The 144,179-nt window shown below is 40.8% G+C and overlaps 2 protein-coding genes across 3 annotated transcripts; both read left to right on the top strand.

Annotated features, from left to right (window-relative positions):
- The first annotated feature begins 26,371 nt into the window (after positions 1 to 26,371).
- Positions 26,372 to 90,532, top strand: LOC101174546 (tissue factor pathway inhibitor). Its single transcript, XM_023950477.1, has 8 exons — positions 26,372 to 26,555; positions 65,649 to 65,846; positions 80,155 to 80,331; positions 80,547 to 80,612; positions 82,278 to 82,355; positions 85,597 to 85,659; positions 87,736 to 87,924; positions 88,376 to 90,532. Exons 1-8 carry the CDS (start codon positions 26,474 to 26,476, stop codon positions 88,447 to 88,449), a joined length of 927 nt encoding a protein of 308 aa, XP_023806245.1. The 5' UTR covers positions 26,372 to 26,473; the 3' UTR covers positions 88,450 to 90,532.
- Positions 90,533 to 91,304: 772 nt separating this feature from the next.
- On the top strand, positions 91,305 to 115,649 carry calcrl (calcitonin receptor like receptor). 2 transcript variants are annotated; one of them, XM_023950475.1, is made up of 14 exons: positions 91,305 to 91,550; positions 91,642 to 91,719; positions 105,988 to 106,106; positions 107,373 to 107,517; positions 107,843 to 107,953; positions 108,504 to 108,616; positions 108,930 to 109,021; positions 109,886 to 110,012; positions 110,211 to 110,364; positions 110,461 to 110,521; positions 110,592 to 110,658; positions 113,187 to 113,405; positions 113,810 to 113,851; positions 114,824 to 115,649. In XM_023950475.1, exons 3-14 carry the CDS (start codon positions 106,032 to 106,034, stop codon positions 115,046 to 115,048), a joined length of 1,431 nt encoding a protein of 476 aa, XP_023806243.1. In that variant the 5' UTR covers positions 91,305 to 91,550; positions 91,642 to 91,719; positions 105,988 to 106,031; the 3' UTR covers positions 115,049 to 115,649. The 2 variants fall into 2 exon arrangements, with proteins under 2 accessions (XP_023806243.1, XP_023806244.1); XM_023950476.1 differs by lacking the exon at positions 91,642 to 91,719.
- Positions 115,650 to 144,179: the final 28,530 nt, after the last annotated feature.

The raw sequence follows: 144,179 nt of genomic DNA, 5'->3' as shown, positions 1-144,179 counted from the left end.
TCTGGAATGTCAACTGAAATCTCTCTCAAAATGGCCCAACCTTCTAAGCTGACTGGCACAGCAAAGCGTAGCGGGTCGTACAGACTGTTGATGACTGACAACACTCCTCGTTTAGTAAAAGGCTTGTCCCCGATTTCCACTTTAAATGAAAATTAGTCTGTAGACAAGTTCCATCCCAATCCAAGACTGCAGTTCATGGGCTGAGAACTGGACTGAGTGACTCCTCCCCCCTCTTGTTCCAAACAGGAAGTATCGAGCCCCTGTAAACCTGTAGCCAAATCTTCTTGTGAAAAGGCGCTGGTAACGACTGGACTGTTTGATGAGATTTTGTGGAGAGGAATGTTAGATTCAGCCAACATCTTCTGCGGAGCACGTCTATTGCCTGAGATTCAGAGGGAAATGACTTTAAGCCATCATCCACATAGAAGTGGCGTTCAACAAATTCTCTTACATCGTTGCCATATTCTTGTTCTCCTTCTTTGGCAGTTCTTCTCAAACCATATATGGCAACAGATGGTGATGGACAGTTACCAAAAACATGCACAGTCATTCGGAACTCTTCCACTTCTGCATCTGGGTTATGATTTTTGAACCACAGAAAGTGCAAGTAGTCACGATGGTCCTCCCTGACCTTGAAGTTGTAGAACATTTGTTCTATGTCTGCCATTACAGCATATGGATCAACTCTGAAGCGAAGAAGTACTCCGACAGGACTACTGTTGAGATCAGGTCCTTTGAGTAAAACCTGATTGAGAGATGTGTTTCCATACTGAGCACTCGAGTCAAAAACAACTCTAATTTTACCTGGCTTTTGTGGATGATAAATGCCAAAGTTAGGCAAATACCAGCACTCTTGGTTGTGTTTGAGAGGTGGAGCTTTTTCTGCTTGTTTTTTTTCGAAGATTTTTTCCATGAACTCCACATAGTGTTCTCTCATTTCTGGTTTTCTCTTAAAGTTTTGCGTAGTGACATGAGACGATTAAAGGCTTCTTTTCTATTGTTAGGCAACCGTTGCCGGAGACATCGAAAAGGCAATGGGGCGACCCAATCATTTGACTCATCCTTTGTGAATTCTTTGTTCATGATGTTAAGAAATGTCTCATCATTTGAAGACAATGCCAGTCTGTCATCATCAGCTGTTCTTTTGAAGATCTGTTCTCCAAGCTTGTCTTTAGCTTGACTCCTTTCGTAGATGAATAAGTTTTCTGTTGACTTGTCTTTGACATGAATTTTGTTGGTGCAAGGAGATAACAGACTGGGGCGACCGTTATCCAGTATGTTCGTCTTATAAGAGTTCACAGTAGGTCTGTGAGCACCAGCGAGGCACACATCTCCCACAATGACCCATCCAAGGTCGAGCTGCTGGGCATAAGGTGCTTCATGAGGGCCATTTACTTGACGGCGTACCTTGTGAGCCCGTATGACATCTCTACCGAGGAGCAGGAGAATTTCAGCTGACGAGTCAAGAGGTGGTATTTGTGTGGATAGATGAGACAAATGAGGATGAGCAGCTGCAGCTTCTGGAGTTGGTATTTCACTCCTGTTGTCTGGGATTTTATTGCACTTAGTAAGCACGGGCAGGGGCATAGACACTCGGCCATTGATGTCTTGAATGTAAAAATCAAATGCTCTCCGTCCTGTTTTGTCGACTGTACCAGAGCATGTTCTTAGAGTATGTGTAGAGTATATGGGAGGGCTTCACCATACTGATCGAAAATGTCAAAAAACTTTGAACGAGCCAGTGAAACATTGCTCTGATGATCTAAGATTGCGTATAATCTTTTTTTCTCTTCAGGGGCTGATTTGTGATAAATGGTGACTAAGCAAATCTTTGGACAGGATTTACCATGCAGACCTTGTCCACATACCTCGGTACAGTTTGAGGTGGTCACTGTGAAGCATGAGATATCTGGCTCCCCGCCGTGCACATCTGTTGTCTTATCACCGTCTGCAACCTTCCATGGGGGTGGTCCAGCGTGCATGGCAGAGATGTGCATGTTGCTGTTGCACTCTGAACAGTGAATTGTGGTTTTACAATCTTTAGCTCTGTGTTCAGCTGAAGCAAGGCACCTGTAACAGATAGAAAGTTGTTTAAGAAGAGTCTTTCTGTCATCAAATGTTTTTGATCTGAACCCCCTGCACTTCGCCAGCGGATGTGGCTTCTTGTGAATGGGACACAGTTTATCTGGGTTTGGAGGGTGAGCGTTAGCTGTGCTCATTTGCGTTTTGTTTGACGTGATTGGATTTCTGAAACGTTGCTGGCTTTCCACTTTCCAGTTCTGGAACAAAGCCGGGATCTGTTTTCATCTCTGCATGGTCGTTCACAAACTGCACAAAATAAGAAAATGGTGGAAAATGAACATTATAGTCTTTTTTATACTTCGACCCTTGGCTGATCCATGACTCCTGTAGTCCATGTGGGAGCTTTTCAACGATTGGATTTATTCCTCTTGAAGTGTCCAAAAAACTCAGACCAGGAAGATATCCTTCATGTTTTGCTGCATTGAGTTCCAAGAGGAGGTCGGCAAGCTCCTGTAGAAGATGATTGTCTTTAGGAGAAATTCTAGGAAAATTCTCGAGACGTTTGAAAAGCGAAGCTTCGATAGCTTCAGCTGAGCCATAATTTCTGTCCAGTCTTTGCCACAAACGATGAAGACCATCTTCTGGATTGTTCACATGAACAGCTCTGATCCTTAAGGCATGTTGGAGAGATTCACCACTAAGCCACTTAGTGAGTAGGTCAAGTTCTTCACTGCATTTCAGACTTAAGTCTTTGGTGGCATTGAGGAACATTGATTTCCAGGCCACATAAGTCTCAGCTCGGTTATTAAACACTGTTAGCCCTGTGGTCAGTAGATCCCGACGCGAGAGCAAAGCAGCGAGGTTAGAGATGTCAGAAGGTTTCTGTGGTGTTGAAGATGGAGCATTGATGGGTTGGCTGGGTGAGTGAGGTGGGGAAACCTTTGGTTGCCACGGTGGTGCAAAGCTTGATGGGTGCTCACGTGGCCATGGAGTTGGTGACAGAAGATTTGTCTGCTCGTGGTTTGGGTTACTTCTGTATGTCTCTTCCTGATGTTTTTTCTCTTCTTCTTTATGTGGGTTGTTGTGAAAATGGCTTCTTACATAGTCCTCAGTGAGTCTCTCTGATGTGGCTTTTGTAACTGGAAGTTCTGGCTGTTCAGAAAACTCTGCTTCTTCCATAAAAGCTGCTTCTAGAAATCTGGCTTCAGCGAGCGCCCCTTCGGCTTCTCCCTCTTGTTTCAGAGCGTTGAGTTTAGCCTCCATGCGTGCCTTTTCAACTTCTATGTCTATTTGGCGTTTGGCGTACTCTGCTCTAGTGCGGGCGGCTTCAGCTTTAGCTCGTGCTTGAGCTGCAGCTAGGCTTGCGGCTGAACTACTTGAACGACGTGAAGAAGAGGATTTGCATTCTGACATGACTTCCAGTTGCGTGCTCTCTTCGTGGTCGGACATGTTTCGTCATTCGTTTTGTCCGCGATCTTGACTCGATGATCTTTTTACTCTTCTGCCCTCAGCTAAATGTAATGATTCAGCTTATGCAGCGAGCTAAACACAAAGGGCTTCAAAAAACTCCACAGACTTGCTTTTCTTGAGCCACTTTTAATTTTGTAAAAAGATCATCGCTTCTCACAGGGTTCTGAATACATCAAAGAGCTTCACTTTTCACGCATGCGCACCACTCTCGAACACGCAGCACGTGCCTCTCTTCCCAAACCAAGCTTCCCACGTTACGCACCACATGTGGCCACTAGATGGCAGCGTAAGACATTACCTTTTGACTTTACAATGAACTTTTTAATCTTACCGTCCCAAATAAGAGAAAATAACAATTAAACCCATTTAACCAATAACAAAAACACAAAACCCTGGGGGAGACAGAACAACCTGGCAGCACAAATTTACCTGCTGCTTAGAGATGGGACTCACCCGGAATGGCTAACGGAAGGGCAAACGATCCAGAAGGATACCTCAAAGGGTGCAGTCCCATCCAACTACCGGCCAATAACCTGTCTCTCCACAACATGGAAGCTCATGTCAGGCATCATTGCAACAAAGATAAATAGGCACATGGGTGAGCAGTGGCGGTTCTACCCTGAATTACTCCCCGGGCGAGACCCTCCTCTGGCGCCCCCCCCCAATAGAGTCACTTTGTCCATTTATTGTAACTGAAAATACAGTTAGGAAATATTTAATAAACACAAATAATCTGAAATAAATATTATAAACTACAAATCACACTAATAATACACTAGAATAAATGTAACTGCAGCACTAAGAACAGAAAACACTAACTAAAACTTAACCTTTGTGGCCTTCCTGATGCAAGCTTGTCAATAACGTCATCATATGAAATCTGCTCCCCCCCTGAATGATTGATACTAACAACAGCAGGTTAGTGAGTTGCTCCTGAGACATTGGTGATCTCAGGTATGACTTGATCAACTGGAGTTTTGAAAAGCTAACAGCAGCAGCAGCATCAGCAGCAGCAGCATCAGCAGCAGCAGCATCAGCAGCAGCAGCATCAGCAGCAGCAGCAGCAGCAGCAGCAGCAGCAGCAGCAGCAGCAGCAGCATGCTACCATCACAGCTTATTTAACATTATGAACTAATATACAACAATAAAACACAACAAAAACTTTGTGTTACAGCAGAGCAGACAGACACACGAATCATAACTAATGTTACAAGTTAAGGCAGAGCAAACATTTAAGAATAAATATCTTGAAAATGACGTTATTTGCAATATTTGGGTCTACTTCAGTTTTGGTCATGATAGACCAAACAAGAGATTTTTCCTCTGCAACGTTGTTGTTGTTGTAGGGCAGGTAGCATTCAAATTTAGAAAACGTGCATCTAGCTATGCGATAATACCCTTTTCTTTGTCTCTTTTCTCCTCTTCTTCTCTTTTCTTTCTAAATTGGGCACCAGCTTTGACCTTTTTTCTCCATATTTCAGATGTTTTTGCATTTAGCATAAATGTCCTGACATAGGTATCAAGTCTGTCGACTAAACCAACTGTCATCTAAGTGAAGAATTTTTTTTGTTTTCCCATTTTTTATTTGGGCATTTCATTTCACACAAAAATAACCAAAAAAGCATGACTTTCTTATACCCGCAGCCCCCCCCCCCCCCCCCCCCCCCGTTCGTCAAACATTTCCAGCAGGAGCGCGTGCAGCTGCACCCAGGGGCGCCAATTCGCTACATGGCGGCGCAATTTTTATTTTTGTTTTTTCATCAAGCACTGAGTCGCGGCCCGCGACCGTTGCTCCCCTGGAAGAAGATCCAGCCAGGTTTGCGCATGCGTTTTGAGCTCAGTGCTCACCTCTCAGCCTTCACCCTTCACCCCGCGCCCCCTCCCTTCTCCTTCTTCACCCCGCGCCCCCTCCCTTCTCCTTCTCACACACATTTGCGTCTACTTCTCAAAGACAGGAGGGAGCGCAGCTGCGGGGCGGGGGCGCCGCCAGGTTTCAGGCTGTAACAAACTCTGTGATATAAGTAAACCAATAGTGGTGCATAAAGTATTTTACAAGAGCTGAGCCGCTGGCGCCGCCCCTCCGTCATTTTTCCGCCCCGGGCGATCGCCCGTATGGCCCGTGCCTAAAACCGCTACTGTGGGTGAGCAACATGAGCAACACACAGAAGGGCATTGGTAGAGACTCCAGAGGAGCCAAACACCAACTCCTGGTCTACAGAACAGTTGCTCAAGACTGCAGGTAACGACACACCAACAGTCTGGATTGATTACAAGAACGCCTATGACTCAATGCCATGACTCACACGTGGATCACTGAATGCTTGGAGCTGTACAACATCAACATGACTCTAAGAGCCTTTATAGGAAACTCAATGAAGCTGTGGAAAACCACCCTTGAAGCCAATGGCAAGCCACTTTCACAAGTGTCCATCAAATGTGGGATATACCAAGGTGATGCTCTGTCCCCACTGCTGTTCTGCATAGGTCTCAACCCCCTTAGTCAAATAATCACCAAGACTGGCTATGGATACCAACTCAGAAATGGGGCCAACATCAGTCACCTCCTATACATGGATGACATCAAGCTATATGCTAAGAGCGAGCATGACATTGACTCCCCGTTCCACACCACCAGGATCTACAGTACTGACATTGGGACGTCATTTGGGCTGGAGAAATGCAGCCGGTTGGTGAAAAAGAGAGGCAAGGTAGTCCACACAGGAGGGGTCTCACTCCCAGAGGGAACAATAGCAGACATTGAGGACAGTTACAAGTAACTTGGAATTCCGCAGGCAAATGGGAACCTGGAGCAGGCAACAAGGAAAGCTGCAACAGCTAAATACCTCCAACGAGTAAGGCAAGTCCTGAAAAGCCAGCACATAGGCAAAAATAAGAACCAGGCAATAAACAGCTATGCACTGCCAGTTATCAGATACCCTGCAGGAATAATAAGATGGCCAAAGGAAGAGATACAGACCACAGATGTTAACACACAAAAGCTCCTCACCATGCATGGAGGGTTCTATCCCAAATCCAGCATCCTGAGCACTGTATGCTAGCCGCAAGGAAGGAGGCCGAGGACTAGTGAGCCTGGAAGCCCCTATCCAGGATGAAACATCCAAGATGCATGAGTACATCAAGCTCAAGGCCCCAGCTGACAGTGCGCTCAGTGAATGTCTCAGACAATGGAGAGCAGAGGATACCGTGCTGGAGGACAGATCCTCATGGGAGGACAAACCCCTGCATGGGATGTACCACCGGACCATAACTAAAGTGGGTGATATCAAGAAGTCCTACCAATGGCTAGAAAGGGCTGGGCTACAGGACAGCACTGAAGCACTCATCCTGGCAGCTCAGGAACAAGCCCTAAGCACCAGAGCAATAGAGGCTCAGATCTACCACACCAGACAAGACCCAAGGTGTAGGCTGTGCAAAGAGTCGCCTTAGATTTGAAAACTCTAATAAATCTGGCAAATTTCTGGCTAATCAGCTTAAAATTAATAGAGAAAAATCATCAATCACCTCTATTATGGACCAAACAGGAAATGTCACTCATGACCCGGTCAAAATTAATAACGCATTTGAAAACTTTTATAAAAACCTGTACACACCGCAGATCAATCCGTCAGAGCAAAGTATTGACTCATTTCTTAATAATGTAAACCTACCCAGGCTAAATGAGGATCAAATCACAAACTTAGATTCTCCGCTCTCGCTGTCTGAACTTCATGAAGCTGACAAGGCAGAACACAGGACTGGACTCAGATGCAGAGCTTAAGGATTTAATTTCTTGAATCAAGAGAGAAGCTAGCTTTGGCAGGTGAAAGCACATGACAAACAGGCACAGGACAAAGGGAAACACAGGCTATAAATACATGAGGAGGGGAGGCACAGGTGGGAATGATCAGGGATGATGAGGCAGACACAGGTGTGGGGAGCAGACACAGCAGGAAGGGGAAGGTCTGGAACGAGAGGTAGGTTAGACTTTCAAAACAAAACAGGAAACCCCACACGAGACAACAGGAAACTTGACGAGACATGACAGAAGCTCTGTTACTTATGCCCAATGGTAAAGCACCAGGGCCTGACGGCTTTCCTGCTGAGTTTTATAAAGAATTCTGGGAACAACTGGCACCAACATTTTATAAAACGGTCACATCTATTAATGAGAGCCAATCAATGCCACCTAACATGAACTCAGCCAACATAATTCTTCTTCTAAAACCAGACAAGGATCCCACTAGTCCTTCAAGCTATCGCCCTATTTCTTTAATCAATGCAGATGTAAAAATTATCTGCAAAGCACTAGCACAGAGAATAGAAATAATCACTCTTCACATAATTCACTTCGACCAGACTGGATTCGTCAAAGGCAGACACTCGGATGATAATGTCCGTAGACTAGTTAATATAATAGACTTTGCCACCATTGAAAACCAGGAAATGACGGTACTATCGCTGGATGCTGAAAAAGCCTTTGACAGAGTAAATTGGAAGTTCCTTATTGCTGCTCTTCATAAGTTTGGTTTTGGAGAAGCATTCATCAATTGGATCAAAATATTATATCGCAACCCCAATGCATCAGTTAGAACTAATAAACAGACTTCAAACAGGTTTTTTCTTGGAAGAGGAACCAGACAGGGCTGCCCACTCTCTCCTTCTCTTTTTGCTATATTCATTGAGCCTTTAGCTGCAGCAATAAGACAGAATGAGAGCATTATAGGAATAAAAACCAAACACAGCCATCATAAAATTAGTCTTTATGCGGATGACATATTACTGTTTTTAAGGAATTTACATTCTGTAAATGAAACAGCAATGATCATAAATGAATTCTCCTCCATATCAGACTATTCCATTAATTGGAATAAGTCTGTTTTATTACCACTCAACAGGAATATGGAACAAAGACTCACAATTCCAGTTAAAACAGGAAATATCAAATATCTGGGTATCTACTTTTCCCCCAAACTATCAGAACTGGTGCAGCTAAACCACACCCCATTACTGAAAAGCATACAGGACGATCTAACACGCTGGACCAACCTGCCTCTGTCCCTTATGGGCAAGGTAGCCACGGTTAAAATGAAAATCTTACCCAAGGTTAATTATCTCTCCTCAATGATTCCCACACAACCGCCATTAAAATGGTTCAAAACATTAGACTCATCCATATCAAGCTTTCTATGGAACAACAAACCTGCAAGAATTAGTCTAAAAACTTTAAAATCTGCAAAAAGCTGTGGAGGATTAGAATTACCTAACTTCCACAAATACTTTCTTGCAAATAGATTACAATATATCTTAAAATGGTTAAAAAATAATCCAGAAACCAACTCATGGTTAGACTTGGAACAGGCGTTATGTGGAAAGATCAACCTGTCACAGCTACCATTTATTAGCCAAACAGTTAATAAACAGGAATGTTTCAAAAGCATTAATATAAATGCCACTTTAACAGCCTGGTGTGAATTTCTCCAAATTTCAAAATCATCAATTCAACCGTGCAAAATGACACCCATCTGGAACAACCCGGACATCCTTATTAACAAAAAAATGATTCACTTCCCAGCTTGGCAAGCAGGGGGCATAAAACAACTAGAGCACGTAATTATTGATAGAAGATTCATAACTCCCCAGGAACTTCAAGACAAATATGGAATAAATAACTTCTTGGAATATCAGCAACTTAAATCAAGTATTATTAAAAAGTATAAATTTAAAGACGACGATTTAAAGCTACCAGATGTAGTTACCACTCTGATTAATTTTTCAATGAATAGAACTCTCTCCAAAATATACAAACTTTTATGTAATTTAGATAACAATATTGCCCTTCCAACAAAAAAATGGGATGCAGATTTGAGCATCAGCACAGATGAAAGCTTCTGGTCAGAACTCTGTCTAAACACCTTTAAACTGACAAAAAGTCCAAATCTGCAGCTAATCCATCTCAAAACTCTTCACAGAATTTACTACACTGGACAGAGGATGTTCAAGATGGGTCTCAGTAACTCAGACATTTGCGAGCACTGTGATAATAATCTACCCGACAGCTACATGCACGCACTGTGGTTCTGCACTCCTGTCCAGGCTCTCTGGCAGCAGGTATGTGCCGATTTATCAGTCCGTTTCAATCACTGCCTCACCGTCACTTTGTGTGCTTGGTGACATGAGTGCCATCGATATAGAAGAAGGATTAGCATCTATCATTTTCATAACTCTTTGTATTGCCAAAAAAACTATTTTAATAAATTGGAAAAACAAGAAAAATATAAACATAAGTCAACACAGAAATCTGCTGTTTGATCATATCAGCTTGGAAAAAATGTCAGCCCAAAGCTCAATTAACTTTGAAAGAATTCAGTCTCTCTGGTCTCCTGTGGTTTACTCCGTGACTTAGGGGGTGGGGGGCGCGGTCGTCGCTGCTCCTTGCCCTTCTGCCGTGGTTTGGGGTGGGGGTCGGGGCTTCCGGTGCCTGGGGGGGGCGGGGGGGGGCTCCGTTGGTCGGGGGGTCGGGTCCGGTGCCTGGGTGGGGCGGGCTGGGGCGCTGCGTGGTCCTCTGGGCTTGGGTGTGGGGGTGCGTGGTGGGGTGGTGGTCTGGCTTGGCTTGGGGGGGTGGTCCTTTTGCCTGTGCTGGGGGGGTTGGCGGGGGCCCTGCTCGGGGGGGGGGGGGGGGGGGGGCAGCGGCGCCGGATGGGCTGCCCATCTGCACCTGGGGCTGGGATCGGCCCTTCCCTGGCTCTGGGACGGGAGGGGACAACCCTCTTGGGGCCCCCGGTCGCTCTGGGTGTCACCCACTTCGGCTGCGGGGTCTGGGGTGGGGTGGGGTGGGGGGCTTGTCGGCCCTGTCCTGTGGGGGGGCGTTCTGGGGGGGAGGGGGGGGCAATTATTGGTACGGGTCGGGGGGGCTAGCGGGTCGGGGTCTCCGCTGAGGCAATCAGTGGTTGCCTCGGCCGGTTGGCCTCCTCGGTCCCGTCGAGGCCTGACCAGAGCTCCTCTAGGGCCGGCGTCTGGGGGTGGGGGCCTGGGCTTGCTCCGGGGGGGGGGGCGACGCTTTCTGCATCCTCTCTCTCTGTGTGGGGTGGGTGGTGCCGGGCCTGGGGTGTCAGCGCCTCCGGGGGTGGGGCCCCTGGGCTGGGTGGCCCTGGCCCCTTTGCTGGGGGGGGGCTGGGGGACGGCTGTTTGACCACCCGGGGACAGTCTACCTGCTGTCCCCAACTTACCCCCTTCCTCATATAACCTCATATTAGGGTGAGGGGGTGAGGGGTCTAGCCTGCGATGCGCCTTGGGGGGGGCTACTTGGCAGTGGCCCCCCTCCTATGGTTGCCGTATGGAGTGGGGCCCCCCCTCTTTCGGTTTTATTTGCACCTTAGACATGTAGGGTCCTTGGTAGGGGGGGTGCTTGGACATCACTGCAAGCAAGCAGCAGATGTCCTCCTGGCACCCTACCCGCCAATTTTAACCGCACCTTAGACATTTAGGGCCCCTTGGTGTGGAGTGTGAGGGGACATCACTGTGAGTAATCAGGAGATGTCCCCTTAGTGCCCTACTCGCCAATTTTAACTGCACCCCCCTTAGTACACACACCCCTCCCCCTTCAATATATACATTCAAACATAAACACACACACATGCACACAAACACCCTCTCAAACACCCATACACGCACACACATTTTACAAACAAGGTGGGACCTGGGTCCATCTGTCCCGTACCCCTTCCCTGGTGGGGGGTGCGGGCCTCTTGGCGATGGGGCCGTGTCCCTTGGGTGCCGGCTCCCTGGGCCTGGCGGTGCTCTCTCCGCGCGGTGGGGGGGTTCATATTACACCTGAGCCGGGGGTGTTCGTGTCCCTGGGGGGTGGGTCCTGGTCCTTGCCCCTGGGCGCTGGGCCCCGCCAAACTTCCAACATGGCCGAGCCTGGTCGGGCCATATTTATAACACCCCTTGTGGGCCACCCTTTTTTCCCCGGGGTTCCCCCCTCCTGGGCGGGGGCGGCGGCCTTCTGCCTTGCTCCTACCTGGACCAACCGTGGGCCGGGTGGGTGGCTGCCTGGAGTGCGGAGCGGGTCTCCCTTGGGGGGTCCTGGCTCGTACCTGGAGTCGGGGCGGGGGGATGCCCGGAACTCCTGGGTGGTGGTGGGGTGCTCGTCTGGGGCTGTGGGCGTCCCTCTCCGGTGGGGCCCTGCGTTGGGCTCTTCCGGCGCGGCGGGGGGGCTGCTTTCCTGGCTGGGCTGGGGCGGCGCTCTCTTTCCCTCCGCGCCTCCCTGCTCTCTGGCTCTGGGGGCCTCGCGGCGGTCCTGCTGGCCCTGGCCTGGGTGGCGGTCTTGGTCGCCCGGGGGGCGGTTGTTCCCTGCCTGTTCCCGTGTGGCGTTGGGGGAATTCCGGCTGCCGCTGCTGCTGCGGGGGGGGTCTGGGTGTGGGGGTGGCTGGGCGCTCCTCCTCCTTCTTTTCACATTCCACCATCCATTTTAGAAGAACATAAACACTCACTTGAGCACAGGTGTTAGCTCACTTTTGCACTAATAGTTTGCATGTTTGAATGAATGAAAGATTTCACACTAGTTGGTTTAAAGGCATAGGTATGCGTTCGTGAACACTATCTGTTTTGTGTACATGTTGACATGTGGACATTTTTGCAGCTAGCAGGTGTGTTGATAATATTTGAGTGTGTGTGAACAGGCCCCGCCCTTTTTGTACTACATTTGAACCATTCCGTAATGATAAACAACCAGTAAACCTGTCTGCTCTATGCTGCTTCATGGTCTTACCCCCCTTCCCCTCCTATTATCACCCTCCTACCCCCCCCCCCCCCCCCTCTCTCTAACGTCCCTCTCTCTTCTTCCGCTCTTTCCTTTTCCGTCCGGTCCAACACCAAAGATTTTCAAACATGATTGAAATTAATAAAGTTTGGCTTCAATTACAAAAGGGGTTTATTCAGACATACCTTTGGTTTGTCTGAAGATTAATAACCCCTCTTGTTAAAATAAAATATGTCCAACACAAGAGGCCCTCAGCTCTCATCTGTTTGCCTAGCTGTTGGACAGGACAAGTTAAAAAACAAACAAAAAAAAACGAGTCGCCTGAAACAATCCAGCACATAACTGCAGGGTGTAAGATGCTGGCAGGGAAAGCATACATGGAGCACCACAATCAAGTGGCTGGAAAAATATACAGGAACATGTGTGCAGAATATGGACTGGAAACCCCAAGGTCAAAATAGGAAACACCCCCAAAGGTTGTAGAGAATGAAAGGGCAAGATCCTGTGGGACTTCCAGATCCAGACTGATAGAATAGTAAAAGCGAACCAACCAGACATTGTAGTGGTGGATAAAGAACAGAGGGAAGCCGTTGTGGTGGATGTGGCAGTGCCAAGCGATGGAAACATCAGAAAGAAAGAACATGAGACACCGGAGAAATACCAGGGACTCAGAGAAGAACTGGAGAAAGCCTGGAAAGTGAAGGTGACAGTGGTGCCTGTGGTAATTGGAGCACTCGGTGCAGTAACCCCCAAGCTGGAGGAGTGGCTACAACAGATACCTGGAAAGACCTCAGACCTCAAGGTACTGCGCAGGACCCTCAAGCTCCCAGGCCACTGGTAGAGGACCCGAGCTTGGAGGAGACACCACCCGTGGAAGGGTGAGAGGGGCGTTAATTTATCAAAGCAAAAACATCCTCTTTGTTAAACGATTTCTCAAAATAAAATAAAAACATTAGGAATTTGAAATCTGAACATTGTGAATTGATGTAATAAAGAATTTTTTTTATTAATAATTCTGAGCTAGACTTTCAAAAGTCTACAGTTTACAAGTTCACTTTTTACCTAATCGACAAAATCAATAATAAAAAAAGTTTTTTTTTTTCTTTCTTCTGCCTTTTTTGTCTTTGGGTAGTTTTACACACAATCATTTTCAAAAGATGTTTTTTAAAGGTATAAAAATCACAGAACAATTTATTTCAGAATAACACCCAGAATCCCCTTCTTTAAAAAATGCTTTACAGCAAGATTACTGTTTCTTTCAGTTTCACTAAAACTACTTTAAGTTTCTCACAGTTTGAGAAACCATGAGTTCTTAATTGCAAAATAAAACCTCTGCCACCCCATTTCTGAATGAAGTAATTATATGAAAATCCCCTCAAGGTCCTTTGTTTGGCTTGAGCTGTAACACAATCATTTTATTCTTGCAATGTATGGAAGGATTTTACTTAAATGCACTTAAATGACTTTCACCTGCATGACCTCAAGTTTAGAAAATTCAGTAATTAGATATTACCTCTATCTCTCCCTGCTCTGACACTTACATCGAAAAGACTCGTTGGCTTCTCTTTTTTCCCCCCTCTTTCTTTTCAAAGATAATGGAGGCCCGTCTGCCGCCTGCTGCCTAACTGCTCATCATCTTGCTGAGATTAAAGCCTCTCATCTGCTCGACTGAGATTCTAAGCTAATGTTATGTGGGTTCGGGTGGCTCTTGGGTAACAAATGTGTCGAGCTATAAACGGAGATGCTCGTGTGAGCATCATCTCTGATTTTTGCTCATGGTTGAAAAGAAAAGTCTTATATCTCCTCACACATTTAGAGGCTGATTTCAAGGCGGGGTTTAAGGCCGCTCATTGCTCCTATTGTTCGCTTATGTGAGGCAACCAGAGGCGAATTGATCCTTATATTGTAAGAGAGGAACCCTTTCACTCCAAAGGTTGAGTGTAATGATAATGAGAGGTTGGAAGTGGTTACTGGATGCAGCAGCAGTTTCATGTTAAAAACAGCAGATGTTGATGCAAAACCTCAACGCCTTGTAGTTTGAAGTGCTTCATCAGTGAGACTGTGTAAAAGAATCTGAGCATATTAAGCAACACTTTACCGCAAACATCAGAGAGAATTATGGGAATCCTCCAAGAAAGTATTTAGACAACATTAAATCACTGCTAATCAGCTCATCTCTGTGCAAAGATTATTTTTGCAAATTTTTAAAAATTTCATTTTAATTTACACAAACTGAAAATTTAATTTGATATAATTAAAAATATTTTTGAACTTGATTATACAAAAAAAAATCAATTTATTGAAATTGCAAAAGCAGTTTTGTTTGGATGTGAGAACCACAAACGCTGACTCAAATTAGGCAAAACTGGAACTTTTATTTAAAAATATAAAGAATCATTCCTTTCAGGGAAAAAAACAACACAAAACAAAGTTTTGTAAGAGACAAAAAAAAACACATTTGATTAATTAAATCTTTTTAAATTAATATTTATTTGGTTCAATTACAGGATATTTGCTGTGATGGAGTTTCAGGGCCACCAAAAAAAAAAAAGTAAAATTACGAGACTTAAAGTCATAAATTTACAAATGTCATGGTCAGCAGAACTGAGGAGACCTAATTGCTGGAACCCGGAAGGATAACAGGAGATTGAGTCGACTTAAATGATTTATTGTCCAAGGTTGAGTGAGGATTGGCAGGTAAGTCTGGATGTTGTTTTCCTCCTGAGGTGTAGCAGCTCGTGTGGAGCAGTAGAAAGGAGTAGCGTGGCTTGGAGGCTTGGGGTGGCTTGGAATAGTGGCGAAGCTCAGAGACTTGACGTGGCTTGGAGTCGTGAGAGACAGCGTGGACTTTTCAACAGGCTTGTGATCAGGTAGGACCCAGGTCAGCACACATAGGAAACTGTCCATAGAGAAGCAATGAACTGTCGATGAATGCTGGTGAAGAAACCTCTTAAGTAGGCAGGCTGATGAGGTGAGTGCTGACAGCTGGGTCCAATCTGGAAGGCTGAGCAGATCGGGGAAGGGGGGGAGGAGAGACTGCCAGAGGCACTATGACAACAACTTTGTTCTTGTAAATTTACGAGATTAAAGACGAAGTCCTCATACAGTGCTACAAGTGAACGCCGCGCAGCAGCAAAACAGACTGACTAAACTTAGTTGAATAGGTTAGCTGAATGTTTATTGCTAACGTTCCAAATGTTTGGAAGCTTATTTGTTTGATTAACGAATTATTAATGTTTTATTTATTGATGGGGGGGGCTTGCAGGATCTCTGCAGCCCGTTGAAGCCATCGGTATCCCTGCAGCTGTCCACATCAATCCTTCCTTTCTTCACAGAAGACAAGGTTTCTATGTCTGTGTGACGCTTCCGTCTAAGGAGATGCACGTTTTGGCATTTTAAACGTTCTTATGCTAATACAACTGACGATTTTCATTGTTGTTTTATGTTGAAATGAGATGTTTCATCTAGAGTAGGGGACGTATCTCACACTGTTTTCCTTCCGCTTTGGTGTTTCCTTTGTGCATGACAGGTTCATGACGTAAGGTGACAAATGGACTTCTAGTTATGTCTATGAAAAGGAAGATAAAGTAGCGGTCCTCTGCACCCAAACGTGTCTCTGAGCTCCTTATTTTACACATGAAACTCCGCTTTACCGACACTGAAGCCAGGAAAGCTGGCTACACTAACAATAATTTGATTTTGAGTCGCCAAAAGGTTCAGAATTTCTTTGTTTTTGGCAAGGCAAGTTTATTTGTATTACACAATTCGTACAGAAAGTAATTCAGAGTGCTTCACAAAACAGGAAAGTGCATTAAAATCAAAATACATAACAGTGCATAGATTAAATACACTTAATCATTATAAAATGTATTTTTAAAGAAAGGAAAGAGAAAAGAAATGAGAAGAGGAGTCGTTAAGGAAACGTCAGTTATATACACGGCTAAAGAGGAATGTTTTGAGTCTACATTTGAACCTTAACACAGTAGAAGCCTGTCTCACAACCTTAGGGAGACTGTTCCAGCTTTTTGCTGCATAAGATGAAACGCTGATTCCCCTTGTTTAGTCCTAACTCTGGGCACCCGCAGGAGGCCGGTCCCTGATGTCCCCAGAGTCCAACATGGTTCATACGGCTCTTTACTCTGCCCCGGGTAAAGAGAGGGGCCATCACACCTTGTCCTGTGCATGGAAGAGAAGGTGTGATGGTGTGGGGGTGCTCTGCTGGTGACACTGTTGGGGATTTAATCAAAGTCGAAGGCATACTGAACCAGCATGGCTACTACAGCATCTTGTAGCAGCATGCTTTTACATCCGGTTTGCGTTTAGTTGGAGCATCATTTCTTTTTCAACAGGACAATGACCCCCAAACACACCTCCAGGCTGTGTAAGGGCTATTTGACCAAGAAGGAGAGTGATGGGGTGCTGCGCCAGATGACTTGGCCTCCACAGTCACTGGACCTGAACCCAATCGAGATGGTTTGGGGTGAGCTGGACCGCAGAGTGAATGCAAAAGGGCCAACAAGTGCTAAGCATCTCTGGGAACTCCTCCAAGATTGTTGGAAGACCATTTCAGGTGACTACCTCTTGAAGCTCATCAAGAGAATGCCAAGAGTGTGAAAAGCAGTAATCAAAGCAAAAGGTGGGTACCATGAAGAACCTTCAATATGACATGTTGTTTCACACTTTTTGTTATGTATATTATTCCACGTGTGTTAATTCACAGTTTTGATGCCTTCAGTGTGCCTACAATTTTCATAATCATGTAAAATAAAGAAAACTTATTGAATGAGAAGATGTGTTCAAATTTTTGGTCTGTACTGTATATAAAGAAAATGTGACACTAATATAGGATTTTTTTTTACAATGTATTTATAAAAAATTGATTGGAATGATTAATGCTGAAAGAATTTGACTTCTTTCTTTACTCTTTTTCTTGCTCCCCCAGTGCACCCTTGAGACAACCTTGAGAGTAAATTGTGGCTTTCTAAAGTAGTTGAATTAGACTGAACTATTAGATTTATTTGTGTGACCTTTCAATGTCAGCCAGTGTTCAGCGGCCCACTTGTCTTAAGTTTTACCACACACTGGGTAACAATGTTTAGCTGATTTTTCAAATCTTGTCATTCACATGCTACATTTGTTGTTTTAAAAGAGAATTTAACGGATTTTTCTGTGAAAAATAAGCACTTTGTGCGCTCACAAAGTGAAATAAATTAGGAGAAAACTGGAATTACTGTTATGGATCTTTGAAAAATTAAAAGAACCTGCTGTGTGGGAGACATGAAAGCTGGGAGATGGTTTTTGCAATTTGTACAACCCAAGTGTGAAACATATGAAAAAGCTTTAAAAATAAAATAACATCTGAAGACTGAATTTCCGTACAACCATTGGAAAAAGAGCAGATGATTCTCTCATCTGTTAAAATCCCAAACTTACACATTGAGGTCAGTGTTTTCTGGGAAACAACGACACAGAGAAAATTCCATCTGTAATTTTTCTTTTTTTCCCCAGAAAACTCAATCTGTGCAGACAGAAGGTGAAGGACCGCAGAGGCTGTGGTTTCCCTAAACAGCATGAGTAATGGCTCTGCAAGATCAGGCCAACAGACAGGCACATTCTTGTCAGCTGACATCCCACACTAAACAAACGTTCAGGGGGGCATGCACACAGAGGAGAGAGCTTGCTCAGACCATTGTGATACTTTTTTTTTCTCTAAAGGGTCTCTATTTCTAAAGATAATTTTCCTTTTGCAGTCATTTAGTAAAAAGTAGTCTATTTAAGTGTACTACAAGTATACTTAGTCTGTACTAAAAGTACTTGTCATTTATTATCGGTTACTATCCATATATTGTAAACTTAAAATATTACAGTTTAGTCTGAAGAAGTATTCAGTTAATTTAATTCCTACACTACACGTACATAGTCTATTTTATACTTGCTATACTTATCCTCAAGCATACTAAAATTAATCATATAAACTTCAGGTGTACTTCTTTTTGCTAAGAGGTCTGTGTAAACTTTTATTAGTATTAATGCCCAATTAAGATCATTTTGTTTTGAACTTATGTGAAAAATCATCATCTGTTACAAAACTAAATTATTTCTAATTAACTTCAAACATAACTAAATATGCATCTATAGTTATTATGTTTTGTTGTTGGATAACCTTGTTTTCCAACTGACCCTTATATAAACTGAATTGAATTTTGTTGAACCAGTTATATTTTTAAAATATTAGACTTCTAAAAATGGGACTAAATGGGATTTTCACACAACAAAAAAAATATATTTTTGTAAAATTGTCTTCAGCGAACCCAGCGGCTGGATGGCTCAGTTGGCTGCATGTAGGACGGGCACATAAACCAGGGTTCGTTCTCAGGGGGCGTGATGAGCTACTTGATGCTACTGCCTAACTATGTAGCCACAGGGGGCCCGAATCTTGGTCTCCCTTTGCCGCCCCCTAACCCGGATAAAATACAGGGTTGTGTCAGGAAGGGCATCCGGCATAAAAAATCTATGCCAAAATCACCTGTCTAAATAAGTTGAAGCTGATTTACTGCGACAACCCCTGACGGGATGCGCCAAAAGGGGAACCCGGAAGTCAGAATTGGAGAAAATATTTATTAACCTGTGCTTTCCTAGGCACTTTAACATTGGGAGTTGGGTCATCTAGACCCACTAGACAGTAAACCGTTTTTTTCATGATTTGTGAACCTCAATGGTGTCCATGGATTACATGAAATCTTTCCACCTTTATCCACCTTTGTCATGGTAGGGAGAACACGTCAATGCAAGGGTGGGGTCATCTAAGATAGCACAAGGCTTAAAGCCTAAAACAGGAAATTATGTGACTGTTAGGTTTGTCAGTTAAAACGTTTTTTTTCGAGTTCCAGGAACTCTGGTCAAGGAGTTCCGGTTCTGGACGTTGATGTCTGCAGTCATGCAGTGTTAATTTTGACAAAAAATTCCAATTTACTTTTAGTCATAGTCTTTTGACTAAAATAAGGTTTAGTTTTAGTGGCAATTTAGTCTTGTTGGTTCTATTAGTTTTAGTCTAATTTTAGTCAACTGAATTACAGTAGATATTTATCTCAACAAAAATCTAAAATAAAAGGTAAAGCATTTTTTATGAAATTTACTAAGTTATGAACATATGAATAACAAACAAAGACTTAACAAATTTAGAGAAAAAAAGCAACATTTTATTTCACTTTGATTTCAAAAATTGTCATTTCTGCAAATTCAGCTTCAACAACCTTAAAAAATTAACACATTCAAAGAAACAAAATTATAATTCCACTACATTTATAATAAACGTCTGAACATAAAAAAAAGCCTTTATTGAAGACGTGGTCAGTTTTTCTAACATTTTATAAACAATAGTTATTAGGAAATGAACATAAAAATGTTGGAACAACTAATAGCCATGAATGAAGCAGTGAGTCCTTTATTTGTCCACAAATCAATCCCAATAGACATCTTCTGAGCAGCAGCCAACCTCTTCCTGAAAGATCTTTATAGTAATTATCTATCAGGTCACTTAGTTTAGTTTTCTTGGGAACAGTCAGCTTTGTATCAATTGTCTCCATCATGTGAACAAAGTCTTCATCTTCAATAGTTGTGATTGGTAATCCTGTGCTCCCAATCCATTTAGCTAACGCTCTTTCTTTGCTCAGCTGCTCTGTTGAGTCATTCTTGTATTTCAAAACACTTTGAAATACATTTGAAATACTCTATTGGGTAATTTTAGCCTTCTTGGAACCCGGTGGGCCATTATCATCTTTCAGAGGCTTCTGCAGCTGTTTAACCCTTGTGCTATCCTAGGCACTAGACAGTGCGCTAAACCTTTTTTCTTTAATGATTTGTGATCTTCATTGGTGTCCATTGATTACATGAAATCCTCTCCGTCTTTATCCACCTTTGTCATGGTAGGGAGAACACGTCAATGTAAAGATGGGGTCATCTGGATCCCATAGGATACCACAAGGGTTAAAGAATGGCGGGTAAAATAGGGGGGAAAAAAAAGATTTCCTTTTTAGCAACACCTTCATTTTATAAAAGGTTTTAGATTATCGTATCATTGTCATGAGTATTGTCTTTCACAGAGAGTAACTTTAACTTTGGAAGAAGGCCCCAAGACGCTAGTAATAATAGTGTTTGCATGCTTACCTTTGCGTGGATATATTCAGGGTGGCTTGTCTCCAAATGTTGCTTCAAGTTTGATGATGCTCGGTCCACACAACGTACACAAAGTCTTGTTGAGGGTCGCGTCAAATGTAAAATGTGTCCAAATATCTGCTCTTCTTTTTTTACCTGGTGTACCCATTTTTTCACCTGAATCACAAAAATATATAAGCGTCTCTCTGGGCTGGTTGACGAAGCATGCCCAGCCTCACCGCAGGACTTTGTGTTCCGATCGGATCGCTTTGCATTTGCTCCTGCCTTCTTCACCAGCAGTCGTTATGTTTGAATGTTGTCATCAAAGGGCATTTTTGTGTCGTTTTTTTCGTTGACAATGAAATGAAAATGTCAAAAGATTTTGTTAAAGTTTTGTTGTCTGAGAAGAAAATTTTATTTACCGCATTTTCATGACTATAAGGCGCACTTAAAAGTCTAATATTTTCTCCAAACTGTAGTGAGCGCCCTATGAGGCAGTGCGCTTAATGTGTAGTTGTGGGGCATAGAAGAAGGTGGCCTGAGAAAGGGGGAGTGAAATTTAGGCCAAATAGAGCATCACTCTTATCTCAGTGGTGAGAGTTAAGCTGCCATGTAATTGGCTGTAATAGGATACTATTTGTCTCCCACAGAAGTCACAATCCCCAACAGGTTCAGTCAAGAGGGGAGGGAGGAGCAGAAGAGTAGTTTCTCCAACTAAATATACGACATTACAGCTCACTTAGGCTGCATTTACACTGCAGGTCTTGATGCCCAAATCCGATTTTCTGACTATCCGATTTTTTAGACGACCTGCTTACATCATCTTTTAAAAGTGACTCGTATCCGATTTTTGCCTGTACACTATACAATGCTGAAACTATCAAACGTAGACTTTTGGAGGACTATGTAGCAGCATTTCCGCCTTCCGCAGACCTGAGCACTGACCGCACGGATTTAAAAAACTATGTGCGACAGGCCCTTAATAATAATCATGACAGTAATAAAAGCACATTTGGAAGATGCATGTTGGTCCAAACGGCAAACGTTTAGCATGGCGAAATCTGCTACAGCTGCTTGTTAGCAGCTTAGCTTGTCCCTCCCCCTTTTTTTGTTGTGTTTCTTTTGTGTGACAGTGGTTGTCATGGAGGCAACGCAGGGACGGAAGGAGGCGTTGCCTTGGGAGCTGCTGGATGAGGCAGGAGAGGGGATGCGCGGGAGAGGAAAAAGGAGGGCTGCTCGGCCGGCTTATGTGCTCTCTCTGAGTTTTGAACGAGGAAGTGTTTGCAGACGTTGTGCTGTACTAACAGTTTGATCCAAGCAAAGAAATAAACGACTTCCAGCCTGTTTCACAGCAACGGTGTCCCGCTTGATTAGTTACCGTTTGCATCCCGACCGGGACCGGACCGGAAATAATAGCGGTTACCGACTATGGTCTGAAGCCTGAGGGTGAAAGGTAACACGCTGATGGGGCTCCACCTGTCCTCCAACAGCAAAATCAGTGCACAAAAGCACCTATAATAAGTCATGTGATCTCAGTTGGTGGTGTCCTGAGTTGATGTCACTGACGTATGACTCGCATTTACTGGGGAATATCCAATTTGTGTGCTTACATGGCACACGCATATGCACGTATCCAATTCGTATCCAATTTATTTCCACATATGAATGAGGCCTGAATCCGATCTGAGAAAATCAGAATCCATGCGTTTTTTTCCTGTTACACGTTCGCCGGTCATGTCCGATCTGTGCCACATGAGAGGAAAAAAATTGGAATTAGGTCACTTGAACCACGCAGTGTAAATGGGGCCTTAGTTTGAACATACTCGTAAACCGTAACAACATGATGCTATCTTCTCTTCACAGCTCCCTAACTCATGGTGTGGGAATAAACACTTCCCATGAGTCTCAGTGGCCATGGGCGGGGCTAAGTCCCAGGTCCCCACTTTTGTTGTTTACAAAATGGCTGTCGCCCTGGGGGGTATTCCAGAAAGCAGGTAATGCTAGCTCCCACGGTAAGTTTAAGGCTAAAGAAGTGTACAACCACCGCTTTCGGTTCCAAAAACAGAGGCATGTTTCAGGGTATACTTAGTTCCCATAGCAACTCATGCTCTGAACATAACCTGGTCTGGAGCAGGTTTAGTTGAAGGTTAGTTTGTTTTCAGAGAGGTGAAGGAGCATGGCATGTCCATTTGAAGATGATTTAGTGGATGAAGAAGCTCAGATAACACTTTTTCCACCATGAGTGGGTGATAAAACCACGTTTGGATGATGGAAAGATAAACCTTTTTACTTTGATCTATAAGTATAAAAAGTATACTATACTATACCATACTATAGGATGCATACTAACCGAGTACTTCTTCAGACTAAACTGGAACAGTTTATGCTATTTAAATACGGTTGTTAATGAAAAGTAAACTTCAAGGACACTGCCTCACTTTTAGTGTAGACTAATGCTTGTAGTATGTAGTATGAATTAAAGCAAGCGGCTAAAATTAGTCACTTAACCATAATGTGAGTCAAATTTTCTTGGCAAAAGATGAGAGCGCTCAGGATCCATTCAGTGTTACAGTTTTACTCATCAACTCTGTACACAGACAAACTAACAAAGCTTTTGAGTGTTTCATTTTTTTTTTCTGTTAGAAGCAAACAATAACAGTGACAGCACATATTCTGGCACACTTACAGCCACCTGGGTTAGCATCCAAACTGTCTCCTGCCACACAGGGTGATTGATTAAACAATGCCCCACAACTGCTCTAATCCGTTTTACCTGGCACGGCTCCCTGAACACCTCACTCTCAGCAGATGGGCTCAGGCTGCACCTCATCACAGCGGGATTGTGTGCTGATACCTGAAAGCTGACATCAGCGCTGATGTGCGACCTCACAAAAGGTGACACGCCCTTCTGTGTCCAGATAATTTCACAAATGAAAAATAGTCATTTGACACTGGAGGTTGTTATTCGAAAGATCAAAGCCAGACTTGTAAAACAGACACATATAGGCTGGACGGATCATTTTCTAATGGCAAAATTAAGCCATTCGGTTGAAATAGCCTAAAGTGCGAGGGGCACATTGACTGGAGATTGCCCATCAACCATGTTCCATAGATGACAATTATGCAGAACAAAGTAAAGTTTGAAGTTTAGTTGGATTTACCCACTGGGCAACACACTTTGCACTAAATTTAGCCAATTTTGTTTCTATATTACAGAGCGACCCAGATTAGTAATGGGAGTATAGATATAGATATCCATACATCAACAATTTTGATAATGATTCTATTCAAGTATCAATTACTAATTCATAAATAAGAAAATAAAAGTGCATGTGTTACCCTTAGCAACAACACAGCATGGCATGAGTAGGGGATTTGAGTTGGTTTTGTATTTTTAACCTTGCTCATTAAAGTTGTTAGCTGGCCAGTTTTTGATGGTTTTGGTTTTTACGATAGCAAATAAAATACTTGAGAAACAAAATTCACCAAAAAGAAATGACCAGTAATCAGTATCGATTGATGATATTGAATAATTTATGCAAAAAATAGTCTGTAACTATCGAGTCTTAAAAGTGTGGTATCGCCTATCACTTATCCATATGCTGAAAAGATCAGATGAAGGTTCAAGTAGGAATAAATAGATTAGAGAGAATAATTGAAATACATTTCAGAACTTGCTGAAGCATTTATTTTGCATTTATTGAGGAGAAACATGGCTTTTTTCATTTAGTTTCATTTTTTTTTCCCCCCTGGAATCTGTTTATTTTTTATTTTTTAGGAGTTTTCACCTTACCAAGAAGGAGGGTCTAAGCGCAGGGATGCCCAGTTTAGCTTAGTCTGTTAAGTTTAGTTTAGCAGTTAGCTTTTGTATTTTATAATTGATTTAATGTTTTGTACAATTAGTGAAGCCCGCTGAGGAACTGTGTTGTAATATTGGGGTATAGAAATAAAAATGGATTGAACTGACTTTAATAAGGGCACAAAACATGACAAACTGTGTCAAATAACAGCCATTAAAACAATTGATTGCAAGTGTAAAGTTGAACTATTTAACATTGGAAGCAATGCAAAATTGCTCCCTTCTGAAACCTGTTTCCATTTGGTACTTCCTGGTTTGCGTCAAATTCCGGAATGGAAGGCGGGGCCTTGAATTGCACCTAAAGAAACAAGCTCACTTCTGCAGCCGATGATAAAGCAATGGGAATTCAGTTCTGCATCTAATAGCCATGAAATATGATTTTTTTAGTTTTTTATTTCTTGTCCGGTTCATGTCATATTTCTGCAGCTCTGAGTAAGACTCAACCAATATCTTAGGAAAAAGGATGAACAAAAACCTTTAAAAACAGCTTGGTGATTGCAATGGAAGATGTTGCTATTGTTCAGCTTTCAGGATGTCCCTTCAGGGGTCAGATTTCAGTGAAGTCAGCTTTCACTGGTTTGGCAGAGATTTTTACACAGGACGCCCTTTCTGAAACAACCCTGCATTTTATCCAGGCTGGGGCAGCACAGGGAGACCTAGACTTGGGTCCCCTTACATAGGTAGGCAGAAAAAACAAACACAAACAAGAGTTTAAAAAGCCTTTACTCTGTTATTTCCGAAGAATAGAATGAACAACGCTCTCTGTAGCTCTGAAAATGAAACTGAGACATTAATTTGAGGAAATTGGAATAATCATACTTTTCTAAGGATGTGTTGATAGAGGCAAATGACTCGCGGAAGTGACCTTAAAGGGAGCAGCCAAAAGGCAGAAGGGAGCAGCTGAGGGTGTGTTGACATTGTTTTTACTGAGTCACCAACCAAAGGGAGTATAGTTCATTTGTTTGCTTCCATATTTTTAACAGTTTACGACTGATTTTCCCATATTTTGTTTTATTGTTAAGGGTGTCACATGTGAAACTCCTGTCAGCAACTCCAGGAAGCTGACTAAGGACGATACCTGTCAGCCTGACAAACATCGACAGGTCAAAAAGCTCTATTGGGGCAGCTGATGTTTCAGGCTGACTGAGGATATCAAATATACCCTCAGGGAAAAAAAAACAAGCTTAGTTCCCCAGCTGTTTTTGGGGATTTGAACATGATCATGTTTGACTAGTTGTTTCGGCTGCTGAGAAAATGGGACTCAAAGCATGGGCCACTTGGAACTGTGCCAATTTGTAACTTAGATGACTTTGACTTGACCCTCTGAGTTAGACTGAATCATTCTTATCTGCTTTGCAGGACTTCCTGCAATGACCTCACTTGAATGGGTGAATAAAGGCTGCAATACCTTCATTAAGTTACCCAACTTTATCAAACAAACTAGGTTTTTTATAATCTTATTTTGTCACAAGATAATCTTGATAAATGAAAAAGCAAAGTTGTACAATTAAATAAACAGCAGACATGAGGAAATGAGAAAAAAAAACAAAAGGATTCCATCTTTAGTGAAAATCTAAACATAATTTATTCCTCGTGGCAAGAAAATTAGCATATGGAGTATATCAAATAGTTTATATCACCAACAAGTTAATAATACTTATAATAAATGATGTTATACTGCAGCAACACTTCAATGACGGAGGCAACCAGATGACTTAACATAACTTTTAACTTTAATTTTAAAACGCGTTATCCATCGCACAGTACTTATCCTCTCCCCTCCCCATACTCATGGTGCAAAATATAAGTAAACTCAACAGGATGAAATAACTAAGCTTAGTTCCGACAGCAGACCCAACATGCACGTGACCGCCACTACAATACATTTGAATAAAAAATAATATTGAACTAATAATATTTAAAAAATAATATTGAACTAATCATCACTGCTGCGATTTAGTTGTATCAAAATGTAAAAAAAAATAATAAAAAGTTTATAGTTTTTGGAGACAATTAGGTTTAATTTCTAATATAAAGTTGGCCCTATTTTGTGCTCAATATTATAATGAAGCGGAAGTACGCGCCCACAGTTACACACACGTACAGAGAAGTCATAGCCATACACGCACAAACGCACACTCCAGCAATACAACTTGAAGTTTTCCTCTTAAACTTTACACACTTTGATCTGCGCTCAGAGCAATAACATGGCTCAGACCAAGTGGTGGATTTTCTGCGCGTTATCCCTCGCCAGTCTCGCTCATTTGGGGTCTTCCAGAAAACACAGAGGTAAGAAGACTTAAAGGAAAGTGATTGACGCTGGCAGACCAGGATTTTACGAAGGGTTTGTGCGTTTACCCGTCTTGTTTTACGTCTCCAAAGACCCGTGCGTAAGATGGAACTGTGCCTCAGTCTGAACCATTAACGCATTTACGCAGTGTTTTATAAATTCAACTGCGTTGGGATGCTACATGATAAAGTTTGTAACTTTTTAAAATTTAAAGTACTTTTGGTTTAATCACACGAATACTCAAGATAATTCAATTTTAGGTCGTTGACTGATTTTACGCGGTGACTGGGGTGTGTGTGTGTGGGGGGGGACTTGATCCTTTTCAATTCTTCTTATATGTTGTACTGTGTAACAGTTCTACTGGTGGAACTTCTACTTTAAAAAGAATTGCACTATATCTCGCCAAGTATCAACAATATATGTGTCGCTTTGGTTGGCTCGGGAGCGTCTCATTGACCCCTCCATTCACGCGAGCGCTGTGGCGTTAAGCCCGTCCGAAGTCCACATCAACAGCAGTTCGAGCCCTCCCCTTTTTCTGAGCTGTCACAACACCAGCCCGATATCCACGCTGCTGGATGTGGTTGTCACAAGCCCAGCAGCCCGTGAATGATCTGACATAAGGTCCTCTAAAGTGGATTCCTTCACTCCATTCCTGCGTGGAGCTCTGACATCAGCTACCATGAAGGTCCAGAAACCTCATTTATTGTGGCGGGTCAGACTCTGGCGGAAGGCAGAGGAGAAAGTTGCAGCTGATTAACTGCAACGTGAACTGTGCAAAATGTCTCTTATCTCTGGCTGAACATGCACCATTTTGATGCATCATTTCCCATCATGCAGAGAACATTTCTGTGCTATGATTAGAACATTTAATTGTGGAAGTTTGCTCCTGTGTGACAGCCTGATTGTTACATTAAGAAGGCTATGTAGTTTGAGATAAACAGGGCAGCAAATTTTCACTGCAAAGTCAGGATGTGGCAGTTATCTTTCTTCAGAAAAAAGTCATATAAAGCAAAACAACTGAAATGTTTAAAACATAGCAAAAACAAAATGCGACACATTGAGACTGTAAATGTTGGGCTTCCATAATGAGACTTTTTAAGATTTGCAGACATTAGTGAAGCTGTCACAGTTTCCTGGTCTCATCAAAGGCCTGGCTGCTTTACTGGGGATCATTCTAGTTGAGTTGAAACAGTTTATGGAACTTCCTCCAGCATCATCAGATAGATCATCCAGACCTTTATTTTTATTAAGATTTAGTCCATCCATTTTCAGAATCCTTTGAATCCTTTTTGGGGTATCAGGGTTGCTGGAGCCAACCCAGCTAGTGTTGGGCAAAGGCAGATACACCCTGAACAGGTCGCCATTCTGTTGCAGGGCCTCATTTTAGGTTAATGTTAAGCTACAGACACATTGGGCATGTGACATACATTCAAGTATGCGCTAAACATGCATTTAGCCCATGTGTTCACACTGAACAAGCAGGGAGGGGCTTCTTCTTTTTCTTTTTCTGCTACTAGCGTAGGCTTGGTGCAAAATGTCAAAGTGATACAAATCGTACACAGCCTGCTCCAGGCTTGATATATGAAAGACTTTGTGTCATAAAATTCCGGCCAGACACAAACCGAAATAAGTAATTTCTCCTCCATAATCAATTTTCTAACGGTTGGGACTGCTGTGAATTAAAAAGGATGCCACCCATACGCCACTACCAAATCTGAGTCTCTTATTGGTCAAAATGCAACTGGTTTAGCCTTGAATGTGCATTCAATGGCGGTGCGTGTTAACATAGACTTTTTTCTTTGGAAGTGGCCACATGAACACTCGTTGCTGAGGGCGGTGTGAACATAGCTTGAGACTTTCTTTTAAAATCTTCCTTCAAACCTCTCTACACGGAGGACTGGCAAGTCAACACCACCCTCTATTTATTTCCAGTCCTGTTACTTAGCTAAGCTCAGCCACCCTGCAGAGAAAATTAATTTTATTTGCCTATAAAATCTACCTTGTCTTTTAGCCACCAGTTAAAGCTCACCGGGGGAGAGAGAAAAACAATTCTGAGTACTTTGCCTCATGGCTAAACTCTCTTGGCTACTGAGGTATAATGCAACATAATGCGGGCTGTGATCCCGTCGCGCATTGTAAGTGTACATCTTGAATTTCAGCAATACAAACCCAGCATGACTCATAAAGCCCATATCTGAGACGCTTTGGTTTTCATTAAACCGTGAAGCCATTTTGGACTCATTATATTAAACAAGACTGAACAAAAAAAACAAAAACACAAGCAATCCCTCTATGAAAAGACTCTGAAGAGATAAAGTTTAAGATCATTTAATGAGAATGACTCCTTTGAACCTCTACTCTTTCATTTTAGGCCGACTAAACTTCAATGTTTTCTGCTGCTGTCATAGACTGATGTGTTAAAACTGCACACAGTGCTTATTAAGGGTTCAGAATTGTCAAACTCATTAGCAAAACCTAGTGAAATGGCAGAAAATCATCACTTTCAAGGAAAAAGTACTGTTGCAAAACATTCCTAAATGATCTCGATTGGCTTTTTACATAAAGTTTGATTTAAAAGTAGAACTCATGGTGGTGTTTATTAGTAAAAGATAAAGCTTTTCACATGTACAGAGTAAAGGAAACTCAAGAGTTTAGGGCTAAGCAACAATAATCTTAAGAAAACAACTTAGAAGTGATGCCTAAAGTCCTACTCTGATCATCTTTTGGTTTATTTTAAAAGCATTTCCAGTGGTCTTTTAATTATGATTATACTGTTTGTAGCCCAAGAAATGTGTCGTTTTCTAGGACATAGTTTCTGCAGTGTGTAGTAGCATGCAGTAAGCCCGGCTCCTTCCCATCATCATCATCCATATCTTTTTAATCTGATTTTAATAAATAATTGTATAAAGAAATACTTACAAATGCAATTTTGAGATTATTTTCTTTAATTTTGTCCATCAGAAAAAAGAAAATAAAAACCACAAGAACATGTTAAAAACACCTAAAACAATCATTTTTGTGGTCAAAGGGTTGCTGGAGTCTATCCCAGTCAATGTTGGCTGGTTCAACCCTGAATGATTACACACAGAAATGCACAATCCATTACATTTCCTAAAAAATGAATTAAAGAAAAAATTACAACCACACAAAAAGTAAATCTCAAACCACATGATTTGTGTGTTTTTGTAACCCGAGGTACAACCTAAACAGATTGCCAATCGGCCAAGAGGAAAGATAACCGCACACTCACAATCACACCAATAGACAACTGAGAGTCACAAATTGAAAGCCGGAATTCCCCGAAAAAAAACAACGCATACATGAGGAAAACATGCAAACACCACACAGAAGGAACCCAGCCAGGATAGAGTTCTTGAATGCGCTACATGCGGTTTCAAGAACGTGGATTGAGCTTGTGGTGGACCAGCACCAGACAAGCAGGAAGCGGCAGGGAGGGGCTTCTTCTTTTTTAAATTTTTCTGTTGTTTACTAGCACATGTCCGCCACCTACAGCTGGAAGAGTTTGGGGATGAAATGTTGAAACGATAGAAATCTTGTGAATCTTACTACAGGCTTTTTCTTTCACAGCTCTATTCCAATAAATGAAAGACTTGGCCTCTTATAATTCTGGCTGTGCAGAAAAGAAAAAGATGAATTTCTCCTTCATGATCATGTTTACAATGGTTGGCACTTTCGTGGTTTTTAAAGGACACTATGGACCCTGACTGGTAAAAGTTCAGCTGTTTGAAATTCAAGCAGTCGAGAGTTCATCTGGTTAACTTTCTATGTACGTTCAGTGAACAACCGGATTGTAAAGCCTGATAACGGACTTAAAATCTTGCGTAGTGACACTTAAACATGAGGGTTTTGAACGCAGAAGCCAGAAACGTGGCTTTACGGCAGTTCACGTAGACTTTTCATTGAAAGTGACTGCTAGAAGCGAGAAGCAGGTGTGACTGTAGCGTAAGTGCTAACCCTTACACTACCCTTAAGCCCCCAAAACAGTCTTTTGGTTTATTGTTTTAAACTTTCTTCCTTTTTAAATAGCTTTTAGTGAAGCATCATTAAGGGTTACCATCCACAACAGTTGTTAATCATTTTATCTTTGCGTTTATCCTAAGGATGAACACAAACTGAAAGCTTCAAATGATAATTTTAGTATCCCCTCATTATCACAGCAATCATTTACAACTGCAATTTACTCATGATACAGTATTTACTCATGACACAAGCCATGAGTAAATACTGGGAGGCGCTTCCTGATTGATCTGTTACATGAAGCTTCATCAAGGCTTTATTCACAGAGGACCATTAACCTTTACTATACGCTTATCATTTATGTGCTCTTCAGGGACGTAAAGCAATGAGACACTCTTCGAGTCTGATTGGAGTTCCCGGGTCCTCTGCTAATAACCTCACGGAAGCATAAAATTTGTGTCACAGTAATTAGTTGAGAAATTTAATTAGATGCAAACTCGCCTTTTGAAGTGGCCCTTTTATTTGTGAGCCTCGGGCAGAAAAGAAACTTATCTCCCACTTGTGGGAGGGGGTGAATTTCAGGCTTGAAAAAGTCTAAAACCAAAAGCATTTTGCTTAAAGAGCAGTACAAGTCAAAAACTGAACAAACAACTTATGTGCTTCAGTAAAATACGGGTCGACGACATCATAAAACAAAAATTAAAACATAAAAACGTCAAAGAAAAACAGACTTAATGATGTTGCAATGACTTAATACAAGAAAGTTTCTCTAATTTTCAGTCATTTTAAAACTTAGTCTATAAAATGTTACAAAGAAATTACACTATCTTCTGCTTGAGATGCTGTATAATCCAGATTGTTGTGAAAAAACATATATCTTGTGGATCTTTGCTGTTATGGGACTCCATGAGTACTTGCCATCGTTTGGGTGAGTCCCAGCAGCAAAGAGAACCACAAATCTTCAAACATAATTCCCATGAATACTTGGGTAAGATTTATTCAGAAACTGGGGCCCATGGAGACATTTATTAGCTGATCATGTTGTAAATAATTTCTACACCTCTGTCAGCTTGCATCTCCCAGCAGCACGTTTCTGAATGCAGTGTCTGGAACCAGGATCGTGATGGAGCAAATTTAGAGCTCTAAAGTTCTATAAATCAGTGGTCCTCTGGGCTACAGACTGGTTTAATGCCAGATAAATATTTTAACAAACCGCCATGGAGTTGGCATCAGGTTATTTTTTATCTTCCCGTTTCTGAAAAATCTATTTTTATCATTAAACCGGTCCTAAATGAAATCTAGTTTAGAAAGACAGTTGGAAAATGCCTGTATATATCCTACGAGGGGTGAAATTCCATAAAAAACAAAGTTGTTGATTTTTAAAAATAGTTATAAATTTATGAAAAATTCAGTAAACGCAAAATTACTGTTAATGTACAATTTTATTTACATGAAATTTCAACTTTATTTTCAAAAAGCATAAATTGACAAGTGTGGGTCATAGTGGTGGAGGGAATTGGGTAGTTTTGCAAAATAAAAATTCCTTCAGATCAGAAAATTAAAATAAAAAAATACAGAATAATGTAAATTATAGTTTATTTCTCTTTTGACCAATACCGGTCTGCAACCCAGTGGTTGGGGTCCACTGTTCAAAAGTTCTTTTGCTTTTTGGTCTGAAAGGAAATAAATAATTTTACACTATTTAAATCATTTCCTTTTTGCCCTGTGGTAGCAAACGGGTCAACAAAACAAGAGCATGAAAAAAAAAAGGTGTTCCTGCTCTGACACAAACTTCATTAAGACTTTAGACTTTAGACTGTAGTTACCTACAGTTGATCATATGCGTGGAATAGCTTCTTAAGAACAGGGTGTGAACAGCTCGGCACCTGCATCATGATGCGCTTCAGAGAACCAGGTACCATAAACTCAATGTGTCATTTCAGCTTTTATCGCAATAACGTCCAGGATAAGGTAGACGATGTGTTCAAAGTGAAAGCAGGATTGCAAGATGAAGGCAAGGGAGTTGTTTTCATCTGGATTGATGTGATAAAGTACTGTACAAAACACAGATATCCTCAAAAAAAAAAAAAAAACGTAAACATACACAGCCCACATTAAAATATATAACTTATATTATGTAAAAAAATTTAAGTAGTTGCTTACTGCTCCAAAGATCTAGCTGGATTATAACTTACAAACCCAACATCACTAACATTAGTTTTGAGTCCTAAAAGCAAAACACTTCTAAATTAGTGGATATGGCGTATAGCGTATACTTATATAACATTTTCCACCCTCTTTCAAAGGCCCAAAGCGCTTACAGTCACAGACCCATTCACCCATGCACACACACATTCACACCCTGATGGCTCCGCTGCTGAACACTGGCGCCAAAAAACGATACATTTTTACTTTAGTCCAGAACACAAATGTTTCACAGAGCTCTGCTCACATTTAATCAAATTGAGAGAAAAGTTATATGGTTTAAAACATTGCTTGTGTTTTAAAATGCGTTAACCCTTTAAAACCGGAGCTGTCCCTGGTGACTGCCAATGACACTTGCTCTTCAAACTAATGTAACTCTTTGACCGTTTACATAGTCATTGTTTCTCCAACAGATTCTGACGGAGAGAAAGGCATCAGCAGTAAACTCCTGGTACAAAAATGCTCTTTTCCAAGTCAGAATCAGCTGATTTACGGTGATTGCTGTAAAATGTTATACATCAGCGCAAAGCTGCTTTTCTCAGCTTTAGAATCCGCTTGAATTACATTAAGTTTGTAAATAATCAAGAGTTTAATATTAACAATGGTAATCATCCACCCATTTTCTTCCGCTCATCGTGGATGGGAGTAACTGTCCAAGCCAGGGCTGTTCATTCCTGGTCCTGGAGATCTACCACCCTGCCTGTTTTCCTGCTCTCTCTACACTGCTTGCTGCTGATTACCTGGACCAGGTGTGCTCATTCAGTCAAACTGTGGAGACGTCTGATTGAGCATCAGCATCAGCATCAGCACCTAGCAGGGCTTGGAGATCTGGAAAACAGGTAGGGTGGTAGATCTCTGGGACCAGGAATGAGCAGCCCTAGTCTAAGCAAAGACCAGAGGTGAGTATTGGTAAATTGAGAGATTTGCTTTGTGGCACAGCTTCTCTCTTCTATACAACGGACCGGCACAACTACAGCATAACGATGGACCAATCCACCTGTCGATCTCATGCTCTGATCTTCCCTCACTGTTAAACAAGACCCCAAGATATTTAAAGTCCTCCACCTGGGGCTGCAGCACTCCACCCACCCAGAGAGGGCAAACTACCCCTTTTCGCTCCTGCGTTAAAAGGCTAAAGGCTCCAATGGCTAAAGTACATCTTGACACAGGAGCTCAACAGATGACTTCCTGACTTTAAACTTTATTTACTTTCTTCCAAACTGACCTGAGAAAGTTCACCGTCTCTGAAGCTCTTTGAGTTAGAATTCGTGGCTGTTTACAGAGTAACCCTTCCTAATCTGATGGAGGATTATCATTCCAGGAGCGTACAGTAAGAAGTCGAGGTGGACCTTAAATGTCCTCTCAGCACATTTATGGTAAATGCTGGATCTCGCTGCTTTCTGCAGCAGGGGAAACATCTCAGCTCTCTCTGAAGCTTATGCTGAGCTTTTATCTCAAAACATGACATAAACAAGCATACTAATTAGGAAATGTGAGCTCCTTCCTTGCTGTTTAAAGTCCTTTGTGCTTTTTTAAAAGGAACATAATGTGATTTCTTTTTGTTTTGTTTTAGACATTACAAGGTTGTTGCAGCTGGGTGTAAAAGAGGTGCAGTCTGACCTCACATAAACCCCTTTTGAAGCTTGTTTTACAGTTTTTAGTTATACCCCCTTCACAGCAAAACCAGCGTGACGAGAGGCTGGAAGCAGAAAGAGATGGGAGAGTCCTATTAGGTATATCACGTTTCAGCAGTCCAAAACAAAATGAACAGGTTAGTGTTGTTTTTCAGCTGTTCAGTTTAGGAAATGCTCCGTGGCAAAAAAAGAAGAAACTGTACTGCTATGTTTACCTTGTTACAGTATCTGCGATCATGTTTCCTGAACAAGTTCTGCCAATTAGAAATAGGATATTTTTTCCAACTGGGAAATTTTATGAAGTTTTGTGTGAAATACGTTTTTTTAATGCAAATGAGGGATTTGAAATATATGAAAACATAACCAAAAGGAACCTGCAGGTCAGCAGAAAATAATAGGGAGTGGCTCTCCTCATTAGCACACTCATTTGCTCAGTGCAAGCGTTCTAAAGGATTATCCGTGGTGTTCCAACATGATCTGACCAAGTCATTTAATAGATGTATTAATGTGACTGAGCGAAATGCACAAAGAATCTGTCTTAAATGTTGCAGACATTTGCAGTCCCTCCTATTGTGAGTTTTTAAAGGCTGTGCTGCATGTTTAAATATAGCTTATGTCTTCATATCACACACCAGAAAAAGAAAAATGGCTTTATTAGAAGGCGCTCTGACAAACTCAACCTTTTCAGCTAATGTCAGCAGAGTGAACAAAAGATTTATGGTGAACATAGTCTGAACTTGTTGAAAAGGAATCATATTGTCTTCCCTCTGTACCAGTTCAGACGGGGTTTGAAAGAGCCACTGCTGCATAAATATTTTGATTTGATAGCTACCAAGTGGAGAAGGGAAAATGACATGTTGAGGCTGATTTGTTGTCAGGTTTGATTAAATCTATCAGAAAGAAAGTTGCTTGAAGAAACTCAAAGCTGTGCAATCCTGTCGAACAATTGTTTTGATGATTATCAGTAAGGTTTTAGGTTCCAACATATCACTGAGAATGCTCTCATCAAGATGACAAATGATATGGATCTGTCCGTGCTGCTTTTGATCCCACAACAGAGGCTAGAAAACTACTTCCCTTTGAGGGGTCTGAATCCTATCTTGAAGAAAGAAAGTATTAGACTGGTAAGTGTTTTAGATCAGAAGTTCTTGACTTGTAGTGTCTCCCAGGGGTTCATCTTGAGATATCTTGGGTTCAGTCTGTATATTCTTCCACTAGGCTAAATAATATACACAAAAAAGAAAAAAAAAATTAACAGTGTCCGACCACAATTATACAGATGATACTCAGATTTACATTTTACTCATAGCAGGTGAATATGGGCTATTGGACTCACTCTGTATCCAATAGATGACCATGTGGCAGACCAACTTTTCACAGCTAAATACAGATGAGAATGATGTTTTGTTCACACTGGGCACGTGACGTGGGTTCAAGAAGGCGCTAAAAGCAGATTCTTGAATGGCATATGGTGTTAACACCGAACGGCTACGGTTTTCTAGCATGTCTACCACCTACAGTTGGAAGAGGCGTGGTGTGAATTGTGGAAACTGTGCGTATCTCTCAGGCTTTTTCTTTCCCAGCTCTATTCCGATGTTTGAAAGTCTTGGAGTCATAGAATTCCAGTCTGGCACAAACCACAGTTATTACATTTTTCTTCATGATCAATTTTCGGTTGAGACTTTCAAGAATTAAAAACAACGCCAACCATATGTCACTACCAAATCTGAATTCTGAGTGGTCAAAGTTTTACCTTGTTTAACTTTCAACGCGCGTGAAATGGACACAGGTTTTGTATGGAAATCCTGAAAATGGAAAATGTGCGATGTGTGAAGGCCGGTGTGGGTCATGGATCGACTCGGGCTGCCGGATGTTCTCAACGGTAACACCAGTTGGACAAACTACTCAGCGAGCGATTTTACGTTTAGCGATTTTACTACTTAGCGACGTCGTACCCATCTAAGAAATTTTTGAGGATTCGTTTTGGGTTTGAAGAGAATGACTGCAGTTTTTGTTTGAATGACATTGAGACGGTGGATCATTTATTCTTTAACTGTGGAATTATGAAAACATTCTTGATGAGTTCTGCTTTTGGTATTCTTCCAAAATTGCAATGCCAGTTCATTTACAATCAAAAAATGTTCTATTGGGTGTGGTATCATATAATAGACCAGAAAATACAGTTCTTAATATCCTGATATTGCAAGGAAAGTTTTATATACACAAAAATAAATTTTTGAAGACCAAACCAGTTTTTATAACATTTCATAAAGAGCTCTGTTTTTACTTTGAATCACTTCATTATATGAAAAAGAAGAATGGCTTGAAATTGCTTAGTTTTGTTCAGAAATACAAACTTCACGAGTACCCCTAACTAGTATTTAAATTGGTTCTATATTCCTTTATTTTATTTTTATTTTACTTATGTTTTTATTTATTTGTGTGTTATGTTCATTGTTTCTTTTTTTCCCCCTCTATTGTTTATTTTCTATGTTAATATGTTATGTTTGGCAATGGTGACTGATCTTCAAGGTAATGTTGATTACATTGTTATTGTTCGTTATTTAATGTATGATACCTCAACTGTCAATAAAGTTTAAAAAAAAAACTTAAAGACGTTAACTTATTTGTCCTGGCAACTTACAGCCATTTAAATAGTGTGATGTCATCATTGGTCGAAGGACCCCGAAGGACCCCGAGAACATCTGGCAGCCCGAGTCGATCCGGTACCCACACCGGAGTTTTGAACACGGAAGTCTGAAATGTGCCCATACATAGACTTTTTATAGAAAGTAGTTGCTTGGGTGCACATTGCTGAGCATGGTGTGAACATAGCTTTTGAAAAAATGTTAACATTTACCTAGAATCATATTCTGACTTTTAAGGTTGTTTTTTTTTAGGGTTTCAGACTTTCTAAAACTCTAAAAAAGTCAAGATGTAGGCAGTTATGGATCTAATGAACCTATACAGCCTATTACATCTTCAGAATTTTACCATCTTGAAAAAATTTCCAGAATCAAAGGAATCCTGTCTAGGCTGGACCTAGAGACCTGTTTCAGTGTTTTTCTCCAATAGGTTAGACTGTTGTAATGGTCTGCCACATGGATTCCGTAAACTGGCTGTAAAGCAGCTGCTGATGCTTGGGTACTGACTAAAGCTTGGAAATATGACCACATCAGTCCCTTTTTTCCTGTTTTTTACCCTGCTTTCCAGTTCCTAACAGATTACTGGTTTTTTACGACCATAGGGCGCACTGGTTTATAGGGCGCAGTTTCAGTTATGGGTGCTTTTTCTGTATTTAACACATACAAAAGGCGCTCCGGGTTTTAAGACGGGTAAAACATGCATGCTAGTGTGTTTTATTAAAAAAAGGTAGCGGGGGCAAAACTACGCTGGTTGTGATTTAATTTTAATTTTTTCAGTCCTCAATCTGCATCCAAAAAATCCATCAAAGTCCTTATCTTCTGTATCTTAAATGAACAGCTGGGCTAAATTTCGGACAAACACGCAAGGTTCGCTTTCGTCGTAGTCAGAGTTGCCGTGTGGCTCCTCATCAATAACGCCGGCTTTTGCGAAAGTTCGAAAAACAGTGCAAGCAGACAGGTTAGCCCAAGCTTCTACAATCCATTCACAAATTGTGACGCATCTCGCCCGGCGCTGCCTCCCAGTCTTAGTAAAACTGTGTTTGCCATCCGTCATCCACCGCTCTCATGCTGTTCGCAACCGATGTCCAGCGGTCGGAGTTCCTTCATCAAAACTCAAACTCAAACTTTATTATTTATGTAGATAAAATAATTACAAGAAATGAAAATTTTTAAAAACAGAAAACACAGGACAATCAAACACCGATGGGACACCTCCCTCACAAGATTCCTCCCCCCACCCACCCTGTTCCCCCAGTAGAAACCTGAACAAAGAATTGCAGCTTAAAGAAGGTCAAGCCTCTTGGAATGACAGCAAGCACCGAGTTCATTTGCTTCACTTGTTTTTTTTAACCTGTGAGATTGGTCGCTCGAGTTCGTCTTCCAACTCGGGCCATCTCGCCTAGCTTCCGCGGAAACCCAACTCCGTCTTCTTGACTTGTCGGAGTTAGTTTTGCAGTTTCCTCCACTTGCGAACCATGGATTTATCCATCTTGAATTCTCTGGCAGCTGCTCGATTGTTCCTCCACGTAGCTGATAGCTTGCGGTTTAAAGTGTGCTTCATAATCGTGTCTCTTTGCAGGCGGCATTTTCAGGGTTTCCAAAACGACGTTGTTCTGCATGATTCACATACCTGCACTTTTGTACTATTCAAGGGGGTGTCTTCTTTTACAATCACACTTCCCTCCTTACCGTTCTCATGCTGTCCTCTCCTATGTCCTCTCTTCCGAAGTCACACAACAACACATTAGGTACACCTTACATTTTGGAGAAAATTTATGATTTTTAAGTGCGCCTTATGGTCGTGAAAATGCAGTCGATTTTAAAACAGCCAGGGCTCCAGACTAACTTTTTTCACTAGGAGCACAGTGGCTCCTAACTGAAAATTTTAGGGGCACAACCAGAAAATTTAGGGGCGCATACCGTAAATCAACATTCTAACCAAATCTACTAATTTCCACTGCATTACTAATAAATACTTTAATAATAGATGCAGAAATTACAATGTGCTGTTTCAAATTCAGTGTCACATTTTATTCTGCACTTTTGAAGATGCAACAAGAAGGTAAACTGACATCACCATCGCTGTCATGACAGTACAAATAAGTAAAGAAAACGGATGGAAATTTATCTTTGTGACACCAAATAGGTGCAGCCAAGATGCACAATAAGTGTGTTTGATCACCCAGGTGAACTCAACGCTGCGCAGATCACCTGGTGTGTGACATATATTTTTGTTTTTGCTCCAACATCAACTGTCAATCATCACAAAAATATCCCGAGAAAGGGGTGGGAGCAAGGGGCAAATCTACCCGGACACAGCTGGAAACTGAACTGACTGAAAGCTGCCCTACAGACTACAAAACAATGCATTATGGGACATGTGTCCTGATGGTTTTTGTAGTGGAGTGATTAATTAAAATAATTTAAAATACCAATTCATTAAAAAAGGCTACATACATCACAAAACATTAAAATGATCATAAAATATATAATAACACCGATCATACTAAGGGGGAGAAGAATATTAAAACTAAATTGGATGTTAAGGACAACTCAAATTTCCTGTTCTCCTTCAGTCTTGCTGCAGATTCGCTTTCATCTCACAGCCCCCCCGCCTGGTGTCCCCAATGATCCAGGCGAGGTGCTGGTTCATCTCAAACACGTCTTTTTCCCCACGTATTTTCAGTGTGACTAAAACTAATGTTGTTTTTGCTCGAGCGTGTTTAAAGTTCAAGCCCTGTTAGCTGTCACGCATGTAGGTGTGGGACATTTATTCTCCTCAGCTGACCATCTCCCGCGGGAGCGGTGTGCTGCCGTAACGGCCGTGCATAACTGTTTGATGCGCCGCCGTAACCGTAACCAAAACCTAAACCTTCCTCCGGTTCTGTGCGGCCCAGAGAAAAGTTCAGCACGGACTGCATGTATGTAGAAAATTACGAGCGAATAGATACGTTCTAAAGGAAAGTAAGGAACTCCTTAATGTGGTCCGGGGAGGGGGCTGTCAGGTTTCCTGCTTTCAAGCCCTGTCATTGTCACGCCCCCCAAGAGTCATTTACTCCACTGTGATTGGTTGGTCAGCTTCGCGCACGACGATGTAAAAGTGTCATTCATACAAACTGGCGGGCTGCAGTAACATTAAACCTTCATATTAAGGCGGGGACCGCAAAATATCATCTTGGGGGCCGCAAATAGCCCGCGGGCCGCGAGTTTGAGACCCCTGCTGTACACTCTGGCACTGGTACACTAGCCGCATGTCGGAAGAACGAATCAATAGTTCGCTTGCTCATAGCTCAGACGCACATATCAGGTTGTGATGATATTTTTCTCCGTTTCCTTCCCACAGATGTTTACGCGCGCTCGATTATCTCTAGGCCCCTCCCCCTCCACGCATTTTAGCCACTCACAGTGGCTTTCCCAATTCCTCTCACACGCAGTGGCCGCCTCACACACAGGCATCACGCGAGAGTGTACATGCTCGCGTTTCATGAGTATGTGCGCGAGTGTGTGTGTCTGCCTGTGTGCGTGTGCGCTCGCGTCTCATTGATTATTTAATTGATCATTGACGTGCCCCTTCCACGTTTAATGTATAAAAAATACGGAGGGTGGGGGAGGCAAATTTACTGGTCGCACATGTGCGACTGGATGTAAAATTCAGTCGCACACTCTCAAATTTTGGTCCCAAAATGCAACCAATTGGTCGCAGTCTGGAGCCCTGAAAACAGCCCTGTCTGTGTACAAGGTTCTCCGTAGTTTAGCAAAGTACATTTTAGACTTTTCTGCTGGCTACCCATGAGCTCCATTCTGTCATGATTTATAGTTAGCCCGTTTTGTGCTGTTTTTTTTTGTTTTTTTGTGAACCCCTGAGGCTGTGGTTCCAATCATGCCAATTTTGGCTGGATTACAGCGTAATCTGACTCCTGGCCACTGATAGGCCAGAGAGCGACAGAACTTGTCTGTTGTTCATAGCCTGAAGATCTGGACATTTTCCCTCTAAACCAGAAATAGAAAATGAACCCCGTTGGATGGCTTTAAAGTACATGCATAGCAGCAGGATGGTCTGTGTACCATTTAACCGTTGGATTTCACCGCTTTAATACAATGGATGCTTCTGTGCTTTTAAAAATAAATAAATCTCTTCTCTAAACATCCTCCGTGTCTTCAATGCAATGTAATGAGACACACACAGACAGAAATGTGAAGGTATCTGCTGTAAATCTATGACATAAATTAATAACAGGGTCAATGATCGGCTAGTCAGTTAGCATGTATCCTTATAGCCTTCGAATGTAAAGCAACTGACTGCTAAAGTTAAATAAAAGACAAGTCCTGAATATTATTATTCCTATTCGACCCTAAACTACAATATCAGCTGTCTGACAACAGACCAGCCAGTTGCCCAAATGCCGGCATACATCAAAGAGCTCTGCGGCGGCGCTAGTAGTAGCCTAGCAGGAGCTATCGTATGACAAAGCAGCCTAGTTATCATAAATCTTTTGATATTTTTCTTAAATTCATTGAGACAGTATTAAAGTGATCATTTTTGTTTTTCATGTTCCTTTTTTGAACGAATATGGGTCACAGAGACACGGAAGTTACCGCTGAAAGTGGCTTAGTTTTGCCGGCGTACAGAGAGCATATCCGCGTGTATGACTTATGACGTGAATAATTACTGCGTTCAAACAGATTAATTATTGCGTTCGAACGACATAATTATTGTGTTCGCACGAGTTAATCATTTCGAGGGAACGGAATAGTATTTTGAGGGAACGTAATAGTATCTTGTGGGAACGGAATAGTATCTTGTGGGAACGGAATAGTATTTCGTGCGAACGACATAATAACCTGTGGGAACAAGATATTAATCTGTGGGAACAAGATATATTTTTATATCTTAATGTCAGGACACGGGCTCCGTATGGCAGCATTGTTTTGGTAACACTAAAATGTGTTTGCACATAATAAATGTGATTCAAAAGTATGGAATGGCGATAATATGGCCAAACCAACTCATGTAATCAGACCATTTATGACTTGGTGTTAAAATAAAAAGTCAGAGGAGTTGTATAAAAGTGTAAAACATTTAGCATGGGAGTTAGACACAACCTTGTTTCCTTTTTAAATATCTATGATAAAGAAATTAGTTTAAACTTTCTTTGTTTTTTAGCCTGCTTCATAAGGAAAAAGAAAACCAGCCACTTCTGCCATTTTGTTTTAAGGATCACGTCGTTTTTCCCACTTTTTTGTTTTGTGCTGTGGATGCTTGACTCACATACAAAGTGCAGTGAACCCATTCCCTCACTTTTAGCCACACCAGGGTTTGGCTGGTTCATTTGAACTCTCAGAGATAATGAACTCTGGAATCAAACCTGCCAGTGTGGATGCCTTTTGACCTTTTAAAAAAAAAATCCAATTTGTTTAAAGGTAAAAAGTTATACATTCTTTAAAATACATTAGGTCAGTGATGAAGGACCCAATACACAGGAAACCAGGCTTGGTGGCAGAAACGTAAACATTTAAGAAATAAACTAGAAAATGACAAAAAACCAACGGCGAAACAACAAGATGACAAAGCAGATGACCTCACACCGGAAGACCAGACACTTAACTATACTGAGGGTAATTAACTGAGATGACAACTGTGGATGATCAAGCTGAACCTGGTTAGACTGATAAAGAAAACAGAACATGACAAAATCCAAAGAAACCACAAAAATCCAAGTGCAGTGTCCTCACAGTTGATGCCAGCCTCATAAAAACTAAGGCGTGTACACTTATATGACACTTCTGTTCCTTGATATTGCCCAAACACTTCTCAGTCACAGCTTTATTCATCATTCACACACACACACACACACACCCACACACACCCACACACACACATTCAAACACTGATGGTGACAGAACTGCCATGCAAGGCGCTGGCCACCAGGAGCAATGTAAGGAGCAGTGTCTTGCCCAAGGACACTTCAGCACATAATGCTTTTTGGAAACCATGCTGCTGCAAATGTTGCCAAAACTTGCCGTAGAGAATACTAAATGCTAATATTTATTTAGTAAGGAGACATAACAGAATCCACCTGTAGTTTGTGATTAACTAAATTAGAGCTTGAAGCCAGAAGAGGACATGCTCTAAAACACACTGTCATTTCCTTTCAACAAAGTACTTCCTGTTTCTCGTGTGCAATGTTTGATTGAAAACCCTCAGTGTAAATGAAGACAGCGAAATCGATCTCTTTAGTCCAGTGAATCTGTTGCAGTCGACTGGGAGCAATGTTTGGACAAATAGGCCGTGATCCGCTTTGTCTTGGTTTTTTTTGTGGGTCTGACCTATTGATTCAGCTGTGTGACCACATCCACATCAAAGCCACGACACAAACATTCACGACTGTGATTTTTAAAATACTCAGTGGTCCTCATCGCTTGACAAATGACAGCTTCATTGTACAATGCAAGAACCATTGAAGCCCATAGGGAAAAGGGATTGCAACCAAGCTGCTTGATGGTTTTAACCCTTCAACACAGGAGCTTAAGCCCTGGTATTGACATTCTTTTGACTACCGTAAAAAAAAAAGCAGCCTTTGCTCTGATATGCAATACCTGGCTTACAGTAGTGCAATCAACTGATTCTGACAATCATTTCAGAACAGTCATGCTACAGCATAGCTTCTCCACGTCAGAATCAGTTGGATTTACGCTAAACTGCATCAATCGTCACCTGCAACAGCTCTGGTGTTAAATGTTTTGTACTTTGTTTTTGTTTTTTAAACAACACTCACTGGAAAAGAGTTGTTAAACTTTTCATGTTTTTATGATGTTTTTGCAGAAAAACAAATGTAATATTAGAGCAAATTGATATGTGTATGTCTCAAAAAGGTTTGTCCATCTCCTATTGATTTGTAAAACTAAATACTATGAAATGTCAGAGGCTTTAAGGTCCAAATGTTTATTTAAACATTAGTGATACATTAACATTACACATGTAACACTAACTCCAACACACAAACAAACTGCCCTTAGACCAGTACGGCAGGCCTCGCAAGTTATGCCCAGTTAGCATTTAGTTTTATAAATGCATTATTGGAGGGTGATTGCATATTGTTCTTGACTTCTCAGTGAACATTTGGCCCAGAAGGGTCACGACACAACACAATAACTCACAACACAACACATTAACTCACGACACAACACAATAACTCACAACACAGTAACTTACCTCACAACACATTAACTCACAACACAATAACTCACAACACAACACATTAACCTACCACCAAACACAGTAACTCACAACACAATAACTTACCTCACAACACATTAACTCACAACACAACACATTAACCTACCACACAACATATTAACTCACAACACAACACAATAAGTCACAACACAACCAATTACCTCACAACACATTAACTCACAACACAATAACTCACAACACAACACATTAACCTACCACCAAACACAGTAACTCACAACACAATAACTTACCTCACAACACATTAACTCACAACACAACACATTAACCTACCACACAACATATTAACTCACAACACAATAAGTCACAACACAACCAATTACCTCACAACACAACACATTAAATCACAACACATTAACTTACAACACATTAACTCACAATAACCTACCACCCAACACAATAACTCACAACACAGTAACTTACCTCACAACACATTAACTCACAACACAACACAATAACTCACAACACAACACATTAACCTACCACCCAACATAGTAACTCACAACACAATAACTTACCTCACAACACATTAACTCACAACACAACATATTAACTCACAACACAACACCTTACCTCACAACACGTTAACTCACAACACAACACAATAACTCACAACACAACACATTACCTCACAACACAACACATTAAATCACAACACATTAACTCACAGTACAACACAATAACTCACAACACAACACATTACCTCACAACACAACACATTAAATCACAACACATTAACTCACAGCACAACACATTAACTCACAACACATTAACTCACAATGGAAGTAAAGCTGCAATGGAAGTGCTTTTATTCTGAAATTTTCACTGGGCCGAGCAGCTAACTACCTAACAGAAAGTAACTTCACAGTGAGCTGTGGAGGGAGAAGCTAGCAGCAGTGTTGCCAGATTGGGCGGTTTTGGTTCTAAATTTGCAGGTAAAAATGGCTTTGGTTATGCATAATATGGGCGGTTTTAGGGTCGGTTTGGTGGTTTTTTCCCCTCATGAATATATAATAACGGACTACATTAGGCCATTTTGCTGTTGGAGTTCTATGTATGCAAAACCCGTGAACGGCAGAGATGCTTTGTGGACCGGGCTCTGTCATCTCACCTGTTGTTGGGGGTGTGCAAGGCCCGCCCCCCGCCTCTTAGAAAATTAGTTCTTTAAAGCTTGATACTGCAGCCGCGTGTGAGAGGAGCTACCAGCTAAAGTAATCATCTGATCACTACATGGAGCGGTGTCTGTGTTTTTCAATGCATGGTAGACACGGAGAATGTGGAGAGATCGGGTTTATTATTTTGAAGAGTTCTGCATGGTAATCATGTTTCCATGTTTGAGTTCATAAAAACATTACGGCCCTCTAACCATCACCGGGACATTCATACACCAGGGGAGCCACACTGGAGGCAGGGACACAACAACAGATGACTTTGGGGAGCGGGGATCGAACCGCCGACCCTTTGATCATTGGATGACCTGCTCAACTGCCTGATTATAATTACTCAGAAATTCAATTTTGAAGCTAATTTTCTTATTGCGTGATTTTCAGAAGAGTGGGCCTTTAGTTCTCACGTGACCTTTTAGATTGTGTTTTGTGTTTTAAGGAAAGTTGAGCAGATCTTTAGGAAATAATCCTTTCTGAAGTAGGTCTAATTGTTTTTCCAAGCTTGTCAAATTATTGTTTACAGTTTGAACTTAGAGCTACTGAGGAGTTCTTTCCTGATTGAAGGTTTTATGTTTTTCAGACATCTACATGTGCTTTTACAGTTTTTGTGGGTTTTATAACTTTGTTAAGTTTAATGAATGATTGAATGTTTGCAGGCCAGCATTGTAGAGTTTCTGGGTAAACTGTTAATGTTTATAATAATGAGTGTTGAATCACTGCTATTTTTCTCATTACTGTATTTTAAGTAATTTCTTCTTTTTTTCTCTTCATAGAATTGTTTGTTTATTGATTTCTGCATCACTGTGTACTGTCATGAGCCCACAGGTGTCAAAAATTGAAATGAAACTGTTAAAAAAAATAAAGAAAAAAGGCTAAACTGGTCCCTATTTCATAAAAGTGCTGAGCGATTTTGTGTGAACACGGCATTTGGGGTTTTGTTGTGCCTTGTCACGTTCGATGGTGCATCACTATCTCCATGAATCAAAGGACATGTTTTTTACAAAAAAAAGTGCTAAAAGGATGTTTGGTTTTCTGGTTTTCTGTTAGTACATTGAAATGGAGCATCACTGCGTCAGGTTTTGACACAACCACCTGCTCGCCTCATCAGTTTTGTCCAAAACATGTTGCTTGTTGTTCTAGCATGAAGGAACCCTTTTTCATGAGCTCTTCTCTTCATCTGCTCTCTTTTGTGACACCATCATGGATCTTAAGGCATCAATAACAGTTTTTACCCCTTCAAACATAGTGATTTTCCATTCCTCTCCTTTGCTGCAACATAGCTTTTATGTTCAGGTCTTGAAGTGAAACAATTCTAATAAGATGCAGGATCACACAGTTGTTCAAATTTTCCGCTTCATTTCAATCAACTACTCCCAAATGTGTTCTCATTATATTCTGCCGGTGTTCTTAAAGGAAAGAGCTTTTGACTTCCAACATTTTTTCCATCTCTAGTGTCAGCACCTTCTTCCTCGGAATCATTTGGATGCTGCTGCGAGCGATTCGATGAATAATTCACCCGCTCTTTTGTAAGTGGGACTTCGTCGAAATTGGCAGATGGTGCTGCTTGTCTTCGTCCCCATGAGGCTCTGTGGAGTTTGGGGCAAACTTATGTCTGCGTTGCATCCTCTTTCTGGGTCGAGAAGTCACAATATCTGTTGTTAAATTCCTAAAGTTTGCCCTCGTCTGCCATTCAAAGAGTAATAATTATTCCTATAATACTGCCATCTGGTGACCAGGCTTTGTCTATGTGATTGGTAAGGAAAACAGCTTTTTTAATTGGCTCAGAGTTGGACTGCCTGTGATACTCGGATTTTGAAAATGTCAGAGCATGGATTTGGAGGAACCACTGAAGCGCAGGGGACATTGCAGGTTTTTCTTACCATATCGTTGCAGAGACTTGGCAGGTGATGCATTGGTGCTCAACGTAGATATTACCAAGAAAATGATATCCCCCCTGCAACTGAGAGTATTACCACTACCAAGCTCACAAATAACAAAATAAAAAAAAATTAATTAAATACGTTTGTGAGATATTTTATTTTTATCCTCCTTTCTTAAAACAATCGAGTTATTTCTTAAACCCAATTTTTTGAGTTATTCGTGTTGGGATATATTTTTGGGTTACTTTTTGGAGAAATACTAAACTTTTGTATTATAGTAGCTTCACTTCAACCAAATTGATTTTTCTGAGTGAAATTACTCCCCAAAAAATCTGTCCCTTCTTAACCTCAGAGTTGGATTAAAAACAACACGATTTGGGTTATTTTTAACCTTTTAGTTTAGTGTGTTTCTGTGAAAGTAGTAGTGGAAACGGTTCTTAAAATAATCATGCATTTGTTGTACAAGCAATAAATTTGGCAATGGTCTATCTTAGCATCCCCTCTTTCAGAAAATCATGTTTGCCATAGAAAAAAAACAAAATTTGAAAATCTAGATAATATATTCAAAATATATCATTCTGTACCCCTCAAGTTAAAAACAGGTAGTTTGTGAATTAACAGCCCTTATGCCATGGTCCAGGTGAATACTCTATTATGATTGGATGCTGGGTGTGGTTTCATAAAGTGATAAGCCACAGTGATAATGCATGCCTAAAAAAGACGTTCCAGTCACATAACTTAAATGTTCTATATCACTGCGCTGGCTTCTTTTGATTCAAACTTCTGCCTCATCATCTGGACAAAAACAAGGGGTAAGAGGAGAACTTTCTCTCTGAACTGATGGTTTATTTAACTCATCATGACGATCAGCATCTATATCTCTTTCCTTTGCCGCTGCAGTCGAGGTTGGTGCGGGCTCAGCAGCATGTTGTCATGTTACAGTGACAACGCTCCACACCACCTAACAACTAGTCCCCCTTTTTGTGAAAAAAGTGATCTAACCCGAAAAAATAACAAATAAAGTACTAAAAACTGATGACCATGGTATAAGTGGGATAATGGCCATCGAAGTGTGCATTATCAGAAATTAATGCACTTTGCGTCGAACGGCTCCGGCTTTCACAGAATACGTTATTTCTGATAATGCGATAATGCACACTTCATCAGCCATCATCCCTTACGTATTGTTTAGACTGGGACAAATAGTAATCAAATATTTTTGTAACTGACGCTACCCGCCCTGTACTGACTTTCTGATTGGTACCCTGCACGTGCGAATCTTACGTCACTACCTCTTGTCGCCAACATTGCGACACTTAATCAATTTGAATTAGATTAGAGAACTGAGGAGATTTTACTCTGAGGAGGAGATGCAGCTGGGCTACAAAAGTTGCTTTTGCAGCCAAATTTACCGTTAAAAATGTGTCTGTGTTAACTGAGTTAAAGTGTCAGTACCTTCGTACACTGAGGAGTAAACTGCCATCAAACGAAAGAGAAGAAGAAGAAAACATTGGCACATGCACGGTACAGATCAGGTAGACCTTGCACATTTCCAGTGAGGATTGTGCAGTCCTGATCCGTAACTTTTTTTGTTTTTGTTTTTTTTCAACATTAAATTTAACTTTACATTTTTTCAGTATGGTAAACATTTCAGGAGATATTCTGACTGGTAAGACGTAAAATGTTTTAGCGGAAGTAGAAGCATCACGCGCAGGGGGGGATATTGGCGTAGCTGTTACAGATGTAGCAAAAGTAACAAATAAGGGTATGGCTGCCCTCTTTACACACTACCGGCTTCTTGGATTTTCTCGTGGCTAACAAGTTTTTACAGAAAGAGAGGATCCTAAGGTACAACCATGGCAAATCTGGTGCTTGTTCAGATAAAATATTGAAATATCAACCTAACCGGCTCAGCAGTAGGAAGGAAAAGCAAAAATGAAGTCATTTGTTTTTATTGAAAGAAAGAAATGAGCTCTTTATTAAAGGCAGTTTGTCCAGAAACAAAAAAGTGGATCCACAAATGTTATCAACTGAAGCGACAATTAATCCACTAATGGTATCTCTCCTCCCTACCACCTGCTGTATCAACACACAGGCTCTGATTAAATATGGATGGTCCTCACAAAGCCTTTTAGCTAATTAAAAAGGCTTCCCTGAAGCCTTTCTGTTCAAGAGCAAACCCACAATATGTTTAGCAAAGCCAGACCAAAGACACAAAGCTCCATAACCTCATTTAGGTAAAAGATAATGTCCTCTCTCATGTGACAGGTTTGCCGTTTTCTCCAACAACATTTAATTTTCTTCTCAAGATGTGGTTTATTTATGTGCTGCTGAATTATACACGAGCGAGCATGCTGACCAAACACGAATAGATTAACTACACCCCATCCCCGTCCTGTTTCCGACCACACAATGTGAGCTTTCAAAGCTGTTATTGTTCGTCCAAGAGGCAATACATCCCACCCCCCTGGAGGCGGGAACGTGTCCGCATTTCAGTGGGATTCCTTTGATCTGATGGGGAAAGTGCTTCAGAAGGTGCCCGAGGCTCACTTTGATCTATCTACCAGTGTGAGGAACCATTAGAAAAAAGGAAAACTCAACCGTTGGGAAGACTCCCGCTGCAATGAACTCATCTGAAGTGATCCGCACCAAAATTATCATTGTTTGAGCCTGTTATTTCTGTCTCATTGGGTCCGGTTATTTATGGCTGAGCTGAATCAGCTTTGTTTTGTTTGTGCTAGAAAGTTAAGTCATTATACTTTTCCCTGAAGCTGTTCCTTTGTTGTCTCCTGTCTCATCCAAGCTCATAAAAACTTCACAAACTTTAGACAAAGAAACTAGCATGGCTCCTCCTAGGCCTGTAATGTCCCTGACTGACTTCTAATCAGCCTAATCACCTTCACCTGTGTGGATATCATTAAAGCCACCTGTCCATCTTTGAGTTTTACCAGTCTATTCTCTACACCTGCTGCCCACAAGTGGTTGGGAGGTATTTGTGGTATTGGTGTCTTTTAACCCAAGATCCAAAAAATAAATAAATAAACGTGAATGGGACACATTACAAGCAAAGATGGTGATAGTATTCAAAATGTGTCCATCAGTAGAAGTAACTTTACTTTGAAATGCCATTAAATGTCATGTTACATTATAATGTAATAAGATTAAAAGATTACCATTAGTATACACCACGTATATAATAGGCAGCTTTTTGTGAAAACGATTTAAATGGTAAATTATAAAAAGATTGAGATACTAATCATGGATTTATGTATTTAGCTTTTTTTTTTGTGAGTGACGATGGTATTATTGGAAAATGTCCTTCGAGGAATCCATTATCCGAAATTAACGAACTTTGCGGAAGCAACCATCTGACACGATCAGGCCTCTGCATCATTGTTTAATTTCTGACATGCGCAGTTTATACTTCATAGAATGAGTTGGTCAGTCAAAGTAAACCATCAGGTTCTCACCTAGATTCCATCCCTCCCAAGCTTTTCAAGGAGGTTTTCCCCAGCGTTGCACATATGGTCCTTTCAATCCTCAACAGCAGTCTGGCTGCTGGTGTCATCCCTGCTGTTTTTAAACATGCAACAGCTTCTACTTAAAAAAAACCCAGCTTGGACATTACTGTGTTGGCTAATTTTAGACCCATCTCGAAGATGCCTTACATCTCAAAACTCCTGAGGAAAGTGGTCTACTCGCAGCTAGAGGATTTCTAAAACCAACATCAAATTCTTAACGTCTTCCAGTCTGGTTTTAGGCCCTTGCACAGTACAGAGTCTGCATTAGTAAGAGTCAGCGATGACATTCTCCTGGCTAATGATGCTAGAGACTATGTTGTCCTGGTTCTGCTGGATCTAACAGCAGCATTTGACACAGTAGACCACAGTATTTTAATATCTAGGCTCCAGAACTCGCTGGGGATCCGAGGTACTGCACTGGACTGGTTTCAGTCTTACTTGGCAGAAAGAACCGTGTGTGTCAGCTTTGGTGGTTTGGAATCTACCACAACACAGGTTCCTTATGGGGTTCCACAAGGATCAGTTTTAGGGCCACTCTTGTTCTCTTTGTATCTGTTACCTTTAGGATCAATATTGAGAAAGCGCAGCATTTCTTTTATTTGCACGCAGACAACAGTCAGATTTATCTGCTGTTAAAAAAAGATGATCTCTCCATGAAGCAGCACCTGTCATGTCTTCAGGACATTAACCCTTGTGCTATTCTATGACTCCACCCTTACATTGACATGTTATTCCTACCATGATAAAGGTGGATAAAGGTGAAGAGGATTTCATGTAATCCATGGAGACCAGTGAAGATCACAAATCATTGAAGAAAAAAGGTGGTCTTGTGGGGTCTAGATGACCCAACTCCCAATGTTAAAGTGCCTAGGACAGCACAAGGGTTACAGACTGGTTGGCCCTCAGCTTTTTGAGCTTTAATGAGAATAAAACTGATGTTTAAGTTTTTAGAGTGAATTATTCTAATGGACCATCCCCAGTTGATTTGGGTCTTTTGACTAACTTTTTAAAACCAATTGTTTCTAACTTGGGTTTTAAATTTGACAATCATTTTAAACTGGACGTGCAGATAAGCTCAGTGGTGAAGTCAAGCTTGTTTCATCTTTGCCAACTTGCTAAGGTAAAACCATTTTCAACAGCTGTACATTTTGAAAAAGTAATCCACGCGTTCATCACGTCCTGGCTGGATTACTGTAATTCTCTGCATATTGGACTTAGCCTGTCGTCTCCTTCACGTCTCCAACGGGTTTTAAAATGTAGCTGCCTGTCTTCTGCTTGGAGGATGTAAGAGAGAGCACATATCGCCAATTATAGCATCGCTCCACTGGCTGCCTGTGCATTTTAGGGTTCACTTCAAGGTTCTTTTACTTGTTTTTAAATCTTTACATGGTCTTGCCCTGCTGTACCTCTCTGGGCTTCTCTCTCCTCACTCGCCAGCCCGGTGCCTCAGATCAGCTGATCAGCTGCTTCTGGAGGTACCGAGGTCCAGACGGAAGCTCAGAGGGGACAGAGCTTTTGCCGTCACTGCTCCAAAGCTTTGGAACTCTTTGCCACTGCCCATAAGAGAAGCTCCATCATTGTCCATTTTTAAAACCCGTTACAAAACCAATTTTCATGCTCTGGCTTTTAATCCAACATGAGACTTCTGTTATTGTAGTGTTGTTGTACTGGTTTTATTGTTTTTATCTCTCTATATTTAATGTTGTGTTTTAACGTGCTTTAGTATTTGTTTTCTTTATTTCTCGTGTTTAGCACTTTGTATCAACTGCTGTTGTTTGAAAGTGCTATATAAATAAATTTTAGTCGGTGCCTGGCGGGGGGTGGTGGGGGCTCCGTTGGTCGGGGGTCGGGTCCGGCGCCGGGGTGGGGCGGGCTGGGGCGCTGCGTTGTCCTCTGGGCTTGGGTGTGGGGGTGCGTGGTGGGGGGGTGGGGTGGTGTTCTGGCTTGGCTTGGGGGGGTGGTCCCTTTGCCTGTGCTGGGGGGGGTTGGCGGGGGGCGCTGCTCGGGGGAGGGGGCCCAGCGGCGCTGGATGGGCTTCCCATCTACGCCTGGGGCTGGGATCAGCCCTTCCCTGGCTCTGGGGCGGGACGGGACAACCCTCTTGGGGCCCCCGGGCGCTCTGGGTGTCATCCGTTTCGGCTGCGGGGTCTGGGGTGAGGTGGGGTGGGGGGTCTTGTCGGCCCTGTCCTGTGGGGGGGCATTCTGGGGGAGGGGGGGGTCCACTATTGGTACGGGGCGGGGGGGTTGACGGGTCGGGGTCTCCGCTGAGGCCATCGGCGGTTTCCCCGGCCGGTTGGCTGCCTCGGTCCCGTCGAGGCCTGACCAGAGCTCTTCTAGGGCCGGCGTTTGGGGGTGGGGGCCTGGGCTTGCTCCGGGGGGGGCCGGCGCTTTCTGGCTCCTCTCCCTCTGTGTGGGGTTGGTGGTGCTGGGCCTGGGGTGTCTGCGCCTCCGGGGGTGGGGCCCCTGGGCTGGGTGGGCCTGGCCCCCTTGCTGGGGGGGGGCGGGGGACAGCTGTTTGACCACCGGGGGACAGTCTACCAGCTGTCCCCAACTTACCCCCTTCCTCATATAACCTCATAATAGGGTGAGGGGGTGGGGGGCTTAGCCTGCGATGAGCCTTGGGGGGGGGGTTTACTAGGCAGTGGCCCCCCCTCCTATGGTTGCCGTATGGAGTGGGCCCCCCCTCTTTTGGTTTTATTTGCACCTTAGACATGTAGGGCCCTTGGTAGAGGGGGTGCTTGGACATCACTGCCAGCAAGCAGCAGATGTCCTCCTATCACCCTACCCGCCAATTTTAACCGCACCTTAGACATTTAGGGCCCCTTGGTGGGGGGGGTGAGGGGACATCACTGTGAGTAATCAGGAGATGTCCCCTTAATGCCCTACCCGCCAATTTTAACTGCACCCCCCTTAGTACACACACCCCTCCCCCCTCAATATATACATCCCAACATAAACACACACACATGCACACACACACCCTCTTAAACACACATACACGCACACACATTTTGCAAGGAAGGTGGGACCTAGGACCATCTGTCCCCTGCCTCTTCCCTGGTGGGGGGTACGGGCCCCTTTGCAACGGCGGCCATGTCCCCGGGGTGCCGGCTTCCTGGGCCCGGCGGTGCTCTCTCCGCGCGGTGGGGGGGTTCACATTACATCTGAGCCGGGGGTGTTGGTGTCCCTGGGGGGTGGGTTCTGGTCCTTGCTCCTGAGCGCTGGGCCCTGCCAAATTTCCAACTGTGGCCGAGCCTGGTCGGGCCATATTTACAACACCCCTTGTGGGCCCTCTTTTTTCCCCGGGGTTCCCCCCTCCTGGGCGGGGGCGGCGGGCCCCTGCCTTGCTCCTCCCTGGACCAACCGTGGGCCGGGCGGATGGCTGCCTGGAGTGCGGAGCGGGTCTCCCTTGGGGGGTCCTGGCTCGTACCTGGGGTTGGGGCGGGGGGATGCCCAGAACTCCTGGGTGGTGGTGGGGTGCTCGTCTGGGGCTGTGGGCGTCCCTCTCCGGTGGGGCCCTGCGTTGGGTTCTCCCGGCGCGGCGGGGGGGCTGTTCTCCTGGTTGGGCTGGGGCGGCCCTCTCTTTCCCTCCGTGCCTCCCTGCTCTCTGGCTCTGGGGGCCTTGCGGCGGTCCTGCTGGCCCTGGCCTGGGTGGCGGGCTTGGTCGCCCGGGCGGCGGTTGTTTCCTGCCGGTTTCCGTGTGGCGTGGGGGGGATTCCGGCTGCCGCTGCTGCTGCGGTGGGGGTCTTGGGGTGGGGATGGCTGGGCGCTCTCCCTCCTTCTTTACACATTCCACCATCCATTTTAGAAGAACATGAGCACTCACCTGAGCACGGGTGTTGGCTCACCTTTGCACTGGCGGTTTGCGTGACTGAATGACCGAAATGTTTCACACTAGTTGGTTTTAAGGCATAAGTATGCGTGTGAGCACTATCTGTTTTGTGTACATGTCGACAGATGGACATTTTTGCAGCTAGCAGGTGTGTTTGACACTTGGGTGTGTGTGTGGACAGGCTCTGCCCTTTTTGTACTGCATTTGAGCCTTACCATGGTGATTAACAACCAGTAAACTTGTTGCTTTATGCTGCTTCATGGTCTTATCCCCCTTCCCCTCCTACTATCACCCTCCTTCCCCCCCTCTCTCTAACGTCCCTCTCTCTTCTTCCCCTCTTTCCTTTTCCGTCCGGTCCAACACCAAAGATCTTCAAACATGTTTGAAATTAATAAAGTTTGGCCTCAATTACAAAAGGGGTTTATTCAGACATACCTTTGGTTTGTCTGAAGATTAATAACCCCTCTTGTTAAAGTAAAATATGTCCAACACAAGAGGCCCTCAGCTCTCATCTGTTTGCCCAGCTGTTGGACAGGACAAGATTAAAAAAAAAAAAAATAAAAAAAAAATAAATAAAGTTTAGTTGAGAGATGACAAATTGCTATTATTTATGAACCAGGCCCAACAGACACCTCGTCTGGCATCATACCTTACATAATAAATAGTACTTGAAAATGAGATTAATGGGATTAAAAAAACATTAATGAGCTAAATTGTCCGTAAATAATTAATCGCGATTAATGCAATAATTTGACACCCCCTAGTTTTAAAAACACATGATTCTTGTGTCTTAAAGTTTGATTTGTAGAGAAATTATTTTAACACACTTGTTTAACATACTTGGTTATCTATTAGCCATTTGTGCATAAAACACAAAAGAAATCACATAAAAGCACAAACCAAACAATAAGTTTGTGTATGAAAGACAAAGAAAATTCCCAGCGCACTTAATATATTTCTTGATATTTAGCAGCATATCTTTTCAGAATAATAGCAGAACTGAAGCATTTCTTTCATACATCTTTAAGCCTTTTTTTGCTTCTCTTCTGTTATTTTCTGCAACTCTTTTCTTTTGGTTTGACCTCCAGCTTCGAAGCATCTTTTTCTTTGAAACTATTCTTTAAAAGCATTTGAATGTGTGCTTGTTGATGCTATTTTAATACCTTTACCTGTCTTCTTACTAATCTTACTTTTTCACAGCTCCGCTAATAAACCAAATTTTCTGCTCTAAAAGTAAAAATAAATCTGTACACTTGTGCAGAAGCAGGTGGTTGGTGCAAACTTCCAAACCATTTTCGGATGGTGAACCTATGGAAAAATGCTGCTGAAAAAAAAAGCAGTTGACCTTTGCCAACATAAGTCTGTCAAGGATTACGATTGGAGATGCAACATCTCTGAGGAGACAGGTGGCTAAATGAAGGACAGAATCCAGTCATTTATTGCATTTATTATATTGGAAAAAAATGACAACTAAATTGACTTCATGTGGTCTGAGCTGATAGTAAACCATTTTCTATGGGTTCACACTGGCTCGGTCTGGTTCTGATATACAGTTAATACAATCGACCTTTAGAGCATGTTCGTTCTAGAGTGCCTGGAGAAAATCTACACAGGCACAAGGAGAAGATGCAAACTCCACACAGTGCGCTGACCACTGCACCACCATGCAGCCCTTAAATGACATCATAAATTCCAAATGTCTTGAATGTTAGATCTACGTATAAACCATAATCTTCACTGACTTTTAGTTTCAAACACGCTTAAAGGAGGACCTTAAACTGTAAACTGACACTAGAAAATAAATTAAATTAATAAGGTAGCTACCTGTTTCATGATGACTCAAAATAAGATAAATATGATTATGAAACAGCCCAGATATTGCCACACAGACTGACATTGAATCTACTTTGATGCATTGCAGCAACTTGTTCTGAACTTAGTCTCCATTTGATTTTCTTTTGGAGTCTGCAATTTGAAACTCTTTTTTTTCCCACTCTTTTTATCATCTGGCAGCTAGTTGCTTGCTGGTTTACCAATCCAAAAAGTGAGTCGATCCCATGGTGATGATGACCTTAGTTCGAAAAAACGCATTCCTCTGATGTACCAAACAAGCTTGGACTTGGACATGAACAGACGCCTCCTGCCCACATGTAGAAGTGCAAAGCAGCTTGGGAAATCGCTGAGAAGCTCAGATCTTTATCCAGACATGTGACTGCAAATCTTTGCTCAAACAGACCAGAGATTTTTCTTAAGCAATTTATTTTCACTATGCTGAAGAATATAAGCAACTATGTCCATTTTGGATTTACAGTTTTCCCTTTAGGAGTTTGAATACAACAAAGATTATACTTCAAAAACCAAAACGCCTTTAATATAAATAGACTGGCAAGCTAAATGTCAGCCACTATTTATTAGAGAGAATAATTTAAAAAAACATGCAGATCCATTTATAGTATTGGTGTTAAGGGTGTCAAATTATCAAGATAATCAAGATTAATTATAGACAGATAAATAAGACTTTTTTTTTAATCATGTTAATCTCATTTTAATTTAAAGCTATTATTTACAACTATTATTTATGTAAAAGACAATGCCCGATGAGGTGACTGTTATCAGAAATTAAATGATTTGATTTGATTTGCCGATTTATTTCAAGCGTTGTAGTCAAAGCAATAAAGAATGTACACAGATTTATCAAACTCTTTACAGAAATGTTGAAATGCATGGATTTAGAAAAACAGAAAATAAAACAAAATAAGACACTAAAATCACATTTGCTTAATTAAATACAGTGATCATTAACTAAAGTCAAGTAGAGCTTGATTTATTGCTTGAAAAGGAGTGGGAAGAAGCAAGCTTATCCCACCCCTACTGAGTTAATTCATTTTATAGTTTTACATAGTTTTTGTAATCCGGTTGATGGCCGCGAGGAGTTGCTTCTGCGATGTCTGTTCATTTCTGATAACGGACACCGTAACACTTGTGTTATCCTAGGCACTTTAACATTGGGAGTTGGGTCATCTAGACCAGTGTTTTTCAACCTTTTTTGAGCCACGGCACACTTTAACCTTGACAAAAATCCCGCGGCACACCAGCATCCCAAAAAAAAAAAAAAAAAAGCAGAAACTCATAGTCTATTTTGATCTACAGCCCCCCCCCCCCCGGCAATCTGACGTGCATTTTTGTGATAATTGTGGCAGAAAAAGCAGGAAGTTGCAGATGTTTTTTCTAAAAGATGTAATAAAAGTTAAGTTACATACAAACTGTATGTCCGTTGTGGTTTCAATCCGTGTAACAAGGACGACTCATGTACGCTGAGGCGCTGTCCCAATGCATCATGGGAGATGTAGTGTGAATACGGCGAGAAAACGGCAGAAAGACTTGCGTCTCTGAGCTTCATGGTTTTGTTCACTTGTTCCAGTCTAATACCAGATTCTGTGGAAAGCTACACCGCTAAAGACGAGCTTTAGCTGGTGTTTTTGTGGGAAATGAGTGAGTTATGAGCTAAATTGGAACAAGGAAGTGAAGACTTTTAACACTTCTGATTGGTCAGACTGAGGACATGTGATTAAGCCTTCAAGAATGATTGGTGGAGTCGTGGAGACAGTAAAAGCTGCGGGACTTTTCAGAAAACAGTTATAGCTGCAGCTAAATCGCGCTGCCGTCATTCTTATCAAAATGTCTTTAATAGAATCAATTAAACACAAAAAAAAGGATTTTATGATCTTTTATATTCCTAACTACTCAGTGTTTTATCAGGACCTGTTTGGATGAACAAAAAGCTGATCTCCTGGAGATGGTTAATGTTTTTAGATCAGTTAATGAGGGCAATTTTCCACGGCACACTTGACCATCTTCCACGGCACACTAGTGTGCCGCGGCACACTGGTTGAAACACTGATCTAGACCCACTAGACAGTGCGCTGAACCTTTTTTCTTCATTGATTTGTGATCTTCACTGGTGTCCATGGATTGCATGAAATCTTTCCACCTTTATCCACCTTTGTCATGGTAGGGAGAACACGTCAATGTAAGGGTGGGGTCATCTAAGATAGCACAAGGGTTTTAATAAGGCATTAGCCCACTTATACCACGAAAGAAAGAAATAATAAATCAATTTTCAGTACTTCGTTCTTGTTATATTTTTAAGTTTAAATGGTTTTTCACAAAAAGCGACCTATGTGATATGCGGTGTGACGCATTGTCATGGTAACCGCTACAGAGTCTGCTCCAACCTCACTCTGCAGTGGCGGAGGAAAGTGATTTATACACACTGAATGTTACGATAAGTTAAACAAAGCATCATTCCAAAAGAAATTTTCACCTTGTCCAGCTTGTTTTTATCCAGATGATGAAACAAACATGTTTTTCCAAAGACAAAATGAAAAAGTTGCAGAAAATAATCTAAATAGTTTAATTTCTCCAATGTCATCTCCTTGTGTGTCATCTCTTCCCCCTTCTTAGATTCCATACTGTCTTTCTGTTTTGCTGCAACCCAGTCTTCAAAATCATCAAATTCACCAAACAGGCTAAAGGAAACTAAAATTATTCATGTCTTTTCTACCACCTTGCTGTTGTAATAAACTGCCAAATAAGGTATGTCAACATATATTTTATTATATTAATAAGAGGTTCATGGTCAATATTTTTTGGATTGCTTAGAAAAGTGTGTCAAATTAGAGCGCTCTGGACCTGAAGTTTTTTTTTTAATTGTTCGGGATTTATTAACTTTGAATGTACCACTATATGTTTCTGGATCACCAAAAAATGAAAAAATAACAAAATAGTAAAACTTACAAATGTGGCTTTGCAGCAAAAATGAATAACATCCAAACATTCATATCAGCCAAAAACATAGATTCCCACATTCCTGTAAAAAGAAAGCATGCAAATGTCAAAATATCTCACCATGTGAGAAAAACAAAGATAAAAGCTTTCCGTAATCATCACTACTCTCATGTCTTAGGTGCATCTACAGTGCCATCAACAAGTGGTACACAATCATGAAGTCGAACGAAATTTATTCTATATTTCAAACTTTTTTAACAAATAAAAAACTGAAGAATTGGGCGTGCAAAATTATTCAACCCCCTTAAGTTTTTGAAAGTATCCCATTCCTCCTTGCAAAACAGCTTGAGCTCAGTGAGGTTTCTGGCTTTAAACATCTCCACAACAGTACCTCAGACCTGCCTGGTGTGTTCCTTGTTCTTCATGATGCTCTCTGCTCTTTGAACGGATCTCTGAGACTATCACAGAGCAGGTGTATTTATACTCAGACTTGATTACATACAGGTGGATTCTATTTATCATCTTTAGTCATTTAGGTCAACATTGGATCATTCAGAGATCCTCACTGGACATTTGGAGAGAGTTTGCTGCACTGAATGTAAAGGGGCTGAATAATTTTGCAAGCCAAATTTTTTTGTTTTTTATTTGTTAAAAAAGTTTAAAATATCCAGTACATTTCTTTTGACTTCATGATTGTGTCCCACTTGTTGATTCTTTACAAAAAAGTAAAGTTTTATATCTTTATGTTTGAAGCCTGAAATGTGGCAAAAGGTTGAAAAGTTCAAGGGGGGGGGATTACTTTTGCAAGGCGCTGTACTCACCACAAGCCTAAATAATTACAGTGAGTCAGGAGACATAGAAAGGGGTTTACCAGAGTCCCCCATGCCTGGTTATAATTTGAAGAATAAATCGAATGGATAGAAGGAAAAGGCTGAAGTGGTGAGATGCTGCCATCGTTACCTCGTCTGGATGGATTACCTGTTCCCTCTTAGACCAGACACCACAAGGATGGGTTTTTTTCAGGACTCGTCCACCAAGAAAATCTATAGATCATTATTTTACACTCCGAGACTCCAGTCTTGATGTCATTTTAAAGCTGTTCTTTGAGCATTCTAAACATTTTATGCTGTTTGACATGATGTCATGGCACAAGGTATTATTTTTTAATGTTTAGGTGTCCATGCTGGCATCTAAGGCATTTATAACAAAGAAAACAGAAGAAAAGGGCATCAAACAAATTATGCAAACATAAAAAGTAAGCCAGCTGTTACTGCCCCGAGTGCTCCAATTACCACAGGCACCACTGTCACCTTCACTTTCCAGGCTTTCTCCAGTTCTTCTCTGAGTCCCTGGTATTTCTCCAGTTTCTCATGTTCCTTCTTCCTGATGTTCCCATCGCTTGGTACTGCCACATCCACCACAACGGCTTTCCTCTGTTCTTTATCTACCACTACAATGTCTGGTTGGTTCGCCATTACCATCCTATCAGTCTGGATCTGGAAGTCCCACAGGATCTTTGCCCTCTCATTCTCTACGACCTTCGGAGGTGTTTCCCATTTTGATCTTGGGGTTTCCAGTTCATATTCTGCACACATGTTCTTGTATATTATTCCAGCCACTTGATTGTGGCGCTCCATGTATGCTTTCCCGGCCAGTATCTTACACCCTGCAGTTATGTGCTGGATTGTTTCAGGCGCCTCTTTGCACAGCCTACACCTTGGGTCTTGTCTGGTGTGGTAGATCTGAGCCTCTATCGCTCTGGTGCTCAGGGCTTGTTCCTGGGCTGCCAGGATGAGCGCTTCGGTGCTGTCCTGTAGGCCAGCCCTTTCTAGCCATTGGTAGGACTTCTTGATATCAGCCACTTCAGTTATGGTCCGGTGGTACATCCCATGCAGGGGTTTGTCCTCCCATGAGGATCTGTCCTCCAGCACTGTATCCTCTGCTCTCCATTGCCTGAGACATTCACTGAGCATACTGTCAGTTGGGGGCTTGAGCTTGATGTATTCATGGATCTTCGATGTTTCATCCTGGATAGTGGCTTCCACGCTCACTAGTCCTTGGCCTCCTTCCTTGCGGCTAGCATACAGTCTCAGGGTGCTGGATTTGGGATGGAACCCTCCATGCATGGTGAGGAGCTTTCGTGTTTTAACATCCGTGGTCTGTATCTCTTCCTTTGGCCATCTTATTATTCCTGCAGGGTATCTGATAACTGGCAGTGCGTAGCTGTTTATTGCCCGGGTCTTATTTTTGCCATTGAGCTGGCTTTTCAGGACTTGCCTTACTCGTTGGAGGTATTTAGCTGTTGCAGCTTTCCTTGTTGCCTGCTCCAGGTTGCCATTTGCCTGTGGAATTCCAAGGTACTTGTAACTGTCCTCGATGTCTGCTGTTGTTCCTTCTGGGAGTGAGACCCCTCCTGTGTGGACTACCTTGCCTCTCTTAGTCACCATCCGGCTGCATTTCTCGAGCCCGAATGACATCCCAATGTCAGTACTGTAGATCCTGGTGGTGTGGATCAGGGAGTCAATGTCACGCTCGCTCTTAGCATATAGCTTGATGTCATCCATGTATAGGAGGTGACTGATGTTGGCCCCATTTCTGAGTCGGTATCCATAGCCAGTCTTGGTGATTATTTGGCTGAGGGGGTTCAGACCTATGCAGAACAGCAGTGGGGACAGAGCATCACCTTGGTATATCCCACATTTGATGGACACTTGTGCAAGTGGCTTCCCATTGGCTTCAAGGGTGGTTTTCCACAGCTTCATTGAGTTTCCTATGAAGGCTCTTAGAGTCCTGTTGATGTTGTACAGCTCCAAGCATTCAGTGATCCATGTGTGGGGCATTGAATCATAGGCCTTCTTGTAATCAATCCAGGCTGTGCACAGGTTGGTGTGTCGTGACTTGCAGTCTTGAGCGACTGTTCTGTCGACCAGGAGTTGGTGTTTGGCTCCTCTGGAGTCTCTACCAATGCCCTTCTGTGTGTTACTCATGAATTGATCCATGTGCCTATTTATCTTGGTTGCAATGATGCCTGACATGAGCTTCCATGTTGTGGAGAGACAGGTTATTGGCCGGTAGTTGGATGGGACTGCACCTTTTGAAGGATCCTTCTGGATCAGGATCGTTCGCCCTTCTGTTAGCCATTCGGGGTGAGTCCCATCTCTTAGCAGCTGGTTCATTTGTGCTGCCAGGCGCTCGTGGAGTGCTGTAAGCTTCTTTAGCCAGTAGGCATGTATCATGTCAGGGCCCGGTGCTGTCCAGTTCTTCATACCTGAGACTCTTTCTTGGATGTTTGCCACTGTGATGGTTACTGGATTCTGTTCAGGGAGGTTGCTATGTTCTTTTCTCAGAGAGACCAGCCACTGGGCATTGCTGTTATGTGCTGTCTCTTTTTCCCATATACTTTTCCAGTACTGTTCAGTTTCTAGCCTTGGTGGGTCTGCTCGGCTGTTTTGACCCTGCCACTGAGCGTACACTTTTGCAGGTTGAGTTGCGAAGAGCCTATTTATTCGTCTGGCTTCATTGTCTCTTGTGTACCTCTTAAGGCGGCTGCTCAAGGCTAACAGCCTTTGTTTGGCAGCTTCCAGTGCTTCAGGTATGGGCATCTGGCTGTTTCTCTTAGTTACTTGCTTTATTATTGTACCTCTTTGAGCCTCTGTCAGCTAACTCACATCCTTCCGAGTTGCCTTGATTTTGGCCTGTAACCGTTGCTTCCATGGTGGGTACTGTTTTCTTCCATGGTTGCTCTTGTAGCCAAGCATCTCAAGGATCACTGCTGCTGAAGTGTAAACCAGCTCATTGGTTTCTGTGATGGTTGTGGTAGGAATATATATATATATATATATATATATATATATATATATATATATATATATATATATATATATATATATATATTTATATATGTGTGTGTGTGTATATGTCTTTAAAAAAAATTGTCGTCTAATAAGTAGCTCACATGCCAAAAAAGTGTGGGCTCCTCTGATCAAAAAAGGTTCACAGAAACCGGATTCCCTGATGATCCCTGAAAAAACCATTGATCCACAAGAGCCATGAACCTCACACCTCACAGGGTTCAACAATTCACCACCAAACACTATTCCTCAAGCCCTGACCACGTACAACCTTAGTTGGAAAAATATTTAGTGCTGGCAGAGATGAACATGAGCTCTGCAGCCAATTCGAACAGAGAGATGACCCAAGAACAACAGGAGTGAATGCAGGAAAAGCCATTTCCTGGCTGCACACAGGGAGAGTGATTTAACATTCACAGCAGTGGGTAGCAGAGCTCTGCCTTTCACTTGCTGTCCTTTTTGGGGTCTGGAAGTAGCAGCTTTCATGAGTGATTCAAGGAGCTCTGCTTCTGCAGAACCAAGTTGCTATGTTTTTTTGGTTTGTTTTTTAACAATGTAGAATTTCAGTGCACTTATCTTCTTCTGGGCCAAATATTTCAAATCACAGAGTCTCTTTGTTTAATAAATAATTAAGATGTTTCTGTGTATAAAAATCTTGCATGTAGTAATTTTTGCTTTGCTTGTACTAGCTAAAGATTGATAAATATGCAATGGTGCCAAAACTGTTGGTACCCCTCAGTTAAAGAAAGGAAGTCCAAAATGCTCACTGAAATGCCTTGAAACATTCAAAAGTAACAATAAATTAAAATTTGTTGAAAATTAAATTATTAAAATCAGCCATTACTTTTGAGTTGTTGATTAACAGAATAATTTAAAAGAAGAAACTCATGAAAAAGGGCTGGACAAAAATGATGGTACCCATAACTTTTTATTTTGTTGCACATTCTTTTGAGGCAATCACTGCAATTAAACGGTTTCTGTATTTGTCAATGAGCCTTCTGCACCTGTCGACAGGTATTTTAGCCCACTCCTCATGAGCAAACTGCTCCAGTTGTCTCAGGTTTGACGGGTGTCTTCTCCAAATGGCATGTTTCAGCTCCTTCCACAGATGTTCAATGGGACTCAGATCTGGGCTCATAGAAGGCCACTTCAGAATAGTCCAACGCTTTTCTCTTAACCATTCTTCGGTGTTTTTGGCTGTTATTTTTGGATCGTTGTCCTGTTGGAAGACCCATGACCTGAGCCTGAGCCTGCTCCATGTTTCACAGTAGGGACAGTGTTCTTTTCGTTGTATGCTTCATTTTTAAGTCTACGAACATAGAGCTGATGTGCTTAACCAAAAAGCTCCAGTTTTGTCTCATCTGTCCAAAGGACATTTTCCCAGAAACTTCGTGGCTTGTCAACATGCATTTTTGCAAATTCCAGTCTGGCGTTTCTATGATTTCCTTTCAACAGTGGTGTCCTCCTTGGTCGTTTCCCATGAAGTCCACTCTGGCTCAAACAACGACGAATGGTGATCTCACACTGATGTACCTTGATCTAGGAGTTCACCTTTATTGTCTTTGGACATCCATCTCCTCAATTTGTCCTCAATTTTCCTCTTCCGGCCACATCCAGAGACATTGGCTACTGTCCTGTGGGTCTTAAACCTCTGAATAATATTTGCCACACTTGTCACAGGAACTTCAAGCTGCTTAGAGATGGTTTTATAGCCTTTACCTTTACGATGTTTGTCTATAATTTTGTTTCTAATGTCCTGGGACAATTCTCTCCATGGCTTTCTGATGCCCATATTCAGTGTGGTACACACCTTTTCACCAAACAGCAATGTGACTATTTGTCTCCCTTTAAATAGACAGACTGACTGATTATGTGTTTGAAAACAGCTGTGATGTCAATTAAAGGACATACCTGAGTTCATCATGACCCCCTGGGCAATTAGTTCTCAGTCTTTTATGGAGGTACCATCATTTTTATCCAGCCCTATTTCATTAATTTCTTTTTTTTAAATAATTCTGTTAATCAACAACTCAAAATAATGGCTGATTTAGATTATTTAATTCTCAATAAATTTTAATTTATTATTACTTTTGAATGTTTCAAGTCATTTCAGTGAGCATTGTGGACTTTCTTTCTTTAACTGAGGGGTACCAACAATTTTGTCCAACACTGTACATATAGAAAAACAAATTTACGACAAGTAGGCAAACGTTAATTAATTCGTGAAGTTAAACAGCAACAAAAAGTTTTATTTTGAAAGTCTGAATGTTAATGTTGCTTTTTTCAGCAATTTTTTCTGTTTTGTTAGTAATTGGATGCTTTTTTGTTTATTCCCAGCACACGGACAACAACCCATCATATTCAATGAACTGTGCGCCATGAAGGCGGATCCGGGACCCTGCAGAGCCATCAAAGACAGATATTTCTTCAACGTTAGCACAGCTCGCTGTGAGGAGTTTGAATATGGAGGCTGCAGTGGCAACTCCAACAACTTTGTGACGCTGCAGGAGTGTGAGGAAACCTGCGTTGTCTCTGGTGAGTCTTCTTCTGTAATTAAAAGATCAAAAAGTTGCAGCTGGACACTTGGCTTCAGATTGGAATTTTGTTGTGATTTAATAATCTGTTGTGCTTTGAAGGGCCTTTGTTTCTCATTAGGCTTTATTGCCACCTCGGGCTTTAAACCATATAACATCATTTTGTTGGTATGTGACTAACATGGAAAATTGCCAGCACATTACTTCTGAAGTGCTAAAGGCATTCTCTTAATAGGAAACAGGATACTTGGAGCAAAGCCGTACACACTCTTTGTAAATTGTTCAAGTGATGATGCCTGGAGTTAGTGGTGATTCTTTTCAAATAGATCCTATAACTAAAGGTTGCCCGTGTGTCTCATTCATGTTTCCATTTCATAGACTGACTTCATTCTTGTCAGACCCAAACTAGGTGCCTAAATATTTCACAGCTGTCTATGTGTGCAACATGACAAACCTTAGAAGCTGTACAGTTTATAACTTATTATAATATTTCAATTTAGTTAACTGCAGTTGATATCTACATCTGTACATTAAGGCCGTGTACATTTTTTGCATATTGCACAAATGAAAATTGGCCCTACGTGAATAAATGTGTAAATGTGAGAAAAGTTGTGGGCTTTATACATTTTCACTGATGTATCATGAATGAACCACGTTAAAATGAAAAAAACAAGAAGTACGAAACAACCAGGCAAAGAACACCTAAATCATTGTAGAGCACTAACCGAGCGTGATTATTGCGCTGTTTATATGCAATTCATTAGTGATTTGAAAAAAAAGTAAACACTAATATAAAAAGCTACCACTGAAATAAAATAATAATCTTTAAATTGATTTGACAACTGGGCATGACAGAAAAGCTAAGGTAAATCCCAGAGCACCTGGCAGCAGTGGATGCAGTTTGTTTTTCATAAATAAAAATAGAAATGTTTTTTTCTACTTCCCTTTGGAAAATTGTGCATGGATGGATTTTATTTAAATTGATGTGTTTTTGATTGTAGCAGAATCATATTCTAAAGTGATGGTGTAGCAAGATGGAAGTGGTTTAAAAGGTGTTAAAAATTAGTCTGAACGAGAAGGGAAGAGGAGGCAACATGGTGTTTCATTGGAGGTAGGATTTCTCTGGGATTTTTGTAAATCTTTTTTTCCTTTTTTTGCTCAGCATGTTTGAGGTATTTGCATTCAGGCAGTTCAGGTAGTTCAGTTGCAGTTTTGGTTTGTCGTTTATTTCAATGGGCTGGAGGGAGGAGGTCCTGACCTTGGCTGCAGATCAATCTCCTTGCTTTGTTTCAGCAAGTTATTTCCAACCTTCTTTCAAAGTCAAATGAACTAATTCAATCATGTTCCTATATGTTTATTTCCTGGTGGTCCTTTGCATGTTATGGTATCTTAAAAGATTCGAAATTTTGTGTAGCTTCTCTGGACTGTAATACTGCTATTACACTTACAAAATCTGTAGGAGCTGTGAGGCTATACCAACAACAATTCCACAAAAAGAAGGGTTTTCAAAGTAGAAATGCATTACAATACTTCTTTGAAATTCATCAACTTTACTGCAAATGGAGAACAAAGAAGGCAGAATTCATGGAAATGGCCATAAAAATAAATGATAAAAAAACTAAAAAATAGGTGGCCTTAGGTGCAGTTGAATACTTAAGAGCGGAAATCTTATCAGGCACAAAGTAAAGAGGAACATTGCCTTCTTTTCAATGGATTACCACAACCTGAATAACAGAAATTCTGCTGTGTTACACTGCTATAAGATCTGTGTGTGGTCTGCAAAAGTACCTGCTATTTTCCACCTTTTTATTGGTGGACATGTCTGATCAACATGAATTTTGTTCCTTCATCAAAGGAAGCAACACATTCAATAGGACTTTTTTTTTCTCTTTTCTTTGTGATATGACATTGATGTTTTTGTGTTATGCCTTGATTTGTATAATGGCAACAGGCAAAAGAACATTGTCTTTGCCTTTTTTATATTAGTTTTCATGCAAATAATACAAAATAAAAGCAGAAGTGCATGGGAATATTCGTTGGTAATATTAAGGGTGTCATTACAAACACTGTTAAAAAGAGTTCTGAGGATAATTTTTTGAGTGTTTGTGCTTGAGCTTCATCAAGTGGTCTCTTTGTTTTAATAGACAATATGCCCAAGTTATTGCTTTACTCATATTCATGATTGAATTTCTATTAAAAAATAGCTGCTTTCATTCTTAGAAGCACTTAAGATTTATTTTTTTTAATTTTTTGATTAGCAGACAAGTAGACCCATGGATGGACCCAACCATTGACTGTTTAAGAGATCTGGACTTACTGAGTGTGATGTCACTCATTTTCTATTACTTCTCGCTTCAATGAAAAGAAGTCGCCATTTTTTGCATTACGGATGCTGCCATGTTGGAGCCAGAGATCGCAAATAAGCAGTGGTTAGTCTAAAATCAGTCATTTAAATATTTTGAACATTTGACGTGAGACCACTTACTTTTATTGAGGCATCTGATTGACCAGTTTATAACTTGACTAACTTGTAATACAGAAAAAAATATGAAAAAAGGAGCAAGAACACGTTAAAAAAACTGTCAGAGCAAGAATGGCTGCTCTGAGAAATAGAATTACTGAGTAACAGCTATTTTTTTCTCTACAGAAGTCTATTTGATTTTGGCTTTCCAGAACCAGTTGGTACTTCCTGTTTGGAGCGTGAGGGGGGGCGGGATCACTCAGCCCTGTTCTCATATACAGTCAATGAACCCAGCAAAACTGCCCCTTTCCTTTTGTCCCACCCAATTGACAATTTTAGGAAAATTGTAAAATTGGGCATACCCAACACCAGTCCGTGTGCCCATCTGACTTCAGGCTACATTTTCAACATGAATGTTGTATGTTTGTGTCTCTCTCAAATACAGTTTAGACAGACTCAAAAAAATTAGTTTTTTTTTTTTTTTAACTTGTTCTGTCCAACAACTGAGCAAACAGATTAGAGCTGAAGGCTTTTTGTGTTGGACAGGTTTTACTATCACAAAAAGAGGTTATATAGCTTCGAGAAACTAGGGTGTAGATTTGTATAAACCCCTTTTTGTCGTATTATTTTTTATTTATTTGTTACATTTAGTGTGTCTGGGGAGGAATTTGACTACTGTTGGTCGAAGAAAGAGGGGAGGCAGAAGGGTCCGTGGCCAGAGAGAGAAGGGAAAAGGCAGGAACATAGGTTTGAGAATAGGGACTCTTAACGTTGGCACAATGACAGGGAAAGGCAGAGAGCTGGCAGACATGATGGAGAGAAGGAAGGTAGATGTACTGTGTGTGCAGGAGACAAGGTGGAAGGGCAGCAAGGCACGTAGTATTGGAGGAGGATACAAACTGTTCTATCATAGTGTTGATAGGAAGAGAAATGGGGTAGGAGTGATTCTGAAGGGGGAGTTTGTAAACAGTGTTCTAGAGGTGAAAAGAGTCTCAGACAGGATGATGAGCCTAAAGTTAGAAATTGAAGGGGTGATGGTGAATGTAGTCAGTGGGTATGCGCCACAGGTTGGCTGTGAGTTAGAAGTGAAGGAGAGATTCTGGAGTGAGTTGGATGAGGTCATAGAGAGTATCCCCAGAGGAGAGAGAGTTGTTATTGGAGCAGACTTTAATGGGCATGTTGGTGAGGGCAACAGATGTGATGAGGAGGTGATGGGCAGGTATGGTGTGAAGGAAAGGAATCTGGAGGGACAGATGGTGGTGGACTTTGCAAAGAGGATGGAAATGGCTGTAGTCAACACTTACTTCCAGAAGAGAGAGGAACATAGAGTGACATACAGAAGTGGAGGTAGGAGTACTCAGGTGGACTACATCCTATGTAGACGAGGTCATTTGAGAGAGGTTAATGGCTGCAAAGTGGTGGTAGGAGAGAGTGTAGCCAAACAGCACCGCATGGTGGTGTGTAAGATGACTCTGGAGGTCAGGAAGAAGAAGAGAGGGAAAACAGAAAACAAGACCAAGTGGTGGAAGCTACAGAATGAAGAAACTTGTGAGGAATTTAGGCAGAAGTTGAGACAGGTCCTGGGTGGTCAGGATGAGCTTCCAGATGACTGGGAAACTACAGCAGAGATTATCAGGGAAACAGGTAGGAAGGTGCTTGGTGTGTCATCTGGAAAGAAGAAAGACGGTAAAGAGACTTGGTGGTGGAATGAGGAAGTACAGGAATGCGTCCAGAGGAAGAGGTTGGCTAAAAAGAAGTGGGATGTAGAAAGGACTGAGGAAGGTAGACAGGAGTACAAGGAAGCGCAGCGTAGAGTGAAGAGAGAGGTGGCAAAGGCCAAACAGAAAGCTTACGATGAGCTATATGACAGGCTAGACACAAAGGAAGGAGAGAAGGACTTGTACAGGCTAGCCAGACAGGGAGACAGAGATAGGAAGGACATGCAACAGATAAGGGTGATTAAGGACAGAGATGGAAAGGTGCTAACAACCCAGGAGAGTGTACAGAAAAGATGGAAGGAGTATTTTGAGGAGCTGATGAACGTGGAAAATGACAGGGAAAGAAGGGAGGAAGATGTGGTTGTTGTGGAGCAGGAAGTAGCAGAGATTGGAAAGGAGGAGGTTAGGAAGGCTCTGAAAAGGATGAAGAGCGGAAAGGCCGTTGGTCCTGATGACGTACCTGTGGAGGTATGGAAGTGCTTAGGAGAGACAGCAGTGGAATTTCTAACGAGGTTGTTCAATAGGATTTTAGAGAGTGAGAAGATGCCCGAGGAATGGAGGAGAAGCGTCCTGGTCCCGATCTTTAAGAACAAGGGTGACACGCAGAACTGCAGCAACTATAGAGGAATAAAGTTGATGAGCCACACAATGAAGCTGTGGGAAAGAGTAGTGGAAGCCAGGCTTAGGAAGAAGGTGGAGATTTGTGAGCAGCAGTATGGTTTCATGCCCCGTAAAAGCACCACTGATGCCATTTTTGCTTTGAGAATGTTGATGGAAAAGTACAGAGATGGTCAGAAGGAGCTACATTGTGTATTCGTAGATTTAGAGAAGGCTTATGACAGGGTGCCGAGGGAGGAGCTGTGGTACTGTATGAGGTCGTCTGGAGTGGCAGAGAAGTATGTCAGAGTAGTTCAGGACATGTATGAGAGAAGTATGACGGTGGTGAGATGTGCTGTAGGTCAGACAGAGGAGTTCAAGGTGGAGGTGGGACTACACCAAGGATCAGCTTTGAGTCCTTTTTTGTTTGCTATGCTGATGGACAGGCTAACAGACGAGGTAAGACAGGAATCTCCCTGGACAATGATGTTTGAGGATGACATCGTAATTTGCAGTGAGAGTAGAGAGCAGGTGGAGGAACAGCTAGAGAGGTGGAGGTTTGCTCTGGAAAGAAGAGGCATGAAGGTCAGTCGTAGTAAGACAGAATACATGTGTCTGAACGAGAGGAATCAAGGTAGAAGCGTTAGGTTACAGGGGGCTGAGGTGAAGAAGGTGCAGGAGTTTAAGTACTTGGGGTCAACAGTTCAGTGTGATGGGGAGTGTAGAAAAGAGGTGAAGAGGCGAGTGCAGGCAGGTTGGAGCGGTTGGAGGAAAGTGTCAGGAGTGTTGTGTGACAGAAGAGTGCCAGCAAGACTCAAAGGAAAGGTGTACAAGACAGTGGTGAGACCAGCTCTGCTCTATGGGTTAGAGACGGTAGCAGTGAGACAGAGACAAGAGGCTGAGATGGAGGTAGCAGAGATGAAGATGTTGAGGTTCTCCTTAGGAGTGACCAGGTTAGACAGGATAAGGAACGAGTACATCAGAGGGACGGCTCATGTTGCCTGTGTTAGCGACAAAGTCAGAGAAGCCATACTGAGATGGTTTGGACATGTTCAGAGGAGGGATAGTGGATATATTGGTAGAAGGATGTTGGAGATGGAGCTGCCTGGCAGGAGGGCAAGAGGACGGCCAAAGAGGAGATATATGGATGTCTTAACAGAGGACATGAAATTGGCTAATGTTAGGGTAGAAGATGTCCATGACAGAGTGAGGTGGAAAACGATGATTCGCTGTGGCGACCCCTGATGGGAAAAGCCGAAAGAGAAAGAAGAGTGTGTCTGGGGAGGGAGAGGAGAAGAATGTGAGGGGAGGGTGGAAGAGAGTAAAAGGAAGAAAGGTGAAAAGGTGGGGGATACAAGCACTGATTTGAATAAGTTATTATTTTAAGCTGTAACAATTATACCAGATCTGCTGGAAAGACGAATGATTGATCAAAGGTGTAAATCTGACACTAAGATGAGCGAGAAAAAAAAAAAAAAATTCCATCAATACACTGTGGGTAAGGAGGAGGGATGAAGCAGACAGGGAGCAGTGTGGCAGTGTGCACGTGCACATGGGGGTGGAGATACATGCATGCTGCCGAAGTGAACCGTGTGTTCATAAGGGGAACCAGATCCCACCCAGCCAGACCAGCCAGACCAGGAGAGGGGAGGGGAGCCCCCCAGGCCAGAAGCCCCCCCAGCACCCGGACCCAGGCAGCCCGGGAGGGGAGGAGGAGGGGACCGCCCACCCCACCAGCCAGGCACAGAGAGGGCCCCCCTACAAGGGCCCCCCCAATGCCCAGAGGCACAAGCGAACCCAGTGTCCGGCCCCCAGGCCACGAGACAGGAGCGCTTAGCCGTACCAGGCGGCAGCCATGGGGGCCACCGGGCGCCGGACACCGAGACAAAGGCCAGGGACGAAGCCAGGGCCCCCGGGACCCATGAGTCGGCCACCCCCGACCGGCGCGCCGTCTCCGCAAGCCAGCCCAGGCACGCGACCTAAGCAACCCAGGGATCGCCACGCACCCACAACCACCCCCCATAACCCTACAACCCTACACACTACAACCCCCCCCCGCAAGTTTGAGTTTGAATCCACCACACACAAGAGTTGACTGTGTCCCAAGAAATGCACATTGACTTTCTTTTTTCAGTTTTAAAATAAATAGTAAAAACTGAAGTCAGACACATTGGCTTCAAAAGTCTCAGAGTCAGATGTTTGATCATAAATAAATTAATGATTTTCTTTTTACAAAAATCATTTAATCATGTTGGCTGACAGGTTTTCTGCTAAGCATTCACCATCTTTACTTAAATGACTTTAACACTCCTATTATGAAGCTGGATACACATAAATCCATAAACTAATGATTTGAAAAGTGGCGGACCATGCATTATACATCTGGACCTTCAGTAGCGCTACATCTGAATCACTTATCCCCTCGTTAAGCATTTTTATGCTTCTAAATAAACTGAATGAACAAAACAGTAAACACATCTCATTATGCAACTACAGCCAGCACAAAACATTGAAAACAATCACATAAGTTTGAAATATTATTTATTATGATATTTATCAAAAAATTATATTTGGAGACAAAATCCATCCTCCTCTCTTGCCTCAAAAACCGTTTGATCACCCTGTCATGTAAATTATCATGCTTCAGTTTTGTCAAGAAGTCCTTTTCTATTACCGTCAAGGCCAGTGCTGAGAGCCAAGTCTGTCCAGTTGTGCTTCTGCGTAGGTTGTAACCCTTGTGCTATCCTAGGCACTTTAACATTGGGAGTTGGGTCATCTAGAGCCACTAGACAGTGCGCTGAACTTTTTTCTTCAAGATTCGTGATCTTCACTGGTGTCCATGGATTACATGAACTCTTTCCACCTTTATCCACCTTTGTCATGGTATGGAGAACACGTCAATGTAATGGTGGGGTCATCTAAGATAGCACAAGGGTTAAGAGCCGAAAATGTCCTCTCAACAGACGCAGTGGACACGGGGATGGTCAGCGCCAAACACACAAATCTGTACAGCTGCTTCGTGATCTCACTCTGATTTTTCTGATGAAGGAAGTCAAGGAGATCAGTGGGAGATTTTCCTGGAAAATCATCCATGGCGTACATTACAGTCAGCTCTGTTTTTAACTGAGACAGATCAAAAAGTGCTCCGCGGCTCTGTGTCAAACTGGACAAGGCTGCATGTGTCTTCCTGAAAGTTCTGTCCAATCAGAAGGTCTGAACACTGTGACGTTGTCTAAGCCTGCTAGACGACCCTGCTGACACAAACTCAAAATCTGATTGGTTGAAGTAAATGAATGACTGACAATGATTTTGCATTAGGAGAACTTAACAACTCACAGTGAAGGCCCTTACCCTGCCTGGTAACAAAGGACTGCTGAAAAGCGATTGGCTGAATGCTCCAATGTAAAAATATGTCTGTCTGGAAGCAGCATAACCATCATAAACAAAATAAAAGAGAATGGACAAGCTCTTTGGAATGATTTAATGAGTATGCACGGACAACATAAAATTATCACACGATTTGGATATTTTATAGGCCTTCAGAGAAGGCCTATAAAATATACATTATTAAAGAAAAAAGGAAAAAACAAGAAAAAAAGGAGTGGAAAATAAAGTGTTAAAAGTGATGTCAAATAAAATTTGCTCTCGCAGGGATAATAAATAAAATCCAAATGTGCCATATTTAGTTACATCCTTTTCAGACCTGCTTCAAACAGGAAATTTTCCCTCTTGGTCCTGACACAAAGTTTACCTAAAACTGCAAATCTAAGTTAATTACTGCAAAATAATAGTAGATCACACAAAATGTAACATAAGTAAATGCTTTTGTATTCCTTTAAACAAAAATGACAATAAGGACATTTTACACACTCTTTATATCTTACCGCGTGTTTTTTGGGCGGCAGTTTAGCTCAGGCGGTAGAGCAGGTCATCTAACAACCAAAGGGTTGGTGGATCAATCCCCCCCTCACCAACCAGCTGTCGCCCCCCAAGCACAGTTAGTCTGCAGCTCACGGCTCCTCCCAGGGGATGGGCCAAATGCGGAGAATAATTTCCCCATTGTGGGATAAAACAAATTAAAATTCATAAAATCCTCGTAGAAAAAGACTTTAAAATAGTTTTTTTCAATCTGGAATAAACTTATGTGCCCTTTAGAGACCACTGAATTAAAAAAAAAAACAGCTTGTTGTTGTGACAGCTGCAGCTAAAAAGAGTTCATGTTACTATTCTCTTTTGAACAGGTGAGTCTGTTCTTGGTAAATAAATCTTCACTTTTTGGTTCTTCATTCTCATGATAGGCCAGAATAAACTGCAGAGCATGAAATGAGCCTTCAGTAAGGATTCAAATAGGTGTTGAAACAGGAAAAAATTACTACTCCCAACCAAAACTCGATCACAAAATTATGTAGGGCCACGCATCTTATTTACCATAAATGTGATTGCTACATAATAAAAATTCCTCAATGCCCTTCTTAACAAAAGTTTGTTGACTCGAGTGATTCCAATTTCTCCCATAAACAGAAGCAATAAAAACGTCATGAAAGATAATTCAATTTAATTCGATTGTATGATGTCAAAAGTGCATCTATTACCTTGTGCTCTCTAATTATGCGTGGCGCTATATAAGGGAGCTGAAAGTATCATGTTTCATTATGAATTCAAACATGCCATTCCCTGAGCATCTCTCTGTATCTGCAGGGTGACACACAGACAACAACATTATGCTGCAGATGTTTCAGGCTCCCGTCAGGAACATGTTTGCTCATCACCCCTGACACTTTCTCGTTTCCTTCAGCAGATGGAATGTTGCACTTTTCTCCTTTAGTCCCAGAGTTTTTTTTTTCTCTAGTTTCCAACTTGCAGGTTTGCATGAGGCTAAGTTTGGCACTTGTGTGTCACTGAGACGCAACAAAACCTCAGATGTTTTGAAATTAAGTTAAATTTATTAGAGTACTCAAACCTCATAAACTTCTAGAAAAACTCAGTGAATTATTTCTTTGCTCTGATAGTGCTGCCTCACAATAAATCCTTTACCATTGGGAAATCTGTTTATGTTTTTTTTTTATGATGCCACATTTCCTGCAAAAAAGCATTTGTGGGTTACTCCCATTAAAATGTGCCACATTGTCAGCACAGAGTGTGCTGTCAACTTATCTTCAGCTCTACTCTCATGCTGCAAATGCGTGTTCCTTTACAAATGTGTCTCAGTTTGATGGGAAAAAAACAGGCTTTGATATTCTTATTATGAAATGTGGCAAATTTCTCCATGTTTTGTAAGCAGCTGACAAACACTTTTTTTTGTCTTTAAAACTCTGCCCAACACTATTCTTTTTTTTATTGTCTTTTTCCATGTACAGCTTAGTAACATTCATTCCATCTCTGAGTCAGAGGCTGCATTCTAAAGAAGATAAGGGTGGGACGGCTGAACACAGAGGAAGGTGGCTGAGACAGTGTCCCAACCAAGGCCTTTGGCCACTTCAATGTTCTGCATAGCTTGAAAAAAACCCTTTCTGGACTTGCTTACGTGTGTGTGGAGACTTTTAACCCTTGTGCTATCTTAGATGACCGCACCCTTACATTGATGTGTTCTCCCTACCATGACAAAGGTGGATAAAGGTGGAAAGAGTTCATATAATCCATGGACACCAGTGAGGTTCACAAATCATTGAAGAAAAAAGGTTCAGCGCACTGTCTAGTGGGTCTAGATGACCCAACTCCCAATGTTAAAGTGCCTAAGATAGCACAAGGGTTACAGTCCGACTACAATCATCTTTTGATCTATTCTAAAAGTGTTCCCAGTGGTCTTTTAATTATGATGTTGCAGTTTTTAGCCAAAATCAAAAAACCTGTGTCGTTTCTAGGACATAGTTTCTGCTCCTATTTTACAGTGATTTGAACAAAGAAATGCTCAGAAATGTTCTTGATTTTACATTTTTGCTATACATTTCAAAAGGGGCCGGTGCAATGTGGTTTGGGTGGCAGTCGAGGGCGGGTGCCTCGGCGGCCCAAACCCCGATCATGGAACCTGGCTTTTGGGACATGGAATGTCACCTCTCTGGGAGGGAAGGAGCCTGAGCTGGTGCGAGAGGTTGAGAGATACCGTCTAGATATAGTCGGGCTCACCTCCACACATGGCCTGGGCTCTGAAACTCAGTCCTTAGAGAGGGGTTGGACTCTCTACCTCTCTGGAGTTGCCCGAGGTGAGAGGCGGCGGGCTGGCGTGGGCTTACTCGTGAGCCCCCAGCTCAGCCGCCAAGTGTTGGAGTTCACACCGGTGGACGAGAGGGTCATGTCCCTCCGCCTCCGGGTGGGGGACAGGTCTCTAACTGTGGTTTCGGCTTACGGGCCGAACAGCAGTTCGGAGTACCAGGCCTTCTTGGTGTCTCTCGAAGGGGTACTGGAAAGTGCCCCAACGGGGGACTCCATTGTCTTCCTGGGGGACTTCAATGCCCACGTGGGCAATGACAGTGGCACCTGGAGGGGTGTGATTGGTAGGAACGCCCCCCCTGATCTGAACCCGAGTGGTGTTTTGTTATTGGACTTCTGCGCTCGTCATAGTTTGTCCATAACGAACACCATGTTCGAGCACAAGGGTGTCCATCAATACACCTGGCATCAGGACACCCTAGGCAGGAGGTCAATGATCGACTTCGTAGTTGTTTCAGGCGACCTTCGGCCCTGTGTCTTGGACACTCGGGTGAAGAGAGGGGCGGAGCTGTCCACCGATCACTACCTGGTGGTGAGTTGGATTCGCTGGCGGGGAAGGAGGCCGGAAAGACTTGGAAGACCCAAACGTACTGTGAGGGTCTTCTGGGAACGTCTGGCTGAGCCCTCCGTCAGGGAAGTCTTTAACTCCCACATCCGGGAGAACTTCAAACAGGTACCGAGGGAGGTTGGGGACATTGAGTCCGAGTGGACCATGTTTTCCACCTCCATTGTCTCTGCTGCTGCTCGGAGCTGTGGTCGCAAGGTCTCTGGTGCCTGTCGCGGCGGTAACCCCCGAACCCGGTGGTGGACACCGGAAGTAAGGGATGCCGTCAAGCTGAAGAAGGAGTCCTACCAGGCCTGGCTGGCCTGCGGGACTCCAGAGGCAGCTGACAGGTACCGGCAGTCTAAGCGAGCTGCGGCCCGGACTGTTGCGGAGGCGAAAACTCGGTCCTGGGAGGAGTTCGGTGAGGCCATGGAGAAGGACTATCGGTTGGCCTCGAAGAAATTCTGGCAAACCATCCGACGACTCAGGAGGGGAAAGCAGTTCTCCACAGGCACCGTTTTCAGTGCAGGTGGGGAGCTGTTGACTTCGACTGGGGACATTGTCGGGCGGTGGAAGGAGCACTTCGAGGATCTCCTCAATCCCACTGACACGCCTTCTTTTGAAGAAGCGGAGAGTGAGGACATTGGGGTGGGGCTGTCTATTACCCGGGCTGAAGTCACTGAGGTAGTCAACGAGCTCCTCGGTGGCAAGGCCCCGGGGGTGGATGAAGTCCGCCCTGAGCACCTCAAGTCTCTGGATGCTGTGGGAGTGTCTTGGCTGACACGTCTCTGCAGCATCGCGTGGCGGTCGGGAACCGTACCACTGGACTGGCAGACAGGGGTGGTGGTTCCCCTCTTTAAGAAGGGGGACCGGAGGGTGTGTTCCAACCATAGGGGAATTACACTCCTCAGCCTCCCTGGGAAAGTCTATGCCAGGGTACTGGAGAGGAGACTCCGTCCGATAGTCGAACCTCGGATTCAGGAACAACAGTGCGGTTTCCGTCCTGGTCGTGGAACGGTGGACCAGCTCTACACCCTATCTAGGGTGCTGGAGGGATTGTGGGAGTTCGCTCATCCAGTCCATATGTGTTTTGTGGATTTGGAGAAGGTGTTCGACCGCGTCCCCCGTGGCATCCTGTGGGGGGTGCTCTGGGAGTATGGGGTCCGGGGAGCCTTACTGAGGGCTGTCCGGTCTCTGTATGACCGGAGTAGGAGCTTGGTTCGCATAGCTGGCAGTAAGTCAGACCTGTTCCCGGTCCACGTTGGAGTCCGGCAGGGCTGCCCTTTATCACCGGTTCTGTTCATTGTTTTTATGGACAGAATTTCTAGGCGCAGCCAGGGGCCGGAAGGGATCTGGTTTGGGGACCACAGGATTTCCTCTCTGCTTTGCAGATGATGTTGTCCTGTTGGCTTCATCGAACCGGGACCTCCAGCGTGCATTGGGGCGGTTTGCGGCCGAGTGTGAAGCGGCTGGGATGAGGGTCAGCACCGCTAAATCTGAGGCCATGGTCCTTGACCGGAGAAAGGTAGTTTGCCATCTCTCGGTCGGTGGAGTGTCCTTGCCCCAGGTGGAGGAGTTTAAATACCTTGGGGTCTTGTTCACGAGTGAGGGAAGATCGGAGCGTGAGATTGACAGGCGGATCGAAGGCGTCCGTAGTTATGCGGTCGCTCTATCGGTCCGTTGTGGTGAAGAGAGAGCTGAGCCGAAAAGCAAAGCTCTCAATTTACCGGTCGATCTATGTTCCAATACTCACCTATGGTCATGAGCTATGGGTCATGACCGAAAGAACGAGGTCCCGAATACAAGCGGCTGAAATGAGCTTCCTCCGTAGGGTGGCTGGGCGCTCCCTTAGAAGCTAAGAAGCTCGGTCACCCGCGGGGAGCTCGGAGTAGAACCGCTTCTCCTCCACATCGAAAGGAGCCAGCTGAGGTGGCTCGGGCATCTAGTCCGGATGCCCCCTGGACGCCTCCCTGGAGAGGTGTTCCGGGCATGTCCCACTGGGCGGAGGCCCCGGGGAAGACCCAGGACACGCTGGAGAGACTACGTCTCTCGGCTGGCCTGGGAACGCCTCGGGGTCCCCCCAGAGGAGCTGGAGGAAGTGGCTGGGGTGAGGGAAGTCTGGGCATCTCTGCTCAGTCTGCTGCCCCCGCGACCCGGTCCCGGATAAGCGGAGGAAGATGGATGGATGGATGGATGGCTATACATTTCCTCCATTACCAGAAAAAATGCATCAAGAACATGTTAAAAGACCAAGAACAGAATTTTTATGGCAGAAGATCTTTGATAAGCCCATGTTTGTGACATGAAAGTGAAGACGAGGGTGCAGCGTTAGTCCAGAGGTTGCCACTGAATGTGAGTCATTACTAGATGACAGAGAGGTCAGTGGTAGCTGGACAGCGCCCAGTGAAGTCAGAAGGAGACTTACACCATGCAGTTACAACATCCACTTTCTATGGCCACGTGTCCCATCCCTTTGTCTGGCAGCTGAGTGTAAACCCTGCATCAAAAGGTCACAATTTAAAAAACGGCTGCCTCTTTTTTGTTTATTAAATAGAAATTATTAACTGACAAAAAACAGATCATTTATTCTATTTTTATGATTGACAACTCACTGGTGAAAATATGACAGGCATAATTTTTGGCAGCGTTCAATAAAGAGGAAAAAGTCTGCCAATAAACACCATCTGTCTAATTTGCTGTATTGTTTGTATTTGGCAACCGTCTTGGCAACAGCGTGCTGGAAGTGAGTCACTAATACCTTTCCTTTGTCTTCACCTGGTAGATGAGAAGAACCCGTGCCATTTAGAAGAGGCTCCCGGTCCCTGTCGAGGGCTACTGTCACGCTACTTCTTTGACAGCAAGACTCGCCAGTGTAGGCGCTTCTTTTATGGTGGCTGCTTTGGCAATGCCAACAATTTCTGGAGCATGGCCGAGTGCCAAGCCAAATGTCAGAACCCAGGTAAGAAAGCCTTTTGAACTCTGTACTCCTGAAGACTGGCACACACCCAAGCTGTCAACATGGCATTGTTAGGCTTTGTTTTAAAAAAAAACCTGTTAAATCCTAAAGGGCATTTGAGTTCAACCCATTAACAGGTTGGTTCTTGTAGTGAGATTATGGAACATGTTTGTCCTTCTGTTAGAAGTAATGTGAGTTTCATCTCTCTGTGCTGTCAGGGCCCACAGATGTGGGAGAGGTCGTGGAGCCAACAAACCTACATATGAGACAGGAGGGAAAAAAAGGTGATTGTAAAGAAATGTTCACAGAATAAAGTGTCGAAATGCAAAAAGGATTTTACCTTTAAAAAAACAGCAATAATACTGTGAAAATGCAAAATGGATTTTACTTTTTTTTAAAGGAGCAACAGAAAAAAGAAATGCAAAAATGTTTTTACTGTTTTTTTAAAAGGCCCCCAAAAAATGTAGAAAAGCTAAAAAATATACTTAAAAAGTTGAAATACAAAATGATTTTACTCTTTTAAAAACAGCAGCTACGAAAATGTGGAAATGCAAAAACGTTTTTATTTAAAATAAAGAAAAGAGAGAAACAGAAAATTGGAAATGCAAAAATGATTTTCCGATACGTTTTTAAAAAAACACACACATATGAGGCAACACAATTGTGGAATAAGTGATCTTTTTTTTAAGGCGCGGGCACGTTAAAACATACCGGTAAAACATGCATGCTAGTTTGTGTTTTAAAAAAGGCAGCGGGGGCAAAACTGAGTTGGATCTAATCTAATTTATTTTTTTCAGTCATCAATCAGCATCCAAAAATCCATCAAAGTCCTCATCTTCTGTATCTGAAATGAACAGCTGGGCTAAATTTTATATGAAACACGCCAGGTTCTCTTTTGTCATCGTCAGAGTCCGACTCGTTGCTGTGCGGCTCTTCAGTAATGATAGTGGCTTTTCGGAAGCTCGAAGAACAGTGGAAGCAGACACGTCAGCCCAAGCTTCTACAATCCATTCACAAATTGTGGCGGAACGGGCACGGCGCTGCCTCTCAGTCTTAGTTAAACTGTGCCCACCATTCGACAGTGTGACTCACCGGGATGTCAAAAGTGAGCGGCGCCTCGTCCATGTTGGTGATGTGGCTGGGCTGGACGTGTTTGCTGCAGTTGGAGGGGAAGATGGACAGATTTTGTAATCCGCCGGAAGTTTCTGCGCCACCGTAGTACTTGCCCGGACGGAAAGATGGCACCGTTTTCATCAAACGAAAGCACCAAGACACACCTCCTTGAAAATGTTCAATTTTCATTTCCTCTGCAAGCGTTACGGCCTTCAGACGAATAGTGACTGTAGAGACGCTTCTCCCAGCTGTTCTCTGATCGTTAATCCATTGCTCGAGTCAGTCTTCCAATTCCACCCCGCTTTGTTTCCGCGGAAACTCAGCTGCGTCTTCTTGCCTTGTCGGAGTTTGTTTTTCAGCTTCCTGCAGCTGCTCGATTGTTCCTCCGCGTAGCTGATAGCTTGCAGTTTAAACTGTGCTTCATAATCGTGTCTCTTTGCAGGCGGCATTTTCAGGGTTTCCAAAACGACGTTGTTCTGCATGATTCACATACCTGCACTTTTGTACTATTCGAGGGGGGGTCTTCTTTCATGTCCACTCTTCCCTCTATACCGTTCTCCTGCTGTCCTCTCCTACATCCTCTTTAACAAAGTCACACAACAACACATTAGGCACACCGCAAAATAGGACGCACCGTACATTTTGGAGAAAATTTCCGACTTTTAAGTGCGCCATATGGTCGTGATAATACAGGACAGAAAATTATAGGATGCGCAGTTTTTCTCTCTTTTTTTTTTTTTTTTCTATTAGATGAAACCAATGAAAAAAATTCTTCAAACTTCTGTTTTCCCCTCTTTGTTTCTAAAAATCATATTTGTGTTGTCATTTTGATACAGAAACTTCTTCAGCAGCACCGCAGGTCAGCACACTCGCTCCCAGAAGATTCAGTTTCGTGCAGCCAGTTGTTGCCTCTGGTAAATGCTCACCACACTCACCACACTCCACCAAGCAAGGCTTTATTTACACTCAGATTACTCAGGGATATTAATCAAATTAGTTTTCAGATGGAAAAGATCATAAACAAAAATTAATACTGTTGAAACATTTAGTAGAGACAATAAGAGAAAAGAAAAGCAAAGAAGTTTTAAACAGTGGGTCACGCCAGTTGTAAGACTATTGCATTGCACATTCTTCCATTTTATTAAATAGCTTTTTGTATTTATTTTGTTTTTAAAATTACACCAACTGTTTTCCTATCTACAGTGTGCTTAATTTATGCCACTGGTCATGTGATACATCCATCAAAATGACCTGAAAAGAACAAAAATAAATATTAAAAGTAATGTTTTGCTGCAGTTGCTACATTATTCTACTTTCCAAAAGTTATTTTTAAAAGTTACAATCCCACTCTGATAATCTTTTGATCTTTTCTAAAAGCATCCCGTGTATGGAAGCGATTCTGTAGCATAATTACAATAAAATTCAATACCAGAAATGCTTTTTCATTTTTTAAAATGAAGCTGCATTTTTTTCTCTCAAAATTTAAATGAAAAAGCAATCTGCCAAAATGCTTTTTCATTTTCTACTTAAAAACCGCTTATTCTGTGTCATAATTAAAACCAAAATGCAAAGAGGGGATTGCATTTTCATTTTCACATCCACCTGCAAACATTGTCGCATTATTCAATTTGTCTTAGCATTTCCAGCGGGGAGGCGGGGCGATGACGTCAGTGCTGCTATCTCCGTGTGTCCGGCTGCTAACATCATCCTAGGAGCAGTCAGGCTTGTAGCCTTGTGTTAGCGGCAGAGGAGAGGGCTTTTGTGACGGTTGTGCACTCCTGATGATTGAACACAGCTTCTCTGGACCGCTTCTCTGGACCACGTAGCAGCATTTGCGTCTTCTGTGGTCCTCCTTTGGACGCACCGCGGTTCGTCGAAACTTCCACTCGCACTAGCTTTGTCTTCGGACCAGCAGCCACCTTCGCATAGTGGAGCGCGAAGCCCCGCGACCCGAAGCTCCAGCTGTAGGACACTATCTTTGAAATGTGCTTTATTACTGTTATGATTATTATTAAGGGCCTGCTCGCTCACATTTTTTTAAATCAGTGCTTTTTTCTTCGCTGCAAGGACCCGACAGACGGGTTAGCATTAGGCTAATATGTGCTAAAAACATTAGCCGTGGAGGTACTTAAAACTCCATGCTGGCAATGAGCATCTTGGATGTTAATATTTGGGAAATACATCATCCTTTATTTTGTTCTGGACACCACTGGAAACACAAATTCATGTGATGGTTTAGAGTTTCTCAGATCTGCGTAGCAGCACTTCCGCCTTCGGCGATCTGGAGCTTCGGGTCGCGGGGCTTCGCGCTCCACTATGCGAAGGTGGCTGCTGGTCCGAAGACAAAGCTAGTGCGAGTGGAAGTTTCGACGAACCGCGGTGCGTCCAAAGGAGGACCAGAGAAGACGCAAATGCTGCTACGCGGTCCAGAGAAGCGGTCCAGAGAAGCTGTGTACAATCATCAGGAGTGCACAACCGTCACAAAGCCCTCTTCTCTGCCGCTAACACAAAGCTACAAGCCTGGCTGCACTGCTCCTAGCTTGCGTCTTTTAGCAGCCGGACACACGGAGATAGCACTGAAGTCATCGCCCCGTCTCCCCCCCCGGAAAGGCTAAGATAAATTGAATAATACAACACAATTCGAATGAAATTAAAATGAAAATTCAATCCCCTCTTTGCAATTTGGTTTTAATTATGACATAGAATAAGCGGTTTTTAAGTAGAAAATGAAAAAACATCTTGAAGTATTAATTTTTCATTTTCATTTTGAGTCAATTGATGCAGTTATTTTGAAAATTAAAAAGCATTTCTGTTAATTTATTTTAATTGTCAAATTAGACATTTCTAATTGAATTTTGCTACACATTTACCAGATAACTTTGAAAATGAAATGTCAAATAACATTTTCTTTATCATTTTAATTAAGTGACAGAATAAGCAGTGTTGAAGAAGAAAATGAAAAAGTATTTTGGCGGATTGCTTTTTCATTTTACCTTTGAGTCAAAAAATGCAGCTTCATTTTGAAAATGAAAAAGCATTTCTGGTTTTGACTTTTATTTTTAATTATGCTACAGAATCGCTTCCATATCCGTGTGGTCTTTTAATCAAGATTATGCTTTTTTAGCCAAAATAAATGTTTTTACATTTTTTGTTTTTGTTTGCCTATGAGTTATTGACAATTAGAATGGAGCGACCCCGTCCCCCTTTCCCTCCCTATTACTGATAACTCATTACCAGTGCGATAAAAAAGGCTGAGCAATTTTGGAGCTATCCAACTGTACAGTTTTGAGCCAGATACCAGCTCAGACAAGGAAAACAAAGACATACTAGTTGTCTACAAGTGGATGCATCAAAATGAAGCAGAGCAGGGAGCTTGTTGTCCACCCATTGTAACTTTTATGTTACAAATCAATGTTTTTCAAATGGCATTTTTTATCTGCTCCTGATTCACAAAGATTTGAAAAAATAAATACTCAGAAACGAAATTTTAAGCTTAATTTTCTTAATACATGTCTGCTATAGTGAGAACAATGCTACAAAAAACATGTTAAAAACACCAAAAACACCATTTGGTCTTTTAAGTTAAGAAGAAAAAAATATTATTGACTTTGCTATTATTGTGCTATTAGAAATCCCACACATGGATCGTACATTTTCCACTCGCTCTCATTCATCCTCAGTTGAGCAACAGCCGTTTGTTACAACAACTGCTGCTAACAATAGTGAAATTTAGGACATTTCCTAACTTGTTGAGGATCCCACACTCTTGCTGCAAATTGCTCAAAGCTTGATAAATCATTCATTGGAATTATTACAAAAGAGCTTCCATGAGCATGTGCAACAGAGGCAGCCAGAAAGGTTATGGTTTCCCTGCGTTACAGGCACTCTCTAAAAGGTTTAGATAGATTGTTTATGTATCTACACCTATAATAAGTCAAATTATGTTTTTCTGGGATTGCAGAACCCAATGCAGCAGTGGGAGTAGCAAAAATAAACTAACTGTATTTACAAGTGACAAAGTTTGGAAACTTTCTGACATAGTGGTTCCATCTTTCTGCACAGATGTGGACCTCTTGTTTGTTTTCACATGTGATTACAGGGAGAGAATCAAACCCACAGATACTGCATATTGATCCATTGACGTGTCTATTTCAGAGAACCTGGCTGCTGCTAATGAACCTCTGATGCAGATAAACAACTCTCTTGGAGATGTGAACAGTAAGAAACCAATTTTAAATGTTCAAGCAAAACACTGGAGGAATTTTAATATTAGCCAACAAGAGTGGATCAACGCCACAAGTCCCATTTGTCGCAAACTTTCAGTTGTTTGTTATTTTGTCAGGCTGTTTTTAGGTTCTTCTCTAGCAGAGCTGGACAGTGAATGAAGGACCCCCATCTTATTCAGAGTTATAAATCTGAGAATTTAATCTAAATCTTGTCATGATGGGAAGAGTCACAGTCAGAGCGAGTCCTTAGTTTTTGCCTCTATGAAATGTATTGTTATTGAGAGATTCCCACATGTCAGCAAAGCTCTTTTCAGGTCTAACAATGTCACTTAAATGTTATTTTAAATTCAAGTGGGTGTAAATTGAGGGTTTGAAAACTAAAAGTTCAATTTAAGAATTAATCTTTCTACTGAAACAGATTTTCCTTATCTGGTGTCTTTGAATGTAAAAGCCTTAAGATGGAATTTTTCTCATTAGAGAACTTACTTTTGTTTTGATGCTATTGTTACCTTTTTTCGCAATAAAATACTGACATCTTGTGGCAGACAAATGACTTACATGTGTGATTTTTGCCGGGATCTGCTGATCGAATCATTTTTAAAATAGAAAGACTACTGATAATTTATTTTATGCACAGCTTGGTCATTTTAATTGTTTTTGTTTTGTTACTGCTCTGGTTTCATATCATAACCTAAGGATGTTAGAAAATGTGCTCCAAAGTACCTGTTCTATTTCTAAAGTGTCCAATTTTCTTCTAAAAATGAGGGTGTTGATGCTTGTTTATCTTTTTTTTTCTTTAAGTCTGAACATACCTTTTGAAAATGTCAAAATTTGGTTCGGAGGCAAGACAAATTAGAACCATACTTTTTTTTAATATATGGACTTTTAATGTTTTTTTTATCTATTTGAAATTGTTTATACAATATTTCATATATTAATTTTTTATATGTTTATACAATAGATGAAGAAACGGTTATTTGGAAGATTATTTCTATGATACCTGGCAGTAAATTCTACACTAGGCTGCAGATGGAAGTTTGTATGAATCCACCTAAGACAAATTACAGTACTGTGGTGCTTTACAATTAAAAACCAGCTTTTAAGAACATTTTCTACTATATCAGTCTGTTACTATAACCTCCAAGGAGTTTGGCTTTTATTTTAGAGATTATACCAGAGGTCACAAACGATGCATAATCTTGGTTTTTGCATATATAGATTAAGGGATGCTGCTTCTCAGAGCAGACACTTCCAGACCCAGTAAAGCAGGGTCTGTGCTCACAGGAGCTGGAGGTACCACAGGCTCAAAACAAGGCTCAGCAGCAACATCAACTAGAGCAGTGTGGCACTGACAAAATAGGAAAATGCAGTGCAACTAAATGGTTAATAAATAGGGTTTCCAACATTTATTAACAAAAAGCATTGTTACAATGAAAAATTAACATGCCACAAACATTTTCCTTAGTTTCTAGGCTATTTTCTACATGTAAGAGCATGGAGTAAGAAGTCAAAATCTATTCTACCCAGATGTGGGACAAGCAGGACGATGAGAACTCATGTGGACTTTAAGCTGATTTTTATGAAAAGTAAACAGGCATCAACTAGTATCGGTTTTGTGCAGCTAAAAAAAACCCTCTGCATTCTTCCTGATCCCTGCAATCCAACTGGAATGCATGAAAGTTAATTGCATAAACTGTGAAAACCAATCAAGCACTGACTTGAGGGTTCACACAGGCCTCCTTTCATGTGTGTGACTGGAAAACACGGAAACCAACACAGGGAAGGACTTAAATCCTGTGATTGTAAATAAAGACAAGGTACTACTAAAAAAAGCAAATTAGAAATTAATTAATTAAATGCTTTGGATGTCCAAACATTATAAATATTCATCCTTTAGTACTTTGGAAACCAAAATCTATGATGTAAACGAATGTTGTATATTTGCTGCCATTTGTGTTACAGCTGTCTAATGTGTAGTAGCCCCCCTAAGCAGGCCATTCACCACTGATATTATGTTATGTTTATGTATCCAGTATTTACCCAGTAAGAGAATTCTGTCCGGTTTCAGGCCTCACTCCTGCAGACATCTGCCTGAGTCCCGTGGATCCAGGAGATTGCGACGGTCAGGAGAGACGGTATTTTTACCACCCAAAAGCCAAAAGATGCTATTCCTTTTGGTACACGGGCTGCGGGGGGAACAAGAACAACTTCCGTATCCGTAAACACTGCGTTCACAAGTGCGTCTTGCCCAGAAGAGGTAAGGATTCCCAGATAGTGTTTTTTTTCCTTATCTATTTCTGCACAAATGTGTGCAGTGGTGGAGCTAGAACACTTAATATGGGGGGGGGGGGGATTTGGAAGGGTAATAAATAAGAAAAGAGGAGTGGAAGGCCATTACAGATGAAAGGAACAGAGATATGTCAAAATTAAGTTGAAAAAACATTATTTAAGTAGCTCAAGATTTATTTTAAGATGTTCCTTTTGTTTTCAGTGCTTGATGAAGCTTGTATTGATGGTTTCTTAATCTTTGTCAATAATGATACTAATATTGACTCAAAATTTGGAGGGCAAGTGGGCAATTCTAGGGGCCAGCTGCCCCCCTTATTCCCCCATAGCCGCCCCCCCCCCCCGGTTTATAGTAATAAAATCATTTTTACAGTGTTTCCTCACCCCTATTTATGCATCATTTTGTTGGTTCCTTTTTCCAGGTTTCAATATTAGCAAGACGATGATCCGAATAAGGAAGAAGAACGTCGACAGCATTGTGAACCTCGATGCTTGAACCCCCATTTCCTGCACTGGTGTTTCTTTTTGGCCTCATATCTATTGTTTTACAATGCTTTGTAAAAAGTAGACATTTTACTCTGTTTTTGCTTCTTACCTGTTTACCAATATATACTCTCATGCACTCCAACCCATCTCTGTCCACCTCCCAGCTCTAAATCTGCACTCCTGAGCTTGTGGATGGCTATTGTTCTCTGTGGAAGCTGAAAACAGCCTACCCTGCTCTTTTTTGTTCCCCGTTTTAATTATAAAAGCCCACGTCCCAAGTGACACACAGTCATTCCATTCTGCACCTCTCATGCATCATTCTGTGGCTGTGTCGACGGCCTGATCCCTTCATCTGATCACTGATGCAGTGGACAACAACCACAGGATCACTGAACTGCAGCTGCCTGCACAGCTGTAGCTGCACCAACCTCCTCCGCAAGTGACAATGACTGATTTGAAGGTTGTTTATATGACCAACAACATCAGCACAATCTCTGCCTGAGTTCAACCATGATTAAATTGATCAATTAGAAATCGATCTGTTTTTCTGGAGTTCAACATTTTCTTTTGTTTTGCAGCGGATTGTAGAAAAATGAAAAAAGGATTGTATTTGACTGAGTGGCTGTTTGGGTGCCACTAATGTCCGGAACTCAGTGAATGCACCACGCAGAGACGTTTGTTGGCCCTGGGTTCTGTCATTCAACCTGTTGTTGGCGGCTTTAGGGGAATAAAGGGAGGGGGGGCTGGTGCGCAAGACGGCATGAGGTCGTCTGAGGAGCGTAGCTCAAATTTTAAATAAAAGAATAACTTAAAATTTAAAAAAACTTGTTGGTGAAAGCTGTACAGCTGTACAAATAAAGGGACAGATAAACAACTCTGCGTCTCAGTCAGGAAAGAGAGAGGAACGCTACAGTAAATAAATTAGTTTTCTCGAGATAACGAGACAGTAAATGTCGTTATCACGGAAAAAAACGATCAAAACAGAAGTGGGTTAGGCCGTTTTCGGCTTCGGTAGCTCTCCAATCTTTAAAGATTAAAGTTATTTTTTTCTCTCCATAAAAGTTTTTCTTTTTAAAGATAATTGTCTTTAAAATTATTCAATATTATACTAAGTGAACTGATTTTTTACGTGTACAGAAATTAGCTTAAAATCAAGACCTGGATGTGTGACCTAAAGCACACATTCTCCATTCTGAGACATGGCGTTTTAATGCCTGATTTTTGCATTATATTGACTGAAATGCTCTTAATTTCAAAAACTGTGTTCATATTTGCATCCAAATTTTATTATTACTGGGCTATTGTTGATGGTTTTTTTATATTTTTGTAGCTGTTTGCAGTCTGTAAAAGAAACTTCTATGACGTAGCTGTTTTGTTCAAACAGCAACAGCAGTTTCACATCTGTATTTGTCCACAGAGTGATGTTACTTTCTGAATGCTTTTTTGTTCAAAATGAATGTAAACAACAGTAGTAACATTAACTGGTGTCAAATTATTGTTGTAATGAATGTTATCTTGTAAATTCTTTGTTTTTACAGTTTTTTTTCAATCTTTAGCAAAAAAGCATAATCAGTAACCACTTTTTGCTTAAAAGAGAACACAAGGAGGCAGTGTTGCATAACGATGGAGGTTTTGCTGTGTCTGAACCCCCGACCAGCACATTTGTCCCACTTACGAATCAGCATTGCACAATAAAAACATAATAAACTTCTCCAACTAACTATATTATTACTATGTACCTCTTGTTTTAACATGACTGGAATAATTCAAACATCTCTGTGCCGAAAAGGATGCTTGTAGTTTCAAACGTGCAATCTAGATTTCTTTCCTTGTCACAGAAAAGCTTAATGACAATAAACCACTGGGAGGTATAAAAACAGACAAAAACATATTCTTTCCAAGCTTTTATCAGTGACAATTATAATAGGAAATACAAATACCCTCCTGATTATAACATTGACCGGAATGTTTTGCTCTGATGAAAATGGTGTTTTTAACATGTTCTGGAGGACATATATAAAGAAAATTCAGCTTAAAATTGCATTAATGACTATTTTTAAATTGTTGTGAAGCAGCATACAATAAAAGACTATTAAAAAAAGAGCGTACCTGTTACATAGAAGAGCCTATTTGTTACACTCCATTTGGATGGATGTACGTCTTCTTTGTTCTCGCCAAGCTGGCATCTCCAAACTGTACAGCTGGATAGCTCCAATATTTCTCGCCATTTTTGCTGAACCAGTAATGTTAGGTTGGGGCTGTAGACTAGTGGGAGACAGCTTAAACAGAGCCCTCAGAGACGGGAAGGGGAGCGGGGTTGCTCAGCCTAAACAGTCACAATTCAGGGGCTAATTTCTAATGAACTACTACCATTCTGCAGAAGCTATATCCTACATAATGACGGTTTTTTTTTTCTCTTTCTAAAAACAACATAATCGTGATTTTAAAAAAAGCCACTTTAAAAAAAGATCAGAAGATGATCAGAGAGGGGCTTTTAGCTTTAATTTCATGTTTGGTGTAATTTCTTATCACTTGACAGATTATGGACTCACTAAGCTCATGCAAGGTTTCTGCATCTCTGTCCCACAATGATACGCTTCTAAAATACTCTCAATTATTATTCATAAATCAAAATAACATTTCTTTTAACTAAATCAATATAATTTAGGTAGAATATATGTTTAGTATAGAGTTTTTCTATGGATAAAAGGGAAAAGAGAGAAATAGCCTAAATGGAGCTTTATTGTGAAAACCTCGCTTCTGCTGAAGGCTGGTGTTGCGCCACACTGACTGAGTCCTCCGGTCCAAAACGCGATTTTTCTTATATAAACGGAACACACAGGTCTGATAAATGTGGGAGTTGAAGTGGCAAAGCCAGCCGCAGCTTCCAGCTCCTCAGCTGTACTCTGTGATGTAACAGGAAGTAGTGGGTTGACTTCCAACGTCAAGCTGACAGCCGTCCTAACCTCCCCTTATGAGCGCCGGAGATCTGCTGCTGTCGGTACCCCGACACGAAAGCACCCGATTCACGAAGAGCCTTTTCACGGATTCCTTGAGAGCTGAGACCGCTACAGACGAACCACCCCGCTGCTGCTGCCGGACTCATTTCTGGTAGGGGCAAACATAACAACAACTACCTTTATTGTTTTAAAGGCATGTCTATTTTACGACAGTAGAGATGGATTTTACTGTTTATTTATAGAGGACCGTCATAGCCGTGGGTTTGAACGCTCGTGGAGGGGCATCATCTGGAACTTCCAGCCACTGTTCCGTACAGGAGGTGAATAGACACCGAGGAGACAGCAGCCCTCGCGTGGGGCTGGTGCCCACAGCCGTGACGATCATTTATTGATAAATATATAATAGTTGTTGACAGGAGGAGTTCCACGGATTCTGTCAGGATTTGGGGGTGTTGCATTCGAGGTTCCGTTGGATTTAAGACCGTTGCAGTCTGTCGAGGGTTAACTCGGCGCTTTGTGCTAAGGCGTGAAATGTTCTTTTAATGGCACAGCTGCACCTATTTCTTCCTTCAGAGTTATAAGTGGAGGAAAAAAAATGAAGAAGAAAAAAATGAAGAAGGAATGTTATCACAGCTGCGGGTTTCTCGCTTGGCATCGACGAACGACGGTTAAATTGAATGGTGAAGTAGCAGCTCCGCTCCAATCCTAGCCAGTGAGCAAAGATGCGTTCAGTGATGGTTCCTAAATTATGTTACATAAGCATCAGAGGATTTAGACGCACTGGAAGTTTGTGGGCCGGACAGTTGAAACGTAAAAGATGATGGTCAACGGTGCCACTGATGGTTAGGTATCAGAGGAGGACATGATGACGAGTATGTTTGGCTAGAAATGTAATAGTCCTATGAAGAAAAGAAACACTAGAGTCCATGGGAGGCGGATTGACTCAGGTGGAGAATAAACATCTAAATAAGTAAAAATATGGCTGCAGAGTTAGCTCTTCCAGGAGTTTGGAACTTCAAAGTTTGATTTCTGAGCAACTTTAGTTTAAGTTGAAATCAAACTGAAATGTGCATGCTACTTCACCTTTAGTAATCTACACTAGCCTAAAAGCTATTGTTAAAAATAACTGACATGCACAGAAGAGCAAAGCTAGCACATTTTTGACTTTGACTTTCTGAGGAAATTTGAAATTCAATTAGTTTTATTTCGTTAAAGAAGAAAAAAATGAATGAAATAACCTAGGCTAACTGGCATATTATAACAGTATAATTAATACCAATATAAGGCTCTCCCAATTATGAAGTGCATTTTTTTTTAAAATAATAAGGCGCCTTATAGTGTGGAAAAAACGGTAAATTCCAACAAACCCCTTTGGCATACGGATAATCAACATCACAACAAAGTGTTTTGTTCTGTCTAGTAGTGTGCACTTTTTGTTTGAGGTGTCAAAAATCATATAAGAAATACAATTCATCCATTTTGAGTCCGTTGTTCAACCCATACTCCTGTAGTTTTCTTTCTGGAAAGTATGGTTCCAACTTGCAAGAGCAGGCACAACATAGCTCTCATTCTTAGAGGGCTTCTCATGGCTAAATCTGTGAAATGGGGAAGCTTCCCTAAATGACTGACAGAGCAGTTAAAAATCCTTCGTCCAAAGCTAACTGCCTATTAGAGACTGCTTTGTGCGTGTACTTCCATCATCTTATCAGATGGAATCCAGTTGTACAGCACATCTGCTACACATTGATCTGGTTTTTTGAAAACCTAAAATTAAGTGGAAAATTTTTAGCAAGCTTTATGCATAAACTATTATGTGATTATGCCCTATTTTTCTATTCAAATAACAACCATAAATATGATAGGTTGTAAAAAAAAATACAATGACTAAACAAATGTTACCTTTTCCTCATTGCATTACCATTTAAACATTAAAGTGAAGCTACAAAAACAAATTATTCTATATTATTTAGTCTTTATCTTATGGTTTAAGCTTTATAGGTGCTATCTAGCATCTGCCTTCAAATAAAGAAGAAAAATCAGCATACAGTTCCAGCAAACCAATGCTGCTTACATGTGCATGATTGAGGATTAGGATGCAAACTGTTGTCAGAAGAAATCTCTTGCAATATTTTGACAAATTAATTGTCCCAAATAAAGCCTGAATAATTGAGAGGAGCGTACCAAATGAATTAGAACAGATCCATCAGATTAGACTTTTAAAAACCGGTGGTGGCTCATGATAATCTCCTGGCCAGAAACATCCACACACAGGTTTACAATCTATCTGTTTTTACTTGCAGTGTACAGTTTTTTATGTTTCCTAACCCTATATACAGATGCAGTGTTTCATGTCTGCTAACTGTTTAATACCATAGGTTGTCTCCGGCAACACCTGTAGATATAAGTCTATAGATAACACGCTGTTTGACTAGCGTAAGTCTTTGACCGTTTACACAATTATAAATATTAAATCAACTGATTCAAATGTGGAGAAAAGCGACTTGGCAACGATATTCGACACTTTACGAACATAAAGTGCACTGATGCATAAAGTTGAAAAACGGTGCAAAGGGATAAGCAAAGCTGCTTTTCTCTGCAACAGAATCAGCTGATTTGCGTTGTTTGTGTTTGCACTTCACTACTGTTAAGTGTTGCATATCAAAGCAAAGCGGCTTTCTTCTGCTTCAGGATCCACTGGAATTATGTCAATTGTGATTGAAGAATAATCAAAAGAATGTCAGGACCTTACCAGTTGCCCACTTTCACTTTTGAGAATTTATTTCAGTCAAACTCTTAATCTCTACATTAAAAAAAAGACAAACTAATAGACTAATGGTTAAAGGTATGCTATATTGAGATAGTAATGGGATTACTTTCCAATTTACATGACAATGACAGTTTTCTTGTTGTTTTTTGATCATTTATTCAGTTTTAAGATCAAAATCCAGAGCTAAAAGTGTGAACAAGAATTTTGCCACTTAGACACAATTGAACTACTTTAAATTTGAACAACAATCTGAGCTGAGGAATCTCAGAACAATTTGATTTTAGTCAGACAAAGACTACTTTCCTTGTGCTAGTGTAGTGGACCTTGAAATGTAAAATCTCAATATTAGCTGCAGTTACATGTGCAAAATATCTTTGATCAGACCAATGATCGGATTAGAGTTTAACAAAGAAACCTGCAGCATAGAGTGAGATGATCTTCTAAACGGGCTTTTATTATTGTTATAATTAATATTAAATGCTTGTTTGCTCATAATTTTTTTCAATCCGTACTTTTTTCCTTGGCGGAAGAGAGCCAGAAGAAGGGGTTAGGGTTAGGCTAATACATGCTTACAACAACATTTAGCCGTGGATGCAGTTAAAATCCATGCGGTCAATGGGCATCTGGGATAACATCAGCCTTTATTTTGACATGACACGATTGGAAACATGAATTCACATGATTGTTAACGTGGTTTCTAAGTACTGCGCGGCATTTCTCCATTCAAAAAGCGCCTCCCTTAGCTCACAAACCGCCCCAGAGCCGATCTTCTGCTCGGAGTCACGGTCCTCTCGGGAGACAAGGTCCTCCCGAGTCCGGCAGCTCGCTAACGCAGAGCAGCCGGACTGATTGCGGTCTGAAGCATCCTCTGAAGTGCACACCGTAACAAAGCACCCTCCCCTGCTTGCACACACGAAGCTACAGAGACATGCTTCCCTCCTGCTCACGCTCCAAAGATTTCTCCGGTGTGTCACACGATCTACGCATGACCTAAAGCCAGCGCAGTAGTGACCCACGATCGGAATGAACTGTTTATATGCACCGCGATCAGATCAACAATTGGCAAAACCTATTCGGAGTATTCCGAACGGCATGTTTACATGCCGCATTTTTATCTTGATCAGGCGTTCATTCCGATTACTTTTGTCCATGTAACCGCACCTATTGTTTGCTTTTGAAATGGCACTATTTGGAGTTGCTACTTGCTTTCTTCCTACTGTTTTCCTACTTTCCCTTCTTTGGATTTGCAGTGAGTTTTTTTTTTTTTTTTTTCAATTAATAGAGGCATGACATGTGGGATAATCATTTGTTTTTACATTGAAATGAACTGCACCGGGATTCACTTGCAAATGAACTGAAGCTGTTTTCAGGCAGGCTGGTCTGCACTGTAGTTCATTTAGTATTTTAAACTTGTTTAAATAAACACATTGTACACAGAAGCAAACTTTATGGTCCAGAAAAAGCTGCCCTGGTGTGTTATAGCCATAAAATCAGCTGAAAGTGAAAGACTTTAAAGTAATTTGATTTTGGATGAGGAATTAAACATTTTTGCAAGGGAACGGATGCTGCCTTGTATGTAAAATAAATTCCTCTAGAGGTGATCGGGTGAACCGTCCTGGCTCCAGGCATTTATGTTTCAAGATTTAATTAAAGCTAGTTTAATTCAGACAGGAAACATTTAACCAAGCTTAAGTTCATTTAATTTCATTCATTCAGTTCATATCATTTCAATAAACCCAAATGATCCTAACTGATCAGTACATTACATGGGAGGGCTTTTGGTTTAATCCCTGTATTGAACAAGCAACTGGCTGGAACTGGCGACATTGGAGAGGAAAAAGAGCATCAAACAGGAGGTGCAAGTTATAGTTACAGACACTTTCCCAGTGGTCTTTTAAATATTATAATGCAATTTTACTCCAAATCAAAAAAGCTGTCATTCTGTTGGACATCGTTTCTGCAAAGCGGCAGAAATTCATTCGAAATTCACCTTTAAATCCTGGGCAGGCGTCATTGGGGCAGAGCAACCTAAGATCTTGGAGCCGGAGCTTGTGGCCCTCCCAGCGTATTTCCTACATCACAAATAACAAGCTCTTTTTCAAACAGCATCTTCATATTAGATGCATTTAAGATCTTTTTTACAAAAAACTAAACTAAACTAAACTAAACTAAAATCTCTTCATAAAAATCCTCAAGAGATGTTGTGAGTAGTAAATTCTTTGAGCTTTGCCAAGTGGTGATCCGCTCTTTAGAGTGCAAAAGCGATTCTTATTCATTAGAGTAATGTTGATTGTCCTGAAATGTAACCCCCTCATAAATCATCAAGGCACAGTGGGCTCCTGCAGCCTGCCCAGTATTGATTTTCCTGATGTTTTTTTTTTCCATTTGTGAATATTGCATAGCATTTATTTTACACTGAGACGCTCACCGACATCACATTTTTTGTATCATTGTCTACTTTCTTTTACCACATTCTGGTTGTTTTTCAACTCAGAAGCCCTTCATTGTGTGTGTGCGTGTGTTTTTTACAATAGTATACATGCTCAAATTTCCCCCTGTAGTCATTTTCAGTGATGTGATATGAACCGTTAGAGCTTTTGCACTCACTTTAAGTATATTTCTTTTCTTGTGTCGACATTTTGTTTGTGAGTTCTGAGAAGCGCTAAGCAACATTTGATGAAAACCTAGTTATGAGAATCAAACAGCCTCTCATTGAGGCTCTTTTTAGTTAACATATTCATCACACAGCAGAAAGCTCTGCTAGTTTTCTGTTTGCGTAGTGGACCTGCCATGCATGGTCGACAAAGTATGACATTACATTTTTAGATGCCTTTAGTGTTGCATACAAAAGCAGCTTGATAGTTGATATTTTATTTATGACAAAGAAAAAATACCAACTAATTAGATATTAAAGAAGCTGCTACAAAACAGCAAGAATGTATCTTCTAACAACTGAACTGGGTTTGAGTTTCTTTGGTACCCTTCATTATCTGGTTCTGTGAGCAAATATCCACAGCAGACGTTTGTCTTGGATCTCCAATTAACAAACTTACTCTACTGTGAAAATATTACTTTTATAGGCAGGTTTTTTTCTGTTCTGAGCTCTTCAGAAAAACAACTGTGGCAATGCTGTTAATTGGTTTCCATGGTTCATGAGTTTCGAAAGCCCTGCTTTACTTTTTAGGAATACGCATGAACACATACAATGGAAGGTTGTGTAATTGACCAAAAAAAATTATCAAATTGCTTTAATCAAAAAAGATCTTTAATGACAAGGACACTTGACAAAAATGGCTGTTTTGATTTTTTGTTATATTTATTGTATTTTTTTAGGAAAAAACGTATATATCGTAGATTAGAAAACAACCACACAAGCATATCTGACATATAGATACATAAAGAATAAAAAAAGAATAAAACTATAAAAACAACCAAAATTGAAGTCTGTTATTTAAAAAATTTAATAAATCCATTAAACTTTCAAAATTTAAAATCAAATACAGTAAAACATAAAATATTAGCCTGAAGTGAACTATCTTTTTATATGAAATTAGTGCCCTTTTAATTTGAATAAATGTGTTTTTAATGCTTATTATTTGTGTTTGAGATCATAGATACAGTGATTGATTACCGTATTTTCCCAACCATAGGGCGCACTGGATTATAGGGCACAGTTTCAGTTATGGGTGATTCTTCGGTATTTGACACCCACAAAAGGTGCACCGGGTTTTAAGGCCCGGGCACATTAACACATACCGCTAAAACATGCATGTTAGGTGTGTTTTAAAATGCCAGCTGGAGCAAAACTGAGTTGGTTGTGATTTCTTTCTATGTTTTCAGTCATAAAACAGCATCCAAAAATCCATCAAAGTCCTCATCTTCTGTATCTGCAATGAATAGCTGGGCTAAATTTCTATCAAACACGCCAGCTTCCTTTTCTTCATTGTCAGAGTCCGTCTCGTTGACGTGTGGCTCATCATAAATGATGCCGGCTTTTGCGAAGAACTCGAAGAACAGTGGAAGCAGACACGTTAGCCAAGCATCTGCGATCCATTCACAGATTGTGGCGTATCTTGCCCGACGAGTCTTAGTGAAACTACGTTCGCCATCCGTCATCCATCTCTACCACGCCGTTCGCAATCTTACTTTGAACGCCCTGTCCAGCGGTTGGAGTTCCTTTTTCAAGGCTCCCAAAATGACAGCAAGCTCCGAGTTCATTTGCTTCACTTGTTTTTTCAAAGCGTCTGTGAGATGTGCACACATGGAGTCACAGATTAACAGAGACGTTGACGCGTGGAAAAACCATCTGGTCTCTTTACGTAAACCTCACTCAGCCAGACTTCCCTTCCCCGTTCTCATGCCGTCTGCTCCAACCTCCTCTGCCAAAGTCCCACAGCAACACATTAGACGCACCGCCTCATAGGGCGCCCCCTACATTTTGGAGAAAATGTAAGACTTTTAAGTGCGCCTATGGTCGTGAGAATATGATAATATTTCATAATAGAGTTTTCTGTCAAATTTTAGACACAGGGAGTGAAAACTAGCACTAAAAGCAATCCTTTTTTAGATTAATATGTTTTCAAATTAAAATACAATATTTGACAATTAAATTAGAATTGAATCGTGATCTGATAGGCTTTGTTCACACTGCATGACACTGATGGAGTAATATTCAAATTCTTTTCTGATTCAATTTTGAAGGACACAAAAGTGACGTCAACAAACAAAATAATATCACGCTGTCCTAAAACCATATTATATTCCGTTAGCACAGATACTGAAGTTATGTCAGCCAAGTTTTTTTTAGTTGCTTAAAGAAACCGTTCTTTTTATTTCACTTGACGAAGAACATCAGCTGAAAATTGGGCTGAAGCGTCCACAAAAAATACAATTTTTTTAAAGAAAAAATAAAAAGGAATTGTAAACAGCTTACTGGCTGCATGCAACTTTAATCAGAGGGATTCACAGCAACATAAGAGCCCTGCAACTGCTTTGTGTAAATCTGCAGCTGAGTAGGAGACAAAAAAGTAGCTGAAGCTCTCATGAAAGCTTTCCCTAATTCACAAAAGACAAAAAATGACAATAACAGGAAGTTACGAAATAGGAAATGCATGCACTTGTGCTGGAAGGTAGACAGCTTTGTCAGTTTAAGCATATAGATTATAACCCAAGCAGCTCTTGAGCTACCTCAGAACTCCACATGCAGGTGTAGTTCTCAACGTAGCAGATTATATTTTTAACTTATGTATTTTTATCAAAGCACTTTTAGTATTTTTTCCTGTGCGTAGACAAGAGGCTACTTCAGTCGGATCAACTTTCTTGGCAAGTCCTCCAGCGCTTAAAGCCTCTCTTAAAATGACAGCAGCCATATAGTTTATATTATAAAAGATTTCACGTTTTCATTAAGTCTTGGCTTAGGGAAATATTTTTACAGCTTTTTTCCAGATGTAATGAGTTGAATGCAGTATTTTGGTATTGGAGTCTTACAATCCTTTTTTAAAATGACATATGGGGTTAGGGGAGATGCACCAGTTTCCTGAAAAGTACTTATGTCATAATGTTGTGTGCTTTATGGTCAAGTCAGCAAACCAGTTATTAGAGAAACATTCAGTCAGACATACCTTAATGGTAAATACCCCAATTAAAGTGTAAAAAAAAGTTCAATTCACAGTTTACATCAGAAACAAAAACGAGCTCTTCTAGTGCTTCTCACACACTTCATTTGCAAAACAAATGACAGAATGGCTGGAGTCTGCAGGCCTGTTAAAGATCAGAACAATGCCAACAATGTTAAGCTGGTTTAATGTGGGTACTTTTAACAGTCTGCTGTTATGAATGTCAACAACTTTCTATGTGTTCAGCTGCTATAGTGAGGGGTGTGCTTGTTTGTACACTGTGGTGTAAAGTTGTTTATGAACTGAATAAGAACAACACAGCAGTGCTGCTATCATACTGTAAATTAGCCGCTTAAATAAAAAATTGCAATGATTCATTAGCAATGATCAATATTGGATTTTTGATTCATGTTTTTTTGTTTAGTATTTTTAAAGGTAATAAAGACATGGGAAAGTTCATGTTACAGTGAATGTGTTACTGGTGTCTTTTTAGAAAAGGAGAAAATATATAAACAAAGAAAAATGAAGGCTCTACGGGAATTCAATGCAGGATCAGTGAGATTGTTGTGTTTCCTCTCGTAACCCCTGTCTTTTTTAACATTATCTGTGCACTTGCCCTTAGAATGTGGACTGGGTGTAAATGCAGTGACATAGATCCTTTGGTATTTCAGTTGTTTTCTTCCTTAAAATTGCAAAACAGGATCCCCCCTCTTGGTATGTTAATGCAAAGAATATTTTGTGCACCACTCAGATTGGATGAAATATGGCTCTTTGTTTTTTGTTGGTCATTCAACAAAGATGTCATCTCCATCGTACATGAAGCAGTTTTTTTCACCGAACATCTGTTGGTGTCGACTTAAAAAGTCTGTTCCCACAACCTGGCACTGATAACTTCAAAAGCTGCAGACTAGAATTCCATAGCAGACATTTTAGTCACATGGAAAACATTCAAATGCACAGGTGAATGCTTTTGGAAGCATCCGTGTATTGTTTGAAATGCCAATCATTTATAAAAAGAAGAACAACTTTCCTCCTGTCACTTGTTTTACATGTTCTACAGAAAGGTCATTGTAGACATTTGCAGTCATGGGGCCGTTCTACATTACCCTTGTGCTATCTTAGATGACCCCACCCTTACATTGACGTGTTCCCCCTACCATGACAAAGGTGGACAAAGGTGAAGAGGATTTCATGTAATCCATGGACACCAGTGAAGATCACAAATCATTGAAGAAAAAAGGTTCAGAGCACTGTCTAGTGGGTCTAGATCCTACTCCCAACGTTAAAGTGCCTAGGATAGACCAGTCAAAGAATGGCAGAACAACAAAGATGTAGACTTGGTTATCTGGGTTAAGAGGGTTTTTACTTATCTGTTCTGCACCATTTCCTCCTTTATAAATGAATGATAGCTGCTGTTTTCAAGTTTGAGGATTTGCTTCTAATCACACTTTCTCAAGCTAGACAGCTTAGCTAGTGTGCGCTTTCACTAGTTTTAGCTTTAGCAAGTCTTTCATTTTGCTCACTAGCTAACACATTTTTTGCATGATGTGTGAAGTCAAAATAAGCTATGAAGTCCACAGACTTTTCATAGAAAAGGCATAAATTCTGATGTGAGACATGTTAGCTTGAGTAACTTAAGTGAGAAAACCAGGTCTAATTTAGTATAGTTTTCGATCAAGAACTAAGAAAAGAATTTTGCAGAAGAATAAATGTTACCAAATTTACTTTGAACACAACAACAACATGAAGAGGTACATTTTCAGACATAGTTAAGTCGAGCAAAGGTTAAACCTAAAGCTAAGAGCTAAAACTGGTTGTTGCTGATATTTAGGTTGATTGTAAACCATTATTATTTAATCCTTTCACATTGGAGCTTTAGCTGGAATTTTGACGGTCTTTGAATTTCTATAACTCTTCAACGTTTACGAAATTACTGTTACTCAAACGAATTCTGAAGCTGAGACAAGTAACTTTGCACCTATATGCAACACTTTACGTTAGCTGTCACCAGTTAGCTGTCAGAATCTGTTGAAATTACGTTAAATACATAAACTGACAAAAAGTTACAGTAGTTCAAAGAGCATGCTTTATTTTTGCTGTCTCTGATTGTCTCTGTTGTTAGAGGGTTAATGAGGTTTTAGCACAGAACAAAATCAAAGCTACAAAAAGAGTTGGCGAAATTATTTCTTTAGCATGCTAACCTTTTGTTTTTCTTCCCAACCTCGCTTAACATTTTTGCTAACTTGCTAGCTCATTAACTCTTATGTATCATTAAAATAACAGTGCCTGGGGCACAATTTTCTGCACTGACCAAACTTTTTTTCCTCCATTTTTTTTTAAATAATCTTGTTGGAGCCAGTCTGAATGTAAACATGTAGGAATCCTGCAGGCTGCTGACCACAGCATCCTTTTGGAAGCAGAGATAAGAAGACAGCAGCCAACAGTACTGAAAATATATTAATTTTGCACTATGAGGTTGGACAACAACACAATTTAATGTTTTCTTTATACAACTTTTGTTTTTTTAAATTACTTTTACCTTTAGACAAAACTGTAAATATCCTAGGTACACATTATGTTTTTATTTATATACAGTATATATATTTATATTTATTATATTTTTGTAATGGATGTAGGCTTTCTTATAGCATAAAAATTTTGGCAATAACATAATTAGTGGCACAAATGTTGATGTTTGTTCCTCTGTAAGCCGACACACCATAAGTTCTCATAAATGTGAGGCTATAATTAGGTTTCTGGCCCTCATCAGCCAAATTGACTTCCGAATGCCATTTGATGGGACTTGATGTACGTCAGAGCGTCAAATTGACAAACATCCTGCAATTTCAAAAGGAAGTTACCAGCTAGCCAGCAGAAGATTTCTGCAGAGACAGTCTGTGCAGTAACTGTTTTAGGGTGAGAAGACAGCAGATGTGCCGATGTCCTGGGTAAATGCCTGCATGCTGGCAGATGTTGTGTTTCATGTTATTTCTTGTGCTATGTTTACTCAACTAAGTACTTCAACAACAGTGGCTACTCACTGGCTTTTCTGGTGGATACTTTCACAACTTTTTCTGGTAAAGTAATTCTTCAACATGTAATATTTTTAACTACAGAAGTGTAAGTGCCTTAGTTGCCTTAGTTGCAACTGCCCTTATGGGTGGGGGCCAGCTGTGGGGGTATGGGCAATCCGGTCCAGGGAATGCACTGAATTTTAAGATAGTAGACCGCTCTGTTAGAAAGTTGCTCACTTTAAGGCTATGTCAATAAAAGTTTGGCTTATTTTTTAATCACAGTGAATTAGTGAAACATTAACTTTGCATTTTTCCAAAAATAAAATAATTATGTCAATCTGTTTTAGAAGTATAAATGAAAAACCCATCTCTGGTATAAAATAGGAATTTACCGTATTTTGCTATAATGTACTGGTACTTGTTTTTGTATGATTTTTAAACTGTCTGGATTATGCAGCATCTAAATAAAACTAGAGACATTTCTCATTCTGGCTCCAGGGCTCTGAAAGAGCTCGACAGGAGTCCACTGATCCTTTTTTTTTCTCCTTCTTTTGTCATTATCTGCTTTGTCACATAATGCTATCAACCCCCTTTCAGATAATGCCTTTCATTAAAAAAAGGTTAAATTATGAACAAACTAAAGTTCCATCGCCAATGACTTTGATCATCTAGCAGTTTGGTTTCTGTATAAAATACAGCTGCTGCAGAGAAAAGTATGAACACAGCAGCTGACCTCCTTGGCTGTTTCGAATTTGCAGATCACCATAATGTTTTACAGTCCAGCTTTCAGTAAGCTCCTCCTCCTGCTCCTCAGTGAGATTCTCGTGAAAACTCTGAACAGACCTCAGAAATAGAGCTGCATGATTTGAGGAAAACTTGCGTTGTGCGATATTAGTGATCAATATTGTAATGATGATATGACTGGTGATACATGAAGAATTAGCAAAACAAAAAACACTTATTACATCATTTTCATTTCACTGCAGCAGTTTTATTTAAATGTACGTCAACATAAATTATACTGCAAGTTATCTGAATAGGAGACAGGTAAGAACCTGTATGTCACCGAAGAACCATTATCCAATGCTTGCGCTTTAAAAAAAAAAAAATCAAATGGTTTCTCTGTCTATCCATGTTTGTAAACATTTAAGGTAATTGCGATACGCGTATTGCACAAACTGATTTCGGGATATCAAGAAATTTTAAATTAATTGTGCATGCCTACTCAGGACCAGTCTGTGGACAGAGCTACGCCGAGAATGAATGTGGTCAACTCTTTGATGTGTGACTTCTGCAAACCCCCGCATGATTCTCATTGGTTTGCCTCTGTGGTCCAAGAATACAAATAGCATAAACATTGACTGTATAAGAGAACTGAACCAAGTGAGTGTGATGTCACGCATAGTAAATGACTGATATTCAACTTCAACAAAATGAAGTCAATTCAGTTGCCATTTTTTTGTGATATGGACGCTGCCATGTTGGAGCCAGATAACATCAGTTAGCGCTTATTGGTCCAAATCCGTCTGAGTCACTGTTTTAATGGCAACCACTCTCGTCAATCAAGAATGAGCTTGTTGGAAGTCCTCACCCCTACCTCTTAAAAAAAGACTCAGGAGAATTAGTCAATATATGTTGAATGTAAGATCACACACTTATAGACATCGATTGGCCAGTTCATAGCGTGAATAACGTGAACTACAGAAAAAAATGAAAATTAGCAAGAACGTGTTAAGAAAAGATGGCAGAGCAAAAATGGTTATTCTGACAAATAGAATGACAGAGTAAAAGCTGTTTATTTCTCTCTTAAAGTCTATATGATTTTGGCTTCTTGGAGCCAGCAACTACTTCCTGTTTGGAACAAGAGGGGGGAGGAGTCACTCAGTCCAGTTCTCAGATACAGCATATGATCATAAACAGAAAATGCTTCATTGTTTTTTTTCCCTAATTACCATACATGTATTTATGAAAAGGCTTTAATGTCGCATTAACACATAAATTGAATATTATCTGATTTATGGTAAGAAAACCAGCATGATTTTAAAACATTTTCTATTTTAATCTGAAAAACACTTCATCCATTGGTTTTCTCTCCACTGATGCGTTTTCCTGTAGCTCTGCAACTGAAAACGCTGTTCGCTTTTCAAATAAACATGAGCTATTTTTTTTATTATATATGTGGAAGTCAGGAGTTCTGCACTCTCATTTTTAATATTTAATTTGAAAGAGGAGAAAGCTTCAAAATAAAACCATTGATCACCAAAGATGCAATTGTCTTTACGGAATTCATTTGGCTTTTTGGTTAAGTGCCTGTTGGTGAATGTTCTCTGGACGTGGTTCTCTCAGCTATCCTTTCGCTTTGGGCTCCTTCCTGTTTTGTTGGTTTTTAGTTGGTGCAGTTCCCTGAGCTCAGAAGACTTTTCACATTCCCCATTAAAGGGACAACCCAGTTACATACATTAATGCAACACCATATTTATTTCACATGCGAATGGGAGCCCTGACATTATGAGTTATGTTGCACTTTGGATCCTTTGTTCACAATTGTGTGTTCATTTCTTATAGATAGCCCAGCTGTCTTAAAGAGACAAATCCTTGTATGAAACATTGTAACAGTGCCAACCTTTTTTTAATGCCAGTTGGAAGTTCTTACTCTTTTCTGTAATATATTTGTAAAAATTGAAGTTATAAAAGCAACAAAATGTAAAATATAAAACTTTGGAAAAGGTTGTGTAGTGGGATGAAAACATCTCAAGTAGTCGAGTGGTTTTCTGTTCCAAATATGGGTATGAGAGTTCTGCAGTGATCTTTCGCTTGACCCCAAACTGCACTCTGGGGTCATGCTCTGCTGAGGCACCGCCTTTTCAAAGCGGAACATGTTCACACACCCAATGTTTAATGCGCCTGTCAGACAGTGTAAAAGCTCCAGAAAAAGAAAAAGAGTAAGCAACAGGAAAGGAGCTAGACTCCCATGGCTGTCAAGACACCGCGACGAGGGTGCTTGCTTGTCCGTATTCTGACAAATCTTTTAAATTCTTAGTAAATCATGAGAGCGTTTCCTTCCAGACTGCCCAAACGCTAAGTGGACAGAACCGAAGTGTCACACTGTCTTGCCGTTGCTCCATACAACAGTTAAAAAACTGTGATGTGTTTTTTTATCTCTGGATCTTAGTGGCTTGTTTTCCATTTCAGATCGGCAGCTGGGAAATTGTCGTCTCAACCCCCCCAACCCCAACATGGCTGAGTGGAAGCTGGATCGCTTTGGATGGAACTGGATGGTGGCTCTTGTACTTCTGAGCAGTCCAACAATGGTAGAGATTCACATTTCAATCAAACCCAGGTCCAACATCACCAAGAACTGATGATTAATTTAGTAATTATTATTCTCCTAAAAAAGACGAAAATAAAAGCCATTTATGTGCCAAGAATTTAATATTTTAAATATGAAAAACACAGCTAAATGGAAAGAATTGATGTTCATTTTCACATGTTACCAGAAGTGGGAAGTGGAAGAGGTGTAGAGATGTTGTGGCCGTATTACTTTTTTGATCGGCGTATAATCTTCATACGCCGGCATTAATCTCAGACTCCGTGTCACTGAAGTGTAGCACTTTTTTTTTTTCTCCACGCGTTTCCATGGTGACTCCGGAAATCGGCGATCTATTGAGAATGTCTTTATGTACTCGACATGCACGTGCATTAACCCAGGGTTACCAAGTCGAGCGTAATTACGCCAACTCATATCCGGTCTTTTGGAACCGACATACCCCGAGTAAGAAAGTTCAGGCGGATTTCAGCCAGAGTTCAGGCTTAAAGTCAGGGTAGTTTAAACATGCTTCCTGGAATACCCCCCTGGTCTTTTTTGTTCCATTCTGATGTAATTTTGTAGTCTGGTCAATAGATGTCACTAGTTTTGGTGTGTCAAATGTTTCACAACCCTGAACTATTTCTCCATCCCGGATTACGGGTTATGGGTTACAGCAGAGTTCCCTTCTAAAGGACTGGAGGTCCACTCTGACTTTTAAAGGCTGCCTCCATCAATCTGGTCCGATCAGATGCCACCCTTTTCCTTCACCACACCTGAAAGGGATCACCAGAGACCGGCTTTAAACATCTCCACAACAGTACCTCGCACCTGCCTGGTGTGTTCGTTGTTCTTCATGATGCTCTCTGCGCTTTGAACGGATCTCTGAGACTATCACAGAGCAGGTGTATTTATACTCAGACTTGATTACATACAGGTGGATTCTATTTATCATCATTAGTCATTTAGGTCAACGTTGGATCATTCAGAGATCCTCACTGAACATCTGGAGAGAGTTTGCTGCACTGAAAGTAAAGGGGCTGAATAATTTTGCACACCCAATATTTTAGTTTTTATCTGTTATTGTTATTCTTTATGTTTGAAGCATGAAATGTGACAAAAGGTAGAAAAGTTCAAGGGGACCGAACACCCTTGCAAGGCACTATATGTATGTATTATATGTATGTATGTATGTATGTAATTATGTATGTTTTTAGTTTACATTTTTACACATTCCTTATAAAAATAGACCTCCCTTCCTTTTTGTCTGCAGGTGAAGCCAAGCCCTGATGTCAATGAAAGTCAGCACCAGCCAACAAATGTTTACCACGACATTGGGGTTACCAGGAACAAGATAGTGACCGCGCAGTTTGAGTGCTACCAGAAGATAATGAAAGAAAATACTCACAGCAGACAAGGTCGTTTGTCTAGATTTGTGAGGGTTTTTTTGGGTTGTTTTTACTTCTGGAGGTTAAACGTTTCTTGTATGAGTATCAGTGGAGGTGTAAATTTCAATATTTGCCAGATCATTAATTCTAAAAAGCCTATTTCATTTTTGAAAGAAAGTTTAACCCTTCATTTAAATGACTGCATCGCACTGCAATGGAATGGTAAAGTCTCCAGGGTGCACCCCACCTTTGCCCTTTAGTAGCTGGATCGGCTTCAGCGACCCCAAACAAGAAAAACGTATGTTCAGAAAATAGATAAATATATGACTAATGGTGTTATTTCTCTGCGGAATAGAGGCCATGTGTAATCGAACTTGGGATGGCTGGTTGTGCTGGGATGACACGGCTGCAGGGGTCACTTCAGAGCAGCACTGCCCTGATTACTTCCAGGATTTTGATCCATCGGGTGAGATCTGTTAGTAAAAAACACATCAGGTCCGGACTTGGGTTTGGCTAAGTCTGAGCTCTTTAAATATAGTAAAATTGTATGGTGATGAAGATTTTACCTGCAAATGCCTTCCCTGATCTGACTTTTTAATGCATATCTCAGAAATAAAAAACAATTGGCAAAATATAATGTACCTATAAATTTGTGTGAAAGAACCCTTAATTATTTTTGTAAGGTTTTTTAAATTCTTTACTTTTTATTATTTTTTAAGAAATCTAAAACTGTACCTAAACATAAAGGTCTCAATCCATTAGACAACATTGCTGACCGACCTGTGTCTGTGTTTCTATGACTGTCTACCTGATTGGCAAAAAGACTGAATCAACATTTTGAAATACGAACTTTTGCAGAAGTGACAGATCAGTATTAAAAAGCTTTTTTTCCCCAAGTTGTTGCTTTGCCTTTTATTTTGATAATTTAAAAGGTCCACAAAAAAAGAAAAAAATAACACACTTAGTGGTGTGTTGTTTTTTTCTTTATTGCATAACATAAAAAAATGTTTCTGCAGAAATGGTTACAAAGATTTGTACTGAAAACGGCCACTGGTTCCTGCATCCCGAGAGCAACCGGACATGGACCAACTACACTCGCTGCAATGAGCACACCAATGAAGGCAGAATGGTTGGTCACTTGTTTTTTGGTTGTTGTATTTTTCTCGTTGTTACAACTGACCTTCAATTGACTGTTTGTACCATGATTGTGCATTTTCAAGAGCAAGTTGATAATTGATAATAAGTGCCCGTCACGGTGTCATTGGATATATTTATTTCATATTATTCATTTTTTTTCTTAAGAATTAAATCAAATCAAAATCAATTATAGGATACATTTTTGTTGTTAAATGTTCTGCAAAAGTTTTTAAAAACATTCAAAGACTAAAATGTGTGTTTATCAGTCAAAAATGCCACATTTGACCCGTTTTGTCTCGTTTCAGACTGCGATGAACCTTTTTTACTTGGCCCTCATTGGACATGGCTTGTCTCTTGTCTCCCTCTTCATTTCTTTGGCAATCTTTTTCCATTTTAAGTGAGTACACATCCTTTTTTATTTTAATTTTTAGTCCATTTCCACAGAGTCTGGCTGCTTCTGACTTCTGTTTTAGACAGTTATTCTGGTAGTTGTCCTCTATCCGGTTTCCTGTCATAAGCTACCCTGATGATGATTGAAAAAGCTTGCTAAGGTAATCAGGAAAGAGTGTTTTTCCCATAATTGATAATTAGGTGAAAACCTTGAAACTCATAAAGCAGCAGTCACAAATGCGCTTACAAATTAATACGAGCTGTCAGGCGGTCAAAAATAGACAAATCTGTACTGGTAACGCAGATGGCCAAGAGGAAATATCTGGGATGTAGACTGCTTGGCAAGCCCGTAGCGTGAAAATTTCCATCCAATATCTTTTTTTTAAAGGTACTGTATGACAGCATCGCTCATACATCATAAGTGCGAGCAACTTCCATGAGCCTGATGAATACTTCATGATACACTTACCACACACACGACAATGGTACGCTACATTTTCAACAATGCCCCTTAAAGTGGCTGTGCAAACCTTTAAGGGAAATACAGGACACAGCTGTACATGGCACACCCTACAAGACACACCCTTAAAATGCGGCTGCTAATGTCTACGAATCTTAATGGACCCGGACAACCCCAAAACCCGTTGACCCATATGGGTGCATGTGACTAAGGCTTTAGGCAATGCCTATGATAGATTTAAGGAGCATTATGCAATTATTAAGAGTCTCTACCTCGGTATATTATGACAATGACAAGCGTGGAGTTACCACTGTGTATAGAATAAATATAATGTGTGAGTTGAAGTCCAACTTGACTTATCTTTGCTTGTACTTTTTGCCATGTAAATGTTTTGTTTTGTTTTTCTCACAGAAGCCTGAGCTGCCAAAGGATCACCCTTCACAAAAACCTTTTCTTCTCATTTGTCCTGAACTCTGTCATCACCATCATTTGGCTGACTGCCGTGGCCAACAACCAGGAGCTGGTGCAGAGGAATCCAGTTAGTCCTCTGGCTCATTGCTGATAATTTATTCATGTCGTTTTTTCATTAAAACACAGTTTGTCATCGCTTACTTGATGAATTTCCACTCCTCATTACTCAGAGAGATTGAATAAAGCTGAGAGTGAGACTAAAAGCTACACTGTGGGGTAGAGCCACTGTCTGCTGCATCTGTTTGTTGTTTTCTGTCTTCCTCAGACAAGCTGTAAAGTCTCCATGTTTATTCATCTGTACCTCTTTGGCTGCAATTACTTCTGGATGCTGTGTGAGGGCATCTATCTGCACACTCTAATCGTGGTGGCCGTGTTTGCTGAGAAGCAACACCTGATGTGGTACTATCTTCTTGGCTGGGGTACGAAAGGAGAGCGGGATGGAGATAAGACTAAGGGACAGTTTTTTTTGTTTGTTTTTTTTGACGAAAAACTTTTGTTTCTTTTTTGCCTCGCAGGATTTCCTCTTATTCCGGCTTCCATACACGCAATTGCTAGGAGTTACTACTACAACGACAAGTAAGGGCTCTGTCCTTTTGAGATATCCACCTAATACGACCATTTGATAATGCTGTCCTCATCTCTCCAGCTGCTGGATAAGCTCCAAAACATCCCTGCTCTACATCATCCACGGTCCCATATGTGCCGCTCTTGTGGTAAGAGGACCCCCGCTCTAATCCCACACCAGTCCTCTCCTACAGCCAGAATCACAACTGCTGATTACTCAGATTGAGCAATTCTCTTCAATGTTTTCCCTTTTTCTCATGGTGGCCTGCTTTATTGCACAATGAGAGCCCAATGGAGCTCTTTTGGTCTTTGAGCGGATGCAGTGCAAGGGGCCTACACTTTTTCAGGGCTGCTTTGATTGAATTTGTTGGTTTTCAAATCAGTTTATCTTCCGTTCTGAGGTCTCCAGACCCGTGTGGTTTCTAAGAATTGACTCATCAGTACACTGGGACATGCTTCATAGAAAAGCTGGCCACAAAAGGTTTTTTCTCAGAATGAAGACTTAAAATTTGGGGAAAAAAATTGTGAAGATTTGTTTCATTTGGAGGAAGCAGATTGTAACTTTCAGTGTTTTTTTTTTAATAAAAATTTCGTAGCAACAAAAACTTATATGGCAACTACAGATTAAGGATTACCTTGATGTAAAAAGCAAGTTTTATAACCCATTGTAATTAAAACTTTTAGAGTCAAGGGCTTAGGATGGGGGGAAAAAAATCAACTGCATCCACTGCTGCCTATTAGAAATACCGTATTTTCTGAGTATAAGTCACCTTTTTATGTATAGTTTGACCCGGGGTGCGATTTACAGTCATGTGCAATTTAATTGTGATTTAATAAAAGACAAAATAGGCCCAAATTATTATCTCACTAAAAGCCATTGAAGAGCACTGTAGGTGTTCAGCATTTGCTACTGACAGCAACGTAGAAGAAGAAGCACCAGCCTCGGCATAGTTGTTCAAAAGCAACACAAAGTATGAAAACTTCATTGAATTTAGTGATTACAAGTGGTATAAATGGTTTAGTTGACCCTTTAGCACGTTCTTTATGCTATAGCTATCTAAATAAATGTTAAATGTTAAACATTTAACATTAACATTAAAAAAAATAACATGTATAGATTTTGACCTTTAGACCTTGTTTTTTGTTGATTACAGGATTGAAAAGTGTGTTGCCTAAAAAAAATGGGAATCTCCTTCATAAACACAACAAATCATGAGTCAGGAAGCTAAAAATAATGAAAATGTTCACTTAAAAATGAGCTTATAAAGTGGCCTTAGTGGCGCTTGTTTGTTTTTTTAACACTTCATCATCCACCCAAACAGAACATAACCATTCACTTGAGCAAAGATGTTAACTCACCTTTGCTCAAATAGTTTGCGTAACTGAATGAAATGTTTCACATGTGTTAATCTGAATGCATGTGTGAACGCTAATGGTACTGTGTACATGTTGACATATCTGTATGTGAAGATTTTTGGATTTCGGCTGCACGGTGGCGCAGTGGTTAGCGCTCTTGCCTCACAGCAAGAAGGCCCCGGCTGGGGGACATGAAAAACACAACATCAATGGGGGACCTTTCTGTGTGGAGTTTGCATGTTCTCCCCGTGTATGCGTGGGTTTTCTCCGGGATCTCCGGCTTCCTCCCACCGTCCAAAAACATGCTTCATAGGTTGATTGGCAACTCTAAATTGTCCATAGGTGTGAGTGTGAGAGCGAATGGATGTGTGATTGAGGACATTCTACCCTGCGACAGACTGGCGACCAGTCCAGGGTATCTCTTGCCTTCGCCCAAGTGGCCGGGATAGGCTCCGGCAACCCCGTGACCCCGAAAGGGAATAAACGGTAAAGAAGATGAATGAATGAAAGATTTTTGGAGCCAACAGGTATGTTTGCAACATTTGAGTGTGTGAGTGGACAGGCCCTGCCCCTTTTAGATTTGTTATACATCTACACCTGACAGTAATGATTATAAACTTCCTGCAACTTGTTGCTTCATAATATTATTTTATTTTATGATTTTAAAAATAATTAATAATTATCCTCTTATCCCCCACTCTCTAACATCTCTCTCTCTCTCTTCTTCCCCCCTGTTCTTTCCCATCCTGTCCAACAAATATACACCATGTGTGTCCAAAGATTCATAACCCCTGTTGTAACAATAAAGGTTGTCTAACACAAGAGCCTTTCCGCTTTCATCTGTTAGCTGTGCTGTTGGCAGGAGAAGTTGAAAAATTTAAAAAGTGGCCCTAGCTTAATGACTTACAAAACAGCTGGTTGAGTGGTTTAACGGCTAGATTTGATAGATAGATATCATGATAGATTTGATAGTTATGATGATAGTTATGATGGCATTTGATCTTAAAATACTCCTTATTTCAGAAAATGTGTAAGGACATTTGTATAACTATCAAATTAAAAGCACATCATTTTTTTCTACTTTTTTTTAGATGAAATAGTTAACACAATTGAAGAAGTTTTTTGTTTTTGTTTTCTAATTTTGCTTTTTTAATGCAAAACTTGTGATGTGTTCAAAAAATTTACAATCCTTTCCAGCTTAGAATACCATGTTTTTCTATACCTTTCCTTGATTATGTCACCACCATGTGTCAGTAAACATCGTCTTTTTTACCACAAAAAGGGGAAACTTGAAGCTGATGACTGTATTTACTCTCACCAGGTCAACGTCTTTTTCCTGCTTAACATTGTGAGGGTTCTCATCACCAAGCTGAAGGTAACCCACCAGGCAGAGTCCAGTCTCTACATGAAGGCAGTGAGGGCCACCCTCATCCTGGTCCCTCTTCTGGGGATACAGTATGTCCTGCTTCCCTACAAGCCAGGTGGGCGGGTCTCCTCTGAAATCTACGACTACATCATGCATATACTGATGCACTACCAGGTGAGTGATCAATGGGCTCTCAGAGCTTATTGTGTTTGATTCCTGTGGCAAAACAGGCAAATCTAAAGTCCTGCATTGGAAGATTTGGTGATTTTGCCATCATGGGTATGCCGCCGTCCTTCTTTAGCTTTTGAGCTAAACCCGAACATTGCCAGACACCTCTGCGGAGGCTTTGTTTGGACCGGAGAGGTTCAAACAAAGCCTCAACCCTAACCCTGTAGAGAGGAACAATGGGAAAGCAGGACCCTTCGCAGCTGAAGATGCAATTGCCTGTATGTTGGCAAAATATTGATCGTATAGACTTATTCTGACGGCAATTTTAAAAATGCTTGAATATGTTAGTTTGAGTCTGAAACAAGCTTTGGACACATTTCCAAGTTTCAGCCATCTCGTTTTCTTTTCAGGGTTTGCTTGTGGCCACCATCTTCTGCTTTTTCAATGGAGAAGTAAGTTTGGCTTTTCTGTCATTCTGAGGCGCTTTCTCTCATAATCGACAAACCAAAAAAATCATTATAGATAGTAATTGACAAAAGTTCACAACATTTTATCATTTCTGCAGATCTTTTGTGTCAAAAAAAAAATACAGTGTACATATATATATATATATATATATATATATATATATATATATATTTTTTTATACGAGACTGTTGCACCCACAGTGCAAGAAGGAGTGCTACCGCAGGTCATTCCTCCCCACAGCCATCAGACTCTCTTTAACTCATTTATTCATTTACTTTTGTTGCAGTTGTTGCTGTTTTCAATTGTTTTTGTTACTGAACAGTTGTTGTTTTGGGGTTTACTTTATTGCTTAATTATTTTTGTATTTAAAAAAAAAAAGTTTTTACATGTTTTTACAATTGATCACATGTTTTTACAGTTGATCACATGTTTTTACAGTTGATCACATGTTTGCAGTGGATCACATTTTTGCAGTGGATCACGTTTGCAGTGGATCACATGTTTTTTACACTTTCGCAGCTGTATTTTTTTTATATTTATTTATTTAATATGAATGTCATTTTTGATGTTATTTCTGAATGTCGTTGTTGCTGCCACAGATAAATTAATTTCCCCATTGTGGGATTTATAAAGTCATCTAATCTAATCTAACATATACATATATAGTGTTTATATATTCAGGCCTTAAAAAACCCAATCCTGATTCACAACAATTTGAATAAACACATAATAATTCAATTTTAAACCTGTTTTTTTATACATGTCTACTGTCATCAGAATTAGAGTGGGTCTTTAAGGAAACATTTAAAACTAATGTAGCTCAATGCAAATTTACACAATTAAGTTATCTATCCTCGTCCGACGATCTTGATGTCTATGTGAAGCGCCGTAAATTTACTATAAATTAGCGCTGAATAAATAAAGTAATTGAAGCATGGTGTTTCTCCTCTACTCAGGTCCAAGCTGTTCTGAGGCGGCACTGGAACCAGTACAATATCCAGTTTGGCAGCAGCATAGGGAACCACTCGGACGCCCTCCGCTCCGCCTCCTACACAGCCTCCTCCATCACGGAGGTCCAGGGCTGTTACTCCATCGACGGCCACACGGAACATATGAACGGCAAGAGCTGCCACGACACCGAGCATGCGTCCATGTTGAAGTCAGACAGCCCGTTCGCCTGAGGGTTTTTCCCCAAAACTTTGTCCTAACGTTCATCTCTGCAACAAGCTGCGCCGTGTTTTGGGCGACTGTGGACACTCCTCCCTATTTATACAAAACCAAATGAAGCAGTGGAAACAGACTGGAATCTTCACGTTCCCATTAAATCGATGTTTTCCGGAAAGTGCAAGGTGAGCTCGGAGCAGCTCCTTCTCCCCATTATCTGGGATTATTCTGTCCTATAACCCCAGCATTGTAAACTTTTTTTTCCTTAACAATTATGTCTGTGACTGAATGATTTATTATCGAATGCTCATGTATCCCTTTTCACGTGATTTTGTGCACAAACCAGCCTTTTGGATACACTGTGAACTCTGTCTGACACGGTTTTGCCAAACTAAGGAAAAAAAATGGCCTTGCGCCCTTTTTTTCTTCATATCTTAAAAAAAGTATATAAAAAGGGAAACAGCCAAGAAGTGTATTGTAATATATATGAAAGATATATTCTTTTTATTTACTGTATATTTAAAAGCTAATTTATCTACATTTCCATATATTAAATAACAAAAAAATAGCACACAGTGTTTATGATTGATGACACTTTTGTAAACATGTGGACACATACCACAAAAAATTGAAATTGTTTTCTGGTTAAAAACACACAAACTGTCCCTATGGCACATAATTAAGATGTTTCGGTACTGCTTTAGCTGGATCATGTCCATCTGATTTGATCCAGGCAGCTAAAGAGATTTTCTTGATCTTCTTTGAACCGAAATATGCTGACACTTAAATACCAGTGGAGAATTGTGGGAAGGTTTGACTTGGGGGTGGGGGGTGTTAAAGACTTTATACTGAGTGAAGGCAGACAAAAAGCAGGAACATTTTTTACTGAAATCGAAACTGTTGCTTAATCTGTAAAGTTCCCTTTTACAGAATAATGAAGTCTTTTTTTAAACTTAAATTTGCTCTGAAATTGTCCAACAGCACGGAAACATGCTTACATAATGGTTTCAATGGCCATCTTTTGCTAAGCTCTGCAACACTTTCTTTGTTCCAACCATTGACTGTACAAGAGAATTTGACCTACCATGACATTACCCATTGAAAAAGGCTTACTTCTGGCTCCTACAAAATAAGGTCATTCAGTCGCCATTTTTTTTTGCAATATGGAGAAAGACAATCTGAATAAGCAATGATTGGTCAGTCTGATTCAACATTTCTATGGAAACCACTCTCCTCAATCAGGAGTGAGCTTGTTGGAAGACCACACTGTTTATAATTTGAATTTCACTACAGAAAATAAATAGGAAAACAGAAGGATCAGCAAGAACATGTAAAAGAAATGGTAGTAGAGCAACAATGAAAAATAGAATGACTGAGTAATGCTGTTTTTTTTCTCAATCGAAATCTATGGGATCTTGGTTTCTTTAGTTTTGACCTGTGGGTACTTCCTATTTGGGGAGGGGTCACTCAGTCCAGTTACCAGATACCGTCAATGATTCCAACATGTGATATATTTTTCCACATATATTCCAATCTCCCAAAAAGTCAGAACTCTGAAATAAAATATAAAAAATCAACACAATACAAATTAAAATGTCAACCTTCACTCAGTTACAGTCATGGATTACTCTTCATCTGGATTTCATTCCATGACATACATATATTGTTGGTACCCCTCAGTTAAAGAAAGAAAGTCCACAATGCTCACTGAAATGACTTGAAACTTTTAAAGGTAACAATAAATTAAAATGTATTGAAAATTAAATAATCAAAATCAGCCATTACTTTTGAGTTGTTGGTTAACAGAATTATTAAAAAAAATTAATGAAATAGGGCTGGACAAAAATGATGGTACCCATAACTTAATATTTTTTTGGACAACCTTTTGTAGGCAATCACTGCAATTAAACGGTTTCAGTCTTTGTCAATGAGCCTTCTGCACCTGTGCACAGGTATTTTGGCCCACTACTCATGAGCAAACTGCTCCTGTTGTCTCAGGTTTTACGGGTATCTTCTCCAAATGGCATCTTTTAGCTCCTTCCACAGATGTTCAATGGGACTCAGATCTGGGCTCATAGAAGGCCACTTCAGAATAGTCCAACACTTTTCTCTTAGCCATTCTTGGGGGTTTTTGGCTGTTATTTTTGGATCGTTGTCCTGTTGGAAGACCAGTGACCTGCGACTGAGACCAAGCTTTTTGACACTAGGCAGTACATTTCTATCCAGAATTCCTTGATAATCTTGACATTTCATTTTACCTTGCACAACTTCAAGACACCCTGTGCCAGATGCAGCAAAGCAGCCCCAAAACAGAACTGAGCCTCTTCCATGTTTCACAGTGGGGACAGTGTTCTTTTCGTTGTATGCTTCATTTTTAAGTCTTCGAACATAAAGCTGATGTGTCTTACCAAAAAGCTCCAGTTTTGTCTCATCTGTCCAAAGGACATTTTCCCAGAAGCTTCGTGGCTTGTCAACATACATTTTTGCAAATTCCAGTCTGGCTTTTTTATGATTTCTTTTCAACAGTGGTGTCCTCCTTGGTCGTCTGCCATGAAGTCCACTCTGGCTCAAACAATGACGAACGGTGGGATCTGACACTGATGTACCTTGATCTAGGAGTTCACCTTTAATGTCTTTGGAGGTTGTTCTGGGCTCTTTGGATACAATTCCAACTATCCATCTCCTCAATTTGTCCTCAATTTTCCTCTTCCGGCCACGTCCAGGGACGTTGGCTACTGTCCCGTGGGTCTTAAACTTCTGAATAATATGTGCCACTGTCATCACAGGAACTTCAAGCTGCTTAGAGATGGTTTTATAGCCTTTACCTTTACCATGTTTGTCTATAATTTTGTTTCTAATGTCCTGGGACAATTCTCTCCTTGGCTTTCTGTTGTTCATATTCAGTGTGATACACACCTTTTCACCAAACAGCAACGTGACTATTTGTCTCCCTTTAAATAGGCAGACTGACTGATTATGGGTTTGAAAACAGCTGTGATGTCAATTAAAGGACATACCTGAGTTCATCATGACCCCCTGGGCAATTAGTTCTCAGATTTTTATGGAGGTACCATCATTTTTGTCCAGCCCCATTTCATTAGTTTCTTTTTTTAAATAATTCTGTTAATCAAAAACTCAAAAGTAATGGGGGATTTTGTATTTAATTCTCAATACATTTTAATGTATTGTTACTTTTAAAGGTTTCAAGTCATTTCAGTGAGCATTGTGGACTTTCCTTCTTTAACTGAGGAGTACCAACCATATTTTTCCACCACTGTATACAGATGACTCTAAACAGCATGTTTAGGCTTTTGCTACATATTTTGCAGCATGTCAGGTTACCAAAAGCACAGCCGGTGAGCGCCTCTCTACACTTACAAAGAAGGGTATCATAACATGCTCAAAGCACATGCTTGCTAGCAATGAGGATTTAACTGTTGACCTCAGTCCAGGTTTCTCCTGGTCGGTAACTCATCTCATCCTCACGCTGACATATCAGTAACACACCAGTGATTTACCTCTAACATGCCCTGCTTTTCTCCTGAAATACCAGAGTCAACAGTGTGCTGCTTAGCAACAAGGAATCGGGATGCAAATAGCGTCCTTACACCTGTGGAAAAATACCAAACACATGGATACGTCACCCGCATGTGCCGGCTTTAAGAAGGGCTAGCGTCTTGTGCAACCAGTGGAGGTTCACATGTTCATGGAGAGTGTTTGTGTCAGTTTATTTATTTACATCTCAGGATTACTTTTTAAAACTAAATTTTAAATAAAGTAAAACAATGTAGTTATTTAAACTAGAGATTCTTTTTTCTTTTACATAACATTTAACTGAAACAATAACTGAAAAAGAGAATTTAATAAACAAAGAAAAGAAACGTTCTAAATTATTTGTTAAATTCACAAGCCGCTACTCCTTTTTTACTCCCTTCTTTTTAGCTCCTGCATCCTTCCCCATTCAAATCTTAAAGACCTACTCTGATAAAAATTGTTTTTTTAACATGTTCTTGTGGCATTTATTTCATGATGAAGGACATATAATAAGAAAATTTAGCTCACAAAGATTTCTGAATATTTCTTTATTCAAATCATTGTAAATCAGGAACATGATAAATGTCGTCTGAAAAAATTCCTAATTGTCACATACAAAATACACGTTGCGGGCCACAAGCTCCTTGCTTTGCTCCATAGCTCCACTATTGGTCGCCATTTTTGTTGCACCAGCTGTAAGCTATGGGGGGGATCGTGTAAACAGAGAACAACGGTCCCCCCAACAACTTAAAGGCAAATTTCTAAAGAACTACTGCCACTCCGCAAAAACTATGTTATAACAAATGAGAATTTTTTGGGATTTTGGCTAAAAACAGCATAATCAACACTCAAAAGATGATCAGAGTGGGTCTTTAAGTTTGAGGGGAAATAAAGGACTTTTTCAACGTTATGTCAAACAAAAGAGATACTCCCAAATTACCTACATTTTTAAAAACATCTCACCACTTTTGTGTATACACAGAAGTTAAATATGTTGGAGAATGCGTGCATGATTTATGTATACTGTGTTTAAATGGATGCAGAAGCCATTGACTACACTTTCAGGTGAAAAAGGGTGGTGTTGCTCATCTCCTACTACCGGATCTGTGTCCTGCTTATCAAATGTCACAGCCACTTCTAGACCCTTACATGTATGTGTGTTCTCTGCTTTTCCTGTGTTCAGCAGCATGATGTGGGTGTGCTCGAAGGTAATGGTCTATGATGAATGCAAAGGCCTGGAAGTCCCTCTGTTTCTCATAAAACTGATATCAACAAAAGCATTTGATTCCTCCTGAGGCTTAACCCTTGTGCTATGACCTCACCCTTACATTGACGTGTTCTCCCTGCCATGACAAAGGTGGATAAAGGTGAAGACGATTTCATGTAATCCATGGACACCAGTGAAGATCACATATCATTGAAGAGAAAAGGTTCAGCGCACTGTCTTGTGGGGTCTAGATGACCCAACTCCAAATGTTAAAGTGCCTGGGATAGCACAAGGGTTAAAGAGAATCAATGATTTATTTTTTTATTATAAATTTTGGTTTACTGCGTGAGCTCAAGTTTCTGCCCTTTTATGTCATGAAAGGAATTCTGCACACAAGCAGTATCATAGTTTAAGTTAAAAGTAATTTTTGATTGTCAAGCTATGGAATTGAAAGAATCTTCTGCCAAATGTACCTTTCCTTTAAATTGTGGATTCATGTAACTAAAGGTCTGATGCAGCTCTTCATGAAGTCCTTTGTGTAACTCTGGTAAAATGTTGGATGGGAAAAAAAAGTATTTAGAACGGTGTTTGTGGCTTGTATTTATCATGTGCTCAATTTTAACTCGTTGACTCCATACTGCTGTTTGAATGTAAAAAAATGGTTTTGGTTTAACTCTCGGGATGTGAAGAAATATATACACACTGTACTTATAATGTTTCTTTTTTATTATCTGTGAATCAGACAGTGTTGCTATTGTGTGTGTATTTCAATATCAATACATTATAGCACAGAATATGCCTCAAGTTTCACTTTTTATCTCCTCTTTCTTCTATTTATACTCATTTTTTTAGAGGCAGGAAGATATCACTTTTATTTTTATTTTTTCTGGTAGAGGAACCTCCACCTTCTAACTCCTAGTTTCCAGCAAGAATAGATATGTTTTTATTACTTTCCTAACAGGGACCTCTTTAGCTGTGGTGGACTGTGGGAATGAAAAACATCTGCCTCTTTAGCAAAAAACAAACACACATTAATCTCCACATTTATCCTCAAAGTTATAAAATATTTTATTTTTATTTCCTAAATGTTTTTAATTGAAAACAACTGCACAACATTTTATCACAAAGTGCTGACAATAAAAAACATGACATCAAAAAATTGCTCTCCAACTTTCAGCAAAGTTTGCGGATGATAAAGATAAGAGCACAAGATTGTTAAAAGCAGAAAGGGAAACAAAAACCAACTGGTTTGAAGGAGGGTGTGCCAGATTTTCTTTGTTTCATTCGTAAGAAGTGATTGTCTTATCCTTTTTCAAAATGATTCCTTGTGATTGCTGATTTTTTTTGAGTCAAAATTATAAAATCATTATAAAAGGCAAGAATTTGTCAGTTTTTTAAATTGCTAAAACTGACGCTCACAAGTCTGTTTTTGTAAGTCAGGTCTTTTTTATTTTTTTTTACAAAGATTTGTGGGGTCACAATACAGGAAGTTGGTCTTTGCATCTGATACAAGAAAAATGGCACAGAATCAGATGTATAAAAGTTTTTTTTTTTTTAAAGGTACATCTCCATCTTGCACAGGCATCTTCCTTTAAAAAGAGTTTGGATTGAAAACCGATTTACTCCCAACATTGTTAATGACTTAGTAGACTTGATTTGTTTTAAACACTCATTGTGGCATTAAGCAAAGGCATAAAAGAAAACTTTTGATTGGCAATCTTTCAGAACGGTGTGGAATAATTGTACTCAAAATATCAGAAAGTAAAATCTGAATATTTTTATTTCTGACCCCAAGATTTTTTGGCAGATGGTGAAAACGATGGCAAACAAAACTGTGTTTTCACATTTACCAAATGCCATTAAAGTGGAGAGCTTTAAGATAGATAACTTTAATAAGCACTTTGAAGATTCTGCTAATGCTTTTTCTTCTGCCTTGCCCTCCAGGGTTTTGAACACAACAATAAACAATGCTTGGCTGCACGGTGGCACAGTGGTTAGCGCTCTTGCCTCACAGCAAGAATTCCCCCGGTTCAAGTCCCGGCTGGGGGACTGGAAACAGAACATCAATGGGGGACCTTTCTGTGTGGAGTTTGCATGTTCTCTCTGTGCATGCGTGGGTTTTCTCCGGGGTCTCCAGCTTCCTCCCATCATCCAAAAACATCCTTCATAGGTCAATTAGCAACTCTAAATTGTCCATAGGTGTGGTTGTGTGATATGTGGTCCTGCGACTGGTGACCTGACCTGCCTTCACCCATAAGTGGCCAGGATAGGCTCCAGCAGCCCCGAGACAAAACGGAAGAGAATGAATAAACAATGACCGATCTTTCCCTGGCCACTTCAAATTTTCTCTGCAATTGCTTCAAGAACGAGAGGGGGATGCTCATGTTGCTCCCTGTCCCCTGCCCCCCACACTGAGTGGGACGGGCCTGCGTCTGCTGCCGGGGTGTTGGTAGCGCTGTGGGGGCTCCTGCAACCCTGATCTTGCAACTCTTTTTCCATGCAGGGAGGGAGTATACAACATCTGAGCGGGCTGGGCGGCATCCCCTGGGGGCCAGGGCCCCTCACTTGGGCATACCGGGACACCCCAATCTTTTCCATCATTGCTCACAGCAACTATAGCATGGTCCTCAGGCTCACCGTACCCTGGCCCTGTCTGGGGCCTCCGCTGGTCGCCTGCGTCCGCCTTCCCACTCGGGCGGTCGGTTTCTGCCACTTCCCCCCTCTTGACCTCGGTGGGGCTGGCTGGCAGTTTGTACTGGTGCGCAGTGTGGACTGACCATGGGGTGTGCCGGCCTGCCTCTGGGGTTGGGGGAGGGTGGGGGCTCAGGACTCCCAGGCGGTGGCGTGCCTCTCGTCTGGTCCAACAAGGAATGCACACAAATATATTCATTCATTCATTTTCTATACCGTTTTTCCCTTTCGGGGTCACGGGCTGCCGGAGCCTATCCCGGCCACTTGTGGGCGAAGGCAGGGGATGCCCTGGACAGGTCGCCTGTCTGTCGCAGGGTAGGATGTCCACAATCACACATCCATTCACTCTCACACTCACACCTATGGCCAATTTAGAGTTGCCAATCAACCTATGAAGCATGTTTTTGGACGATGGGAGGAAGCCGGAGATCCCGGAGAAAACCCACGCATACACGGGGAGAACATGCAAACTCCACACAAAAAGGTCCCCCATTGAACATTGATGTTCTGTTTTTCATGTCCCCCAGCCGGGACTTCAACCGGGGGCCTTATTGCTGTGAGGCAAGAGCGCTAACCACTGCACGACCTTGCAGCACACAAATAGATAGATAGATAGATAAACTTTAATAATCCCGAAGGAAATTTTAAGTGTAAAATGTAATTTTCATAAATAAAGCTTAGCCTCAAACACAAAAGCAGTTTATACAAATATACACTCAAGTCTGTCTGAAGATCCATAAATTCCAATTGTAACAATAAAATCTGGCCAATTGTTACAATTGTTACAAGAGGCACTCAACTATTGGAGAGGACAAGTTTAAAAAAAAAAAGAAAGAAAGAAAGTGAGGTGCTTGTGGAATGACTTAATTTAGTCACTCAAATTTGCCAGTTCGCATACTCTGGATCAATTTTTCTTGAACCTGGGTGCACACATAATTGTGTCACAAATCACATATCTGTTCAACCTTTCTTTGCAAACGTGAATTTTCTCTTGAGTAGAAATCAGCAGCTATCACCCCTCTCTTTAAAGGAAGTGATGCTTCAGATTTTAATCGTTATAGGCCCATCTCCATCTTACCTTGTTTATCTAAGGTCTTCAAAAACTATTCAACAAACAACTACTCGTAATGTCCGGACTATAGAGCGCACCTGATTACATTTTTAAAGGATTCAACATTTTGTACATACATAAGCCGCACCTGTCTATACGCCGCATATGCCCACATTGAAACATGTGTTGTAGAATGAGGATGTGTATGTGCTGAAACCATGCACCACGTGTGTCAGAAAGAGGAGGGAGCACGTGCAGCGGAGGGAGGGGAGAGCTTGTGCCGCGCAAGAGGGAGCGCTCTCACTCCTTCTTGCTCTGCTCCCGCTCCTTCCTCTTACACACGCAACACGTTGACACATATGCTCATTCTACAACACCTATATAGTTAGTTCATTAGTTAGATAGTTAGTACTTAGTTGTTACTGTCACTTGTTAATAAAAAATAGTGTGTTGTGATGATTACTTGTACCGGTATTAATTTGCGACGCGGCCGCCGGGGGATTTTGTGTTGGGGGGGTAAACAGCGACACTGCAACTCCTGCTGCTTCATCACCGCGGTAATCAAAAATCCCACACAGCTCTATTCCAAACAGGGCCTGCGACATGCCAGTAACAGGGCAGCAATATGGTAGTAACAGCACTGACAGGACTGGTTAAAAAAAACACACAGGTAAAAGTCACTGGGAGCAGTGAAGTTTTCTTCCACAGCAGTGACACACCGTAACACAGCACTAACAGGGCTGTTTTGAAAAACATAAATGGAAAAGTTCTTCATCTTCCTCCTGTACACTGAAACCATGGAAGTCTTCCTCCTCAGTGTCGGATTGGAATAGCGTCAGATATTCTTCGCCACACACTCTCTCAGTGTCTCCTTCGTTGTAGCTGTTAGTGTCAATCTCATCCTGAGGTGAATTCCCTCCTCAGCTTGCGCTGTCCTCTCCGTCACGCAGCAGACCGGCTTTTCCAAACCCGTTGGTGATGGTGGATTTTTTCACACTGCTTTTAACGACTGCTTTTAAATTGAAAGCTGCATCATATGCATTTGTTCTTGCATTTTCCATGATGAGGGTCTGTTCATGCTATTCATTCACAAAGCAGGATATTACGTTAAACTTGCTTCTTCCTCGACACATATGCCCTATTCCCCCTGTCTCACTCCTTCCCTTTCTGCTCGAGCGACCCTAGCGGTCATTAGAAATAGTACATTAAAAAAAGGAAATAAATGCATAAATTAGCCGCATCATTGAATAAGTTGCAGGGTTGAAAGCGTGTGACAAAAGTAGTGCCTCATTATCTAGAAATTATGGTAATTTATCATCTTGAAATGTACTTTATTATTTCCACCATCCAGTCCGGTTTCCAAAGTGGACACAGTTGTATCTCAACTGTATGTTGTATCTGTGTATGTTTGGACGTCATAATTTTTTTCGCAGTGGAACATAAACAATATCAGGACCACATATCCGAAAGTCTTACTTACTAACCTAAATCTAACGTAATTATTGTTGTTAACGTCAGTTTTAACATCTTCAAATTATTAACAATAATTGTGTCTTTACACTGTAATGCCGTTCGGACATTGATGCATTTGGCACATGCGACCGGTACGGATTGGATACCTACACCTGTCTTTCTTTGCAACTGTGATCAGATTTGCTGAAGAATGGAGAAATGCATGCGTTGTGGGATGAGTGTGTGAGTGTCTGTGTCTGTGAGTGCTGAAACCGATGTGTCTTTGCTGGATACCTCAAAGTCACATTAAAACTGCCATGCTCAGAGTGCTTTTTAGGATTTATGTTAATAAGCATTTCAAATGAGTGAAGTTGTAGTGAAATATTTATTTCTTAAAATGTATTTATAAGATTAGATCACAAGCTGAAAGTGTTTTTTGATCAGCAAATCTCATTTGATAGCCAACTTTGGCCTGTATGCACAACATGAAGGGGACATCCTAATGATCTGTTCAGATTTGTATTTATTATTTTGCTTTTATCTGCTTTGTGATGTAGAAAGAGCCACAAGAGCAAAGAGAGCGAAGCTGCTTTTTAAAAGTTGAACATCCCCTCCCCAAAAATGCATGCAGAGCTTTGAAAGCTGCTCTCTAATGAGTTCAAAAGTTCATCCACAAACATCTAACAGCTTGACAAAAGAATTGCTCCTAGCTGCTCCGGGTCTCACTTTGTCTAATCACAAGTCCTTGAAAACTCACCAACACTCTACAACAGGCTGAGCTGTGGGGCTATTATCCAGTTTCTCAATATTTGCCCAAATTAAACGCTCCTTAAGCAAAGTACATGCAAACACAGTTTTTCCAGAAGTGAGAGTAAACAGTCGTGTGTTTTTTGGCCTTCTGGCAGCCTGCTTCTCTTCTTTTTTCATGACTGACTAAAGAAGTGAAGAGGTAGGTATCGTGGGGGTTTTGTTGCTATTCTGTCCATATTTGGACTTAAAAAATCAGGTAATTCAAAATTGAGAAATCAACTTTAGCCTTTATTCTGTACTCTTTACTTAATGGTAAAGTGTAATACCTTGAGCTATGTTCACACTGCCCTCAGCAACACACGTTCAAACGGCCACTTCGATGAAAAATCTATGTAAACATGCGAGAATCCGCATTTCAGGCCCTCATATTCAAATCTTACGATTAGCTAGAAACGTTTTTACAACCTTTTTCTGCCTCTATTTACAAAACGTGCTATTGAATGTTAAACCAGGTCAATCATTTAGAGACTCGGCTTTGGTAGTGATGTATTGATGGCCTCCTTTAAATTCACAGGAGAACCACCTCTTTGAAAATTGATCATGGAAGTGAAATCATTAATTGCGGTTTGTGTCCAGCTGAAAAATGACACCACATCTTTCATATGTCAAACTAGAGATGTCAAAGTCTTTGACATTTTAGATCAAGCCTCTTCCATTTGTAGGTGGCGACACCTGCTAGCAAACAGTAGCAAACGAAAAAGGAGAGGAAACCTCTCCCTTCATGCCCGGTGTGAATGTAGCATTGCAATTCTTTTAGTTTTTAAGTAAAACAGTAAACAACTATGTAAATTATGATTCCATAGAATAGATCACTTTCAGTTTACATTTTATAAAGATATGAGGTAAATGTGTCATTTGTTGGAACTTAAAAATGTTTACTTTTAAATAAATAAGGCCTAACCCTAACTACATAGAAAGTCACAAAATATGTCACATAAGTGATTTTACACAATGTTTCTATTAAATTAAAACATATTGGAATATGTAGAGTTAATTAATTTATTATAATTTTGATTGTTTATTGGATTGTTTTGTTTGCTAGATAGGTACATTCTATTGTGCAATGTCCACAGGAAAGAAACACAAACTTAGTAGTTTAATAGTTTTTTTTTAAAAAGCATATTTTTTAAAGCCCCCCCCCAATTGTGGTGTCATTCCGAGGCACAGAAGATAAACCGCACAGGATAAGGGGGCGCCTGTGTATATCCCTTTCGCTATCAAAACACATCCATCCTAGACACATCCATTGCAGCAGAGGAAATGGGAAAAGGGAAGGTCATACAGGTCACTGGAAAAATGTATCCCTGTTCAATACTAAGGTTGTGCATATCAAACTTTCTTCTTCCTGGCTTTCATATTAAGACACATACATCCATTTAACAATGCAGGGCCAAATCACACAAAGCCCCAATATGAAGTGAAAGTAAAGGTCTCAGCTCTGATTACTTAATGATTTTATGAGGTTAATCTGACTGTTGCTCGAATGTGAAATTTTAATTCCAGTTTTTAAATTTCTGTTGGGATTATTGTGGATCATTAAGACTGAGTTTTAGGGCCAACAAAAAAAAAAAAAAAAAAGGAAAATTACGAGATTTTAAGTCATAGATTTACGAGAAAAAAAAACTTGTGATTTTACTAGAAAAAACTTGTATTTTTACGAGATTAAAGTCGAAGTGAGCATGCAGAGCAGCAAGTGAACATTTGTGCTTGAGCACCAAAGAGTAATGTCAGTGCCAACCTGCAGTCAGGACGGGCAAACGTTGTTATCACCACAGTTCAAGGCAAACATGCTTCATGTAAGTGAGCTCCAACCTAACAGGAAGTTCAGTGAACAAGACTGTTTACATTTAAAATTGCTTGGAAATTGCAAGACACAGGTCATGCAATCAGGATACTAAAGAATGTAGCCCACAGGCACTTATCCACTAAATAAACACACACTTTTATTAGTTTTTAATTCTTCTAAATGCAGTTACAGATAAACAGTGAATCTCAATAAAGATTCCTTAAAAATGGACATTCATTTGTGTTTTAAGTGTTTGTTGTTTCTGCCATCTTGAATTTAAAACACTGTAAACCACTGACTCTATTTAGGTTTGTGTTTCTTTATTTATTAGCATGAAGTACTAAATCTTTACCGTTTTTGTCACAAACATTCCTTTAGCAAAAAATTGTCTATTTACTGTCTTTTCCGCAATATAAGCTACACTTAAAAGCACTAATTTTTTTCCAAAAAACAACAGTGTAAAGCAGAGCGCCTTCAATATGGAATAATTCTGGTTGTGCCTACTGATGTTGAATTTGAGAGGTACGCAATTTACGTGTAGCGGTGTCAAACTGTATCTTTTACGTGTTACTAACAAGGTTGGGAGTAAGTGTAGTCACAGTAACGTTTGATTTTAATGTTAGTATGTTTTTTTCACATATTACAAACAAGTTTTGCAGTTACAGGTATTGTAAATGTTGTTGCGTGTTAGAATTTTTAGAGTTACTGTGAATTAGTTAAAGACTGACTGACAGACTTATCTCTGACTCTTGTCTCGCTTAAATATCTGGTGAGCCCTATAGTGCGGAAAATATGGTAAGTGTACTACAAGTATAGTCCATGCTAAAAGTGAAGCAGCATACTTAAATTTGACTTTATCTATACTATCTACAGTGTTCCCCCGCTTATTCATATTATAATATTCGCAGTTCCACCTATCGGCAGATTTTCTTAAGTCACGTGACTCCTCAAATTTTAACACAAAAACTTAGACAACACAAGACGCTTGTATGAGATTTTTGCGTGCGAAAGAGGTGCTGCGGGAATTTCTGAGGAGGGGAGCGTAGAGTCGAAGCATGCCAGCCCGTCTGCTAAAGAATATTTATCAGCCAGAGGCAGCTTTCACTGGTTCCTGAATCGCTATGAGCCAAAGTTTATTCCCCTGCATGGAGATATTGGACCAGCTGACCTCAGGAGCAGCCAGAAAATATCCTGATACCCTGAGGCCAAAAAATCACAGAGAATAATTATCATGCAGGTGAATGAATGATGGCTAAAACCGGAATCAGAAATGTATCAGAAGGGTTGTTGATGAGTAAGTGTCAGTGACGGACAATCTTTAGCCATGGCAGTGGTTTGGGTGGTTCTCCGTATTCGTGTGTGTCTCTGGTCCCTAACCACTGTGGATATGGAGGGGAATACTGTATATATTGTAAACCTAAACTGTTCCAATTTAGTCTAAAGAAGTATTCAGTTTGTACTGCTTGGTCTTTAGTGTACTTGCTATACTAATATAAGAAAAGAAAATAAACTTTATTTGTGTGACTTTTCGCTAAGGGTTTCCGTGTATAACAAACCACTTCCACACACACACTTTGCTTTGTTTACATTACTGCCGCCTTCTGAACCCTGACACACTTCTCTATACGTCCTGTTACTCTGTCTTTACCCCCCACCCTTTTCACTTCACAGCTTTGGCAGGTGCAGACATCTGAGAGCGCTGGTGTTGCCTGTCTCTGAAACCGCATGTGGGGGTGAGAGGTTCACCGAGCAATCACATTCCTTGGGAAACACTCATGGGGAGCTTTGCTGTGCAGGATGTGACACGGCAACATATGTTTGTTTTGTTTTTTTCAACTACGGGTATATAATTCAGTAAGTGATGATGGATCATAACAGATGAATATTTTTATTTTAGGTTGTCAAAAAGTGTCACCCGTAAGCTGAGGCAGATAGAATTCATGGGGATGAAGTTGGAGTGGAAAAACACAACTCGTCCCCCTGGGGCAGGAAGACCTTGGAATCAGCCAGTCCGACCCTGTAGGTGGACCGTAAGGGAAGAGGAGGACATGTTAGTGAGAGGTGACGCTTTGGTCACAATAAGTAATTTGAACTTAGTTGTTTTGTCACAGAAAAAAAAGAGTAATTTTAATAATAAATGATATAGTTTTTAATTCAGGATTTTTTACTGATATAAATATATATACTAAAGTTAATTGTACTTGATACAAAGGATAAGAAAATAAACATTGTTTTTAACTAGCTTTGCACAAATGTATGTAAAACTGTGGGAGAAATTTAGGTAAGATAAAGCTGCCCTCCCAAAATCGGGAAGTTCTCCTTTTTGTCTTTTAAAGTCACTGTTAGCAGCCTTCTGCTTTAGTGGCTCCTCCATTAGACTATGTGCGACTCTATATTTAGCTGGAAGAGCTTCCAGGAAGTGGAGCAACACATCAGTCTGAAAGTTGTTTGGCACCTCGTGTTAGAGAGCCTGATGACAGGTGTAGCGTAAGAGTGGCATGGACGCTGCAAAAAGGGAGAAAAGAAGGATAAGCTCTGACTTAGTCTTCTTTGCATGCGTGAAATTGGAACTCTGTGCATCTATGCGTGTGCTTAAGTATGTGTTAAATTAACTCTATTTCCTGCATTGTTAATTTGGGTGAGCCTGTTTTGAAATAATTTTTTCCAGATATATTTAGTCATTTTCAGCCCTAAAATCGGGACTCTGACCAGTTTTTGCAAGTTGTGCATTTTGCACCCATAGCAACCTAAACAAACTTACTGTGCTCTCCGGCTTCCTGTGCCCTTGGATTTGACACCAGAGGTTCGGGATTTCATTCCCTGCTAAATGTGTCACTTGGAAGCTGGAAGAGATCAGCACTTAAGCTGACACCAGAATCACTAGGATTGCTTTTTTTCTGTTCCCATGAAGTATTCTTAACACCCAACATGCTTTCTGTGCAGTAATAAAAAAACTGTTGCTTCTTTAAACAGAATATCACTTTTATTAAGCCAAATTGCATAAAACCCATGAAAATAAAACTGGATAAAATATTCCCATGTCCATTTTTTGATATATAGCAACAAATTACAAATTACTTCAGGAATTTTTTTTTTTCAGAATTAAAAACACAAAAAATACATGTGGACTGTTCTGTTTTATGCTTTTTCCTTTGTTTTAGCACAATACTTGCTTCCTGCTAAAACATTTTTAGCATAATGAACAAATGTAGCATTCATCCTGCAAAAACTTTTTTTTTTTTGCCAAATGCTGTAAAATATGGTAGATCAGTCTACAAGGTAAAAATAGAACCCATTTTTTTCCTAAGAAAGAAAAAAAACTAATCCTTCCATTAAAGCAGGTTCAGCTTAATAATAAAAGGGGAAAAATACTTACAAACGTGTAAAAAAACTACCCTAAAATTTGTTTTTACTGTCTAAAAACTACTTTTGAAAAAATCTATCACCCTCAAAAAACCTTTTGAGTTATTTCCAACAATATTTGCACTTGATGTCTGAAAAAAAGATCAATTTTATGTATAAAACTATATATTTTAATTGTGTTTTGAAATTTCATTTATCTATCAATTATACTTGTTGCTCTCCGTAGAGTTAAACATGCCATTAGTTTGGTATTATTGGAATGTTCAACAGTTTTTACTCTTCCTCTGCGCCTGGCAAAGAAAGGCGGCAGGGGGGGCTTTGCTTGTGGAGCAAATTGTTTGGGGAGGCTGCTAACAAGGCAAACAGTGTTGCCCCTCCATCGCAAAAGGAAATATCTTTCAATGCTGCCGAGTACTAAGAGGGTCAGAGTCTTCCTGCAATTGTCAAAAAACACCCCCTTAAAATACAAATCCTCTCTGTTTGCAGAAACTGAGATAACCATGTGTCTCCAAGGAAATGTAGTCCATGGCCAAAGTGGTGTTTGGAACATGGAAAACTGAGAAAAATAGCAAAATGATGGAAAAACAGGGGGGGGGTCAGCGGAAATGTGTATAAACTACTTACATACTTTAAATAACAAGTAAATTGTTCACAGCCATAAAAAGCTTTATTCTTAAATTAGATTTAGATACAATTTTGAAAACAACTCCATTAAAAATAAAAGCCTGATGTCCAAGTGCGAGATGCAATTCATGCTCTTATTCTGACATGCCAGTTTTAAATATTGATAAACAGAAAAACAAATGACGATAATTAAAAATAACAGATGATGTAGGTAGAAAAGGGTTTTTGACACTTTCCTTTTTGTTATGAATATTTACATTATGATATTATGTATCCAATCATGTAGGAAACTAATACTTAATCCTTTATATGTGTCAAAGTGGAACATAAACAAATATCTAAAATGAAAGCAGTTGGTTCAAATGACATATGAAATAAGTCTAAACCAAGGTTGAAATGACTGTTTTAATGTCCTTAGCTGGACAATATATCTCATGGCACACATCAGAAGACAAAACTAGTGTTCCTGTCACAGAACCCATCCCAGAGGATGTAGTTATCAAGTCCTGCTAGATAAACATCCTCTCCTGAGTCACAGAGCTGTGTCGAGTGCAGCCCTCGGCTAAAGAATGACCCAAAACATTCCAGTGCAGGCACCAAGGAGGAAAAAGAAAAATGCATGTGATGGTTCTGAATGATTAGGTCCTCAAGCCTTAGTGCAAATAAAACGTCTCACAAGCTTCATCTCACACTGACACTGGTGCTTAAAAGAGAAGAGGGCATCATGAAAATCTTAAGATTTTCAATTTTTTTTTTAATGCATTAAGAATTTAGGATAAATTACACCTATCTTGATTGTGATTCATGTTTTTTTCTTAATCAAAGAAAACATTGGATCTTTAAACAGGAAATCACTAAGCATGAAGTGTCAGGAACTGGTGGTGGAGGACCCAAAATGCAGGAGACCAGGATTGGTGACAGGAAATAATACATTTAATTAGCAAACTGAAACATGACAAAACTATGAGGAGAAACAAAACTGTGACACAACAGAGCAGATGACCAGACAAGGATGAACAGAAACCAAGACACTTAAATGGGCAGGGGGCAATTAACTGAACTGAAGACAGCTTCTGACAAAAAGAAAACCAAAAACATGACCAAAAATAAAACCACTGAATCCTCACATGAAGTTATTTCCTAATTCTAAAATTGAAGGGAAAACCTTTTAAAATAAAATTAAAAAAAGTTTTTTTCTAGATCCAGTTGTTTTCTGACATAAAGTAACACATGTAAAAATGTCATCAGGATTGTTTTTGCGAATTCAAAAAAGCTGTAAAAATGCAGCCTTCAAAAAAACAGTCCTATAATGCTTTATAATAAGAGTCTTTAATAAACTATTTATAAAACATTACCAAACACTAGTAATGTTTTAGTAAATTGATCATAAGTACATTAATTAGCATTTGTAAATGTCTTACAACTGACTTACAAGTTTAAATAAGCTTACTTATAAGACATTAACAAGCATGAGCAAGCTGCTTATAAAGACATTTATTAGTATCTGTTAATCCTATTTACAAGCTTTTTTTAAATTCCTTGTATGGGATAAATAAATATATTAACAGTCTTCTTATTAACAGTTTATTTAGTGTTTTGCAGCCCCCCCCAATCTAAAGCGTGACCAAATATGGGGTGATCTTTACAAGCCATTTAGAAATTGCTTGTGGACAATTACCGCCCCTTGGAAAGGGCAGATTCTGAGTGCAAACATTTTGAGGTTTATTAAAATTTGCTTAGTTCGAAATGTTATAAGGCACAATCTATAATGGACAGTACGTGTGTTCTTTCACATTGCTGTTGTCATGTGTTGAAGAGTTGTTATATGTTTGTGGCTCTGGTTAGAGTTATAAAGGTCATTGTTTATATTCTGTACTTTGTGGTTCTTTGTGGCAAAACATAGCCATCAGTTTAGGAGGCTGCAAAACCCTTAAACTGTCTATGAAGGTTCTCGTTCATCCAGGTGGTGTAGTATTGAGGTTGAGTCATATCAGATGGGCTTAAGAAAAAGGTTAGTTTGACATGGCAACTGTTTATATATTTATAAATCCCATGCAAGCAATTTATATTTTTTTTTAATAAACGTTATTGCACATTATGTCATTTTACTAGGATTCACTTTCAGGTATGCAATAAAAACATAATTGCAAATATCAAATACACATACAGTACAGACCAAAATTAATTTTAGTATTCATTACGAATACTATTAATATACTGATTTAACTCAGAGAAGAATAAAATGAATCAGGGTTTTCAACCAGAGAATTTACATTTATGAAAATGAAGTTTGGCCAAAATGAGCAAGAGATTTAAAAGTAAACCAGTGTCTTTTTGTACATTTTTTATATTAGATATCTTTGATACAAGACATTTAAATCTATTGGTCATGCTTTAGATTGAGGGGCTGCAAAACACTCAATAAACTCTTAATAAAAAACTGTTAATATATTTATTAATGCTATACAAGCAATTTATAAATAGCTTGTGAATAGGATTAACAAATGCTAATAAACGTCTTTATAAGCAGCTTAATACCACATTACTCATGCTCGTTCATGTCTTAGAAGTAGTTTATTAACCCTTGTGCTATCCTAGGCACTTTAACATTGGGAGTTGGGTCATCTAGACCCACTAGACAGTGTGTTCAACCTTTTTTCTTTAATGATTTGTGATCTTCACTGGTGTCCATGGATTACATGAAATCCTTCCACCTTTATCCACCTTTGTCATAGGAAGGGGGGGGGGGTCTAAGATAGCACAATGGTTAAAGAATATGTTAATGTATTTATAAACAGATTATTTAAACTTGTAAGTCAGTTGTAAGACATTTACCAATGCTACTTAATGTACTTATAGGCAGCTTACTAAAAAATTACCAGTGCTTGTTGATGTTTTATAAATAGTTTATTAAGGACATTATTATAAAGCGTTACCCAATTTTTTTTTACTTCAAAAATTATCTTGTTCCTCTTATTATCAAAATGGAGTAAATATAGCAGATTATGGCAACTTAGTCTACAAGAAATAAATCCTGATGAAAAAAAGCCCAAACAGAGATCTCCTCATGACTTTTAAAATGATTGTTTACTAGATTAGAAAATAAACCACATGTACTGCAATGTTGTGGACCAAGAGAAAACCCGAATGGCACCAATTGACAGCACAGAAACTGGTGTTAAGTTAGAGAGTGGAACAACTTTGAGCTCAAATTTTGCATAGTGGCTCTAAGTTGACTGACTTTCTCGAGGAGAACAACTAAATAATGAGATTCGTCCCTGTCAGTAATGTAGAAAACTAAACAAAGACAGGATCAACAAATCAAATAATTTATGACAGAAAGGTTTTTCAAGAGGTCACCTGAACTTTGTTTTTTAACATTTTTGAAAATGTTCTGTGCTATGGAACCAACCTGGGTAAAGGAGTCTTTATAGATAAATCTAATCAATGTTTTTTTTATATACTGTATTATATATTTTGCCAAGTTCTTAAAGTGTTTTTCTTTCAAAAACTGAAGAAGCCACTTGGACGAGTGGTGAAACATTTCAGCACACTTGCAAAAATTATACTTCTACGTTTAATTTTGTGTCAGTCTCGACTTTAAGATAGATTTATCTGTTATATGCCACACCTATCAAGTAATACATGTTTTTTTTGTCAGTTCCACTCTGCACCTAGATGTGGAGAATATAATAATAGAAATCCATCACAAAAGGTACTCCAAAATAAGAAAATGAGAGAATAAATGAATGAATGAATGAGAGAGTAACCTTTCACTATTTACTTTTTAAAACCACTTTTTCACCTTTTTTTTTTTACCCTACTTTGGTACTGAGAAAAGAAGTAATTATAAAGAGTTATTACTTTCATCAACCTGTTGAGTGGGAAGAAACAATCTCTAACATGTTTCCTGTAGGTGAAGAAGAACTAAAAAGGCCTCCTTCTCCAAAAAGTCTATGACTTGACCAGTTTGCTGTCAACACGACTGCACAATGTTCTCCTGTGCAACATTTTTCTAGTGGTGTTGCCATGTCGAACTGTGTTTTTTTAAATGTGTTCCTAACTACACCTAACAACGCATTATAAATAAGTTCTATAATTCCTGTGAACGCAGTTAATAAAGTCTAACTGGCGGACTTGTCTCTGACTCTTTTGTCTTACTTATATGTCAATGCACCTTATATGATATACGTTCAAAAGTAGACCACTCATTGACGGTGTGTTCTATAATCCTGAGGCCCCTATTGTGCGGAAAATGTGGCCAATCAAAATAAAGGAATTGGAAATTAGGATGTTACGTTTACTAGGCAACACAAGGTCTCGTGTTGCGGCATTTGCCGGCTTCTCATCTGCCGACAAATGACTGCCTTTGTGGTTGCACGATGCTAACCATCTTTTTACAGTTGACCCACCTAAAAAGCCTAGACTCAAGTTTAGAACCTGCCTACTGTGCTCACCTTTCTGCTTCTCCTGGCATAACATCCATATTTTTATGTACACACTGATGTGGTTCTATTGTTGAAATGAGTCTTTGACACAGAGCTCTCATTCCCTCATCCAGTCAGTTCAAGCACTGCTGCATGAATGACTCATCAAAACAATGACTAACATAGGCTGACCTATAATCTTTTCTCCAGTGACAGTCAATGCACAAATTAAATAGAATCAGGCTGTAATCAAATTTCATTATGTGTGGGGAGGAAAGGAAGAAAAGACAGGAAAAAAAAGCAACTCAGCCCACCTACGATTTCCATTGCTTAGTGCAGAGCTCAGGAGCTTGGAAAACTGTTGGACTGAGTGTCCAATTGAATAAAGAGAACATGACCACGAGATATATATATATATATATATATACACATTTTATTTATTTTTATTAAAGGGCCCTTATCATACAAAATCCATTTATTTGAGCTTTGAGTTATCCATTCTCACATTTCTGGGTATTCCTCTAAAACCCTGCTCTCCCCTGCTCTTTGAGCACCAGATCCTCCCAACCCAGGAAAACGAGCGGGTTCTCACGAGCAATTGACAACAAGTGAGACAAGTTAGCTTACATTTGAGCTTATATCTGAACTTGTTGGGTCAAGTGGTTTGGGAGCTATTGAAAAAATTGACCAGATTTCATAGGAAAATCTCTGATGTGGAACACGTTTGGCTTTGGTGATTATTTTCCTCCTCATGAGGACCTTTAAGCTGCCCAGGCTGACACAAGTTTATCCTCTTTGTTTGATAATGTTGTACCAGAGGGCGTAGCTGAGAAACTCCCCCATGATTGTTTCATTAGCAATGGAGTAATGTGAAGCAAATGGACGCCCCCTGAGTTAACCTGTGAAGACAGTTGGGGTAGTTTCTTTCAGGTTGTTGTCCCAGTCATGTATCGCACTGAAGGTCATATGTGTGTGAAGAAGACTTTAGACAGGGTGACGAGACATTTCTATTGGCCTGGTGTTAAATCTGATGTGACACGCTACTGTCAAACCTGTCATGTTTCCCCACCAGATTGTGGGGAAGCCTAATCAGACCATTCCTAGGGCTGCTAGTCTGAGTTAGAGTCTAATGGGCCATTAGATTGGTTGAAAGCGATCACGCCTGCTTTGCTGATGAGTTTGATTGACAGATTCATTAGCCAAACGATGATATTAGTGATCACGAGAGTCTCATAATTCACTGCAAGGGATTTCTCTCACAAATGTGGGGGAGATTCACTTTTGAGAGCTGGTTAGTGAATGCACATTCTGCAATTTGCATGATCTGTGAGTTCATATTACAAGTGTACCTAAAAATAATGTTTGTGAAGCATATATTGTGCATTTCTGATACATTTATTGTGAATTTCTGAAGCGTTTCTTGTGAAACACAGCGTGCACATTTTTGAGATACACTTATTGTGCATTCGTAAAACATTCAGTATGCATGTGTGAAACACAACATGTGTGTTTGTGAAACACAGGGTGTCCATGTGTGAAGTGTTTAGTGGGCATTTCCGAATGCATATTGCACGTTAGCATAAAATGACATTTGTGAATCTGAATGTGTGCATTTGTGACAGAGACTGGGTGCATTTTTGAATCATGAGACTGTTCTGGCCTCATACTTGTTAGGTTGGGGTATGAGGGTCTGTAAGCTAGAGGGACAGAGCGTAAACTGGGTTCTCAGCAATGGGGAATGGAAGGGGGGAGGGGTTCATTTCTGCCAACAGTCCCACTAACAACTCAGAGGTGAATTACTGATGAACTCCTGCTGCTCTGCAAAAACTGTCCGTTAAAAACAACTCTTTTTTATTTTTTTGGCAAAAAAAAGCATCATCATAATTAAAGTCCTCTGGGAACACTCTGATGATCAGAATGGGGCTTTAATGAGCCTTTTATGTTTTTTTCTGCTGTAATACTGTGATTTTTTAAAGAAAACTTAACTAGATCGTCAAGGATTTTCTAGAGTAGCAGTCATGTCTTGATTTAAACTAGACCACAGTGGATGCATTTTTTCCCCCACACCGAAACCCGGTGAGTTTTTTCCACAGTTCATGGAGTTAAGCTCATGAACAAAACTCTACATGAAACGGATTTGCTTCAAAGCTGCTCCCAAAATCAAGAAGCTTGATGCCTCATGGGTGAAAACAGCGTGAGCATGGGTGGAGAAACGTGATCACACAGAAAAAGGGATTCCTAGAGGATGCATTTGTGGTAGTTATAGAATGTGGGTGTGGTGGGTGAGGTTGAAACATTTTTTATCTTTCTGTCGAGTGGACAGGAAGGACAACTTTTTTGTTTGCTATGCTGATGGACAGGCTGACAGACGAGGTAAGACAGGAATCTCCCTGGACAATGATGTTTGCGGATGACATTGTAATTTGCAGTGAGAGTAGAGAGCAGGTGGAGGAACAGCTAGAGAGGTGGAGGTTTGCTCTGGAAAGAAGAGGTATGAAGGTCAGTCGTAGTAAGACAGAATACATGTGTCTGAACGAGAGGGATCAAGGTAGAAGCGTTAGGTTACAGGGGACTGAGGTGAAGAAGGTGCAGGAGTTTAAGTACTTGGGGTCAACAGTTCAGTGTGATGGGGATTGTGGAAAAGAGGTGAAGAGGCGAGTGCAGGCAGGTTGGAGCGGTTGGAGGAAAGTGTCAGGAGTGTTGTGTGACAGAAGAGTGCCAGCAAGACTCAAAGGAAAGGTGTACAAGACAGTGGTGAGACCAGCTCTGCTCTATGGGTTAGAGACGGTAGCAGTGAGACAGAGACAAGAGGCTGAGATGGAGGTAGCGGAGATGAAGATGTTGAGGTTCTCCTTAGGAGTGACCAGGTTAGACAGGATAAGGAACGAGTACATCAGAGGGACGGCTCATGTTGCCTGTGTCAGCGACAAAGTCAGAGAAGCCAGACTGAGATGGTTTGGACATGTTCAGAGGAGGGATAGTGGATATATTGGTAGAAGGATGTTGGAGATGGAGCTGCCTGGCAGGAGGGCAAGAGGACGGCCAAAGAGGAGATACATGGATGTCTTAACAGAGGACATGAAGTTGGCTAATGTTAGGGTAGAAGATGTCCATGATAGAGTGAGGTGGAAAAGGATGATTCGCTGTGGCGACCCCTGATGGGAAAAGCCGAAAGAGAAAGAAGGACAGGAAGGACAACATGCAACGAAGACAAACATATAAACGGTCTAAGAAAAGGGAGTGCAATGTCAGCCAGGGTCAAATCTGTTTCGAGCACAATAGTTTTCTAAATTTTCTTTTTTTCTGGTGAAAAAAAACAGGAAGTATAGTTCAGAGCACATAAGGTTACCCCACAACAGCCAAATAAGAACCAAGAACAGCGACTCACAGAACATCTATATGGCACGACAGGTCTTCTCCTTCATGATAAAACACCATCTCGAACAAAGAAATTAGAATGTAGCACAGCCAGGTGACCCAAGCAAGCCTGTGAAATGGATGGTGTCAAGGGAAGGAGGGGCCTGACAAACTGGAAAAAAAGAGGAACAACACTCCGGAGAGGCAGCCTTAGGGGTAACTGAGCGGGCAAACCGCTCAGGTGGGCTGCCCTGAGGGAAGCTGGTGTGGCGTGCATCCTCGAGACATGTGACAAACTGCCAGAAGAGCTGTTGAGCAGCTGAAAAATCAAGCAGGACAGTCAGGAAGCATTTCTGTCAATATGTTGCCAGACACTAACTTTGTGAAAGATATTTCTCATTCCTGGTACATTTCACTATTTTTCATTTGCACAATTTTGGCAAGCAATGAAACTCCAAACAACAGCTACAAAGAATGAGGTTTTTAAAGTTTTTTGCACTAAATTTGCCTTATTGACTTTTATGTTTAGTTTTTTTGCTAAAAGAAGAACTTCAGCATAGCTGAGCTGACGTACGATCGACCTTCAACCCCTGAGCTGAGATTCCCCAAATGTCTGGACTTACTTAATACCAAGGCTCTAATGGAAAAGTAAGCTTTTGTTTCCCAACATGTGTTCTTCATAACAAATTTCAAGACTGCATGGTGAGATGCGGCTTTTATGGCTTTTATTGTATTTGCTCTTCTCTTCCACTTTTGCAAGTAATTCTATAAAAACAAATATTTGTATACAGAATCTTCATATAAGATTGCCTTAAAATAATTTTCAAATATTGCATTTGGATTTTACTGGGTTCCAAAAGACAAAAAAATTCAAATTGGTTAAAGTAACTTTTCTTACCCAAAAGTAACAATTGGTGTTCTGGCATTTGAGCTCAAACTCTATTCCTAAATCATTTTATCCCATACAGATTTTTTTTTATTTGAGCATCAGAGTGCAAACACTAATGAAATGTTTTAAGAGTATAATTGTATCCATGTAGACTCTAGCATCAACTTCTATTATGCTTCAAAAAAGTATATAGTAATTAAAGCATGTTTTATGGGGAGTTTGCAACAGATCTGTCAGCAGGAGAAATGATTTGATTGCAGTGACAGTTCAAGAGGTTGTAAAACAACATTTTAAATTAAAAGTAGAATCGTTTTTTAGTCCAGACCTCTTTTTCAGCTATATAAAAGTGGATCCTGCTGACAAGTAATTTAAAATGTTGTGTGATTTTCGTTGACAGATTTTCAAAAAATGTTTATTTTGAGCTATCTTATAATAGTTGATTATGCCATTTTTAGCCAAAATCAGCAAAAATCATTTTCTGGGACTTAGCTTCTGCATAACAGCAGTAGTTCTTTAGGATTTCACTTCTTTTTTCTCTTTTTTTTATAACCTTTCTGTCATTAAAAAAAAAAAAAAACAGAATTTCACTTCTAAGTTGTAGGTGGAACTGCGTGGAGCAACCCCATCCCCTTTTCCCCTTCCTATTGCTGAGAGCTCTCTGTTTACACGCTCTCCTGCTAGCCCCTTCATACCCCCAACCTAACAGACCAAGATACCAGCTCAGATGAGGAGAACAAAGACGTACTTAGGTCTATTTGTCTACAAGTAGATGCATGAAGCGTTTTTATGTCACAAATAAGCTCTTTCTTTGAAAGCATTTTTTCATCTGCTCCTGATTCACAACAATTTGAATAAAGAAAATTTCAACATCAATTTTATTTATATGGCCCAATATAACAACGCAGTTGTCTCAACAGGCTTCATACTAGTAATGGTCCCCTATTTTCCCACAATGTTTCCAGCATAGGGCTACTGTATGATTGTTAACAAATGCAGAAATTTCCAATGGAGCATGAAAAAAATCTCAGTTTTACTTTCCAATCAAATTCTTTCCAGTGGATGATTGTGATTGTTTATTTTGATTGTTTATGTTGATGAAGTCCTCTTAAGGGTCTCAGATTGCTAAAACTTGAGGTCATTCACCATTATTGTGTAAACAGAGGGGTTGTGATGGGCAAGCTGGTGGGCAGAGTTGGTGATGACACGGACGGGCGTGCGTGGGTGACTGAAGGTGCGTCTAACTCCTAACTATGGAGGTACCAACAACAAAGAAGGAGTCTGGGTGACCCCCACGACCGACAGTTCTGCCTGCTGAGGTAAGTGGGTCCGTCGCGGCAGGCGGACAAGCAGGAGTTGGCGCTACAACTGCTGCGGGAGAGGAAGCGGCCCCTGATGCAGGCGGGACACCAGGAAAAGGAGAGGTGGTTGAGAGATACAACAGACTTTGAGCCCTACGGCCAATCGAAATTGCAGATAGAAAACTCCCTATTGTTCGATACCCGCAGGGACGTGGATTTTGTTTAGAGGGCGGTGGGTGTCAGGGCGCCTACTACTCTTTGCGTCTCTCAGAAGCTGTCTCATTTGGCTGGAGATGAACCTCCAAATGTCATCTCTCTTGGTCCAAGAAGCAGAAGAGGACAAGCGGGAGCAGAGTGAGTATTTTCACTGCTGAGTGGAGGAGCAGCTACCAGGACATCGTCGGATGTTCGAACTGACAGGAGATCGAAGTGGTTGGAGAGGATGAGGCCTTTGTGGTCCGAGGCTTTCTTCCTGCGGCAGACCACCTCAGACCAAAGCGGCTTGGGTGTGGTGGTCGAGGGAGGCTGCGGTAAGGTATCAGGGTTTCAGTGAACCGTGTCTTGCACAGCCGCTTTCAGAGAAGCAATGTGCATCCATTGTTACTGCGCCAGGTCCAGCAAAGAATTCAACAGATCGTTCTTTCACCAAAACGCAGAGAGTTTGTGGATGCCCTTTTTAAGTTTAGTGATCTGTATTTCGGCATTTGTTGATGCAGTCACATCAGTGTTGGGAGACAGCAGGAACAGCCATCTTCCATCACCTAACAATGTCCCCCAGTCAAAGTCAACAGCTTCCCACCTGCACTGAAAACGGTGCCTGCAGAAAACTGCAGGTCATGGAGAAAGACTTATTGGTTAGCCTCAGAGAGATACTAGCAAACCATGCAGCACTTCAAAAACTCCTCACAGGACCTAGGTTCTGCCTCCTCAGCAGCCTGAGCTGCAACTCGCTTAAAACTGCCGGTACCTATCAGCTACCTCGGTGGAACTACTTCTTTGGGTTCAAGGATTGCCATAGGCACCAGAGAGATTGCGATCACAACTCTAAACAACAACGTATGGTGTCCTGGTGCCAAGTGTATTGATGGGCGCCCTTGTGTTTACAAATTATATTTGTTATGGACAGAAAGAGCACATAAATCCAACAACAAAAGATCCTATCAGATACAGATCAGGGAGGCCTTTCCTTCCAATCATGCCCTTACAGGTGCCACCGTTGTTGACCATGTGGGCATTAAAGTTCCCCAGGAGGACACTGGAGAGCCCCTTTGGGGTGCTTTCCTTTCTAAGAGATACCAAGAAGGCTGGTTACTCTTGACTGCTTTTCCGCCAGTAGACCACTGTCCTAGACCTACCCCCCAGTCTATGGTGAAAAAAAGGCATGACCCTCTCATCCACTGGGACAAACTCAAACACTTGGGAGCTGTGCTGGGGTTTAACAGGTAAGCCTACACCAGCCCGCCCCCTGATTCATACGTTCAATTTGTTTTTGCACTCACAAAACTCTCTGCATTTATCCGGACTTGGGACCGGCACAAGAGACCACTGGATAGTGTTCCCTAGTGGTTGCATCACAGTCATTCACTCATTCACATCATTTCATTACACCTGTCACATCTAACACATTTAATTTCACTTTGACATCCATTCGTTTCATCCATTTATTTTTTAAACAGTTTTTTTTTAAACACACTTAAATGACAATTTTGAGTCACCAATAATACATAAACGTGTGAAGCAGAAACACTGATAAACAATAAGGAGATTTTTTTAGGGGAAACCTTAGCAGCAGGAGAAAACCCCACATACATAACACATAAAACAGGGGTTTAATTCTTTATCTTATAACGATAAACAACGATATTGATAAATGTTGAAGAAGTTGTTCAAGGGGGAACCTGAGCACCAGGAGAAAACCAAAGCAGGTTAAACATGGATTAAAAAACATAAAGTTTTTCTTTTTTTTAAACAAACATACTCTACAACACTGATAAAGGATTAAGATGTTTTTAAGGGTGAACATGAGCACCAGGTGAAAAACCAAGCAAATTAAACATGAATAAAAGAAAAACAAAAACTAATTTTTTTTGTGGTGTGAATTTGGAAAACATACACACCACATCAACATTTCTAAAACATACACAATGTAGTATGTTCCTAATTTTTTCTTCTAAACTTTTTGAAACAACTTAGTAAACCTCGGTGTGATTTTTTTCTTTGTTTTCTTTGAGATTGTCCACCTCCTGGAGTTGTTCAAGCTTTGACGTGAAGACTTGGCAGTGGTTGAGTCTGACATCCTTTCTCTTGATAGCCTCTTTTAGTTGAAGGATTTCTTGGAGAAGGGAGGACTTTTCTTCATCCCACTTGTGTTTGTCCTCTGCGTTCTATATTTGACTTCCTTTTCCTGTACAACGTTTTTTAATTGAGACATTTCTTGGAGAAAGGGGGACTTTTCTTTCCGCCATTGCAGTCTGATATGCTGTTTCTTTGAAGGTCTCCTAGATTTTTATCAGTTGGTTGATTTTTTTGGTGAGTTCCGAATTTTCATGATTCTTTTATGGAGTCCATTGTAGATAAACGTTTTCTCCTTTTCCAGGAGAGACCATTCCACCTCGAGCTTTTTTTGAGCTGTTCTACATTGTACTTCAAAGTTGTGGTT

This window comes from Oryzias latipes, chromosome 21 (assembly GCF_002234675.1).
Source record: "Oryzias latipes chromosome 21, ASM223467v1".
NCBI lineage: Eukaryota > Metazoa > Chordata > Actinopteri > Beloniformes > Adrianichthyidae > Oryzias > Oryzias latipes.
Note: the sequence above shows the minus strand (reverse complement) of the source record. Positions and strands in the feature narration are given on the sequence as shown.

What these genes read in the sequence shown, in the direction of transcription:
- LOC101174546 (XM_023950477.1), top strand. Translation starts at nt 26,474, where the DNA reads ATGGCTCAGACCAAGTGGTGGATTTTCTGCGCGTTATCCCTCGCCAGT. An exon ending in GGAAACCTGCGTTGTCTCTG is followed by an intron (nt 65,847 to 80,154) that starts GTGAGTCTTCTT and finishes TTCACCTGGTAG; the next exon opens with ATGAGAAGAACCCGTGCCAT. An exon ending in GCAGCCAGTTGTTGCCTCTG is followed by an intron (nt 82,356 to 85,596) that starts GTAAATGCTCAC and finishes TGTCTATTTCAG; the next exon opens with AGAACCTGGCTGCTGCTAAT.
- calcrl (XM_023950476.1), top strand. Translation starts at nt 106,032, where the DNA reads ATGGCTGAGTGGAAGCTGGATCGCTTTGGATGGAACTGGATGGTGGCT. An exon ending in GTACTATCTTCTTGGCTGGG is followed by an intron (nt 110,365 to 110,460) that starts GTACGAAAGGAG and finishes TTTGCCTCGCAG; the next exon opens with GATTTCCTCTTATTCCGGCT. An exon ending in ATATACTGATGCACTACCAG is followed by an intron (nt 113,406 to 113,809) that starts GTGAGTGATCAA and finishes TTTTCTTTTCAG; the next exon opens with GGTTTGCTTGTGGCCACCAT.